Consider the following 144179-nt stretch of genomic DNA (forward strand, 5'->3'; position numbering starts at 1 on the left):
TTTGTTACTATTAAGGGGAAAAAGTTCCTAGTTCGAAGAAGAAACTTTTTAATGTTAAGGAAAACTTGCTACTTCTAACAGAAAACTTATTTTCATAACGAAAAAATTGTTACTTCTGACAAATATTTGGTATATTTGACAGAAAAACTTGCTACTTCAAGCAGATAACATGTTTTCATTGACAAAAATTGTTACTTCTATGAGCAATTTGTTAACTTTGACGGAAAAGCTGGTGCTATTAGAAAAAATTTGTTACTCCTAAGAAACAAAAAATTTTACTTCTAAGAAAAATTTCAGTGTGTTGAATAAAAGTTTGTTACTATTAAGGGGAAAAGTTCATTGTTCGAAAAAAAACTGGTTACTGTTAAGGGGAACTTGCTACTTCTGGCAAAAAACTTGTTATCATAACGAAAAAATTGTTACTTCTAAGAAAATGTGCTATGTTTGACAGAAAAACTTGTTACTTCCAACAGGTAACTTGTTATCTTTGACAAAAATTGTTACTTCCCAAGAGAAATTTGGTATATTTGTCGGAAAAGCTGATGCTATTATAAAAAATTTGTTACTTCTAAGAAACAAAAAACTTTTACTTCTAAGAAAAACTTGAGTGTGTTGAGTAAAATTTTGTTACTGTTAAGGGGAAAAAGTTGGTAGTTCGATGAGAAAATTGGTTAGTATTAAGGAAAACTTGCTACTTCTGGAAAAAAACTTGTTATCATAACGAAAAAATTGTTACTTTTAAGAAAAATTTGGTATGTTTGACAGAAAAACTTGTTACTTCTAACAGATAACTTGATGTCATTGAAAAAATTGTTACTTCTACGACAAAATTTGGTATCTTTGACGGAAAAGTTGATGCTATTAGAAAAAATTTGTTACTCCTAAGAAAAAAACTGTTACTTCTAAGAAAAATTTGAGTGTGTTGAGTAAAAGTTTTTTACTATTAAGAGGAAAAGTTGCTGCTTCTAAGAGAAGATTTGTTAGTGTTTAGGAAAACTTGCTACTTCTGGCGGAAAACTTATTATCATAACAAAAAAATTGTTACTTCTAATAGAAATTTGAGATGTTTGACAAAAAACCTGTTACTTCTAACAGATAGCTTGTTATCATTGACAAAAATTATTAATTCTATGAGAAATTTGGTAACTGTGAAGGAAAATTTGGTGCTACTAGAAGAAATTTGTTACTCCCAAGAAAAAAAACTGTTACTTCTAAGAAAAATTTTAGTGTGTTGAGAAAAAGTTTGTTACTTTTAAGAGGAAAAAGATGTTTTTTCGAAGAGAAGATTTTTTATTGTTAAGGAAAACTTGCTACTTCTTGCAGAAAACTTGTTATCATAACGAAAAAATTTTTAATTCTAAGAAAAATTTGGTATCTTTGACAGAAAAATTGCTATTTCAAGCAGAAAACGTGTTATTACTGACAAAAATATTACTTCTAAGAGAAATTTGAGTGTATTAAGTAGAAGTTTTTTAGTATTAAGGGAAAAAAGTTGTTGCTTCCAAGAGAAGATTTGTTAGTGTTAAGGAAAACTTGCTACTTCTGGTGGAAAAGTTGTTATCACAATAAAAAAAATTTTTACTTCTAAGAATGTGTTTGTGTGTTTCGAATGTTAGAAGACGTTTACACTGATGATGATTGGTGTCATAGTGATAGCAAAACGTGATTATTGCTTATTGTCAAGAAACATTAAACCCAAGAATGCTTGGTGTTCCAAGAAAAAAAATAATCATATTCTCTAATGTTCTTCTAAAGCAACAAGTGAGAAACGAATATTTATTACTGCTATGAAATATTAAAGCCCAAAAAGATAGTGTATCCCAGGAAAAATCATGAGGCACTTATCTAGATAATAGAGACAACACTAGAACTCCGGACGAAGTCATGGAAATCAAGACCATACCATCGAAATTTTGATCAAAGTGTAAAAATCATGGCCAACTTCTATGCAAATATTAGCAAAATATTGAAACCCTGACAATTTCATAAAAAAAGCAATCTATAGAGATCACGGGTAACCCTTGAAATCAAAACTAGCGTAGACATCAATGGAAAAGTATAAAAATTGCGGTCAACCTGTAAAATCATTAACAAGACAAGAAAGCCCGAGAAGTGTTTTAAATACTCTGTGGCATGAAGTGCTTGTGAAAACCCGAATGAATGACTTGAAGTAAAACTTAACAATAAATGTCTGAAAAGTATTTTGTCAAGATGGGGATGTTGGTAGAGGGGTGTAATAGGGGTGTTAGAAAGTAGTTACAGCGTGGTACTAAGACGTGAATTGCCTGCGAAAACCCAAATGAATGACTTGAAGTAAAACTTTTAACAAGAATTGTCTGAAAAGTGTTTTTTTTAGAGGGGGAGTATGGGGCGATGGCAGAGGAGTGTTGCAAGGGGCAGTAATAGTCTGGCATTGTGAGGTGAAATGCTTAGAGTATCAAACACTAGCAAAGAAAGGGGGCGACTTCTCTGTTTTCCAAAATGTATTGTTCAATGTGATTCCAGAAGCTTATTTTTGGAGTGTGAAAATTGAAAATGCCCTAAGGGAGCTGGTGTCGTGTAGAGGGCTGGTGCCAGTGTAAAAAATATGTGACAGTGCCGTTCCGCTCTGGACCATAAGTATACTTTTTAATGGTTTGGGTATCTACTCTTCTGGCAAGATGATCTTCAATCCTCTCTTATTAGGTATTTTTACTCAAGATATGCATCGCTGTTATTACACAGCACCCGTGTGTGTGTGTGTGTGCGTGTGTGTGTGCCGTGCTGGAGCCCAACGGGGTCCTTTTAGTCTAGCGTGCGAGATGCACTAGCGTTATTCATATTAGACCTGGTCAGAGAAATCTTGGGAGTCTTCCAGAAAAATAATATGCTAAAAATGGATGGGAATCTTGTCAATAGAGAAGAAATAATAGAACGCCTTGAATCCCGGGTGGTCTGCAAGGGGGTGGAAAACTTGCCATGGCGGGAATCTTGCCAGGATCCAAATCTTGCCGGGGGTGGGAATCTTGCCAGCTGAACTCAAGAAACAGGGATGATATGACGTTAAAGGGTTGTCGTAGAAATTCAATGATAATTTTCATGTTGTTACTACTTTTTAAATTATATCGAGCAAGACCATTTTATAACCTCCTTTATAGCCTAGCCGAAGTCTGTTTTCCATCCTGCGGAATGAGTAGACACGGGCCAAACTCCCCACAGCGCACGGGGTGGGTGGAAACAAGAATTTCTCAAAATAGAATTTTCTCGCCTTTGCATGTTTTGATATTTTTGCTGAAAAATGTGCCCTGGGTTGCTTAAGGATTGAGACAACCCGCATGGTGGACTTGACACTCCCTCGGAGGTGACCAGCAAGCGGGCCAGAACTCTAGTGAAGGGAGGCTGGATAAAAATTTATAAATACTTGAAAATTACCGGTTTGCGTAACAAAAAAACTATATATGAATAAAAAGGCCAGTGTTGAGCTGGCGACAAAAAACGGGGCTCCTCCCTCCACAGACCCCTCCCCTCCGCTGGAGTCCTCTCCCCTTTTCTTTTCTGAAATTAAGCATGTTATTTTTTATCCTTTTATAACCCACAATAATGCCTAAAAATTGCGTCTATTATCATGGTGCTTTCCAAAAATGAATGATCGGTGGAGGGTGGAATCTATTGTTAGGATAATCTGAAATATCCATAAGTTTAACTCAAAGAAATGGATATTTGTGTTAAAAGTTTTTCAATATTACCTCTTAATATGGTTTAAACATACCACTAATATCAGCTCGCCCGGGGGGGGCGCTGTCACATAGGTGAAATACCATGGTGGTGTGGAGTATTTTGTGGGACATTATGATTGGCTTGGGTTGCAAAAAACGTGAACCACGGGATTTAAAAACATAATTTTTAATATGAAATGTCTGAAAAATGTCTTGTTGCAGATGATATCTTGTCAGGGCTGAAGGGGGGAGGAGGGGAGTCATGTAATGTTATTGTTGGGTGAAGTCCAGCTTAAAAGTTAGGGTGTAGACATTAAGGAATTTTTCCCATGGATGAGATGAAAATATAATAGGTACTAAAAGAAATGGATATTTTCCTTAAAAGCTCTTTACATGTCTTAAGTTTGTATCTAATATCAACCTTACTACACCAGTATTGCATGCTAGAGGGGGGTGGTGGCGTATTGTCAGAATAGAGTGAAATCTAATAACCCACGTAAAGAAACGATACATTTTCGTTTTATCGTTATTAATATCTTGAGAGCAAATGTTTCCTGGGGTGGATTAAATTGGGAGACTAAGGCATCATTCTAACGAGTACCAAAAAATTAAGGATCTTAGCTGTCACGCAATAGGTTATTTTTAGAATGTGGTTCCTGATAAAATTATATTGGAAATGATTTCATGGACCACTTGCTTTGGATGCTGTATCATTGGAAGGGAATGACCTTTCGAGTCCTGGCGGGGTCAAGAACTCTAGAAAAAGAAAAATATGAAAGGTGTTTCGAGCGAAAAATGAAACGTCAAAAAAGAAAATATCTTGAGAGATTTGGGTGAAAAATGTAAAAATGGAACATCTGGACCCGTCCTTGCGTAGGATGCGTTGACCTTTCTTAAAGTGTGTGCCGCCATTAAGTTACTGAAAAAAACTCTTTGCGGTTTTCGGGTAAAAAAAGTACCACATGACAGTGTTGCACAATAATTACATAAGGTGTGATCTGTCATTACGTTGCAAAGCGGGGATTCCCCTATGGGTTCCTGTCGCAAAGTTAGGCATATTAGTCCTCTCCGTTTGAAACGGGTTTAAGTCGTGTGACGTCATTGGAGTCCAGAAAGGTGTGTCATGGAGTTTTGGCAACTGTGTTCCCTTTAATAGAACCGGTAACCGCATTGCGAAGGTGTGAAGACTTACAGGGTTGATAGCTCCACTTATCTGATCCTTTAAAGGCGAGGGTGCGTCACGTGGTGTAATATGCACTTGAAACGGGGATGTGTCATTGAAAAACAAAGGAGGTGTGTCACCTGACCTGACCGAACCATTGAACTCCTGCCAAGGACGTGAATGTCACATAGAAAAAACTGACCGCATTGTACAGGTGCGAGGGACTCAATTCCCCTTGTTAATAAACTTATGTATTGTCCCGACCACATTCCAATTAATTGAAACACCTGGAAATTTTGCCTAGAAACACGGCATACGGTCGGAATCTTGCAAGCCATCCGCTAGAAACAGCGATGCCACGGCGTCAGGGGGCATGCGCTTGAATTCTATTGGAAATAAGAGGGCATGCGCTTGAAACTGGGGAGGGCAAGTGCTTCAAAATGGACCCCCCCTTCCCCTGTTACTTATAGAAGAACTAACTATTGGATATATAGCACATATTGCCTGCTTTGAGGCACTGGAATTATCCAGTGCCCCACTAGCTGTGGAGGAAACAAATCTAAGTAAAATAAATTTAAAGAATAAAACAAACCTGCTGTCGATGCAGAATATCGTAGTTGAAACAACTTTTCTTATTTTTCAAGCCAATACATTTTCTTTGTTGTTCAAGTCAAGGGACAGTTAATTTTCTATACAGGGAAATGGGACAAGGCGGCTCTAATATTATACTTCCTTTTTTGATCTGATTTTATTTTTAGTTCCATTGGCTCGAAAAACAAGAAGCGAGACATTGGAGCCTCATGTAGAGGAAGTTCAATGGGTCAATTCAAAGGTGATTGCTGTATTTAGAAACCTATCATAATTAGCACAACAATTTTTAATATAAAAATATTCTTAAACAAAGAAAATTATATTTTGATGAATTATGTTTTTTCTTTTTTTGTTTTCTTAACCTAGCCTATCTCAAACTAATGTACCAGAGGAATTTTGTGTAGTTGCCGGCTCTGTACCACTTATGATTGTGCCACTCTCTTTGGGAGAAAATAAGATATATATAGTTATACGTTAGAACCGCCTTGTGGTGTAACTATTTGCGTTTAAGTGCCATTAATCCAGGAACGTAAACCAACCTTGTAGGGTGATCAGATTCATTGAGAGTTTTGCCAATGGAGGTATTTGAACTCGTTTTCTACCTTGTGGTGAGATACAGGCATATAAATAAAACAAAAAAAACAGAAAAGCGATGGGTTTATTGAGACTTACGCTTTCATGTATACAGCAACATATATAAGTAATGCAATCGGAATGATAACTTCAGAGTGGATCGCAGAATGGTAGGAACATAATGTCTCACTAAAAACACTTTTTCATTACTATATAAAACGAGTCTAGATTCGCGCCCTAAGACCTATTTCACGATTGGCCCAACTCCTGTGGAGGGCCCGCTACTTTGTCATTATGTTTACAAACTAAAATCATTATGCTAACTGACCTTCCAATAATTTATTTTAATATTTTGATGATTAGACATTCCTATTCCTATGATAACTTGAAACTTCCTGTGAAACTTTGTATAAGACATTGTCTCGTGATTTTTTTTGCCAAGTATTTTCGCGAAATTCAAAACTGGGTTTCTTGATTAATACTGTAATTCGACCGGTAACTTTTCCACATTTCACATCTGTCGGTCAGTAAAACAAAACGTCTGGATTTCTGCGAGGCATTACAAAGTGCTCTGGAATTCATCAAGCTCTTTTGTGAATATAATCATCTGTTTTTTTACTTTAAAGGGCTATTTGGCTGAGAATAAAATGCGGTTTTTGTTTTGTTGACTAAGAATTTAGACTCATGTTTGAAACGGGATTTTAGCTTAATTAGGGGGAGTTTAATTTATATCGGAAGTATCCTTAGAAGGAAACAATTTTATTTTTTATATTTTAAATATATCACATATTACTCACGGTACATATTGCCCTTCCCATTATTTAATGACGTCTTGTCATTAGGATTTGCTTGCCCTTGAACTTTTAAAATATTCGCAATTTATTTACTATTTGTCCTACGTAATTTTAATTGGCATTGTATTATTTTATACCTTTATTTAAGCTTAATCAGGAGTGCTTAAAAAATTTCTGTGTTGCTTTTCTTATTTTATTATATATCCTTTTCTAATGTTCCTCCACCAGACTAAGATTATCTATGGTTACAGCCTAGCTACTATATTAACGATTTTTTTTCTACATCTAACACTCATAGTTTCTACACTTTTAACCTTTTAAACATTATCATGAGAACTGTTTTATGTGGTTGTGGCTATACTTCTACTATTTTAAGATATTTATAATGTAATAATAATCATATTAATTGAAATGTGCAAGTCTTTATCTAATGCTAATAAGGGGATTATTATACTTTCTATCTACGGTAAATTAATGGAGTAATACTGCAATACTACACATAACTCTATCTAAGCAATTAGCAATGTATATACATGAATGATTTAAAATATAAATACTATGTCACCACTTTCACTGGTAAATTTCAAAACACTTCCATTAGGTATGTTCGTTATGTAATAGTAAAGATAAGATATCGAAATTGTTGATTTCTCCAAACTATTAAAATGTGGCATATGCAAATTCACACCTACTTCACCACATTACGTGTCTCTTAGTGTACTCACTACGTCTGTTGTAAATTATGGTCATTCACTATTTTCGTCTTGTGCAAAATTTTTTTAAAAACTTACAATATAGTTTCTTCACAGAATAGTTCGAGCATGGTTATCTTTATCTTGGACGAAACGTTTTCTCTAAATGTCAAACGGAAAATGATACTTCCAGGTACAGGTGTGTGGAATTTTGATATTAGAGTTCTTTCTCACCTGCTATCTTTGGGTAGATTACCATCGTTAAGGGGTAGAACACTGGGATCGCGCCGGGAATAGATGGGTTAACTCTCTTCTTAGCATTTCATTCTTGGGCTATTTTTAAGCACATACAGAATGCATTTCTCGTATAAATTTTTTTCTTTGTTCACTTGGAGGTCATATTTCGCTTCTAAATTTCTTCTTGAATGGCTTGTATCTATTAGCTTTTGCGATGATTCCTTGGTTAATCGCAGGGATTGATGTTTGGATTTAAAATGGGTCGAAATCAAACTTTAATGACTCCTTCAGCGTATCGTCTTTAATTTATGGAAGCAGTATATTGACACTGAGGTGTTAGTCACTGGGGTTTAATTTAGGTTTCGGTTATTAAGTGGTTGGTTTCCAAGTCCATATTCGGAAATTATCTCGTAACATTTATGGGATAACAGAGATAGGAACTTTTCGCATTTGATAGAGGTGATAGGATGGATTCCAAAAAATGGTCGAAAGGCATTTGACGCTTGAATCTGCGACACGTAAATAATTTGGATTCATCAAATATCATAACTTTACAGTTATATGGTGCAAGGGTCCATAAAGATTATCAAGGGTGATATTTATGTGCTTATATCTTGTGCTGGTCAATGGGGTTCTCAGGATTGATGTTTTAATATAGTTCGATAATGCACTGGATACTAAGATTTATTAGATAGTGTTACCTGATACATAATATGGTTTGTAATCGAGGAACAACGATCAAAAAGGTAACCCTAATTTTCGTCCTAGCTTCGTTGCCTGTAATTTATGGCGAGTACTCTTCATTTTCTGAGGGATGATGAAAATAGATGTTACTAGGTTGTATCTGCACTGGATTAAGTATTGTAATGAATGATTTCCGATAGGTCATTCTAATTCCTGTAATAAAAATAACTAGGCAGAATCACACGTTGTTTAAAACGAATAGTCATAATACATAATAAGTAATACGATTTGGTACACTTATGGTGAATTTTACGCTACAAGACAATATTAAACAAATACACTAATATTATTACATATATATATTGATTTTGGTGTCATGTTGGTTTCAAATATATAGAATTTCCATTGGGAAAACTAAAACATAGAAATTTCTTCTAAGTTGTTATAGAATAACGACGATATAAGAGATTAATTCCTTTAACTTTAAGTAAGTCCTATCTATATCTCATATCTCATTAGTATACGCTATAACAAACACCTTATTTTAATTTCCTTCAACACTTATTTAATTCTAAATTAGATTTAAAATAACCCTTTAAACATAAGTTACGCTACATCATTTAGTTTGAGGTCTCAGTTTACAACATATTTCATGCCTTCATTGTTCACGCACGTCCGTGCTGTTTAAGAAACGCATGTTGAAGCGTTGTAACCGCACGGTTTTACGTAAACGACACTTACAATGAGGGAACTAGACATAGCAAGGACGAGTGGAGACCTCTATACCCCCTCGTTTTCTAGTGTCTTCCCCTTTTCTTGGCTTTGATATTTTCATGGGGCTCCTGGTTTAACTTCTGCATTTTAGTCGTTTCCCCGTGTTCTTCCTTTGGTTTTTGCCTTCCTAGTCTCAAAATTCTTCCATAATTAAAAGTCAGTAAGGTTCTCATAGTCAAGGAAATCGCGAATACAAAACATACAGTCAGTAGTATGTTCCACCAGGAATTGGTTGAGAATAATCCGTATCGATTATCCACATACGTTAATCTTTGGTCTTCATTTGTAAATAGGGGAATCTGGGAGTCTAATGATTCACTTATTTTTGTAAGCGGTAATGTTCCTTTGTTCTTTTCTATTTTAAACCATATTGAGGTTTTCATTTCCTCGCTGTCTATATTGGAAATAGTGTACGACAGATTGATTACATTAAAATTGAATGTTTTAGGACTTATTATATTTGTGCTTGTGATTATTAACAGCGTTTGAACTGTTGACTCTTGAACAAGTTGAACAAGTTGAACAAGTTGAACTGTTGAACAAGTCAACATCCTTGTTTTATGGTTATTGTACCCACATCTTGTAACAGTAATTCGGTCCTGTAACTTGGATCGATTCTTTCAGTATTATTATAACAAGACAAAGTTCCCACAGTTTCTTTTGGAACAGAAATTAACCAAAGATCATTTCTAAGGTGTACGAATATTTCTCGTTTAGTTCTTCCTATCAAGGCTCGCATGAATCAGGTATTTCTTCCTGTTGTGTGTCTTTTAAAAATATATCTAACATACAAGATCCAGATTTGACGTTAAAAACAGGTAACGTAAGCTGGCATACTAGGTTTTTGAATGATACGCACTCTTTTAAGTCTTGTGGATTGGCTAGGGAATATTTTCTTCCATCTTGGTCAACAAGCAAATACTCTGCTTCAGGTGTGATAGTCATAAAGGAATTATTTATATTATATGTCTCTTTATATTCTTTATATGTTTTCTTTATATTAGCAGGGAAGGTCGAAATTTTGTGCAAGTCATATATGGATTATTGGTTTATCAATGGAATCGTTACTACTGCGAATAATTGTTCATTTTTTCCGTGATGTGGACTTTTAATTTGGTATAGTAAAGAAATAAATTGGATACTTCTGGCTCCATGAGTAAATGTAAACCAAACGTTAGGTGTGTTTTTATTTCATCTAAAATACTTTTTAGGTTAGAAGGGTGTACCAGGTCGTATGACAAGGTTCCTCCCGTGGGGGCAAATAATGCGAACTCGAACTTATTAACATCTGTCGCTAGATTTAGTAATGACATGGTAATTATATCGAGTGATACCATGGTAAGGCTCGCGTCTGTCATCACGCAATCCTTTTCGTTCCTTAAATAATTCATTACGTTTACAGTTTTTGAGATTTTCTTAGACATCATTTCAACTTTACCTCTCTGGTAATTTACTATACTGGCTTGTATCTTCTGGACGTGTAAAGTTACGTTCGTGGTATTATTCAACTTTTTTTCATTTTCCCTAAGGATGTTTAAGTCTTCCTCCGTAGTCAAACCAAAACGGCGGGAGGCGAGTTCTCCGATGATGGGAATTAGGCTTGTAGACCTACGGTATTTACCTCTTCGAAAGAATACTTCGAAAATTCTCGTGGTGCTTTGTTTTAATTTTCGTACTTCCGTATTAAATAATTCAAACAAAGCTTGTAATCTTTGTCTGTATAATATTAAGAAGGCTTGATGAGTTGACACTTTTTGGGCGTTTTTCTAATTTAGATTAGGTAATGGTTTGATACCTTCTTTTGTCGGTTCGTCAGCCATGGCTAGTCTAGCACAAGTACGTTTACCGTCTATTGTCCAACATTTCTTATGTACATAGTAATCTTCTTTTTCTTTTTTACAATTATTTTTCTTTTCTTCTGGCTTAAGCCCTTGTAGTTTTATCGTTTGTATTTCGGTATGTCTTACCGGGATTCTTGCCCTTGAGTTTATAAGAAATTTGCCAACAGGATGGGTGTGCGTAAACGTTGGCCCTGCTGACCAAGTATATTTTGTAAATGTCGTGGGTTCTAGATAAGTTGATATAGTTAAATTTCCAGGGGATTCTTTGCTAAGTGCGATCAATTCTGGCACTGTGTTTGCCGTCGTTTCCAATATTGAAGATTGTACCGCTTTGGTTTAGGTCTCATACGTAGGTGTGGGTGTTGTGATATATTTTTCATTTGAGTCTATGGGGTTTTTATATTCATGATCTTGTTGGGTACTTGAGAACTTGTTTCTTGATTTGTCTAATTCCTTTAGGTTGGTATCTTGTGTGTTGTCATTTTCCTTTCTTGGTTTGGATGATATCCGTTTCGTGACGTTTTTCTCAGCAGGACTTTGCCATAATTCTTTGAGGAAAGTCCATAGGCTTGGTAGTTCGTTTATCATTGCTTAATTTCTATCATAAGGTTTTCGTTTCCTTGTAGTCAGTAATTTAGGGTTTTCTATGGATTTAATTGCGGTAAAGTCTCTCGACAAGTATTCAATATTATTCGCTGATCTTTTCCTTCTGCCTTCCTTGGTGCTCGTTCCAAGTGCCATGTCAATTTCTGCCATTTTCTTATCAAAGTCATCTATTACGAATTTTGATTTTAGTTTGGGGATAACTGGAATTGGAAATTCTTTATTATCTTAATTATGAATTATTTTGCTGGTTTTTAATCCTTTATCTGACCTTGGGAATTGAAATATCGATTCATTGAGTTCATTCGTGTTTTTCTCTAGTCTTGTTACTTGTTGAAACAGGGTTTCGAAGGGTTTGGGGTCCAATTTCATAAAAAATTTCCATGCATTATTGCAAGCTAGCAATGAATTTTCATGCTTGAATATTACTCCATACTTTATAATATCTTGGGTAGCTGCTTGAACAACGAAGATTATGATGATATTCTTAAGCCTCATCTTTTATTTTGTTTCCAGAATTAATTTATCATTAATTTTACCTATCTTTGTGGAATTCGTTTTTTTTTCAAAATAGTTTGGGCGTTTTGACTTTTAAATTGGGCTGTTTTATTATATTAATTTATATCAATTCAATTTTTGAATTGCGTTATGGCATTGCTCGAACAAAACTAAATTGTAAAAGCAAAACAGAAGTTTTCAAATTTTTTTTTTTCAAATTAATTTATTTAACATAAAAAAATACAAACAAATTTAGAGCGGCCATCTATAAAAACCCGAAGGTTTGTTTACGATGGCTGCAAATCCATTATTATAAAGCTCTACATCCACATAAAAACTATCTCTTTACGGGGAAAAACCAGCACTTGAACTAAATCAACATAAAGAACATTTCCTACTCTAAAAGGATTGCACTCTAGAAATCGCAAGTGAGAAATATCATATATCATCCTTAAAACATACACTCGAAAAAAAAAGAAAAAAAAAAGAAAAAAGATATATCTAACTAAATCAACTATGACAAAATAAATAAGTATCAGATAGGCTATAGAGCCGACTCCGTGCGCTTTGGCTGGGTAATTTCGCGAAAATGCGACCATTATCTGTCCAAACAATTTTCAAACCAAACATTAATCAAATTCAAAAATCTAATCATTCAGATTATAACCCAAAAGGTAACGCTTCAATCTACTCTTGAGCTGGCTTACATTATCAACTTGTCTAATAGCATCCGGGAGGGAATTCCACACCCCTGGTCCCGCAAAACGAGGCAGAAATGCAGCACGTTGAGTATTCCGGAGCTCCGATGCAAGGTCATTCATATTTCTAGTCTCATAACAGTGATAAGATGAATTAGCTTTAAAAATTTCCCAAAATACCTCCGGTGAACACTTATTCAAACATTGATAAATAAAAATTGCTAACTGGTAATCCCGTAACTGATAAATATTTAAAATTTTCAAACTTGTAAAGCAATTCAACGTGCTATTTTCATACTGAATGTAATTACATAAAATACGAACTATTTTATTCTGTAAGATTTGGACCTTTCTAAAACTTGAAATAAAACTACTAGTCCATAGCATGCAACCATATGATAAATAAGGGCTAACAATAGAATGATAAAGTAAAAGTAAAATATTGGACGGTAGTTGATTTTTCAGTCTTCTTGTCACACCCAACCCTTTTGAAATCTTAACTGCCACAAGATCACAATGTGAATTCCAATTTAAATTAAAATCAAGACTAAAGCCCAAATATTTAACACTATTTAAATGCTTTAAAAATTCACCATTAAAATAATTTTATTATCTAAAACACATGAAACTCCATTTCTACAAAATGTCATGAAATTTGTTTTTGAAATATTCACTACCAAATAACTAGAATTTGTAAAACTTATCAATTCAGCGAGGGCTTTATTTGTCTTCTCAATTAACTGGCTCAGACAAGTAGCTGTAATCGTAAACACCATGTCATCAGCAAAAGACGTTATAAGTGCATCTGATATATAAAAACGCATGGTATCAACGTAAATTAGATAAGGAAGTGGGCCAAGCACTGAACCCTGAGGCACACCAGAATTAACGATACAAGTTTTTGAAATAGAATTTTTAATAGAGACTCGAATAATATGCTGGTTAAGATGAGATTCAAACCATTTCAGAATAACCCCTTGGATCCCTAAACGGCATAGCCTATTTAATAAAATTTTATGAACCACCGTGTCAAAAGCCTTTCTAAAGTCTATAAATACTGAAAGTAACAGTACACTTTTTTCGAGAGCACCATTGATGAAATCTGTTAGGTGCTGGACTGCATGTATTGCAGAGTGGTTTTTCCTGATTCCAAACTGGGTATCACTAAGAAAACCGTAGGTAGTCAGATGGTTATAAAGTCGTCGATGCATCACTTTTTCATACAGCTTAGCAAATAGGGGCAATATTGAAATCGGCCTCCAATTAGACGGATCAGTTTTTGAACCCCTTTGTGAAGCGGAATAACTTTAGCCTCTTTCAGACGAGTAGGAAATTCACCTTTCTTCAAAGAAAGGTTAATCAAATAAACAATACAAGGCAACAAATATACCATAACATGCTTGAACGCTTTCAGATTAATTCCATCATTCCCTGGAGAACTTGATTTTACCAATCCTATAATCTGTTTTAATTCTTCAACATTCGTTTCATCTGCAGACATTTCCAATCCAACTCCTCTTTCATCACTAAACGTCTCATTAATTTCATTATTTTCATCGTATGGATTCTCACTTATTGATTCACCAATCTTAGAAAAATATTCACCAAAGAAATTAGCCACCTCTTCATTTCCATTAACAAATTTACCATGAAAGATCAGACTAGTATGAATCTCGGTCTCTTTCTTCTTATTTACGATTTCATTTATAATATTCCAAGTCGTTTTCGTATTACCTTTGTTTTCCTTAAATTTCTCTCCATAATATTCGCGGATGCATGACCGCCTTAGCCGATTTACTTTATTGAAGATTTGTTTAAATTCAGTTAGATCTTGACTATGGTTACTATTTAAGTAACTCAAATACAATGTATTTCTCCTTCTAATTAAGTCAAGTAGCTCCATAGTTACCCAAGGTTTCCGGGGTTCCTTTTTCCTCACCTTTATGCTCTTTGCTGGGCAAGTTCTCTCAAATATTGGCTGCAATATGTCCATGAACTTATTGAATGCCGCGGAAGCACTTTCAGATTCTTCATAAACTGGTTTCCATGACACGATACTTATTTCCTCTCTAAACTTCTGTAGGTTCTCTTTTTTTAGTTGCCTTTTTTTAACCTTTGTCCTGTTCTGCTTTATCGCATATTGATTTGAAGTCACTGCAACTATAGGAAAGTGATCGGAAACTTCATTTACTATAACGTCAGCATTACAGCTATGTAATACCTGGGATCACATGAAATTACTGTCAATACGTGTAGCTGAGTGTTCCACTGTAAGAGTCGGAATCTTAATTCATGTATAAAAGTTGTAACTGGAATCAAGGTTAAAAAAAATCTAACTTATCATTATATGAACTTAGAAGATCAAAATTAAAATCACACAAGCAAATGCACTCCAGATTAGTCAATTCTACTGCATCCATTAAACTACTAAAACCATTTTCAAACTCCTCCCAAACTGTACTCGGCGGCTTATAAACCTCAGTAATCAATATATTTTTTCCACCAACTTCCAGCTCAAGAGTAAGAGATTCCACCTTACCTTCTATCCAAACTGATAGGTCTTCCCTTATTTTAGCAACAAAATGATCCTTAACCAAAAATGCCAAACCTCCACGTCCCATTTTCTCTCTATTCCTTACAATAAGCCTGTATCCTGGAAAATTATATAACGACAGAAAATGCTCAGAAGTTAAAAAAGTTTCACAAAGGCCAATTACATCAAATTTACTATTTACATTATCAATTAACTGGAGAATTTCATAATACGTTGAAGTTACATGGCAATTCCAATGACAGAGGCAAAACGATCTTGCATTCACCTCTAATCCTGAAGAAATCACATCCACATAACAACTATCTCTTTGCGGGGAAAAATCAGCATTTATACTTTCTGGAAGTAAATCATCATAAAGAACATCTCCCACTTTAAAGGGATTACTCTTTAGAAAACGCAAGTGAGAAATATCACCCATTATCCTTACAAAATCCACTCAACTCAACTATAAAAAATTCAGTAAGTATCAGCTAGGCTATAGAGCCGACGCGGTGCGCTTTGGCTGGATAATTTCGCGAAAATGCGACCTTTGTCTGTCCAAACATTTTTCACACCGAACTTGTCCCGTGCACTATTTAATATCTCCTTTCTACGTTTTGTAAGAAATTCACTAACATTAACTCCGGATCCAGCTAATTTTGATTTAGTTTTAAACACTTTGTACGCAAGTTTTTTTTATACCAACTTCACTAAAACTGGGGCCACAGGATCTGGATTTCTGCGGGCTAAATTTCGAGAATCTTCCGTAGAGTTGAGTCTGAAACGCTGAATCGACACAAAATGCTCACTAGTAATAGTCGAAACTCCCATAGTTGATTTAACAAGGTTTAGGACAGTCATATCAAGATCTGAGCCAGGTGTCTGTCTTATTCCTGAGAATATCAGACAGTCTTGCATAGCTTCCTGTTCAAAATCATCAAGCTTGTTCTCCATTGTAAAAATACGATTTTCTAGTGCTTCAATTTGACTCTTTAGTCCTTTAAGTAAGTTTTCAATGCGTTCAAACCTCGGAATAAAATCTAGCACTATAGCATCATAAATTTCTGCAGTAATAATTTGAGTATTTATCTGTACAGCTTCAGAAGACCCAGTTCCAATGTTTTGCGCTCTCTTTTCTGCAACACGTTTTTCTATATCTGCCACTAGCTTAGTCTTAGTTATCGTAACTTCTTCCTGGGTCGCAGCTAACTGTTGAAAAAGTCCAGAAATAGACGAACTAGAAGAATTTTCAGACGTCCCTGTTCTAGCAAACTCTTTGTATATATTGGGGAAAGTCGCTACTTCTGTGAATGCTTGTCCTACCCTTTTAGTTTTCGATCTCTTTGCTTCATTAATATTCTCTGCATAAGAAGCTAAGCAATCTTCACTAACTGTCTGCTTATCATGAGTACCATAGCAGAATACTAGATAACTCAGTCCATTTCTAGTGGAATTTCTTCCAAGTATTCAAACTGGCCAAAGGAGGTAGTTAATAAACTTTGCTAAGGAAAGATCTCCAATAGTAAACATCTCTTGTTTAGTTAATCTGTCTATCAAGGAGCACATCGGTAAAAAAAAAAGAGATATACCGGTCGGAATGGTGAACTTTGATAACTGCTGAAGGTCATTGTATAAATTAAGTTCTTTTTAGTGAAATAATAAGTCCAAAAACAGGTGTTTACACTCTGAAGACTGGCAATGGAAATTTAATGTCCCGAGGGAATTTGATATATCCCGCAACATGAGACTCTACTTATTAAAATAAATCCAATAAGAAAGTTTACAAGGACATTTCACAGCCTGAGCAGGGTCATATCCGAAAAAATTATGACGTTAGTACAACGAATTCTGCATCAATACTGATTATGTTCTGTTTATGTATTATATCTTGGGATTAGAATGGTTACAGAAGTCATATCTTTACCCTGGTTGTGATATGCCTTTATGACTGGTTGAGATATACCTTAAAGGCTTAGTTAATAATCATTATACAACTTAATTTTATATTATATTTTTCGAGTAAGCAACATATGAATAAGTAATCAAGCAACATATAAATACGCTGGTAACCTATCGTCATCATAAGCGTTTTAATAAAATTATTTTCATTATCGGAACTAAAATTATTAGAATCCAGAATGAAATAGAATGATTTATATATATGAGATTATCTTATTCCATTTTCATATTCCTATTGTTGATAACTAATTGGTAGTTATCTAGATGCTAGGTAGCTATCAATCTTGTAAGGTTGTTACTCCTCTAGGCAATGATGGAAATGTATGGTTTAACTTTGAGTAGAGTACACGCTGTTTCATTAATATTTATTCACTTGATTCATTATTATTATTATTATTTGCGAAGAAAAAATTTCGAAAACAGAGGTTATGATGTTTTTTCTGTTAGGTTTAGAGTTTAGAATCTTCTTTTAATCTTCTTGTTATTATTTATATAGGCGTCTCTTTTGTTTGGTGTGTTTTTATTCGTTTTAGAAATAATCTACTACCCAGGAATATTTATTCCTCAGATTCAGGGTCGAATAAAAATTGTTTATAACATTGAATTTCTGATAAAGGACGATGTATGCCTTCATATTTGACACATTGGGGATTTTTATCTAGATTATAGCATATTTTGGGGGCTCTGCATTTATCAAGGAGTAAAAGGTCTGTTTGAGTGGGTCCTTTAGAGTAGAAATATGTGGTATTGAGGTTCTTTTGTAGGCGTCTTATTAACAAATGTAAACAACCAAGTTGTTTCACGCTTCTTTTTCTTTATTTTGTTTTGACTTCCCCTCTATCCGGACGATATTTGGGGGTATTCGCGAGTGCTAATCCATACCTATAAGTTTGGGGTGCATACACTTTAAGATTGTAGATTAAATGCCAGTATTTTGCATGTATCTGATTTCCTTTTCCTTCAACCCTCAACATAGCTGCTAAATATGCAATGTTTTCCTTCGCATTCGTTTTTCTAATAAATTTATTATCAATTATTGTCTTACGAATAAGATTTAATTCTATTGGCATGATCTGAAAATGATCAGTTCATAATTAGACGCTTTTGCACTCGTAATTTTCGTTTTTGATAATATCAGCCTTTGTTAGAACGTGGGCTGATTTTTACATAGAAAATCCGAGGACGAGCATGTCCCCAACAAAACAAACGCTGCCTTAGGGCAAGCTCCTCCCAGACTTCCCACAAAACGTGGTCCATCTATTTAAGTTCGATGTCACAACTTAATACTGAGTTGGGGATGGTTACCGTGGGTCATTTTGTAGCAATATAGGTTGAATTTCATGGAGGATTCTAGGAAGTGTCTCCCCGATGAACTGAACAAAACACCATTTGTAGTTGTGACGGAACACAAACTTCCCGCCATATATAATCCGTCCATTAATTTTGATAATTGGGTCTATTTTGGTTGTTCAATTGATTGGTTCATTTTTGTAGAGGTACAGTTGTCTTTCGTAAGGGAGCTACTCAGTAGGCATAATGTGCCAAATAGAACTTTAAACACCACTTGTCGTCATCAGTCGACCACGAGCTTCCTACATAATGCCATTCTCGTTAGCCACTTATATTTTGAATTAAACTATATCTTTACGGTTGATATTACTGCTTTGGGGAGTACAATATGAGACATTGTCATTTATATAAAAACTCTTAGCCCAATCTTTGGGTTGTTCTTATAGTTAACAGTGCCTCCACAATTTTTCAATTTAACTTTACTTGAAATGTTCTTTAACAATTGCTCGTGTGTACATAAGGTTGCTTATTGTATTCTTGGAATTGGGAGATTTGGGAGTCAGTCTACCGGCTTGAGGTATGGCCCGGGAAACTTCAATATTTTTCTCCACCACACTCCAAACTGTCAGGCAACACCCAGGCTTCTTTCAGTTGGACTGGATACATCGTACTGGAATTCTACGGGTAGACTTTTTATACTAAAGGAAATTATTCGAATTAATTATATATAATGTGACTTTTTAATTAGAATTTGTTTTCGGGAACTGATATATGTTAAACAAAATATTTCTATAGCATTTTTATAGTTGTATGATTTTTACTCGTAATCTAAAAGTTTTTAAATCATTATTCCTTTATGACGCCTATCCGTTAAAAATCTGTTAATCCTGTACTGACTAAGGCTAATTCCATATATCAGGTTTTTAAACCGTTCTACTCGATTGTGTTGTTACTTTGTCCTCGACTTCTTGCGGTTTTTTCTTTTTTGGTTTTGCTAAGGATATAACATCAAACTTTTTGTATTGTTTTTTTTTAAATTTTTGACCTTTTAACTTTGTTTCTTTTGCTTGCACGGCCGCTGAAGTTGGTTTTAACTTTCCTGTTTCTTTAACTACCATATGGTATGATTCGTCGTCAGACTCTTTGGAACTGGTTTCCAATGATTCCACATTTGAACTTTTAGAAGTGGCACTTTGCGTTATGAGGTATCACCTGCCCTTCCTTCGTAAATTTCTACTCCTCTGGAAACAGAATGTTTATTCTCTAAGACCTCGCTTTGAGTTTTCAATTCAGGAGATTTGAAAGACTCTTGAGAGCTCTAACAGGAATCAAAAGTTTTTGCGGGGTTCCTTCACTGTTTAGATGCCATGACTTAAGGAGGATGGGGCATGATTGCACTAGTGTTTCCCTCCATGAAGTCCATTGTTTAGGCTTGACCTTGGACACAGTTATGTCATGATATTGTCCTTGCTGGTCATCCTTGGGAGTTTGATTCCAAGGCAATGTAATTTGCCTCGTTTTTATGGGAAAATTTATTAGATCCATAGCTTCTCGGAGATTTGTTTTCATTGAATCTTTGAGAGGAGTTTTCTTTACAATAATACCCGGAGTTTTTACAGCTCTGTTCAATTCCTCCTGTAGTGACAGGGGTCTTCTATTGGGTTTGCTGGGGAAACCATATCGTCTGGAAATCTTTTGGGGGACATGGGGTCAAAATTCTACTAGGAAAAAAATTGGGGTTTTGGAGATATCGTATAATCTAATACTCCTGCACTCTTTGATGATGAACTTTTGGGGCTGTTTGGCGTTTTTATTTTTTCTGGTATTGGGGATTTTCTTTTGGGAATAACTATGTTTTTCATAGCTAAGAATTCATCTAAGTTTTCCTCATCACTCTCATTTTCGAAATATTCTTGCTTGAAATTGAATGGTTTTAACTTGGGTAATCTTGATTTTGGGGGTTTGTCTTCTGCGTCTGACAACTCGGTAGAAGAGGGACGCGATACCCAACTTTCCGAAAATCTGGCTCTTTTTATTCGGCTAATATGTGCCGTGTAAGTTCTTCCATTATAGGGGTTCTACATTTTAAAAGTAAAATCGTTATCATACTTTTTTACTACTCTGTACGGTCCAGAATATTTACTGGAAAGTTTCTTGCCTTCTGCCTTTGCCTCATTTTTTAGGTAGACGCAATCTCCTATCTTAAAATTTATGTTCCCCTTGACTTTGGGTTGGTTTCTTAACTCTTGGCTTATTTTACATTTTTTCAAATCTTGCCTAACTATCTTATAAGTTTCTCTCATCCTATTTATGAACTCTTGTTTGTAATCCTTCGTGTTATTATAATATTGTCGGGACTCAACAATGTCATGATACGGTATTCTGAAGTTGCGACCAAATAATAAATAAAAAGGATTTTCTTTGGTTGTTTCTGAATAAGCAGTATTTATTATATGGGTTAAATAAGGTTAGAATTGATCCCAATGGTTCCTATTGTCTGTTGTATAAATGGTTAATACATTCGAAAATAGTTTATGCCAATTTCTATTTTACCATTAGCTTGAGGATGATAAGGAGACGTCACCAATTTCTCTATGTTAAGAAAACTCATTAAGTCTTTTGTTACTTTTGAAACAAAATTGCTTCCGTTATCGCTTATAACCTTGTTTGAAATGCAAACTTTAAAAATAATTTCGCTAACGCCTTACTCGTGGCGTACGCGCCTTGATTCTTTAATGCTTTTGCAAAAGTAAATCTGGAAAAGTGATCTATAACTGAAAGAATACAAGTATGGCCCCTGTTGGAAACAGGTAAGTCTCCACTGGTTCCATATAAATCAATTGAGACAAGATTGAAGGGGGACCTCACTACCGGGACTCTTCCCATTGGGGGTTTAGGATAGGCTTGGGTTTTTTTCTTAAGTTACACGCGTTGCATGTTCTTACAAATTCTTTAAGTTTTGTTAATGCCGACGGCACTTAAAAATATTGTTTTAATTTATGGAAAGTTTTCGTTATTCCTAAATGTCCACCTATATCTGAATGAAAATATTCAAAAGCAGGTATTATTAAGTTACACAGGCTATTAAGCTACACAGGGTAATACAGGTATTATTGAAGTTTGGTTTCTATTTGCTTCAGCAGTCACAATTCTGCATGATATTTCTTCATCAAAATCATAGTAAAAATTATCTTTTTGTTTTCAAAGAGTTTTGAATTTATCTGGTAACGCATCATCATTCATAAAAAAAATTAATAAGTGCTAAACACATTTCATCCTTTTTTTATTTCTTTTTATATTTTCTTAGGACAAGGGACATTACTTATCCTAATTTTCCTTTATTGTGTCTTTGTTTTTTTATATTCAAGTTTACTCTTAGTATTGATAGCGTTAATTTCGTTCTCCTCGGCTTCCGACGGCGTCCTCGGTTTCTCGGTTTCAGAAAATACTCCGTCGGAGATATTTTCTGGGAATCTACTCACGAAGTCACAAGCTGCAATTTGTTTGCCTTTTAAATATTCAAATTCATAATCTAGATATTGGATTTTCGTAATCCATCTAGTTAGAATTCCCGTGGGGGTTTTAAAAGTGCACAAGTGTTGCAGGCATTTGTGGTCTGAACGTAGCTTAAATTTTCTGCCAATCAAATAATGTCTAAATTTATGTAAATGGTGGATTATAGATAATAATTCTGGGTTTGTGGCGGAATAATTACTTTCACCTTTTGATAAAGCTCTATTTGAATAGCATATAACTTTTTCTATTTTTTTGATTAGACGGTCCTTGTAAAGGATCAGGGTTTCCTATGGGAAGTATTTGTGAAAGAATAGCTTATATGCTTTTCGAACTAGCATCGGTTGTGACCACGAATTTTCTGTTTTCAAAATCAGGCAGCGATAATATTGGTTCCGAAGTGAGTGCCTTTTTGAGACGGTCTAGAGAAGATTGAGCTTCCTGGGACCAGGTAAAATTTTTGTAGTTCCCTTTAGTTAAGTCCGTGAGTGGTTTCGCAATTTGGGCGTAATTGCGCATGAATTTTCTGAAGTAACCGGTATGACCTAAAATTCCTCTTAGTTCTTTCATAGTTTTAGGCGGTTTGAGGTTTTCAACACATTTTATTTTGTCTGGGTCTGGGGATATCTCTCTTTGCGTCACTACTACTCCTAAAAATTTCATTTTAGGTTGAAATAGAATTATTTTGTCGGGCCGGTATTTTAAATGGCCCTCGCTAACTTTCCTGGAAACTCTAGCTAATGTTGCTAAGCGTTGTTCAGCATTTTCTCCTACATATATAAATTCGTCAAAACAATGAATAATATTCTTTAATTCTCTTAATAGATGCATTAAGGGTCTACATCTTGTCTTGTCATTTATGTTTACTTTGTAATTATTTTTACAAAATAAAATCATTATGCTAACTGACCATCCAATTATTTATTTTTAATATTTTGATGATTAGACATTCCTATTCCTATGATAACTTGAAACTTCCTGTGAAACTTTGCATAAGACATCGTCTCGTGATTTTTTTTGCCAAGAATTTTCGCAAAATTCAAAACTGGCTTCCTTGATTAATACTGTGATTCGACCGGTAACTTTTCCGATATTCATATCTGTTGGTATGTACAACAAAGAGTCTGGAATGCTGCAGGGCATTACGAAGCGTTCTAGAATTAATCAAGCTTGTTTTTAACTATGATCATCTTTTTTTGTACTTTAAAGAGATATTTTACCGAGAATAAAATGTTGTTTTTGTTGTGTTAACTAAGAATTTAGACTCATTTTTGAAACGGGATTTAAGCTTAATTAGGGAGAGTTTAACTTATATCGGAAGTATCCTTAGAAGGAAAAAATTTTATTTTTTATATTTTAAATATATTACATATTACTCACGGTACACTAACTATTAAATCAAATTTAATTTTATTAGTTTTTTCTTTTTTGTTTTCCTAATCTAGCCTAACCTAACCTAACTGTTAAATCAACCTAACTAACTTAACCATCCTGACTAGCCTAGCTATTTAATCAAATTTAGTTTTATATTTTTTTTTTGTTTTCCTATTCTAGCCTAACCCAACCTAACTATTAAATAGAATTTAGTTTTACTAGTTTTTTTCTTGTTAGAGGAAACAAAGAAGGACGCAGCATTGAGCCAGTAACTGCTGAGATTTAAAATTTTACCCTCTCCATTTAACCTTGGAGCACATTTTGACATGAGAACAGAAAGCCATGCTACCACTAATATTCAAATGGGCTAATTACGTTTGTACACAGAATTTTAATGAATAAAATACTCAAGCTTCAAACAAACTGCGTGTCTCTTATAATTGCTTTAATGAGTCGTATAAGTGACATGTAGCTGTTTAAAACTTGGCTGACTGAATTAATGCTTTTTTGAAAAAATCTATATGAAATAATATACGAATTTTTAATAGGCAAAGCTGAATAAACTAAAGGTAGTAAAAAAAAAGAAGAAATTTAGAACCAGCTAGGAAAACTATACTTAGAACAAAAACATCCAAACTTAAAAACATCTATACTTAGAACCAAAAGCAAATGCTTCCATGAAACAGCCGGTCAACAAAAAAATAATAATATAAATCTGGATAGATGTCTCAAGATAGATTGATCAAAAAGACCCCGCTTCCACTTCAACTTGGATGATATCTTTTCAATATAAACTGTTACCCATAGAATGACGCATCAAGTTGATTAAATCGAAAAAAAATAACTGGATCATAATAGAGAGCTGTTTAATGGCTCATTTTATAGAAAACTGCAGTATTTAGAAACCCTTTGTAATTATCAAAAAATTTTTTTTATATAAAATCATTTTTGCACAAAAGAGCTGCATTTTTTGTTCAAGATTGATGAATGACGTCATAACTGTGGATTGGTAATCTGGGTTGCAGCGGTAGCGAGCAACCTAGTAACCTAGCAACCTAGAGATCACAATAGAGAACTCTTTATAGAAGAACTAACTATTGCATATATTGGACTTAGTTACCTGCCTGCTTTGGGGTACTGGAATGATCCAATGCCCCACTAGCTGTGGAGGGAAAGAAATATGCAGAATAAAACAAACCTGCTGTCAATGCAGAATATCGTAGTTCAAGCAAATTTCCTTGTTTTGCAAGCAAACAAATTTTCTTTGTTGTTCAAGACAAGGGACAGTCGATTTTCTATATAGGTGAATTGGACAAGGCGGTTTTAATATTGTGCTTCCTTTTTTAACTAAACTTTAGTTCTAGTTCCATTGACTTGAAAAACAAAAAGATGGACACTTGAACATCATATAGAGAAAATTAAATCGGTCTTTTAAAGGTGATTAATTAAAAAAACTTTTTCCACAAAATAAGTTTTTAAAAGAAAAGTAAAGAATTCTATTAAACAAAAAATGAGCAAAAATAAAATCATATAATCTACCAAGCGTGAAACTACCACAAATCAGCATCGATAAATAATTCAGACCCAAAACGAATAGAAATTACAATAAATAACCGAGTCAAACTCAAAACGAGCAGAAATTAACATGAGTTGGGCGCAAAACCCCTATGCCTTCCCAAGACCAGAACAAATTTTGCACTTTATTGAAAAAATACAAATGAATGTGCATTGTCAGTTTAATATACATATACTGATATTTATTAATCAAAATGTCAATATTATTTGATTTATTAAATTTATAAAAGTAAAAACATTTATATTTTTTTCAGTAAAGTGCAAATTTTGTTTTGGCCTTGGGAAGGCATAGGGGTTCAAGTCAACGGACAGTTAGTTTTCTTTATAGGTGAATTGACAAAAAATCTGTTTACTTTCTTTGATAGCATGGATACACTTACGCTATTTTGATTTGGTTAAATTTTAGGAGCAGAAGTAGCCCCGAAAGTTTGAACATGATACCCTCAGTCGTTCTTGGGATACTGCTGAGATGCCTTATTTGGAATTAGCAATATCACAGTGCATTTTGATTTAATCGTAACGAAACATCTAGTTTTTAAGCATAATGGGCGAATGGCAGGGTGGGAGGGGAAGGGGGGTTAGTTGCCCTCCAATTCCTTTGGACTATTAAAAAGGGCATCAACCCTTTCTATTGTAAATAAAATGAGCCCCTTTTGAAGTTCCCATGGCAACTCCTTCGATACGAAGTGCCCTGGTCTAAACAACAACAACAAAAATATCACTAATCACTTTCGACTATTGAAAAGGGTAGTAGCCCTTTGAATTTCAAATCGAATGAGCCCTTTTTTAAGTTTCTACGACAAAGATTTCAATAAAAACCTTATAAAATGTGCCCCCAGGGCATAACTTATAACTCTTGCCCAGAGGATTTTGGGGGAGTGTCCTCCTCAAAAACATATTTTTTATCTGGAAATCAACTACGCTGAGCAAAATTACTATCTCAAAATTTTGATTCGATGTATATGGGGGAATAATGGGCGTAATGAGGGGCTAGTTGCCCTCCAATAACTGTCAACTACTAAAAAGGGCGCTAGCTCTTTGAATTTCCAATCAAATGAGCCCTTTTTGAAGTTTCTACGACAACGTCTTCTATAAAAAACCTTATATGCCCCCAGGGCATAACTTAAAACCCTTGTCCTAAGAGTTGTGGGGGAGTGTCCTCCTCAAAAGCATATTTTCCATCTGAAAATCCACTAGCCTACGCTGAAAAAAATGGCTATCTAAAAATTTTGTTTGGATGTGTTTCGGGGAATGATGGGCGTGGGGAGGGGTAGTTGTCCTTCAATTACTTTAAACTATAAAAAGGGCACTAGCCCTTTGAATTTCCAATCGAATGAGCCCTTTTTCAAGTCTCTACGACAAAGATTTCAATAAAAACCTTTCTATTTTTATTAGATGTGTTTGGGGGAATGATGGGTGTGGGGGGGGGGGAATAGCTGCCGTCCAATCACTTTTGACTATTAAAAAGGGCACTAGCCCTTTGAATTTCCAGTCGAATGAGTTTTTATTGAAGTTTCTACGATAACCTTAGACCTTAGACCTTAGATCCACCTGTGCCTCCAGAAGCACCCAGGGCATCAAGGAGGAGCCGCCAATCTTCCCGCCGGTTTGCTGCTGCAACTATGTCCCCCCACTGAGGTTGGATTGATGTGTGCAGGTTACGGAGATCTGTCTGGTACGTTCGACGCAGGGTGTTTCTGAGTCTGCCCCTGCGGCGTGGACCCGATGGCTGCCAATGGAGCGCTGCATTTGGTAGTCGGAGATTGTCCATACGTAGCACGTGTCCAAGGTATCTCTATCGGCGGACTCTTATGATATATGTCACAAGAGGCTGGCCAGTCTTGTCACGGATGGATTGGTTTGTTATTCTCTGCTGCCAACGGATGTTGAGAATTCTTCTGAGACATGTGTTTTCGAAAGCAAGTATTCTTCTCTCTTGTTCCTGGTTCAGGTGTCAGGTTTCGGCTGCGTAAAGCAGCACTGGTATAACATTGCTATTAAAGAGTCGTAACTTTAGCCGTATAGAGAAGCTTTGGGACCGCCATACTTTCCGTAATCTATTGAAGGCCCCATTGGCTTGGCCGATTCTTGAGAGCACTTCTTTTGTGGTCGATCCGGTACTTTCTATTATGCTTTTCAAGTATTTGAAATGAACGACTTGCTCTATGTGTTGGTCTCCACAAGTGATGCTCAGGGGTGAATCTGTGGTAGCCATACATTTTGTCTTCTGATTATTTATTTTCAGGCCGACATGGCCACCTCTCTCCCTCACTTTGTCAAGGAGTTCTTGAAGTCTTTGCTTGCATGATTCTAGGATGGCGAAGTCTACATCACTAAGGCGTGTTTTTGGATTCAGCTGGACTGTGTTTCTGGATTCAGCTGGATTCCGTCTGTGCTTGTACTTCGCAGTATGTAGTCAATAACGGTTACGAAAAGAAGCGACAACACCTTCTTTAAAAACCTTATATACCTCCAGGGCATAACTTTAAACCCTTGCCCAGAGGGATGTGGGGGAGTGTCTTCCTCAAAAACATATTTTCTATCTGGAAATCAACTACGCTGAACAAAATAGCTATCTAAAAAATTTTATTAGATGTGTTTGGGGGAATGAAAGGCGTGGGGGGCTAGTTGCCCTCAAATCACTTTCGACTATTAAAAAGGGTACTAGCCCTTTGAATTTCCAATTGAATGAGCCTGTTTTGAAGTTTCTACGACAACGTCTTCTATAAAAACCTTATATGCCCCCAGGGCATAGCTTAAAACCCTTGCCCTGATGGTTGTGGGGGAGTGTCCTCCTCAAAAAATATTTTCTATCAGGAAATCAAGTACGCTGAACAAAATGGCTATCTCAAAATTTTGATTGGATGTGTTTTGGCGAATGATGGGCGTGGGGGGGGGGGCAGTTGCCCTCCAATCACTTTCGACTATTAAAAAGGGTACTAGCCCTTTGAATTTCCAATAAAATGAGCCTGTTTTGAAGTTTCTACGACAACGCCTTCTATAAAAACCTTATATACCCTCAGGGCATAACTTAAAACCCTTGCCCTGAGGGTTGTGGGGGAGTGTCCTCCTCAAAAATATATTTTCTATCTGGAAATCAACTACGCTGAATAAAATGGTTATCTTAAAATTTTGATTGGATGTACTTGGGGGAATGATGGGCGTAGGGGGGGGGGCTAGTTGCCCTCCAATCACTTTTTACTATTAAAAAGGGTACTAGCCCCTTGAATTTTGAATCGAATGAGCCTGTTTTGAAGTTTCTACTTCAAAACCTTCTATAAAAACCTTATATGCCCCCCAGTGTATAACTTAAAACCCTTGCCCTGAGGGTTGCGGGGGAGTGTTCTCCTCAAAAAAATATTTTCTATCTGGAAATCAACTACACTGAACAAAATGGCTATCTCAATTTTTTGATTGGATGTGTTTGAGAGAATGATGGGCGTTGGGGGGGGGGCTAGTTGCCCTCCACTCACTTTCGACTATTAAAAAGGGCACTAGCCATTCCAATTTCCATTCGAAAGAGCACTTTTCGAAGTTTCTACGACAACTCCTTCGATACGAAGTGCCCGGGTATAGAGAACGAAAAATCAACGTAATTGTGCCCACATCAATCTTTACTTAGGCAGCGCTTAAGCGCTTCCTATGATTGGTGTATTTAGAAACCTTTTGCAATTATCGAAAATAACTTTAATACAATTTTGTTTTTCAACATAACTTAACCTAACTAGCCTAACTGTTTCATCAAATTTAGTTTTATTAGTTTTTTTCTTTTCTTTTGTTTTCCTAACCAAGTCTAACCCAACCTAACTATTAAATAAACCCAACTAACTTAATCAACCTAACTTAACCTAACTAACGTAACTATTTAATAATTTTTTTTTCCTAATCTAGCTTAACCTAACCTAACTATTCAATCAAATTTAATTTTACTAGTTTCTTTTGTTATTTTGTTTTGTTAACTATTGAATCGAATTTAGTTTTATTAGTTTTTTTTTCTTGTTTTTTGTTTTACTGACCTAGCCAAACCCAACCTAACTATTAAATCAATCTTTTTTTCTTGTTAGAGGTACTCAATTTTCTTCACAGAAGCAGCTGCTACTTTAAGGACTGACTTCCGTACCGTACATCGCAGGCTTCCCTTTTTCCACACCTTCTTATTAGATATTCGAAGGTATCCCCCATAACAGGAGGACAATCCCCTATATGCCACCTGGGGACAAGCTTGGGTTGCCTGGGGAAGCCTCTCACTCCAACTTAAGCTAGCCCAAGTGTTTCCTGTGTTCAAGTTGTTCTCGTAGTTACTGTTGAACATTCTCATTGACAGATTTAAACTGATGTCCTTTGAATATGGAAGAAAGTCATAAAATTGAACCACAGAAAAACTACATTTTAAGATCAAAATAGCATTCTTAACATTATAAAAAGCCTGTAGACATAGTTGAGTCAAATGCACTAGTTGATTTTTATGGCTTTACTGAAAAATCTGGTTTGTCAATTGAAGCAAGAATAATTGCAGAAAAGTTAAAATAAAATAATTCATTTTCATCTCAGTTCAAAGATATAACTGTCTCCAGGAACCAAACTTTTTATTTTTTAAGTCCTAAAGTGAGCATCTTTAAAACGTGATGTCATATTTCCATATAAAAAAGTCAAAATAATTTTTTTTTATTTTAGTTTTCAGTTCAGAATTACTAAAATTGTTATGTAAACTGCATATGTTTTTATGGTCTGAGTAATAATTTTATTTTTTTAATCGAACAAGAGAAATCTCTGAAAATTTTTTCAAGAACTTTCTGAAAATCGGGACTATAATTTTTCTATTTTGAGGTTTCGGACACGGTTGTTAAAATAGTTAACTTCGTGTTTTTATCTAACACTATATTTAAGAGTTGTTGTCTTTTGTATTTCTTAGTATGGGACGTGATCGTTTCTTGCTAGGCTGATAGCTACCACTGTAATCTTGATTACGAACAGGAAAAATCCTCTGGCTTTTTCTTATTATGAATAGTAAGAGATGAACTTCAGAGATTTAGGCAGCTAATTAAGCCTTATATTGCCATGGTTTGTTCTTTACTTGGATATAGCCATATCTATGGTCAAGATACCGATCAGGCAGTTAACTCAAAGAATGAAGCAGCTAACTCTTTTGCAATATTTGAAATAGTTATTTCTTCTATAAACAGCTCTGTGTTATCATCTCTTACTAGGTTGCTCATTACCGATACAACCCGGATTATCCACCTACGATAATGACGTCATTCATCAATCTTGTACATAAAAATGCAGATTTTTTGTATAAAAATGAGTTTGAATTAAATATTGTTTTTGTTAATAAGAAAAGTTTTCTAAATATAGCAATTTTCTTTAAAATGAGCTTAAATAGCGCTATTATGATCATGTGCCCTACTAGCTGTGGAGAAAAAACAAATCTTAATATTGAAACAATCCTGCTATCGATGCAGAATATCGTAGTTCTGACAACTTTTCTTGTTTTTCAAGTCAACATATTTTCTTTATTTGCTAAACATTAACCACAACTCTAAAAAGAACGGAAATTTCATACCTTTATGTACATCAAAGAATCCAATTTTTATGCTCATTTTAAATAGATGAATGTCATCACGTTTAATTTTAACCATTAAAAGTTAAATGCCTGGGAATATTTGCCTTATTTTCGAAAAAACAGAGACAAAAAACCTTAAAAGTTATAGAATCTTCATGAAAATCCCACCATCAGGTTCAGTGTATCAGAGAATCCTACTACAGAGTTTTCAAGCTCCTTTCTGCAAAAATGTGAAATTTTTTCATTTTTTGCCAGAAGAAAGATGACGGAGGTGTGTTAATTTGTTTTTTTTCCTGGGGTGATCGTATCGACTCAGTGGTCCTAGAATGTCACGAGAGGGCTCATTCAAACGGAAATGAACTTTTAAAATGAACCATTAAACAGCTCTATTATGATCCAGTGCCCTACTAGCTATGGAGAAAATAATCTAAAGAATGAAACAAACCTGCTGTCGGTGCAAAATATCGCAGTTCAAGCAACTTTTCTTATTTTTTTAAGCCAAAATTTTCTTTATCGGCTCAATAGTAACCAAAACTCTACAAAACGGAATTTTTAGCTCAATAGATACATCAAAAGAATCAAATTTTTATGTTCATTTTAAATGTATGAATGTTATCAAGTTTAGTCTTACTCATCAAAAATTAAAATAGCTTATCAAATGGCTTTAAATGGTAAATTTAATTCCATTATTATTCCAGCATACTTAAAATTATCAGGTCTTTTGATTTCTATAGGCTGGCTTCGAATATTAATTGCCATACCATCCATGATGTTTTCCCAGTACGAGAGAAGACAATGAATTTTGTCTAAGCACAATTAATAGACAATTTATTTCTATTTCTTATTTCTAAACAATTCAAAACCTAAAAAAAGAAAATCTTTTTGAACGCAACCAGTTATATAATTTCAGTAGGAAGGCCCAAAAAACGAAAATTTGCAATTAATAAAAATAATGATTTTCCATTTTGACAAGAGATTGCAACAATTCAAAAACCATAAAAAAGAAAACTTGCTTATGAAAGAAAACTTACTTGAATGAAGCTTAGATCATATGAATTAAAATTAAAGCCGAGGGCCGGTAACTTTGCTATATAGGGGTGTCGGACAAGGCGGTTCTAATAGTGTTGTTTTTGTCTTGATTTGAATCTACTTTTAGGAATTATGGGTTATTATATTTCTTAGTATTGGACGTGATAGTCTTTTACTAGGTTGCTAGCTACCACTACAACCTGGATAATGTAATTTCACGTATACATAATAAATACTGTGAAATTACGGACAGGAAAAAACTAATGACTTTTTGTTAGTTGGACTAATAAGATACAACCCTCAGTATGGCACTGTACTCCATATTATTTTTTTTTCAAAAGATGCTTGTATTGTCTTAACTTTTCGTTTCTGTTTGTTAGCACGATTATGACGACATCATTCATGAAGCTCGTCCATATAAATGCAGTTTTCTAATGGGGGGGGGGGGTTTCAATAAAAAGATTTTTTTTTGTTCTTATAATTTAAGTTATTTCTTTGTATAGGAGTTTTAAATTAATTATTTCAATGGTGATTTTCAGTTAAACTCTTAGTTGACGGTTCGCGAGTGGCATACCTGAGTGGAGGCGGAGCTTCGTGTGTGGGGAGCTTAAATTAGCGGTTCAAATGGGGATCTTATATTAATGGTCATACTGAGTCGAAATCAGATTGAAAGGTTTCTGGTTCCCTTGAGAGCGAGTGGAGCCAAAAGTACTAACTATCTTGAGAAATACTAACATAAAGAGAATAAAATAAGAAATTAATGTATTTATTTTTTACTCACTCAATCGGTACAGAGCTTGTCGGCAATATCGAAATTCTTTCACAGTCATATACACTAATATAGGATTGTTGTCAAAAGTTAATTCACTGATAATAAATATTCTCAAAAGTTCGCAAATAAACTCACATAAGACTCATCACATAAAACTCATCATAGACTTCTCGCTAGACTCTCGCTAGACTCGACTGCCTCTAAAAACTGGCACTCAACTGATTCTAGACTGGCACAAAAATTGACAATTCCTAACTATCTACTCTCTCCAATTTCGCCAGAGGTTACGTTCTGGCGTTACTAAAAAGTACATTACGCTGATTTTATTGGTTCAACAATATGACCTATATTTCTATTGAATAGGTAAATACCAATGGGCTACTTGGGTTTAATTACGATTTATAACTTTAAGATATCACTTTGGAATTTTTCTTAACAAAACAAAGTTTTACATTGTAATTTTTTGCTGGCGAGGTGTCACTTAGTTTCCAGAAGACTTATAATTTATTTCTGTGAAAGTTGTTAAGGGACAATACGATTTAGTTACATTGGGATATATAGTTTTAAACTTAGTTTTCAGAACAATGCAATTAGATTACACAAATATATTTTGTATCTCGAGTGACTATTTCTTTGTATAATAAATTCTACCATCTCTTGATAGTTTGGAAATTCAAGCTCTTAAGAGTTAAATTACATTTTTATTCATCTGTCATATAAGATTTGATCAGACTGATATTTATTGCATGCTTTGATGACGCGGATGTGGATTTATTTATTACATTTTCTGGGGGAAAGACTCTTACAATGTATGTTTGAATAGAACACATTTGTTTTACTATTTTGAATTGAACGTTTGAGTCTTGCTTGATCTGAAGGTTACTTGAATTTACAGGTTCATATTTTGGGTGATTTTATTTTACTTGGGTAACTTTAATTGGAAAATTTTGAGGTTTTTGAAAATTGATTCCATTACAGTTTTTTGTAAAAATTATTCTATTTTCAAAATTTTTTTTTTAATTACATCACTAAAAACCACTAACACTTTCAGTTTCTGTTCAAATAAGCACTCTTACGACATTCTAGGACCACTGGGTTGATAAGATCAGCCCTAGGAGAAAAAACATAACAAATAAACAAATAAACACGCATCCATGATCTTTCTTCTGGCAAAACACACAAAATTCCATATTTTTGCAGATAGGAGTTTGAAACCCCTATAGTAGGATTCTCTGATAGACTGAGCCTGATGATATGCCTTTCATGAAGATTCTTTGACTTGTAGGGTGTTTTATCTTTTCGTAATGCAACTTTTCAAAGATATCTGATTGTTGAAGTAAGTCCAGTTCTTGCAATTACCAGTTTTTGTTCTTCACTCTTAAAATTAATATAAATAGAATTTATAGGCATTGCAATAGCGCTGCTCATAGGCAGGGCAATAGCGCTGCCTAAGTAAAGAACTATGTTGGCACAATGTCTTATTTATTTTTTTCGTGGTCTTTGTTCGTGGCATTTTTTTCGTGGCACTTTGTATCGAAGGAGTTGTCGTAGAAACTTCAAAAAGGGCTCATTTGAAGGGCTATTTCGTGGTCATTAAGAGCTGTGTAATGACTCATTTCAAAGGAAACTGCTGTATATAGAAACCTTTTGTAATTAACAAAATTATTTATTATTATAAAACAAATTGTTACGATATGGTAAACAACTAATTCTAGTTGATAGTAACTAATTAACAAAGTAACTTGTTAATCTAGTATGCTATCAATCAATACAAATTCTAAGGCTTGTTCCGGATTCATGTAGGAATCGCATTCAAAGAAGTTTGCAATTTCGTTCACTGGGCGGTTAAGATGAATAGCATATAATGCTATAAGTTTATTCTTTTGATTTTGTATCTCATTTGCTTGTCTGACTACGTTTGACGCTGTTCCCTGTAATGCTCCATGAGGTTGGTGGATCATAAAACAGGAATTTTGAAATACAAACCGACGGTCGGGAGTTCCTGCAGCTAAAATAAGGCTCACTATGCTCATTGCTTCTGCGTAACAGATTGTGTTGACTACTATCCGTTTTTAAATAATTTCAATTAAATCATAAATATCAAGCCCTGAAGCTACTTCCCCTCCAGGGCTGTTAATTTAAATGCAAATTGGGTCACTACTTTGAGATTTCAAGTCGGTCAACTGGGTAGCCACCAGCTGGGAAACAGCTGCATCGATCCAACCCATTATAAAGACGTTACGCTCGTTATGGATACTTCTGGTCATAAAGATCCCCACTCCAGTCTACTGGGAGATCTCCACCCCAATTTACTGCGAGACCCGTACTCCAATTTACTGCAAGATCTGTACTACAATTTACAGGGAGATTGTCACTCCAATCTACTGGGAGATCTCCAGTCCAATCTACTGCGAGATCCGTACTCCAATTTACTGCAAGATTCGTACCTTCAATCTACTGGGAGGTCTCCACTCCAATCTTCTGCGAGATCCGTACTCCAATTTACTGCGAGATGCGTACTCTAATTTACTGCGGGATCTCCACTCCAATCTACTGCAAGATCCCCACTCCAATCTACTGGGAGATACCCACTACAATCCACTGGGAGATACCCAAAACAATCTTGGTGGTTGTTGCCGAAAATTACTATCGGTTTGAGACAATACCAAAAACTAACAAACAAGTATGTGTCCAATAAGAGAGTCATGCATACTCCTGCCATTTACCCGTGCCCACGCCATTTAAACATTTGCCTCTCAATTACCTGGACTATTTATCTTGGCTTTTCTCTGTCTACAATTAGCCATGTCTTGATGGAAAATTTTCTCCAGCATACAAATAGCAGGCCAAACTATAAAGTTAAAAAAAACGATAAGATTTAAACTATTATTCTCTTTTTCACTGAAAAGACTATGTCAATATAAAGCGAACAGAAATTAATTAAAATGACTTTTTCCACAAAATAAGTTTTTCAAAGAAAAGTAAAGAACTCCATTAAACACGAAACTGAGCAAAAATAAAATCAGATAATCTACCAAGCGTTAAACTACCAGATTCCTGCTTAATGTACCAGCTTCCCAGGGTATAATTCATATCTTGGAATCATTTCTGAAAGTTTCATTAACCTATGTTCGATACTATCTGAGATAACAAGTTCATGCATTACTAGGATCCTAATTTTCTTTTGATTATCAATATATCGCTTTTATTATTCAAAGTTTATTTTGTAAAGTACAAATTTTAAATCAGGAAAACAACACAAATTCAAAGGAAAAAATAATCCAGCTTTACTCTGAATTCTTTTGCCTACTTCTCATTAAAATTTCTAATCCAGCATCGTCTCTTTTAAGAGCAGTACGTTCCTCTATATTTCTTCAAGATAAATCTCCAATACAACTACCAAGATACACCTCCAAAAGAAAATGTATCTATTTTGGAAGATGCAAATCAGCACCACAATTTAGGAGATACCCACAGCAATCCACTGGGAGATACCCACTGCAATCCACTAGGTGATACCCAAAACAGGTTTGGTGGTTGTGGCTGAAAACAACTATCGTTTTGACTAAGGCTTCTCAAAACATGGCACCGCTCACAAATATCTTTCCCACCAAATATACTAGGAGGTAAACTTATAAATGGGACTTCCAAGCCTTTTTTAGGTTCAACTGAAATGTTTCCAACATCACGTCACCGCACAAAGGGGCATATTTCAAAAAGTCTTCTATGTTCTTCCATTGGCACATCACCCTCTTCCCAGTTTTCAACCACACCTGCACAAAAAGCACACTTAACCTTGTCACTGTCAACCTTGTCACCCAAAAGAAAGAATCCAGCTTTAGCAAGTTCTCTGGTATCGATGAAATCCTTTGACCACCTTCCATTAAATGTCCTTAGTCTAAAATCCTCTCGCTTAAGAGCAGTACGTTTTTCTTGTAACAGTAAAGGTTGGGAGGTATAGCTTGGTGGTTGCAGATGAAAATTAATATAGTTTTGACTGTAGCTTCTACATCCCTTGTATCGCTCAAAAATGTCATAGCCTCCAGTTAAAGTAGAAGGTTTCACTGGAATGTTTCCCACATTACCTCCTTGGACAAAAGGACATGTTTCAAAGTGTTTCCTATGTTCATTTATAGGCACATCGCCCTCTTCCCAGTTTTCAAGCACACCTGCACAAAAAGCACATTGTAAATGTAATAGACTGGCCAATCTAAAGGTTTTGGTTTCATACGATTTGGTTCTTATGATTCACAATTGCGCGTTTTATCACAGCGTCATCGTATCAATGGTAGATGGTGTGATGTGAAAATACCTAATTCAAAGGTTTTTCATTAAAAACAAGACCAAAAATTCCTATTATTTCGTTCTCTTAATTTGCCTTTTTTATTCCTCAACCGTGTTAACTTTCCATATCGGAAGCTACTTAAGGTAAGAAATATAAAAGGGTCGATTCTTGGCTAACCGAAAATAATCACCATTTAGAATCAAGTTTACATTCTTACGTGTCTTTAGTAAACCAGCTTACCTAGTCAACGTTGTACCTTATTATTATACTTCAATAAATAATTGAATCAGTATTGTGCTATTGAATTAATCTATTCAATTTAATTAGTTAAATATTTTGTTAACATAATTAATGTATAATTTGATAATTAATCCTTTTCTTCAGTTACAAATTTATTCAGTTGAGGGAATCTTCATCTCTGGCTAAGTTTTTGCCCGAGACAGTAAAAATTGAACATTCTTTAACAAACCAACAACCGATTTCCTCAGTGTCAGTTGCAACGAAATTTAAAACTTTTATCTTAACAGAATTGTAATTACTGATAATCATTCGGAAATGTGGGTACTTGTCCGCAGGAGGCATGATCTTGCGTACGGCTAATTTGGGAATTCCTCAATCCAACCACACTTTGATACTAAGAATGAAAAGTCTTCATCTGGAAGCCCGTTTTAAAGGATAATTAGTATTTCTGTGACGCATACTGTCATACTTTTAGTAATTAAAGTTTATTTGCTTCTTAACAAATCAGGCTTATTTACTATTCTACGTTTCTAAAGAGAAACAAAATATACACTGCTCATGTTGCCAAGAAAACGGTTCTCGGGATTGTTTCCCCACCCCCTGAAACGCCAAGATAACAGCGAATTTTTTTTATTATGGTTTTTGCGTTTTTTAATTCAGATGTTGCTAATATTTGGATATACTGACTCCATGTTATTCAAGTATGTATAAATTGGTCTATTTTTCCCTTGCTCAGATTCGTGGGGATCTTTGATTCCAGCTCTAAGACTGCTTATAAAGGTAAGCATATTTCGCAACTTTGTATTCCACTAAACCACTAAGCCCTACCACGTGTTTGGATCTCCTCCCTTGAATTCAAACCCTTTTGGAATATTTTTAACCTTAATACTTACAACTAACTGATACCATGCTATAGTACCAATACCAAACGCTATGGAAATACCCCATTGCCATAGGCCCAATGGGACAGATGATAATACTTTGTATCGAAAATGCACCATTATTGTTTGAATTGCTACAGTTATACACCATATTATAAGGAATGTCTTATTGGACGTTATCCCTTTGAATACATTTCTATGACCGTGCTGTTTTCTTGAATTTATTTCGTTAAAGAACGTCATCATAAAGAATATATTGAACAGTATTTTGAAACGAATTTCTTGTGTTTTTTTTTCGGGTCAGTTGCGTATCCATCCTCTAAGCCTAGGATCTTCTGTCCGGCGAACATGAGAATGAATAGAACTGTAATCTGGTAAATAGCCTGTCCAATAATATTTCTGAAAATACCTCTTGATAGTATGGGTTTTTTACGGCCATATGGACGACGCTCAAGTAAGTCAGGGTGAGGTGTTTCTGTAGCAAGGGCTAAATATGCAAGTGAATCCATGGTAAGATTCAGCCATAACATTTGTTCTGCTTTTAACGGAGGTGCTAGGAAGACACTGTCTCCTACTATTTCAACTATCGATGCTACTACGTTAGCAGTCAATTGAAACTGTAGAAATTTAGAGATGTTGTCGTAGATGTTTCGACCCACATAACCGCTCCCACTATGCATGCATAGGTATCATCTGTAATAATGATATCCGATGCGTTTTTGGCCACGTCTATCCCGTTTATGCCCATTGCAAATCTTACGTCGGCTTTTTCAATGCTGGACTGTCATTAGTTCCATCACCAGTCACTGCAACTATTCCTCTATTCTCACTCAGTTTACTATCTATAATTCCTTTGACAAGTGTATACTTGTCGGTAGGAGATGAACGTGCAAGAACACGCAAGTCAAGCCATATTTTATTTAGTAACTCCTGCTGAATTATCACATTTTTGTCCCGTATTCTTTGGTTAGATTGTGTTCCGTCCATTATATGCTAATTCCTTATATTTGTCAATATCCCACATGTTTTTGCAATCGCTTTTGCAGTGATAACATTGTCACCAGTCACCATTTTAACGATTATTCCCGTATTTTACATTTTTCAATGGTATCTGGTACTTCTGGTCTAATAGGATCTGCAATTCCGATAACAGCCAGACACGTTAAATTGCTCATAATTGAGTTCTCCTCCCAATCTGGTTCAGCTTCTACTAGTATTTGGTTCTTGTCTGCCTTCATGAATACATAACCTTTATAGGCAATGCATACTGTACGCTGACCTTTTATGGCCATACTCTGTGTGAGGCACTATATTTTGTAAAATCTAATGACACAATCTCACGCTGACGACTCTTCCCATGAGCATAAGAACAATTGCTCAGTATAAGTTCCGTTGCTCCTTTGATGAAAACTCTGTAGTCTCCGTTTGGGAGTCTTATCACCGTGCTCATCGACTTCCTTGTAGAATTAAATGGATATATTTTGTGAAAGTGGGACTCGGGATGGTTCTCCCTCATGTCATCATACTTATAGCCTATTTCTAAAATCATTTTAAACAAATCACATTCCGTTTTATTGCCATTTTGTACTTCTAAATCTCCTGGTTTCTTTGGTGGCTCAATCCTCGTTGTATATGCGTTGTTAATTGATATTGCATCTGACAGCAGTTTATTGACATCATCTGGAAGTGAATCGTCCAAAAGAGGGTGAAGTCGTTCCATTTCACAAATATACGACTTAACCACAGATATTTGATTCGCTGTCAAAGTTCCTGTCTTGTAAGTGCAAATAGCTGTTGCATTTCCCATGATCTCACAAGCATAGAAATGTTGAATTAAATTGCTATCTTTTGCTATCTTATTATAAAATTACAAAGGTTTTTTAACCCCATTAATTTCCCTTAAAATGAGCCATTAAACAACTCTCTACGATGTTCCAGTGCCAAGCTATCTGTGGAATTACTAACCTATACTATAATTAAGTGGCGTATAAAATTTAGTATAGGCAAGGGGTCGTTCTTTATTACAACTAATTAAAAAAACTTTCTGATAAATAATTTTTTAAAAGAAATGTAAAGGCCATTTTAAGATTAAGATCAGTATATAAAAATACCTGTTAAAATAAAAAATAAAAACGACCAGAAATTACTATTAAAGAATAAATGAAACGCAAAACAAGCAGAAACTGAAGAAACAATCATAGCAAAAACATACAACAAGTAATAATATAAGTGAATAAATAGATTTTAAAGCGAGTAATGCTTAGATTGAATATGAAAACAAAGCTTAAAACGAAAACAAATATTTTGCTATTAAAGTATAAATGAAACTTAAAACGAACAGAATTTAAATTTGCGAACAAACATACAATATGTATTAATGTAAATGAATAAATAAATCTTAAAACGAGTGAAACTTAAATTGAATATGCAAATCAAGTTTGAATCGAATAGAAATAACTACAAACAAGAGTTTGGGTATTGTCTCACTGCAGAAGCCTAAAACCTACTCCGTCATTGGCGCTCGGTGATCTCACAAGCATATCTCACTGCGTCATGATCTCACAAGCATCGAAATGTTTAATTAAATTGCTATCTTTAGCATTTTATTTACGGAATAAGCCAGTGACATTGTAACAGCTAAAGAAAATCCTTCAGGAAGGCAGACTACTTAAATTGGCATTTTTTTTCAATTCGGTATTCCTGAACCGAAAATCGTATTGTAAGTTTGAGAACAGTCAGTACTGGAATAGCCACTCCGAATATAAGGATTTTCTTTGTTAAGTGATCCAGTTTCATTTGTTATACACTTCTTGACTTACTTCTCTGCTTTCTCTCTTCTGTTGTCTTCTTTTCTGGAATTTGTGCTTCAATATCGTTGTCTCTTCTAATACAAAAGAAAAAATTGAAAAAAGAAAAAATTCTTTTTTCTTTTTCTCTTTCTTTTCTCCTTGGTTTTCTTTTAAGTCTGATAATTTTCACATAAACTTTAGGGTTTTTACCAACGGCGGTAATAAGTACCGTTCCGTAACCTTCTTTGACTTGCGAACCAGAAGATAGTAAAACCTCCGGAGTCTTCTTTAGAAGTTCTGATTCTCCCTTTAATGAGGATTCACTCACTTCTAGATCTCGTGCAGTCACAACTAAAACGTCAGCTGCTGGTACTATGTCCCCATATTTCGATAAATAAATATCACCAACCATAAGCTGATCAACAGGAATTTGATCTTGTTTCTTCCGCCTCAAAACGGTCACCTTTTGTTATTTCACCACTTTATCCTCGAGACATCTGAACTGCTTCTCTTTATTATAGTCATTAAAGCAGTTACTATAAACGCAGACAATTTGAGCCTTTTCTTGATACAATGACGTCCAAATGGACCTTAAATTAGAAGTGGTGCCTTTGTAAAATTACATATTTTTTTTATTGGACCCTCAACTTTTTCCTCGGCTTGTCTTTTGTCATTATGAAAGACGTAGTGCAGAACCTGTGTTTCTTTTAATTGTTCAGGTGGTGGGACAAAATAAACTTCTTTTTCTTCCAACAATTTATCCAGTCCATATTTTTGATTTTCAAAGGTATGGTGGGTATTGATAACCTTATCCATGTAAAAATCCAAGACCCAATCATCATCGCTATCATTTTATATTTGTTTGCTTCTTTGCACCTCGGCTTATCTTTCGTCATTATGAAGTACATATCGCTGAATCTTTTTTTTTTTACATAGGTATAGTAGGCATTGATGACCTTATCCATGTCAAAATCCCAATCATCATCGTTATCATTTTTAATTTTGACACATTTTGATTCAAATTTTATCCAAAATTTAAAATTAAAAGTTTAAACGTAGACGGTACTAATTGACTTATAATTATCCATTTACACATTTTCAAAGCAATTAACCAGGGATTTAAGAGACTAGTACCTAAAATTATTTCTCAGTATGGCCTGGATGTCATTTGGAAAACAATCAGAAATTAAATAAAAAAAGAGCCTTTCTACTAGGAGCAAAGCACAAATTTGAGACTTATTTAAACAGACTATGTTTTATATAAAGAGGGCTGTCTCTTCTTTAAATACTTACTCTTCGCTATTAATGTTAGATTTTGTCCAAATTTGTAAAGAAAAATTGCAATTGTTAAAAAACAAAATTGGAAGCACTAAAAAACTTTTTTTTTAATGAGTAAGGTGTCGAGAAGGGGGCAGTCCCCCTTATATACAGAGTAATTTATATTTGTTTTAAGTTTTAAACTTGCTCCTTACTTTAGTTGAAAAACCTTTTCTATTTGTTTAATTACATTTCGTGAAACTGTAAAATTTTAAGAATACAATACTTTTGGTAACACAGAAAAAAGATCAATATTTCAATGACCTCTGTTTGGATCTCTTACTAGGTTGCTAGCTACCGCTGCAACCCGGATTTTGATTCATAATCAAACAGTGCGTGTTTTTTTCCAGCAGTGATCGTATAGACCCAGTCGGCCTAGAACTTCGAGAGAGGGCTCATTCTAGCGGAAATGAAAAGTTCTAGTTCCCTTTTTAAGTGAACAAAAACATTGGAGGGCAACTAGGCCCCCTCCCGTGCCATTTTTTCCCAAAATTGTCCGATCAAAATTTTGAGATAGCTATTTTGTTCAGCGTAGTTGAAAGACCCAATAACAACGTCTTTTGAGATAATATGACCCTCTAAAGCCCCTGGGGAAAGGTTAAAAAATTCGCCCATTCTTTTATTTGTTATGGGGAAGTGCATAGATTTTTCAAGTGGGGAGGGGAGGACGAATTTTCTTCTGGAAGAATTTAATGGAGAGGATAAGTTCGAGGGGATGGAATATTCAGAGGAAATTTTACGCTGGGTTAATTTGCCAGAATTCATGTACGAAATCGCTTTATATGTCTTGGTTTCTCTTTACCGATTAAATTTTACGCGTGGAGATGTTAAGGGTAATTGTCCAGGGTAAATTTTCACCAGGATTGAATTGTAGAGATGATATTTCTATGGGGAGGGGGACTTTTCCGTGGGGGTGGAGCCAGGTATCCTGGCGTTATTTAAAAAACGATCAGAAAAAACGATTTTTTTCAACTGAAAGTAAGGGGCAACATTAATACTTAAAACGAACAGAAATTATTACATGTATGAAGGGAGTTGCCCCCTCCTCAACACCTCGGTCTTTACGCTAAATTTTAAATCTTGTCCCAATTCTTTAAAAACGACTCCTGAAACACACGGGTCGTTTAATTAGAACAATAATTAACTTTTTTTTAAAGTACAAAAAAAACTGTAGCGTGATGAGAGAGGTGTTGAGGAGGGGGGCAACCCCCTCATATACGTAATAATTTCCGTTCGTTTTAAGTTTTAATGCTGCTCCTTACTTTCAGTTAAAGAAAATTGTTATTTTTTCTTTATTTAATGAAGCTTAAATACGAACAATTTTCTGAAGGCAATGGGAAAAGTATTTCAATGAAAGTAAAGGTATATGAAAGTGAAATTGGTAAGTGATCACGAAAAATAGACAAATGAATACCCTGCTTACAAAAACTAAGATATAAACTCCCAGCATTCAGTTCTGTTGAGCAATGCCGAAGCGTTGGACGGATATTTTTCAGCAATATCAACAGTTTTGAACTTGGTTATCAACCACCAAAATATTTAATACCTTTAGACTCATGCTTATGAAAAGTAACGCATTATCAAAGCAGTTTATTTCAAGTAAAGAATCAAAACTAAGATTAATAAAATCAAATAAAAAATTTTAATCCAATATTTCTAATATAATTATGAACACGAAAAGCCAGTATATTTGACAGCTTTATACTTTGTAACTGTAAAAAATTAAATCTTTTTCAAAGTAACAACTAGATACAATCACTTCTATCATTCCTGTCAATACAATCACTCCTGGAAAAAAAATTTAATAAAGCACAAAAAACGCATCCGTTCAGAGGGAAAATTCCAAAATTCCGTTCAAGGGAAACATTTCTGATTATAGTGGCTTCATTATCAGCTCATGGGTACTCTTGCAATGCAAGCAAAAGTTGACGGCATATTCTTACCTGAATTGCCCCTTATTAAGTTGTTTTCCTTGTTTTTTCTATAATTATAAACTATATAATTATTATAATTATATTCTTACATAATTATTATAATTATATTCTTACATAATTGTATACTTATATAATTATAAATTATATGATTTTCTATAATTATATTCTTGTGTTCTAATAACTGCACTAATTACTAATAAACAAATACATATTTAGAATCATCATAAAAAGCTGATCTTTAACTGAATGTTATCAGTAGTTAAGCTCTTTTACTTTCGTTATTGACAAGGATCGTTATTTACTTACCATTCATTACTATGAAGAATTCGATTTTGTTTTTGCTCCAACCGAATCATATAGAAAAAATGTTTGCTGAAAACTGGTTAAGAGTTACTCAGTCACAAGTTAGAACTTATATTTTCCTTACTATGGGTCAAAATCTATTGGCAGGCAGCCAACAAAGGGGCAAAGACATTTTCTTCATGGTTTTTTCCCTATTCTGCTCTCTTTCCTTTGGTTTCCTTATAATTACCCAATAGTCCCAAATTTCCAGGGAGGCCCTGCTCCCCTTTGCCAGCGCCCATGTATGATGTAATACCATAGTACATGATGTCACTTGCCAAAGCCTAAATTAAGGCTCTTAACTATTTTTCTTGTGACTTATCTAGATCGTTTTTTTATGCGGGAATATCCCAAGATACCAATTTTCCCGAAAAAATATGGAGCCGTTTTCGAGAACATACAGACATACATAAATACATACACAATTATTACTCACATGTAAAGATACTATATGTATAATTTGTAATTATCTGATTAATTATTTGCAATTTACTTGCTGCCTGTTTAGCTTCTATCTTTTGAATAATATCTTCTTTCTAGAATGTTAATTTCTTAGAGCTTTATACCTGGCTCCTTAGACTATGAGATTTCCCAAAACCATTGGCTAGAGCTGGTGTGCATTGGCAAACGCCAACACTATGTTGACTGCTTGCGAGATTTCCAAAAACCATTGGCGAGAGCCGGGCTGCCACTTGGTTCATAAAACTAGAGTAGGTCCTTGGTTCATAAAAGTCCTTTATAGGTCCTTGGTCCACTTGGTTCATAAAAGTCCCTAAAACTAGAGTAGGTCCTTAAAAGTCCATAAAATATATCTCAAGCTCCTAAAAAATCCTTTTTGCAAAATTAAGCCATGTCCATGTACTTTAGCCAGTAAGTTTTTTTGTGTGTTAGTTACCTTTAGATACCTTTAGATACCTTTAGTTACCTTTACCTTTTTCTCAGCTTGCTCTTAATGGACTAATAATTTAAGCAAAGTAACTATTTATGTCAAACCCTTACCTACCTAATTCTTATATTGTTGTTGCAGCGGTAGCCACAACCTAGCAAAGAATTATCCTTGGCCCATAGTGACTGAAAATTTAAAAACGATGAAAAAAAAATCCAACTAAAAGAAATCGAGGAGTGGGAACTGTTATTCACTTTTAACTTCACATTTTGTTGTCTCGAAATTTTTTTTTTGTAACAGAAAAAAAGCAGTTGCTGATAACTGCACTTCTGAAGTAGTCTAAAGGAAGCAAAGCCAAAAAACAAATAAACAAACATGTGGTTTTGAAAAGTCGCGAGGACTTTCTGGTCATTAACTGCAGTGGTTACTTATGTTATTTTTTCATTTTTCGTACATTCATAGTTAAAAATCAAGAAAAAATAAATAAATAAATAAATAAAAACTTGAGAAGATCCACATGTAAAGCTTATGGGCTGGATAGTCTTGATGTCTTTCCAGAACATGATGACACTCTAGGCGGATCGTTGCTGACCGTGCTTATTCCAGACTTTGGGGAGATCGGTGTGAATTGAGTATTTTGTCATTTGTGTCATCTATATGCTAAACAACAGCTGGACCAGGTCCCTTTTTGGTTTTTTTTTCGGTATAAAAAAAAATTGGTCTATTTTTTGGTGTCAGGAAGGTCCCTAAAGGATGATATGACATTATTTTAGTTACTTTAATATTTTTCTTAATTGTTTAATTTCTATTTGTATTTTGTCTGTTTATATTTTTTAATGTTTTGGTGTTCCTGATCCTAATTTCATTGAAGTTTTTGTGATGGTTGTTGTTTACTTAATTTTTTTTTGTGTGGCACGAACTTATATTCGGCGATTTATCGTTTGTGAAAAGTTTTAAGAATAAACTTTTATTCTATTCTATTCTATACATGTTTAGAATCAGCAGAATAAGTCGCTTTAATTCTCTTTGCTTCTCACCCTTCATAAAGAATATTTTTTTAAATGGTCGGATAAGCTTTTTCAGATAGAAAGTGTGTACCAAAAAAACATTTTGAGTTAAAAATTAAGTGCTGAAGTAAATCATTAACCTAGATTTTTAAAACAATGATAAAATGATGAACAGTTAGATTTGAAATCCATCAATTGTAGTCTTTATTCCCATTTGAATTGAAAATAATATCTGAAACTTATCATAGATATCTTAAAAATTGCAAATAAATTGAAGTTGGGCTGTGACTCTAAGTTATATATTTCTATATATTTAGTTATATATTTCTAAAACGAGTGGAGAGTAAATATGGCTTTGATGCAGTCATTGACATCCAAGGGTGTGATATTGCGTCTGGAATTTCCTGAGAAAATAAAAATGACGCAGCTGCGTCAAAATTTGAACAATACCAAAAAAATAGTCAATTGAATATGAATTTTGTCCAATTGGCATATTTTATCTTCCAACAGAGATGAGAAAAATAAAAGAATCAGTAAAAGAAGAACTGCAAAAGCTAGAAAGTATCGAAGACGCATGGGAATTCATCGAGAAATACAGGTCACACTTCCCTGCCAACGAGAATATGTATCATTATGGGGGTGTAAAATTAAGCCTAACTGAAAATTTGTATAATCTGGTAACAACAAAAGAAAAGAAAACTTCACTCTTCGCAGGAGTAAAAATATAGTTTACCGCAAAAGGAAATTACGCAAAAGAAAACCAGAAAACTCAGGAAGAACATGAAGAACTATCGTCCGAAAAAAATAAAATTTCATAAAAATGATTGGGAATACTATTCCTCACGTAATGAGTTTTTGGAAATGGTCCGAAAATCTGCAGAGATGGGATGTATAATTTCTCGAGAACAAAAATTGATTGAAGTATGGAAATTGATACTTCAAGATTTTCCGGATGAAGCTCATATAATAAAAATGAGCTGGAACTTAAGGTGTCTCTGTAAGGTGTCTCTGTCGAAAATGTAGAACGATAATGCATGAGAAGTGGTGTGAAAATTTTGAAAACGAGCCATTAAAATAAGCAAATCTGGAAAATTAAGTGGTAGTAGTAGTTGTTGTTGGTGTATTAGAAGTAGTAGTGGAATTAAAATTAGTAGTAGTAGCAGTAGCAGTAGTAGAGTAATAGCAGTAGTCGTTGTAGTAGAATTTTAGCAGTAATGTTTAGTCCTGTTTCATGGTGGTCTTCTCTGCGCTATGACTCCCAGGCCTCAGGTATGGTCTTTTTTTATTTTTTATATGTTGTTTGGCGATTGATTTCTTTTTTATGGTTGTTTGGATATATTGTATTTTCTTTTCTTTTTTTTCTCATTTCCCCTTGTATCCCTGGCCATGGAGCCTTTCAAGGGGGATTAGGAGTGTTGTGGTTGGATTGTATGAATTGATTGGACTTTTCAATGTAGGCGTATTCTAATTTTTTTCTATTGATTTAGTGCTTGATTTAAACGGTATGTATTCCCCTCTATTACAGGCCTAGGAGCCTTTGGGGGATTAGCACAATGTGTTTTCTTATATGATTAATTGATTATGAATAAACCTTATCTTATCTCTAACAGTAGTAGTAGCAGTAGGATCAGTAGTAATAATCGTAGTAGTGGTAGTAGTAGCAGTAGTAGCAGTAGTAATAGTAATAGTAGTAGTCTTAGTAGCAGTAGAACCAGTCAGTGAGTTATATATATTTATAAGTAGTAGATTAAATATGTCAGTGAGTTATATATTTCTCTATATAACCTTTATAGTCAGTGAGTTATATATATTTATATAACAACTATAAGTAGTAGGTTAAATATGTCAGTGAGTTATATACTTCTGTATATAATTTATATAGGCCTATTCAGTGAGTTATACATATTTATAATTAGTAGGTTGAATATGTCACTGAGTTATATATTTCTGTATATAACCTGTATAGTCAGTGAGTTACATATATTTATAAGTAGTAGGTTAAATATGTCAGTGAGTTACATATTTCTGTATATAACTTATATAGGCCTAGTCGGTGAGTTATATATATTTATAACTAGTAGGTGTAATATGTCAGTGAGTTATATATTTCTGTAAATAACTTATATAGGCCTAGTCAGTGAGTTATATATATTTATAAGTAGTAGATTAAATATGTCACTGAGTTATATATATATATATATATATATATATATATATATATATATATATATATATATATATATATATATATATATATATATATATATATATATATATATATATATATATATATATAACTTCTCCGAATCTCTCTTATTTTATTTACACTAAAAACAATAGACGTAATAGGGCTCTCGAGTGGTAGTTCGAATTTTTTATAGCCTGAAGTTTATTTTAACCATTCAATAATGGCTGAAGTCTAAACAGGTCTAAGGCAGTGACGAAGCTTGGTTTTAAATCACCCTTCTTCTACTAAAGCACCAAGAGTGGGTACTAAAGAACCTCGTAAGCCCTAGTTCAACTGACAGTGATTATATTTTAATTGTAAAGTTTGAAACTAAATTGAATTTGGCTTCCTACGACCCTCCGACTGAAGAGTTTGAAAAATATGTTTTTCAAACTATAGGAGGGTGGAGGATTTTGCCACTTTTTAATTTTTGTTTTTTACAAAAAAAATACTGCAGAAAATATTTTTAAATGAAAACACCCCCGAAAAGATTGTTTCAAAATCTGGGAGAGGGGTCCAAATAAAATCCATGTGGGTAAATCCCTCCTTGACGTTAAATTTTTGGGAGAATTTGGCTTTTGATGTTCAGAACACACAGCCGAGTGCTAATTGAAATGTTTTTGATATCAAAGAGGTTAATTATAGTTGAACAATCCATATTTTTTGAATTTCATTAAAGAGACTGACAGGCCAGAAAAATAAATTTGCTACTATGATAAGTAGTCTAAGAATTTTGAAATGTGTGTCTCTAGGACGAATCCGGGGGGTGGGGGCGAGGGAGCGCCCCCTAGCGTAGTCTAATGTAGTGTCATTTACTTATTTAACTCAGGTTTGCGTTAATTAAATTTGCTCCTAACGCAAGTTTATCAGATCAGCCTAATCCCCCTCCCCCTAAAAAAATTCTGGATCTACCCCTGGTGTGTCTAAAATGTTCAGTCACTCAAAACCAACTTCTGAATGTTATCGCCAGTTCAACATAGTCAATCTGTTCCTTCAATATAGCAGGTCCAATAACCCTAATTACCAGAAAATATACTAAGTTAAGTCTCATTCACATGAATAAAACAGAAATTCAGTCCTGCAAAATCTGTAGAGAGCCATCTTCAGTATACCGATAAGAATCAGCGGGTATTATAGTAAAGGTGTCACTGCCCTCGAGCATAACCATGAATGAGCCATCAGGGTTTACTATTGTTGAATTGGCCATCAAAACCGTGCTACTTTCTTCTGAGTCCTCAACGAATGACTGGATAATTCCTTCCTAGAAGCAAGAAAGAAATGGATTGAGATTAACTTCTGTTCAATTCATTTTCGGGGACAAAAATTGATAATGAAACTACAGAGACAAGTAGGGCCGTATCCAGGTTTTTTCTTGGGTGGGTGGGTGGTAGGTGGGGGTTGCAAAAGGATTTTCTTTAAGGTTTTACGTTTAAAAAAAGCGCATCAAGAATTTCCTGGTATTCATTTTTGTTATGTTTTATGAGTCAGATTTTTTTTGGGGGGGGGGGGAGAGTCAAACCTCTCACCTCCCCTTCTAAACACGGTCTTGGAAACAAGGGCCTTTTATGAGACAGGGGTTGCATACAGTTTTACGAGACAGGGGATTTAATTGGGAGGGGAGAATAAAACTCCTAGGTTGTAAAACACCTTTTCGCGTGTCTTCGTTAAAAAAATTAACAAAAAATCCTTGCCTCCTCACATTTTCCTGTGGTGGTTCCACTACTAGGTTCAATAGATGGCGCCACTATATAGTAACATTTTCTTATAATTCGTCACTGGTTGAGCTTTTCAAACTAACAATAGCCTCGTTTTAGGACTGAAGCAGGTAAAATTGACAAAGGTTGTGCTTTCTGGCCATCAATCTGTGTCCAAACGAAAATCCTACAATTATTAGACGGAAAAACAGAAGCCTGTACTGAAAAGCTGCTGCTTAGAAGAAACGTTTCAAACGTAACAGGTTTTGGGTATTCTTAGTAGGGTTATGAAGCACAGTTTGGCCCGCATCAGAATTAAATTTACCAATTTACCCATAGAACAGGAGTCACCCTCGCAGCTTTTGTCGCCTTCACCGCTTAGCTCTTCCTGAAGAGTTTTTACTATGAGTGCGCCTAAATCTTCACCTGTTAAAAATAGGTTTTTTCTATGGATGAACTCAAACGTGAAGTCTCAGTCTCTTCCTCCCTCTTGGATGACACAAGCTGCCATGTGCGGCCAACCTAAGGCAGCTTCAAACGCTACATTTCTAACTTCATTTAGAGATTTTATGACCGGGAGTGTGCATAACGAGCGTAACATTTTTATAACGGGTTGGATCAATGCAGATGTTTCCCAGCTGGTGGCTACCCAGCTGACCGACTTGAAATCCCAAAGTAGTGACCCAATTTACATTTACATTAACAGTCCTGGAGGGGAAGTAGGTTCATGGCTTGGTATTTATGAATAGCTGGATATATAGCTGTTTTTTCGTCTGTTTTTGGGCTGTTTTTAGCAGTCTATATCTTAGAATATCTAGAATAGATTTTTTGTATTGTTTTATATATTGTCTTATATCTTATAAAAAGCTTTGAGCATGGCGACCCTTATTTTAGCTGAGGGAACTCCCGCCCGTTGGTTTGCATTTCGGAATTCCCGTTTAATGATCCGCCAACCTCATGAAGCCTTACAGGGAACAATGCTAAACATAGTCGGACAAGGAAACGAAATGTTAAAACAAAAGAATAAACTTATAGCGTATTTGCTCAGCATCTTAAACGCCCAGTGAACGAAATTGCAAACCTCTTTGAATACGACACCTTCATGAATCGGGAACAATTTAATGGATTTAATGATGGCATTCTAGATTAACAAGTTGCAATTACTGCAATTAACAAGTTGAATGCAAAGAAGAAGGAATTAATTTTTCAAGTTAAATTAAGAATTTAAATTCAAAATTGACTTACGTTTTCAATTACAAAAAAACAAATATTCAGAATAGACGAGTCTCAACTATCGAAAGAGGAAAAAAATGATTTCAATAATTTAATAAATTAAGAATTATTCAATTTAATTTACAAAATGGAAATTAATTTTTAAAAACGGACAGTTTTAAAATTTAAAACAGTTTTAAAATTGAAAAGGAAAATGATAAATGATAAAGGAAAATTGAAAATTCAAATGAGGTGTTGCATGACTATATTCAGTTATGTTTATTTTTTACTGTTATGGAGGTAGTCTAGAGGTAGTCCAAACGAGGTGTTTCATTTTTGTCATAGCTTATCAAACAGTAAATCATTTGAAAGCTATCCTTCTTCTGAACATGTTACTAGCGTTGTTTTCTACATCAAACCTACAAGGGCCACACAAATCCTCTTTTGCCTCCCATATCCTTTTTCCTCTCAAACCCTCCATGACAAAACAGAAAAATGAAAATTCGTAAAAAGATTGGTTATAGTAAGGTATATCTTAAATGGAGAAGTTTTCATTGCCTAAGAAGGTTCCATGAACCCCCTACCCCTGAATATAAGTACCTCCCAAATAAAAACATGGCAAATTCAAATTTGGTTCAAAAACTATTGGATAAGACTTGGAAATTTAGAATATTTATGTCAGGGGCTTTCAAATAAGGTGTCATATGACTAAATTCAATTATATTTTATTTTTTACTTTTAGGAGGTAGTTTAGATGTCTTTCTTTCTTTTTGGTATTTACAATTGCATTGAATCATTAAGCAGTTTGCGTCAAAACGGTATCCAAGTTTGTTACTTTCAGTGACAATAAACGTTTTTCTAAAAAAAAAAACAAAAAAAATGTTGCATTTTGATTGAAAAAGGGTGAAAAGTTGCAGTGTTGGTGTAGATGCGCAAATATTCCCCGTCTCTTTATACTTGTCTTGTTACATATATTAGAATGTTACTCATTTCTTTAATTATGTGTAGGCAGGAGAATCCTCAGTACCATGCAATATTTTTTGTTGGCCAATGCATGGAAGACATAACACCTGATGAAATTAGAGTGTATTTTTCAACATTTGGTGAAGTGACTGATGTGTTTATTCCATGTCCTTTTAGAGCCTTTGCTTTCATGACTTTTGCTGACCCAGAAGTAGCTAATTCTTTGTGTTGAAGATCATATAATCAAAGGAGTGTCTTTTCATGTTTTGATGGCCAGCCCAAAGACTGATCTACAGTCAAAAGGAGGAATCCAAGGACTGGGAAGTCCAGCTGGTATGAGTTTTCAATTATTTGCTTCCTCGCTTTTTGTTTGATTTTAATGTCCTTATTGTATAATCTGTTTGAGCTGGACTTATTAGAAGTTTCAGAACTGTTCGAGCTGGGCTTATTTGAAGTTTCAGAAACTCACATCTCAGGGGTAGGAAGCATGAAATTAGGTCCCATTTATGCCCATTGCAAACCCTACGTCGGCTTTTTCAAAGCTGGACTGTCATTAGTTCCATCACCAGGCACTACAACCACCTCACTATTCTTACTCAGTTTACTATCTATAATTCCTTTGACAAGTGAATACTTGTCGGTAGGAGATGAACGTGCAAGAACACGCAAGTCAAGCCATATTTTATCTAGTAACTCCTGCTGAATAACTCTTGTATAGGGGTTAGTTGCCCTCCAATCACTTTCGACTATTAAAAAGGGCACCACCCGTTTGAATCTCCAATCGAATGAGCCCCCAGCACCCCATTGCGTCAATTAGGATGGCTCAACCCATTGCACCAATCTCCAATCAGGATGGCTGGCCCCCAGCCCCCCATTGCACTTCCTGGCTGAGGGCCACGAAGCAGAGATCAGCACTGCCGGTTTGGACCTTAAGGGTCTAGTGCCGTCATACTTACTTTACTTTTTTTTTATCCCCATAGGGCATAACTTACAACCCTTGCCCTGTGGGTTTTGGGGGATTGTCCTCCTCAAAAACATAATTTCTATGTGGAAATCAACTACGCTGAACAAAATGGCTATCTCAAAATTTTGATTGGATGTTTTTGGAGAAATGGTGGGCGTGGAAGGGGTGTTAGTTGCCTTCCAACCACTTTTGACTATTAAAAAGGGCACAAGCCACTCTAATTTCCAATCATATGAGCCCTTTACGAAGTTTCTACAACAACTCCTTCAATACAAAGGGCCCTGGTCTAAAGAAAAAAAAATAAATAATACATTATTCCAACATTGTTCTTTACTTAGGCAGCGCGATTGCGCTGCCTATGATCTATGTGTCTTCTCTCTGTGGGGGGGGGGGGTAATTAGCCAACAAACGAAAAGTGAATAAGGAACACATTTTTGGGATACAATTCAGGTGGGGGGATTTCATAAGGAAATATTTAAGGGAAGTGGGAACTTCTTGGGATGATATAAAGAGGAAGCCTTTTACTAGATTGGCGTGGAGGAGCAGGTGTAGCTGTTTTAACCTCAGGTGGCTTTTTGCTACAGTGAGTTGTTAGTAGTAGTCGTACAATAGTGACAATATTTGATGCTAATTTTCAGTAAAGTCGTGACTCTAGACTAGGCATAGTAGGTTTAGCATAGTGATTGTTTTGCTAGTCTTTTTCTTCTTTCTTTTTATTAATTAAAAAACCTTTTTCCACAAAACATGTTTTTTTAAAGAAATGTAAAGAACTCCATTAAATCAAAAATGAGCAAAAATAAAATCAAATAATTTACCAAGCGTGAAACTACCACAAATCCGCATCGATAAATAAATGAAACCCGAAATGAACAGAATTTACAAAAAATAACCGAGTCAGACTCAAAACGAGCTGAAATTACCAGGAATAGGGCTCAAAACCCCTATGCCTACCCAAGGTCAGAACATAATTTACACTTTACTGAAAAAACATAAGTATTTTCACTTTCATAACTTTAATAAATCAAATAATATTAACATTTTAATTACTAAATATCAGTATATGTATATTAAACTGACAATGCACATTCATTTGGATTTTGTTCAGTAAAGAGCAAATTATGTTATGGCCTTGGGATGCATAGGGGTTTTGAGCCCTACTCATTTTAATTTATGCTTGTTTTGAGTTTGACTCGATTATTTATTGTAATTTTTTCAGACAAACAGGCCTATACTATCATTAGACAGCTCCTTTGGAAGTATCTTTTATGTCTGCCTTGACCTTTAAAACTTTCCCAAATCACACTTAATGCATGTCAGTAACATTGCTAGTTTTATCTTAATCTTAGTTTAAAACTTATTTTGCTACTCTTTTGAACTTATTTTTACTGCGACAAAAGCCACATGACACGCATAAACGGTAAATCTAAAGCAAAATTGACGTTGGGTATGTAAAGTACTGTTATGTAGTTCGTTAACCAAAGTGTGCTCCCGCAACGCAAATAGAAACTGAAAATCATTTCATTGTATCCCTCTTTACTATTTAACCCAATAAGTGGATTTTTAAAAAAGAATAGGCAAAGAAACCAAGAATACAGAAATGAAAATGGTAATGATGCAATAATAATAATTGTAATCTAATATTTTATTGGTAAATGCAGCATGTTAAAAATATTTTTGTTTTTATCATTTGCTGTTTTGTCCCATTTTGAATAATCTGTAATGTTTGCTAATGCACGGTTGCCACCCCGACCAGTTCTGTGGACAGTCGAGATGTACCATATCTCTAATATTCTTGTTACTGAACGAATTTTCTTTTTATTTTCCCAATAGGTAACAGAGGTGCTGCTGGAAGTAATTTTGAAGACGAAGAAGAACCCTCTCCAAAAGTTGTAGCCAGAACTGGTCAACCACCAGGAGTAGTGACAGGGATGATGAACACGATGTATCTGTATATACCTCAAGGAATACCTGGACTCCATTACCAATGAAACCTGCTGCCCCATTGCCACAAGGAGGACCTCGTCCTGTTTCCTGCTGCTGGTCAAGATGCAAGACCTGTAAGTCAATTCAATGTGCCAAGTTTCGTTACATTATGAAATATCCCAGCAGTGGCTAATGACATTTAATTGAAACTTTCAGGGAATGTTGAGGGGGGCTGTTGGAATAGATAAAAAGTCACTGATTAGAACTATTAAAATAGAAGTAGATATTTTAATTCTTACATCAGAGACATGAAAAACTGGAGATATATTCATACTATAAGCCAAAACTAAAATCTTAGCAATCAAATACAAGCAGAAAATTAAAAAAAAATCAAAAAAAAAATTCTCTAAAGAAAAGTGAAGATCCATAGTAAACTTAAGACCAGCATAAATAAATTTTTTATTATAATTCAAACTCAAACCGACCAAAAATTACAATTAAAGAATAAATGAAACCTAAAACAAACAGAAATTAAAATAAACAATCACAGGAAACATAGAGATAGCAGGTACTAACATAGATTAATAAATAAATCGTAAAACAAGTAAAAATAAAATTAAATGTTCAAGTCAAGCTCAAAACGAATAAGAATTACTACACAGTAATACACAACGAGAGTTTGGCCATTGACTTTTTTCCATTCCCTAAACGTAAAAGTCTAAGACTTGTTGTGTAATTTGTACTGTCAGTATTCAGTAAAAATTCTTGTCAGTATTGTAATAGCCTTGGAAAATAAATAAAAAAGATGACGTCATCAAAAGGAAAATAGTCAAGGGGATTTAGACATTAGAGAGAATGACGTCATCAACAAGGTGACGTCAGCGTATGATTTTATCTTGAGTATATAAGAAACCATTTTCAAAGACAACTTATCATATAGTTACACATATCAAAACAAACAAGTTGTAAAATGTATCATCCTAAAAATCTTTGCCAGGAAAAATGCAGCGCTCTTAAACGAGAGGATGTCAGACTAAGGACATTTAATGAAAGGTGGTCAAAGAATTTTATCGATACCAGAGAGCTTGCAAAAGCTGGAAAGCAAAAGCATTTTTGGTACATTCATAATTTAAATCGAGAGAAAACAAATTTTTCGTCGCCCACTAGGTTTTGAAAAATAACCCTTTCTGTAACTTCATTAAGAAAGAAAATCTTTGCCTCTCAACATTTTCGCATATTAGCACCTCTTCCGGTATCGGATTCAACTCTGACTCTACTCTAAGTCTAATCACTATTTAAAGTTATTAATTAAAAACACATTCTCCACAAAATAAGATTTTCAAAGAACAGTAAAGAACTCCATTAATCCAAAAATGAGAAAAATTAAATCAAATAATCCACCAAGTGTGAAACTACCACAAATCAGCATCGATAAATAAATAAAACTCAAATCGAACAGAGATTACAATAAACAACCGAGACAATCTCAAAACGAGCAGAAATTAACATAAGTTTTGCTCAAAACCCCTATGCCTTCCCAAGGCCAGAACATAATTTGCACTTTACTGAAAAACAACACAAATGAATGTGCATTGTCAGTTTAATATACATATACTGATATTTATTAATCAAAATGTTAATATTATATGGTTTATTAAAGTTATAAAAGTAAAAACATTTATGTTTACATATATGTAGTTTATGTATATGGAGTTCTTTACTTTTCATGGAAAAACTTACTTTGTGGAAATACTTTTTAATGAATTTCTGTTCGTTTTATATTGGCATAGTCTTTTCAAGGAATAAGAAAATAATACTTTAAATCTTTTCTTTTTTTTTAAGATTTTTTAGTTTGGCCTGCTATTTGTATGCTGGAAAAAAATTTTCAGCAATTTTTAACAACATGCACCCTTTTAAAAATCTGGACACAAATAGTTCTGTTTACTTTCTTTGATAGCTTGGATACACTTACGCCATTTTTATTTGGTTAAATTTTAAGAGCAGAAGTAGCCCCGAAAGTTTTTGGATGCTGCTGAGATGCCGTATTGGGAATTAGCATTAACACGGTGAATTTTGGTTTAATCTTAAGGCAACATTTAGTTTTTAACCATAATGAGCAAATGGGAGGGTCGGCGTAGGAGGGGCATTAGTTGCCCTCCAGTCACTTTCGACAATTAAAAAGGGCATCGGCCCTTTCTCTTTTCAATCAAATGAGCCTTTTTCGAAATGCTTACGACAACTCCTTCGATACGATGTGTCCTGGTCGATACAACAACAACAAAAAAATAAATAAAATACATTATACCCGCATCGTTCTTTACTATTAAAATTTCAAGCCTTCCAAACACTTTTGACTATTAAAAAGGGCACTAGGTCTTGCGATTTCCAATCGAATGAGCCCTTTTTGAATTTCTACAACGCTTTCTATAAACACCTTATATGCCCCTAGGGCATAAATTACAACCCTTACCCTAAGGGCTCTGAGGGTGGTTGTCATCCTAAAGGACCTAATTTTAAGAACTTTCAACTACGTTAAACAAAACGACTATCTCAAAATTTTGATTGGATGTGTTTGGGGAAATAGTGGGCAAGAGAGGGGTGTTAGTTGCTCTCCAAGTACTTCCAACTATTTAAAAAGGCACTAAACCTTTCGATTTCCAATCAAATGAGCCCTTTTAAAGTTTCTAGGACAACACTTTCAATAAAAAATTTATATGACCCCAGGGCATAACTAACAACCCTTGCCCCGAAGGTTAAGGGGGGGGTGTCATCCCCCCGCCGGGTTAAAATGGTGTCAAAATGGCTATCTCTAAACTTTGATTGAATGTGTCTGGGGAAATGGTGGGCGTGAGAGGTGGGGTAATTACTCTCCACTCACTTTCGACAATTAAAAGAGGCAACTTCAATCTCCAATCAAACGAGCCCTTTTTCAAATTTCTACAACAACTTTCTATATAAACCTTATACGCCCCCAGGGCATAACTTACAATCTTTGCACTGAGGGCTCTGAGGGGGTTATCATCCTAAAATACCTAATTTCCAGAACTTTCAACTACGTTGAACAAAATAGGTCTCACAATTTTGATTGGACGTGTTCGGGGAAATGGTGGGCGTAAGAAGGGGGTTAGTTGCCCTTAAATCACTTTCGAGTATTAAAAAGGGCATTAGCCCTTTCAATTTCGAATTGAATGAGCTTTTTTTGAAGTTTCTACATCCTCGCTTTCCATAAAAAACCTTACATGTCCCCAGGGCATAACTTGCAACCCTTGCCCTGGGAAGTGTGTGTGTGTGGGGGGGGGGGGTTTCATCCTTAAAGACCTAATTTCCAAAACTTTCATAACGTTGAATAAAATGGTTATCTACAAATTTTGATTGGATGTGTTTGGGGATAAGGCGGGCGTGAGATAAGGCTGGGGATAAGGTGGGCGTTATTTGCCCTCAAATCACTTTGGACGATTAAAAAGGGCACTAGCCCTTTGAATTTCAAATCAAATGAGCCTTGTTTTTAAGTTTCTACGACAAATATTTCAATAAAAACTTCATATGCCCCCTGAGCATAACTTATAACCCTTACCCTGAAGACTGTGGGGGGAGTTTCCTGCTCAAAGGTATAGTTTCCAGAACTTTCAACTGCGTAGAACAAAATGGCTGTCTGAAAATTTTGATTGGATGTGTTTGGGAAAGTGGTGGGCGTGGAAGGGGTGTTAGTTGCTTTCCAATCACTTTAGGCTATTAAAAAGGGCACTAGCCATTTCAATTTCCAATCAAATGAGCCCTTTCGACAACCCTTTCTAAAAAACCTAATATGCCCCCAGGGCATAACTTACAACCCTTACCTTGAGGGCTCTGACGGGGTTGTCATCCTAAAAGACCGGCCTTCAAGAACTTTCAGCTACGTTGAACAAAATGGCTATCTCAAAATTTTGATTGCTTGTGTTTGGGGAAAAGGTGGGCTTGAGAGTGGGGTTAGTTGCCCTCCAATCAATTTCGAATATTAAAAAAGGCACTAGCCCTTGGAATTTCCATTCAAATGAGCCTTTTTTGAAGTTTGTACGACAACGCTTTCTATAAAAACCTTATATGCCCCTAGGGAATAACTTACAACCTTTGCCCTGAGGGCTGTGGGGGAGTGTCCTACTCAAAAACATAATTTCTATCTAGAAATTAACTACGCTGAACAAAATGGGTATCACAATATTTTGATTGGATGTGTTTCGGGAAATGGTGGGCGTGGAAGCTGTGTTAGTTGCCTCCCAATCAGTTTCGACTATTAAAAAGGCACAAGATAGTACAGTTTCCAATTGAATGAACCCTTTTCGAAGTTTCTACGACAACTTCTTCGATATGAAGTGCCCTGGTCTAAAGGGAAAAAATTACAAATAATATATTGTGCCAACATTGTTCTTATATGCCCCCAGGGCATAACTTTAAACCCTTGCCCTAAGGGTTGCGGGGGAGTGTCCTCCAAAAAATCATAATTTCTATCTTGAAATCAACTACGCTTAACATAAATGGCTATCTCAAAATTTTGATTGGATGTGTTAGGAGAAATGGTGGGCGTGGAATGGATGTTAGATGCCTTCCAATCAGTTTCGACTATTAAAAAGGGCATAAACCACTCTAATTTCTAATCGAATGAGCCCTTTTCGTAGTTTCTACGACAACTCCTTCGATACGAAATGCCCTCTTCAAAAGAAGAAAAAATACATTGTGCCAACATCATCGTTCTATGATTTAATAAAAAAACGAATTTTAAAAGCTGTAATTTATTAGAGTAAATCTCAAACTCTTTATAAAAACGAGGTTTTACAATTCGCAAGCTAAAATGCAAACGAAGCTTTAAAATATATGTAAACGATGCCGTAGCGAGAAACCAATGTAAATTAGAGCCCGGTTGTCCGCTTTTAAACGGAATCGAATTTAGCTTCAGCAGCCGGACTTCCCATCACCTGTTGAACATTGTACTTCGAACGAAAAAGACTAGTTTCTCAAAAAATAACATAGTTTTTAAACAAATAGGCTGTAAACAACATAGGATATTCATAGCGAAGTAGCGTTCTAGACATCCCAAAATAAGATAATGAGCTTTCCGAAAGAGCACTTTTTAAGCAAATTTGTACTTTTTGGAGATTCACGGAGAGTAAAGAGAGTGATATTCAGTAAGAGAGTAAAATTTCCGTCTTCTGCAATAACACAACTTAAATGAAGCTAAAATAGGAACAGATCGAAAAAAAAACATTGCACTTCGAACGAAAAAGACTAGTTTCTAAAACAAACAATTAAGCTTGGCAGATATTCATATATGGCAGAATAAGCTTGGCTGACATGTTAATTGCAAATTGTTAAACTAGTAATATTTTATCAATCGATCCAAAATTTAAGGCTTGTTCCGGATTCATGTAATAATCGTGCTCGAAGTAGTTTGCAATTTCGTTTACTGGGCGGTTAACATGAATAGCATATAATCCTATAAGTTTATCCTTTTGATTTTGCATCTCTTTTGCTTGTATAACTATGTCTGACACTTTCCCCTGTATTTCTCCAATCCATGGCTGATGAATCATTAAACGGGAATTTTGACATGCGATTCGATGGCCAGGAGTATCCGCAGCTACAATAAGGCTCACCGTGCTCAAAGGTTCTCCGTAACATATTGTGTCGAGTAGAAGCTACAGTCAAAACTATATTAATTTTCATCTGCAACCACCAAGCTATACCTCCCAACCTTTACTGTTACAAGAAGAACGTACTGCTCTTAAGCGAGAGGATATTAGACTCAGAACTTTTAATGGAAGGTGGTCAAAGGATTTCATCGATACCAGAGAACTTGCAAAAGCTGGGTTCTTCTTTATTGGCCACAGTGACCAGGTTCAGTATGCTTTTTGTGCAGGTGTGCTTGAAAACTGGGAAGAGGGTGATGTGCCAATGGAAGAACATAGAAGACTTTTTGAACTGGGAAGAGATCACCCTCTTCCCAGTTTTCAAGCGCACCTGCACAAAAAGCACACTTAACCTGGTCACTGTGGCCAACAAAGAAAAACCCAGCTTTTGCAAGTTCTCTGGTATCGATGAAATCCTTTGACCACCTTCCATTAAACGTTCTGAGTCTAATATCCTCTCGCTTAAGAGCAGTACGTTTTTCTTGTAACAGTAAAGGTTGGGAGGTATAGCTTGGTGGTTGCAGATGAAAAATAATATAGTTTTGACTGTCCACGTTTGAGTTCCACCAGATATACTAGGAGGTAAACTTATAAATGGGACTTCCAAGCCTTTTGTAGGTTCAACTGAAATGTTTCCAACATCACATCCCCGCACAAAGGGGCATATTTAAAAAAGTCTTCTATGTTCTTCCATTGGCACATCACCCTCTTCCCAGTTTTCAAGCACAACTGCACAAAATTCACACTGAACCTGGTCACTGTGGCCAACAAAGAAAAACCCAGCTTTTGCAAGTTCTCTGGTATCGATGAAATCCTTTGACCACCTTCCATTAAACGTTCTGAGTCTAATATCCTCTCGCTTAAGAGCAGTACGTTTTTCTTGTAACAGTAAAGGTTGGGAGGTATAGCTTGGTGGTTGCAGATGAAAATTAATATAGTTTTGACTGTAGCTTCTACATCCCTTGTATCGCTCAAAAATGTCATAGCCTCCAGTTAAAGTAGATGGTTTCACTGGAATGTTTCCCACATTACCTCCTTGGACAAAAGGACATGTTTGAAAGTGCTTCCTATGTTCATTTATAGGCACTTCGCCCTCTTCCCATTTTTCAAGCACACCTGCACAAAAAGCACATTTTACCTGGTCACTGGGGCCAACGAAAAAAAATCCAGCTTTTGCAAGCTCTCTGGTATCGATAAAATTCTTTGACCACCTTCCATTAAATGTCCTTAGTCTGACATCCTCTCGTTTAAGAGCACTGCATTTTTCCTGGCAAAGATTCTTAGGATGATGAAACTTACATATTCTGCATTTATGATGAACCATATCAATCATTTAGGACATAATTTGCTTATCCGGGTTGCAGCGGTAGCTAGCAACCTAGTAAGAGACGATCACCTCCAATGTCAAGAAATATAAAACCCCCCAACTCCTAAAAACAGAGTCAGATCAAAACAAAAAGTACACCATTAGAACCGCCGTGTCCGAATCCTCTATACAGGAAACTTACCTCCCTTTGGCTTGAATAACAAAGAAAATATATTGGCTTGAAAATCAAGAAAATTGACTTTTACCACGTTATTCTCCACAAACGGGATATTTTTTTCTTTCCGCTTTTTTTTTCTGCTCAGCTAGCTGGGCACTGGAAAATCATAGAGAGCTGTATAATAGCTCATTTTAAAGGAAATTGCAACATCTAGTCACTTTTGTATTTAAAAATAAAATACTTTTTAAAGTAGAATCAATTTTGTCAAAAAAATTGCATTTTTGATGTATTTTCATACTGCAGTCTTTTCAAAGATATTTGAATTTTGAAGCAATAAAACAGTCCATGTAATGAACTCTATAGTAATAATAGCTACTTGTCTCAATAGTAACCGAAACTCCTGGAACCAAAATTTTCTTTTTTGGCTTAATCGCTAAAATTATTATGTAAACTGCAAAAATATTTATGATGCCTAATCAGTAATAGTAATTTTTTAATTTAAACAACAAAAATACATGAAAATTATAAAATTAGTTTTGATTTTTGTCTCCTGGAAGAAATTTTTTTTTAATATAAGTTAAAATTTATTATTTTATCCTGTAACCAAACTTTTTTTGGTTTGTAACCCGTAAAGTACATTCCATATTATTGTCTCATAATTGCAATTATTTTAGTTTTCAGTCCAGAATCACTAAACTTATTATGTAAACTGCAAAAATATTTATGGTGTCTAACCAATAATACTAATTTTGTAATTCAAACAAGATAAATACCTGAAAATTTTAAAATTAGTTTTGTTTTATGCTAGGTTTTAGATACTCGACACGGGATTTTGTGTGCTTAATAATTTTAAACCTTGAAAAAATATGGTCTCACGCGAGTGGAAAAAAATTATAATAAAGATCGAACTCTTCCCTATACTAACTCGCATAGGCAACTTCACTATAGTTAAGATTAAAGTATTTATATTATACATCATTATAAATTATAAAAGGTTCAAATGTTCGTAGATTATAGAGTTAAAAATTTTCCCACACTGGGAATCGAACCCGAGCCTGTTAAGTGAAATCCGGGTTGCAGCGGTAGCTAGCAACCTAGTAAGAGACGATCACCTCCAATGTTAAGAAATATAAAAACCCGTAGCTCCTAAAAAAAGAGTCAGATCAAAACAAAAAGTACACCATTAGAACCGCCTTGTCCAAATCCTCCATGAAGGAAACTTACCGCCCTTTGGCTTGAATAACAAAGAAAATATATTGGCTTGAAAATCAAGAAAATAGACTTTTACCACGTTATTCTCCCCAAACGGGATATTTTTTTCTTTCTTTTCCACAAATAGCTTGGCACTGGAACATCGTAGAGAGTTGTTCAATGGCTCATTTTAAAGGAAATCTCTAGATCTAGCGCTATGTGTACTTAATTTTTTTTTAAATCAATTTTTTTTTACGAAAAACTTAATTTTTTATATACAATATTAATCAATGACGTCATAGTCTTTGGATGTAGTTAGTACATAAAGTCTGGATCATCGAATTAAAGCTGAAACTAAGTAAAGAACAATTATGCCTACATATATTAACAGTGATGTATAAAATTTCCCATTACATCTGTAAACTGTTCCACAGTTGCCGGTTCATACCTTGGAAGCTTTTCACTAAACATGCAACATTTCTTTTGGATATTACTATGAAGTTTTGCGAAAGCATCTCTAGCTGACTTTTCAACAAAATCCATTCTTTCAGAGATAATTTTAATCTTTTTATAATAAGTTGTAATAAAGATCGAACTCTTCCCTATACTAACTTGTATAGGCAACTTCACTATAGTTAAGATTACAGTATTTATATTATGAATCATTATAAATTATAAAAGGTTCAAATGTTCGAAGATTATAGAGTTTAAAAATTTTCCCACCCCGGGAATCGAACCCGAGCCTGTTAAGTGAAAGTTAACTATCCTAGCCACTAGACCATATTGAACCATAAACAAGTATGATTTAAGAGCCATATGCGTATTATTATTTCACCATACCAATTATAATAAGGCCAAAACAAAATCGTCGACTTGTACAGTAAAGAATGATCTCTCGCCCATAGTAACTGATATACGGTGGTTCCAGGGGTGGCTTACAAGCTAACCAGATTGTAACGATATCTCGGTTGCAGCGGCAGCTGTAACCCGGAGTCTCTTTGTTTAACATTATCCGGGTTGCAGCGGTAGCTAGCAACCTAGTAAGAGACCATCACGTCCAATGTTAAGAAATATATATACCCATAGCTCCTAATTATAATAAATTAGTACTTAAGCACGACAAAGATGTAAATGTTCTCATTTGTGATTATAATAAAGAACGAACTCTTCCCTATACTAACTTGCATACGCAACTTCACTATACTTAAGATTACAGTATTTATATTATACATCATTATAAATTATAAAAGGTTCAAATGTTCGAAGATACATGAAAATTCTAAAATTAGTTTTGCTTTTTGTCTCCTGGAAGAAAATTTTTTTCATCTCAGTTCAAATTTATTATTGTATCCTGGAACCAAACTTTTTTTGGTTTGTAACCCGTACAGTACATATCTCCATATTATTGTCTCATAAATGCAATTATTTTAGTTTTCAGTCCAGAATCGCTAAACTTATTATGTAAACTGCAAAAATATTTATGGTGTCTAACCAATAATACTAATTTTGTAATTCAAACAAGATAAATACCTGAAAATTTTAAAATTAGTTTTGTTTTATGCTAGGTTTTAGATACTCGACATGGGATTTTGTGTACTTAATAATTTTAAACCTTGAAAAAATATGGTCTCACGCGAGGGGAAAAAAAGAAAGAATAACCAAAAACAATATCAAAATAGAGCAATCCAAATTTCTACTAATAAAAAACTTTACTACACAAAAAATAAAGCTAACATCCTGCAATATCATCCGGGTTGCAGCGGTAGCTAGCAACCTAGTAAGAGACGATCACGTCCAATGTTAAGAAATATAAAAACCCCTAGCTCCTAAAAAAGGAGTCAAATCAAAACAAAAAGTACACCATTAGAACCGCCTTGTCCAAAACCCCTGTATAGGAAACTGTCTGTCCCTTGGCTTGAACAGCAAGGGAAATATATTGGCTTGAAAATCAAGAAAATTGACTTTAACCACGTTTTATAATAAAGAACGAACTCTTCCCTATACTAACTTGCATACGCAACTTCACTATACTTAAGATTACAGTATTTATATTATACATCATTATAAATTATAAAAGGTTCAAATGTTCGAAGATTATAGAGTTAAAAATTTTCCCACACCGGGAATCGAACCCGAGCCTGTTAAGTGAAAGTTAACTATCCTAGCCACTAGACCATATGGAACCATAAAGAAGTATGATTTAAGAGCCTTATGTATATTATTATTTCACCATACCAATTATAATCCGGGTTGCAGTGGTAGCTAGCAACCTAGTAAGAGACGATCACGTCCAATGTTAAGAAATATAAAAACCCATAGTTCCTAATCCGGGTTGCAGCGGTAGCTAGCAACCTAGTAAGAGACGATCACCTCCAATGTTAAGAAATATAAAACCCCCCAACTCCTAAAAAAAGAGTCAGATCAAAACAAAAAGTACACCATTAGAACCACCTTGTCCGAATCCTCTATAAAGGAAACTTACCGCCCTTTGGCTTGAATAACAAAGAAAATATATTGGCTTGAAAATCAAGCAAATTGACTTTTACCACGTTATTCTCCACAAACAGGATATTTTATTCTTTCCGCTATTTTTTCCTGCTCAGCTAGCTGGGCACTGGAAAATCATAGAGAGCTGTATAATAGCTCATTTTAAAGGAAATTGCAACATCTAGTCACTTTTGTATTTAAAAATAAAATACTTTTTAAAGTAGAATCAATTTTGTCAAAAACAATTTATTTTTGATGTATTTTCTTACTGCAGTCTTTTCAAAGATATTTGAATTTTGATTTTCCGGGTTGCAGCGGTAGCTAGCAACTTAGTATATAATAAAGATCCAACTCTTGCCTATACTAACTGGTATGGGTCGCTTAACTATAGTGTAGGATTGTAAAGTTATATTTAAAGTCAACAAATTAAAAATTCTCTACAACTGGGAATCGAACCCTGATGGCCCTCGTGACAAGCGGTTATGTTTACCATTCTACTATTGGATACTCATGATGAATATGTTACATATAAGACATGATAAAAATGGTTAACTTACTAAGAAAATTAAATAAGGAATCGGTCTGGTTAATTATAAATGGGGATTATGGAAGTTTCATTGGTAGCATAGCTGTAGATATGGCCAAAACCTGGTAAAGAACAAACCATGTCACATATTGGGTTTAGTTTGATCCGGGTTGCAGCGGTAGCTAGCAACCTAGTAAGAGACGATCACGTCCAATGTTAAGAAATATAAAAACCCATAGTTCCTAAAAAAGGAGTCAGATCAAAACAAAAAGTACACCATTAGAACTGCCTTGTCCGAAACCCCTGTATAGGAAACTTTCTGTCCCTTGGCTTGAACATTTTTACATTAAAAGACGATCACTGAAATAACAAACCATTCCATACATTGGACTTAGTTAGCTACTTGATTGTTTGAGTTTCGTCTCTTACTATTTAAAAGAAGAAAAAGCCGTAGGCTTTTTCCTGTTTGTATTTATAGTTAAAAAATGAACTCAAGTCCAAAGAAACTGAACACTGTGGTTCATTTCCGGGTTGCAGTGGTAGCTAGCAACCTAGTAAGAGACGATCACGTCCAATGTTAAGAAATAAAAAAAACCATAGTTCCTAAAAAAGGAGTCAGATCAAAACAAAAAGTACACCATTAGAACCGCCTTGTCCGAAACCCCTGTATAGGAAACTTTCTGTCCCTTGGCTTGAACAGCAAGGGAAATATATTGGTTTGAAAATCAAGAAAGATGGTAGCTACTACAACATTCTGCCTAAACGGGATATTTTTTCTTTCTTTCTTTTGTTTCCAGAGATAGCTTGGCACTGGAACATCGTAGAAAGTTGTTCAATGGCTCATTTTAAAGGAAATGAATTGGGTTAAAAAGCTTTTCCGGGTTGCAGCGGTAGCTAGCAACCTAGTAAGAGACGATCACGTCCAATGTTAAGAAATATAAAAACCCATAGCTCCTAAAAAAGGAGTCAGATCAAAACAAAAAGTACACCATTAGAACCGCCTTGTCCGAAACCCCTGTATAGGAAACTTTCTGTCCCTTGGCTTGAACAGCAATGGAAATATATTGGCTTGAAAATCAAGAAAATTGACTTTAACCACGTTATTCTCGTCAAAAGGGATATTTTTTTCTTTTTTTTTGTATCCAGAGATAGCTTGGCACTGGAACATCGTAGAGGGTTGTTCAATAGCTCATTTTAAAGGAAATTAATTGGGTTAAAAATCTATAGTAACTAAAATAAATTATTTCTAAAAGAGAATAAATTTTTCCAATAAAAACTGTATTTTTGATGCAGTGACGTCATAATTACTATATAAGATCATCATAGTTTTATATTAGAGCTATGACGTGAATAGAGTGACGTAATAATTAGTATATAAGGAAAGTCAAAACTGAAAATTCTCTCATTCTTGATTAGAATAATGGTTAGATCAAAGCAGGCTATACGCAAGTTGAAGAAAGAGTACTACACAAACAACAGAGATAGTAACTTGAAAAGAAAAAAGCAAAGGTATTCAACCGACCAGGTGTATCGAGAAGTAATAATTGAGAGAGCAAAAAAAGGTATTCAACCGACCAGGCGTATCGAGAAGTAATAATTGAGAGAGCAAAAGAACGGTATGGTAATGATGAACATTACAGAGAAGCAAGAATTGAGCAGGCTAGACAAAAGAGCAGGGAACGGTATGATAATTTATAATAAAGAACGACCTCTTGCCTATGCTATATTTTATTGGCCACTTAACTATAGTATAGGTTAGTAAAGTTTACATAAATAATTTACAGTAAAGAACGATCTCTCATCCATAGTAACTGATAAATGGTGGTTCCAGGGGTAGTTACTTGAGGTTCGTCTCTTACTATTTCAAAGAAGAAAAAGCCATAGGCTTTTTCCTGTTTGTAATGATATAGCATAAAAGAAAACCCAAGTGGTAACTGATTTACAGTATCCGGGTTGCAGCAGTAGCTAGCTTTGCAGTAAAGAACGATTTCTCGCCTATATTTTACAATAAATATCCGGGTTGCAGCGGTAGCTATTACATTAAAAGACGATCATCTGGAATAACATACCACTGCATAAATTGGACTTAGATTAGCTGCTTAATTGCCATTGAGGTTCGTCTCTTACTATTTAAAAGAAGAAAACTGTCCGTAGGCTTTTTCCTGTTTGTATTTATAGTTAAAAAACGAACTCAAGTCCAAAGAAACTGAACACTGTGGTTCATTCATATTATCTTCATTATTTTAGCTAGTTACATTATCCGGGTTGCAGCGGTAGCTAGCAACCTAGTAAGAGACGATCACGTCCAATGTTAAGAAATATAAAAACCCATATTTCCTAACAGAGGAGTCAGATCAAATTAAAAAGTACACCGTTAGAACCGCCTTGTCCGAAACCCCTGTATAAGAAACTTTCTGTCCCTTGGCTTGAACAGCAAGGGAAATATATTGGCATGAAAATCAAGAAAATTGACTTTAACCACGTTATTCTCCCCAAACGGGATATTTTTTTCTTTTTTCTTTTTTCTTTTTCTTTTCCACAGATAGCTTGGCACTGGAACATCGTAGAGGGTTGTTCAATAGCTCATTTTAAAGGAAATTAATTGGGTTAAAAACCTTTTGTAACTAAAATAAATTATTTCTAAAAGAGAATAAATTTTTCCACCAAAAACTGCATTTTTGATGTCTTTTCACACTGCAGTCCTTCAAACATAATCGTATACCAGCGGTAAGATTTGAACCCACTCCTCCGAAGAGACTGGTGGCTAACACCAGTGTCTTGGACCACTCGGCCAGGCTGCCTCTCATAAATAAATATATATATGAATTTGGGTTGCAGCAGTAGCTAGCAACCTAGTAAGAGACGATCAGTCCCATGCTAAGAAATATAACAAAACTCCTAAAAATAGAGTAAGATCAAAACAAAAGTACATCATTAGAACTACCTTGTCTGAAACCCTACTAGATAAATAATGAATGTCGTAGCTTTATATTAGAGCTATGAAGTGAATAGAAAAACACGAAATTATATTGTTGTTTCTGATGACGTCATGAAATAATATCATTGCGCCTTGACGTCAATAAAATCATTACGCTGTGACGTCATAATTACTATATAGGAAGCGTCAGAACTGTAAATGTTCACATTCATAATTACATAATGGTTTCAGTCAAGCAAGCTGCACGCAAATTGAAAAAACAGTACTACACAAACAACAGAGATAGTATCTTGAAAAGAGAAAAGCAAAGGTATTCAACCGACCAGGCGCATCGAGAAGTAAATTTACAGTAAAGAACGATCGCTCATGCATAGTAACTGATATATGGTGGTTACAGGGGTAGTTACTTGTGGTTCGTCTCTTACTATTTCAAAGAAGAAAAAGCCGTAGGCCTTTTCCTGTTTTCACAGTAAAGAACGATCTCTCGCCCATAGTAACTGATATATGGTGTTTCCAAGGGTAGCTGCAGGCTATCCAAATTGTTGCGGTATCCGGGTCGCAGCGGAAGCTGTAACCCGGAGTTTCAAGGGACGGAAATTAATGGGGTTATAGTACACCATTAGAACCGCCTTGTCCGATATACCTGTATAGGAAACTTTCTTTCCTTTGGCTTGAACTGCAAGGAAAATGTATTGGCTTGAAAATCAAGAAAAGTGGCAGCTACTACAGCATTCTGCCTAACGGCATCTTTTTTTTCTTTTTTTTCTTTTCCACAGACAGCTTGACACTGAAACATCGCAGAGAGTTGTTTAATGGCTCATTTTAAAGTAAATTAATGGGGTTTAAAACCTTTTGTAACTTAAACAAATTATTTTTAAAACCATAATAAAGAACGACCTCTTGCCTATACTAAATTTATAGGCCACTTAATAATAGTATAGGTTAGTAAAGTTTTATTGTAAAGAACGAACTTTTGACCAAATGTTTACACTAAAAGTCGATCATTGGAATATCAAGCCATTAATTACATCCGGGTTGCAGTGGTAGCTAGCAACCTAGTAAGAGACTTACATTCAAGAACGAACTGTAGTCCATAGTAACTGATCTGGGTTGTAGTAGTAGCTTGCAACCTAGTGGGAGATCCGGGTTGCAGCGGTAGCTAGCACCTAGTAAGTGCCAACACTGCCCTAATCATTGTTAATAGCAGTCCGTCGACTGTGAATACTGGCCATTGATTGTGCATCTTTCAAACAATGAAGACGCTTGAACTTTTTGATCCTCTTTGCCTACCCTATACATTCTACACTCCACACATCAGCAACTATATTGATGAGCAGTGGGAAAACTATTATTCAAAATCGGAAGAGAGTGCAGGATCTGAAGACTAAGACATGTGGCTTTCAGGCGCTACTATATTTCATGTTCAGAGGTCACGGCTATACTTACAAACAGTTTCTCAACATTTACGTAGAAAATCCACGTCTGAACTACTTTATGGTGGAAATATGCTCTCAGGCCTGTATAATATTGATTTTAGTGCCCTACGAGTAAAGTGCTTAAAAAATGTATTTGAAATTGTTTATTAATGAATGAAAAATATATATATTTAATAACAATGTCTTTATTATTCACTTTAGATTTCTTCTTCTTCGGTGCTTAGACAACTGTCGTGAACCACCAATGCTGGCAGATCATTTGGATTTGCTTTATATTGATCTTGATTGGCTGCAAAGTCAGGGTCACATTTTTATAATAAAGAACGACCTCTTGCCTATTCTAAATTTTATACGCCACTTAATTATAGCATAGGTAAAGTAATTCCACATCCGAGTTGCAGCGGTAGCTAGCAACCTAGTAAGAGACGATCACGTCCAATGTTAAGAAATATAAAAACCCATAGTTCCTAACAAAGTTACAGTAAAGAACGATCTCTCGTATAATAAAGAACGACCTCTTGCCTATACTGAATTTTATACGCCACTTAATTATAGTATAGGTTAGTAATTCAACAGGTAGCTTGCCACTGAAACATCGTAGAGAGTTGTTCAATGGCTCATTTTAAAGAAAATTAATGGGGTTAAAAACTTCTTGTAATTAAAACAATTATTTTTATTACATTAAGAAATTTTAATTATGTTCCTTAAGAAATCATCATAAGTTAAAATTTCCCATACAAAATTTGAACTCAAGCTAAATCCGGGTTGCAGCGGTAGCTAGCAACCTAGTAAGAGACGATCACCTCCAATGTTAAGAAATCTAAAACCCCCCAACTCCTAAAAAAAGAGTCAGGTCAAAACAAAAAGTACACCATTAGAACCGCCTTGTCCGAATCCTCTATAAAGAAAACTTACCGCCCTTTGGCTTGATCCGGGTTGCAGCGGTAGCTAGCAACCTAGTAAGAGACGATCACCTCCAATGTTAAGAAATATAAAAACCCGTAGCTCCTAAAAAAAGAGTCAGATCAAAACAAAAAGTACACCATTAGAACCGCCTTGTCCAAATCCTCCATAAAGGAAACTTACCGCCCTTTGGCTTGAATAACAAAGAAAATATATTGGCTTGAAAATCAAGAAAATAGACTTTTACCACGTTATTCTCCCCAAACGGGATATTTTTTTCTTTTTTCTTTTCCACAGATAGCTTGGCACTGGAACATCGTAGAGGGTTGTTCAATAGCTCATTTTAAAGGAAATTAATTGGGTTAATTACAATAAAAAACGATCATTGGAATAACAAAAATTGCATACCTTTGGAATTAGCTAGCTACTTGATTATTTGAGACTCGTCTCTTACTATTTAAAAGAAGAAAAAGCCGTAGGCTTTTTTCTGTGTGTAATCAGTTTATTATCATAGGCAGCGCGCTAGCACTGCCTGAGTAAAGAACGATGTGGGCGCAATGTGTTTTTTTTTCCGGGTTGCAGCGGTAGCTAGCAACCTAGTAAGAGACGATCACGTCCAATGTTAAGAAATATAAAAACCCATAGTTCCTAACATAGTTACAATAAGGAACGAACTGAACCCATAGTAACTTAAGTATTAAATCAAACAGTTCGTGGTCATAATAGAGAGCTGTGTAATGGTTCATTTTAAAGAAAACTACTGTATATAGAAACCTTTTGTAATTAACAAACTTAATTATTATTATAAAACAAATTGTTACGACATGGTAAAGAACTAATTTTATAATAAAGAACGACCTCTTGCCTATACTAAATTTTATAGGCCACTTAACTATGGTAAAAGTTAGTATCCGGGTTGCAGCGGTAGCTAGCAATCCGATCACGCCCCATAGTAAAAACTAAAGTAACCCATAACTCCTGAAAAAAAGATAAAATCAAAACAAGAAGTACACTATTAGAACCGCCTTGTCCAAAACTCCTATATAGCAAACTTACCGTCCTTTGGCTTGAATGACAAAGAAAATGTATTGGCTTGAAAATCAATAAATTGACTTTAACCACGATATTCTCCACAAACGGCATATTTTTTCCCGCTTTTTCTTTCTCCTCAGCTAGCTGGGCACTGGAAAATCATAGAGAGCTGTATAATAGCTCATTTTAAATTACATAAAGAATCCATGTACTTCATAGATAGAAAAATATACTAATTCCTTTAGAGTTTTAACAAAAAATCTAACTGGTGAATTGAGAGTAATTTCTGAAAATCTTAAGTAGAATAATTTTATTTCATGGTTACATTAAAGGACGAACTATAGGCCATAGTAACTGGTATCCGGGTTGCGGTGGTAGCGAACAACCTAGTATTACATTAAAGTAACCAAAGTTTTATAAGGAATCATTATATGTATGATGATGCAAAACATATTTATTTTTAAATAATTCAATCCGGGTTTCAGCGGTAGCTAGCAACCTAGTAAGAGACGATAACTTCTCATAATAAAAATGAAATGGTCCATAAGAATTTGATTCTTATGCTGATTTTGAATATGTAGGTTTCAGCAAGTTTAGTTATACCCATCAAAAGTTACGAGCCTGAGAATATTTGCCAATATTTTCGAAAAAAGGGAAAAACACCCCTAAAATCATATAATCTTAATGAAAATCACACCATTTTATTCAGCGTATTAGAGAACTTTACTGAAGAGGTTTCAAGCTCTTATCTGCAAAAACGTTTAATTTTGTATTTTTTGGCAGAAGAAAGATCACAGATGCGTGTTTATTTGCCTTTTCTTTATTTTTACAATAAAAGACGATCATTGGAATAACAAACCATTGCATACCTTGAACTTAGTCAGCTACTTAATTGTTTGAGGTTCGTCTCTTACTATTTCAAAGAATAAAAAGCCGTTAGCTTTAACCTGTTTGTAATCATATATCAAACAGCTCGTGTTATCTAACTTTATAGTAAGAACGACTCGTCTCAATTGTAACCGAAACTCTAAAAAACGGAATTTTAACATCAGTAAATGCATCAAAAGAATTGGATTTTTATACTGATTTTAAATATGTTACATTAAGGAATAAAATGTAGCCCATAGTAACTGAAGTAATAAAAGGAATTATTATATAGATGATTATTTTAATTATACTTCTTAAGTAATCATTAGTAAAATTTTCCCATACCGGGAATCGAACTCGAGCCAACTGGGTGAGAGCCAGCTATCCTAATCACTAGATCATGTAGGATATATTAAGATATTTGATTAATGACGTTTATCTTAAATTACTTTGTTCTCTTGAGACCATAATATATTTATAGCTATTTGTCCAAACACCTCCTTATATTATGATGTTTCGAGTAGTAAGAACCTATCAAAAATACTAATTAATTTTAAAATTTTCAGGCATTTTTCTAGTTTTCATTAAAGAATAAAAATTTTTGCTCAGACACCATAAATATTTTTGCATTTTACATAATAACTTTAGCGATCCATGAAACAAAATTTTATAATATAGAATGAACTTTTGCCTATACTAACTTAACAGAAGATGACATCCAATCCCAAGAAATACATTTCTTTAAGGATACAACACTGTACAATACTGTAATAGGAAATGGTATTAACATCACCTTAAATACAAAGATCAAAATAGTGTTATTAACTTTATCAAAAGTATGTAGATATAGTTATATTATATATATTAGGTTCTTTAGTTTTAACAAAAAAACTGATTGCTGAATTGAAACTAGATTAATTCCTGAAAATTTCAAATAGAATAATTTAATTTTATGGATGACTAAAGTTATTATGTAAACTGCAAAAATATTTTTGGTGTCTGAGCAATAATTCTAATTTTTTAATTAAAACTAGAAAAATATCAGAAAATTTTAAAATTAGTTTTTATTTTTGATAGGTTTTCGATACTTGATGCGTGGTTTCAATATAAAGCAATAGTATTGTTATTTGAAACAATGACTAAATATTCAGACATTGCAAATGAGATTCTTATGAGCTTCTCTTCTCAGCTGAAAAACTTGATAAACAATAGTTGGAATCATCTACGTCAAACTCCTGTTGTTGAAGAATCACCTCTTAATTATGATGAGATTAAAGCTATTGCTGATTTTTTATTATCTATAAAAAAGAACAGATCACAAAGACTTGTCGCCAAACTTCACATAAAGGTGGAAGAACTCGATTCTAATGCAGAAGAAACACCCGAAAATGACAATTTGTCATTGTCGTCATTTTTCTCCTCAACGACTATGGAAGAAGAAGAGCATAAGGAAGACAGGAAGGCTTCAAATATTGTGGAAATTCGGACTTGTGATGAAACTGATGACGCAAATTCAACACAACAAATTCTGCCTCCTAGGGATCCAAATGTAGGTACAACGAGTGTGCAAAAATTTAAAAAGCTGTACATCCTGTACATCCTCAAAGAAAATTTAGAAGACATGTACAAGGAGGAATTTCCTGCAGATTTTTGGTCCAAAGTGAACGAAATAAACTGGATTGTTCGTCCTAAAGAGCATAAAAGAGGACACTTTAGCTGCGTCAAAAGACAAACAATAAAACTAAGTTTTATAGAATTCAAAAAAAAAATGATGCTACAATTTGAAAAAAGTTTCCACGAAACTGATTCTAGTCTTTTTGATTCTCGTTTGTTCCTGAAAAATGTACAGAAAAATTTTAAATCTAATAAAATAAAACTTGTTTTTGAAAGATTTTTTAATACAATCAATGGAAATTTTATAAACTTTAGTCCGGAACAAATTGAAAATTTTAAAGAAGAAGTGATGATTTTTGGTCCAACAGTGATGGAAAATTTTAATATTCAGTCCAATAATATAGCTGATAATTTAATTCTTTATCGAATTAAATGCAGCAATACCAAAAAAACCTGCCAGGAAAGAGGATGCTGCAAGGAAAAAAAAAGAAGCAACAATTGACCTAGGTCCTAGCAAAAATGGAAATATTTCAAGCAGCCTCAGCAAAGGTCCTAGCAAGGGGTCAAGGGTTAACCCAGGTCATGGCAAGATTAGAAGGCGTTTCAGGAGGATGTTCAGCATGTTCAGCAAGGGTAATAATGAACCAAAAGAAACTGAAAAAAGAATCGATTTCTCAAGCCATGAAAATGGCGGTGCGTTAGTACCTACAGAGGCAGTTAAACAGGAAAAGAAAATATGTGACCCGGGTCCTTAACAAGGTTACGAATTCAAAACAAAGGAACATGGAGTGATATGGAATGAGGAGCGCAGTCAGTTCAAAAAGGAATTAAAGTGCCAGCAAAACATTTACAAGCGGATATCTACAGTCGAGAATTATGTTGCAGTTAAAAAGGCTTACACCAAGTTTAAAAAATGTGTGATTGAGGCAAAACGTAGAAGTTGGAGAGAATTTGTTGAAAGTCTGGATTTTAGGAAGCCAGTGTCTAAAGTTTACCAGTTTATAAAGAATATGAAAGCAAAAGGCGATAAGACAGGACACCCCCCCCCCTTACTTTTGAAAACAAGATATTGATTAGTGATTTAGAAAAAGCCAATGGAGGTGCAAGGGATTTATTAAAGACTATCGGAAGAGAAGATCCCTTTCGTGATGAGGTAGCACGATCAACAGCAAAAGTAAGAAGACTTAGCAAAGTTGCTAACGATGAACCCTATAACCAGCCATTTACTATGAAAGAGTTGAAAATATTGTGGCAAGTATTTCAGATACTTCCCCTGGCACTAATATGATTCATTCACGATTCGTGAAAGCAATGCCTAATAAATGGATGCATGCATTATTGGAAGTAATGAACCTTGCTTGGGACAGTGGAGTGTTTCCTACTATTTGGCAAAAAGGCCAGGCCATTAGGATACTTAAGCCTGGTAAGGATATGTCAAAAATAGACAACTATCGATTGATCACACTGATACCAGTACTAGGTAAAGTTTTTGAAAGAATGATAAAAAAGAGGATAAATTGGGAGATGGAAAAGAGGGGTTTTCTAAAAGATATCGAGTGTGCTTTAAGGAAAAAGAAAAGCAGAGTTGAAATCCAGCCCTCTTTTTAAACAAGATGCCCTTTATGCAGTCCAGAACGGATGTATTATGGTTATTGTCCATTTGGATGTGAATGATGCTTTTGATTCAATAGTGCATAATCAGATATTGAGTGGGGTTATGGAAGCTGGAATCAGAGGAAGGACATTAGCTGTTACTGAGAACTATTTGACAGGAAGAGAAGACACTGTTAGAGTTGGTTCTTTAGAATCTAGTATTATATTAAGAAGAAGACGCGGGGTTCCAGAGGGATCAGCACTTGGTCCTGATTATTATAATATTGCAGAATATGACATACTGATTGAGAATGGAGAGTCAAAAGGGATGATATTTGCTGACGATAATTCTTTTTGGGCAGTAGCAAGAACACTAGAATATAATAAAGAACGACCTTTTGCCTATGCTAAATTTTATACACCACTTAATTATAATATAGGTTAGTAATTTAACAGATAGCTTGGGAATGGAACATCGTAGAGAGTTGTTCAATGGTTCATTTTAAAGAAAATTAATGGGGTTAAAAACCTTTTGGAATTTAAACAAATATAATAAAGAACGACCTCTTGTCTATACTAAATTTAATAGGCCACTTAGCTATAGTATAGGTTAGTAAAGTTTACATAAAGGACTGATATATAACAGTAAAGAACAAACTTCCAGTCCATAATAACTAAAATAATTTCCTGTTTCTAATTATGCCTAAATTACTACTTAAGAACGACAAAGATTCTCTCATTCTTGATTAGATAATGGTTAGATCGAAGCAAGCTATACGCAAGTTGAAAAAACAGTATTACACAAACAACAGAGATAGTAACTTGAAAAGAATACTGATAAGGAGTCATCCTACCAAGCTCTTTAATCATTGGCATCAGAAGTCCCAACAAATGACCTTCTTTGTGTGGTTGCGGACTTCAAATCAAAGGTCGGAGATGAAAGAGACTACTGCCCGCAAGTCCTAGGGAGACATGGTCTTGGTGAAATGAACGAAAACGGAGCCCTTCTGGTAGATTATTCTCTGAGGAATGATCTTACGGTCGGCACAACTCAGGTAGAACATAAAACCATCCACAAACAGTCATGGATCTCGCCAGACGGCAGGACGAAGAACCAATTAGATCATTTCCTAATCTTAAGGAGATGGCGGACAAGTCTTCTAGACGTACGTGGCTTCAGAGTTGAGTTAAGTTCATGTAACCTTTCGTGTTTATCTAACGTATCAAGCATAAAAAAACCTAAAAAAAAAATTAAATTAATTTTTAAATTTTCAGGTATGATTCCAGCATAAATTGCAAAATTTAAATTATGTCTCAGATACCATAAATATTTTCGCAGTTTATAACTTTATCAATTAAGAGCTAAACTAAAATAAAATAAAAATTAATTTTTTTCAATTTTAACGTAATATCATAAAAATGTAAAAATTTCGTTTTTTAGAGTTTTGCTTACTATTGAGACGAGTCACTCTTACTATATAGTTCTTTACCACGAACTGTTTGATAATAACCTTCATTACAAACAGGAAAAATCCTACGGCTGTTTCTGTTTTGGAATAGTATGAGACGAACCTCAAAGAATCAGGCTGCTAACTACGTTCAATATATGCCATGGTTTGGTATTCTAATGATCGTCTTTTAATATATTACAAACAGACAATATTACAGATTACAGACAATTTGTTGTCTTTTCATGCTGCAGTCTTTTCAAAGATATTTGATTATTAAAGCAAGTCCGATTCTAATAAAAATAACTACTATGCTCAAAAACTTTTAGTTTTATTTTTTAAGGTTTTAAAACTTTTGTAATCCTTTGTTAAAATTATACAAATATTTTTGCAACTATCAGCGTTTTGCTCTTTACACAATTTAATATCTTTCAATACTGTGTCTTTTCAAAGATATTGGATTATCAAAGCAAGTCCAATTTCGAGCAAAGATTTCTACTAAGCTTCAAACTTTTGGTTTTATATTTAAGGTTTTGAGCTGTTGTAATTCCTTGTTAAAATGTATACAAATATTTATGCAATTACCAGTTTTTTTCTCTTTACTCAAATAAATGTCTTTTCACACTGAATTATATTAAAGAACGCACTATAGCCTATAGTAAGTGAAGTACAAAACACACCACTAGACTAATATGAAGCATGGGTTTAGTTACTTATACATGGGAATTGTGAATGTTAAATAGGTATAAAGGCTGTCGACATGGCTGACACCTGGTAAAGAATAAACCATGGCACATTTAGTCAGCTGCCTGATTCTTTTAAGTTCGTCTCTTACTATTCCAAATAAAAAAAGCCATAGGCTTTTCCCATTTGCAATATATTAAAAGACGATCATTAGAATACCAAACCATGGCATATATCGGACTTAGTTAGCTGACTGATTCTTTGAGGTTCGTCCCATACTAATCCAAATGAGAAAAAGCCGTAGGATTTTTCCTGTTTGTAATTAAGGTTTTTATCAAAATGTTCGTGGTAAAGAACTGTATAGTAAGAGCGACTCGTTTCAATAGTAACCGAAACTGTAAAAAACGAAATTTTTACATTTTTATGATATTACGTTAAAATTGAAAAAAATTAATTTTTATTTTATTTTAGTTTTAGCTCTTAATCGATAAAGTTATAAACTGAAACAATATTTATGGCATCTGAGACATAATTTTAATTTTGCAATTTAAACTGGAATCATACATGAAAATTAAAAAATTAATTTAATTTTTTGTTAGGTTTTTTATACTTGATACGGTAGATAAACACGAAAGGTTAGATGAACTTAACTCAATAAGAAAATTATTACCTAAATGATTGATATGGTTCATTATAAATGCAGAATATGTAAGTTTCATCATCCTAAGAATCTTTGCCAGGAAAAATGCAGTGCTCTTAAACGAGAGGGTGTTAGACTAAGGACATTTAATGGAAGGTGGTCAAAGAATTTTCTCGATACCAAAGAGCTTGCAAAAGCTGGATTTTTTTTCGTTGGCCCCAGTGACCAGGTAAAATGTGCTTTTTGTGCAGGTGTGCTTGAAAAATGGGAAGAAGGTGATGTACCTATATATGAAAACAGAAGACACTTTGAAACATGTCCTTTTGTTCAAGGAGTTGATGTGGGAAACATTCAAGTGAAACCTTCTGCTTTAACTGGAGGCTATGAAATTTTTGAGCAATACAAGGGATGTGGAAGCTACAGTCAAAACTATATTAATTTTCATGTGCAACCACCAAGGTATACCTCCCGACCTTTACTGTCAGAAGAAGAAGATATGCTCTTAAACGACAGGATTTTAGATTAAGGACGTTTAATAGATGGTGGTCAAAAGATTTCATTGATACCAGAGAACTTGCAATAGCTGGATTCTTTTTTGTTGGCCACAGTGACCAGGTTAAGTGTGCTTTTTGTGCAGGTGTGCTTGAAAACTGGAAAGAGGGTGATGTGCCAATGGAAGAACATAGAAGACTTTTTGAAATATGCCCCTTTGTGCGGTGACGTGATGTTGGAAACATTTCAGTTGAACCTAAAAAAGGCTTGGAACTCCCATTTATAAGTTTACCTCCTAGTATATCTGGTGGGAATTATATTTGTGAGCGGTGCCATTTTTTAAGAAGCCCTAGTCAAAACGATAGTCGTTTCCAGCCACAACCACCAAAATTGTTTTGGGTATCACCTAGTGAATTGCAGTGGGTATCTCCCAGGGGATTGCAGTGGGTATCTCCCACTGGATTGCAGTGGGTAGCTCCTAAATTGTGGTGCTGATTTGTATCTTCAAAAATAGATACATTTTCTTTTGTTAGGTGTATCTTGGTAGTTGTATTGGAGATGTATCTTGATGATATATAGAGAAACGTACTGCACTTAAAGAAGACGATGCTGGATTAGAAATTTTAATAAGAAGTAGGCAAAAGAATTCAGAGTAAAGCTGGGTTATTTTTTTCTTGAATTTGTGTTGTTTTCCTGATTTATAATTTGTACTTTACAAAATAAACTTTGAATAATAAAAGCGATATATTGATAATCAAAAAATTGCAGCGGGTATCTCCCAGTGGATTGCAGTGGGTATCTCCCAGTGGATTGCAGTATATGCATCCCTATAAATTGTGGTGCTGATTAGTATCTTCCAAAATAGATACATTTTTTTTTGGAGGTGTATCTTGGCAGTTGTATTGGAGATGTATCTTGAAGATATATAGAGGAACGTACGGCTCTTAAAGGAGATGATGCTGGATTAGAAATTTTAATAAGAAGTAGGCAAAAGAATTCAGAGTAAAGGTGGGTTATTTTTTCCTTATTTGTGTTGTTTTCCTGTTTTAAAGTTTTGGCTTTACAAAATAAACTTTAAATAATAAAAGTGATATATTGATAATCAAAAGAAAATTAGGATCCTAGTAATGCATGAACTTGTTATCTCAGATAGTAGCGAACTCAGGTTAATGAAACTTTCAGAAATGATTCCAAGATATGAATTATACTTTGGGAAGCTGGTACATTAAGCAGCAATCTGGTAGTTTAACGCTTGGTAGATTATCTGATTTTATTTTGGCTCAGTTTTGGTTTAATGGAGTTCTTTACTTTTCTTTGAAAAACTTATTTTGCGGAAAAAGTCATTTTAATTAATTTCTGTTCGCTTTATATTGACATAGTCTTTTCAGGGAAAAAGAGAATAATAGTTTAAGTCTTATCGTTTTTTTTTAATTTATAGTTTGGCCTGCTATTTGTATGCTGAAGAAAATTTTTCATCAAGACATGGCTAATTGTAGACTGAAAAAAGCCAAGACAGATAGTCCAAGTAATTGAGAGGCAAATGTTCAAATGGCGTGGGCACGGGTAAATGGCAGGAGTATATATGACTGGACACATACTTGTTTGTTAGTTTTTGGTATTGTGTCAAACCGATAGTAATTTTCGGCAACAACCACCAAGATTGTTTTGGGTATCTCCCAGTGGATTGCAGTGGGTATCCCAGTAGATTGGAGTGGGGATCTCGCAGTAGATTGGAGTGGGGATCTCGCAGTAGATTGGAGTGGGGATCTCGCAGTAAATTAGAGTACGGATCTTGCAGTATATTAGAGTACGGATCTTGCAGTAGATTGGAGTGGGGACCTCCTAGTAGATTAGAGGTATGAATCTTGCAGTAAATTGGAGTACGGATCTTGCAGTACATTGGACTGGAGATCTCCCAGTAGATTGGAGTGACAATCTCGCAGTAAATTGTAGTACGGATCTTGCAGTAAATTTGAGTACGGATCTCGCAGTAGATTGGGGTGGAGATCTCCCAGTAGACTGAAGTGGGGATCTCGCAGTAGATTAGAATGGGGATCTCGCAGTAGACTGGAGTGGGTATCTTAATTAACAGATTTTATGACATAACGAGCGTATCGTTTTTATAACAGGTTAGATCGATGCAGCGGTTTCCCAGCTGGTGGCTACCCAGCTGACCGACTTGAAATCTCAAAGTAGTGACCCAATTTGCATCTACATTAACAGCCCTGTATTATCATCCGTCCCATTGGGCCTATGGCAATGGGCTATTTCCATAGCGTTTGGTATTGGTACTATAGCATGGTATCAGTTAGTTGTAAGTATTAAGGTTAAAAATATTCCAAAAGGGTTTGAATTCAAGGGAGGAGATCCAAACACGTGGTAGGGCTTAGTGGTTTAGTGGATATACAAACTTGCGAAACATGCTTACCTTTATAAGCAGTCTTAAAGCTGGAATCGAAGATCCCAACGAATCTGAGCAAGGGATAAATAAAACAATTTACACATACTTGAATAACATGGAGTCTGTATATCCAAGTATTAGCAACATCTGAATTAAAAAACGCAAAAACCATAATAAAAAAATTCGCCGTTATCTTGGCGTTTCAGGGGGTGGGGAAACAATCCCGAGAACCGTTTTCTTGGCAACATGAGCAGTGTATATTTTGTTTCTCTTTAGAAACGTGAAATAGTCAATAATCCTGATTTGTTAAGAAGCAAATAAACTTTAATTACTAAAAGTATGACAGTATGCGTCACAGAAATACTAATTATCTTTTAAAACGGGCTTCCAGATGAAGACTTTTCATGCTTTGCATCAAAGTTTGGTTGGATTGAGGAAGTAGTAGGTAGTTGAAGAAGTAGTTTTTATGATGATTCTAAATATGTATTTGTTTATTAGTAATTAGTGCAGTTATTAGAACACAAGAATATAATTATAGAAAATTATATAATTATATAAGTATATAATCATATAAGAATATAATTATATAAGAATATAATTATAATAACTATATAAGAATATAATTATAATAATTATATTGTTTATAATTATAGAAAAAACAAGGAAAACAACTTAATAAGGGGCAATTCCGGTAAGAATATGCCATCAGCTTTTGCTTGCATTGCAAGAGTACCCATGAGCTGATATATGAAGCCACTATAATCAGAAATGTTTCCTTTGAACGGAATTTTGGAATTTTCCCTATAAACGGATGCGTTTTTTGTGCTTTATTATACTTTTTTTCCAGGAGTGATTGTATTGACAGAAATTATAGAAGTGATTGTATCTAGGTGTCACATTGAAAAAGATTTAATTTTTTACAGTTACAAGGTATACGGCTGTCAAATATACTGGCTTTTCGTGTTCATAATTATATTAGAAATATTGGATTAATTTTTTTTATTTGATTTTATTAATCTTAGTTTTAATGCTTTACTTTAAACAAACTACGATAATGCGTTACTTTTATAAACACTGAGTCTAAAGGCATTAAATATTTTGGTGGTTGATAACCAAGTTCAAAACTGTCGATATTGTTGAAAAATATCCGTCCAACGCTTCGGCATTGCTCAACAAAACTGAATTCTGAGTATTTATATCTTAGTTTTTGTAAGAAGACAATTGATTTATGTATTTTTTGTAACTACTTGGATTTTTCATTTTTAAGTCCCTTTACTTTAAATGACACACTTTCTATATTGCTTTTAGAACTATGCTTCTCTCTAAGCATCATTAAATAAAGAAAAAAAATTCAACTAAAAGTAAGGAACAGCATTAAAACTTAAAACGAACACAAATTATTACGTATATGACGGGAGTTTCCCCCCTCTTCAACACCTCTCTCATCACGCTATAGTTTTTTGGTATTTTAAAAAAAGTTACTTATTGTTCTAATTAAACGACCCTTGTGTTTCAGGGGTCGTTTTTAAAGAATTTAGACACAATTGAAACTTTAGCGTGGGGAGCGAGATATTGAGGAGGGGGCAACTCCCCTCATTTACGTAATAATTTCTGTTCGTTTTAAGTATTAATGTTGCTCCTTAATTTCAGTTGAAAATACTTTTTTTCTGATCATTTATTAAATAACGCCAGGATACCTGCTTCCACCTCCACGGAAAAGTCCTCCTCCCCATAGAAATATTATCTCTACAATTCAATCTTGGTGAAAATTTACCCCGGACAATTACCCTTAACATCACGCGTAAAATTTAATCAGTAAAGAGAAACCAAGACATATAAAGCGATTTCGTACTTGAATTCTGGCAAATTTACCCAGCGTAAAATTTCCTCTGAATATTTCAACCCCTCGAACTTATCCTCTCCATTGAATTCTTCCAGAAGAAAATTCGTCCTCCCCTCCCCACCCGAAAAATCTATGCACTTCCCCATAACAAATAAAAGAATGGGCGAATTTTTTAACCTTTCCCCAGGGGCTTTAGAGGGTCATTTTACCTCAAAAGACGTAGTTATTGGGTTTTTCAACTATGCTGAACAAAATAGCTATCTCAAAATTTTGATCGGACAATCTTGGGAAAAAAGTGGCATGGGAGAGGGCCTAGTTGCCCTCCGATTTTTTTGGTCACTTAAAAAGGGGAACTAGAACTTTTCATTTCCGTTAAAATTAGCCCTCTCCCAACGTTCTAGGCCCACTGGGTCTATACGATCACTGCTGAAAAAAAAACACGCACTGTTTGTTTACGAATCAAAATCCAAACAGAGGTCATTGAAATATTGATCATTTTTCTGCGTTACCAAAATTACTGTATTCTTAAAACTTTACAGTTTCACAAAATGTAATTAAATAAATAGAAAAGGTTTTAAACTTAAGTAAGGAGCAAGCTTAGAACTTAAAACAAATATAAATTACTCTGTATATAAGGGGGACTCCCTCCTTCTCGACACCTTGCTCATTAAAAAAAAGTTTTTTAGTGCTTCCATTTTTTTTTACAATTGCAAATTTTCTTAAAAAAACTTGGAAAAAAACCAAACTTCACAGTAAAGAGTAAGGAGCTAAGAAGGAGACAGCCCCCTTCATACAAAGAATAATCTGTTCAAATAGGTTTCAAATCCTTTCCTTGCTTTTAGTTGTAAAGCTCTTTTTTTATTTAATTTCTGATTGTTTTCCAAATCATACCCAGGCCTAACCAAGATATAATTTTAGGTACCGGTCCCATAAATCCCTGGTCAATTGCTTTGAAAATGTGTAAATGAATAATTATAAGTTGATTAGTACCGCCTACGTTTAAACTTAGTAATTTCAAATTTGGATAAAATTTGAATCCAAACATGTCAAAATTAAAAATGATAACGACGATGATTGGGATTGGGATTTTGACACGGATAAGGTCATCAATGCCTACCATACCTATGTTAAATAAACAAAGATTCAGCAATATGTACTTCATAATGACGAAAGATAAGCCGAGGTGCAAAGAAGCAAACAAATAGCGATGATGATTGGGTTTTGGATTTTGACATGGATAAGGTTATCAATACCCACCATACCTTTGAAAGTCAAAAATATGGACTGGATGAATTGTTGGAAGAAAAAGAAGTTTATTTTCTCCCACAACCTGAACAATTAAAAGAAACACGGGTTTGGCGCTATGTCTTTCATAATGACAAAAGACAAGCCGAGGCAAAAGTTGAAGGTTCAAAAAAAAATATATATATAATTTTACAAAGGCACCACTTCTAATTTAAGGTCCATTTGGACGTCATGGCATCAAGAAAAGGCTCAAATTGTCTGCATTTATAGTAACTGCTATTAATGACTATATAAAAGAGAAGCAGTTCAGATGTCTCGAGGATAAAGTGATGAAATAACAAAAGGTGACCGTTTTGAGGCGGAAGAAACAAGATCAAATTCCTGTTGATTAGCTTATGGTTGGTGATATTTATTTAACGAAACATGGGGACATAGTATCAGATGACGGTATAGTTTTGACTGCACGAGATCTAGAAGTGAGTGAATCCTCATTAGCGGGAGAATCAAAACTTCTAAAGAAGACTCCGGAGGTTTTACTATCTTCTGGTTCGCAAGTATAAGAAGGTTACGGAACGATACTTATTACCGCCGTTGGTAAAAACCCTAACGTTTATGTGAAAATTATCAGACTTAAAAGAAAACCAAGAAGAAAAGAAAGAGAAAAAGAAAAAAAAGTTCTTTTTTCAATTTTTTCTTTTGTTTTAGAAGAGACAGCGACATTGAAGCACAAATTCCGGAAAAGAAAACAACAGAAGAGAGAAAACAGAGAAGTTTGTCAAGAAGTGTATAACAAATGAAACTTGATCACTTAATAAAGAAAATCCTTATATTCGGAGTGGCTATTGCAGTACTGACTGTTCTCAAACTTACAATACGATTTTTGGTTCAGGAGTACCGAGTTGAAAAAAAACATCTGTCACAAAAATATTTTTCGGAAAAAGGCTAATTTTAGTAGTCTGCCTTCCTGGAGGATTTTCTTTAACTGTTACAATGTCACTGGCTTATTCCGTAAATAAAATGCTAAAGATAACAATTTAATTAAACATTTCTACGCTTGTGAGATCATGACGCAGTGAGATATGCTTGTGAGATCACCGAGCGCCAATGACGTAGTAGGTTTTAGGCTTCTGCTTTGAGACGATACCCAAACTCTTGTTTGCAGTTATTTCTATTCGATTCAAACTTGATTTGCATATTCAATTTAAGTTTCACCCGTTTTAAGCTTTATTTATTCATTTATATTAATATATATTATATGTTTGTTCGCATTAATTGTTATTTAAATTCTGTTCGTTTTAAGTTTCATTTATACTTTAATAACAAAATATTTGTTTTCGTTTTAAGCTTTATTTTCATATTCAATCTAAGCATTACTCGCTTTAATATCTATTTATTCATTTATATTATTACTTTTTGTATGTTTTTTGCTATGATTGTTTCTTTAATTTCTGTTCGTTTTGGGTTTAATGTATTCTTCTATAGTAATTTCTAGTCGTTTTGAGTTTGAATTTTAACAGATATTTGTTTTTCCTGATCTTAAGTTTAAAGTGGCCTTTACTTTTCTTCGAGAAAATTATTTTTCGGAAAGTTTTTTTTAATTAATTTTAATAAAGAACGACCCCTTGCCTGTACTAAATTTTATACGCCACTTAATTATAGTATAGGTTAGTAATTCCACAGATAGCTTGGCACTGGAACTTCGTAGAGATTTGTTTAATGGCTCATTTTAAGGGAAATTAATGGGGTTAAAAAACTTTTGTAATTTTATACTAAGGAACGAACTCTTGCCTATACTATCTTGCATAGGCAACTTAACAACAGCATAGGCTTGTACATTTATTACATTAAAAAGTCAGATCAAAACAAAAAATACACCATTAGAACCGCCTTGTCCGAATTACAGTAAATTATGTTAACTGATCCGTGTTGCAGTGGTAGCTAGAAACCTAGTAAGAGACGATCATCCAGGTTGCAGTGGTAGCTAGCAATCTGGGTTGTAGCGGTAGCTAGCAACCTAGTAAGAGACGATCACGTCCAATGTTAAGAAATATAAAAACCCATAACTCCTAAAAAGAAGATTCAGATCAAAACAAGAAGTACTCTATTAGAGCCTCCTTGTCCAAAAATTCTATATAGCAAACTTACCGTCCTTAGGCTTGAATAACAAAGAAAATATATTGGCTTGAAAATCATGAAAATTGACTTTAACCACGTTATTCTCCACAAACGGCATCTTTTTTTCTTTTTTCTTTTCCACAGATAGCTTGGCACTGGAACATCGTAGAGAGTTGTCCAATGGCTCATTTTAAAGGATAATAATTGGGTTAAAAACCTTTTGTAACAAAAACAAATTATTTTTAAAATAGGATAAATTTCCGCACTAAAAACTGTATTTTTGATGTCTTTTCATACTGCTGTCTTTTCAAAGATATTTAATTTTTGAAGCAATCAAAAAGTTCATGGTAAAGTTGTATTTAAACTTTATATTCCATAGATAGCTTGGCACTGGAACATCGTAGAGAGTTGTTCAATGGCTCATATTAAAGGAAATTAATAATATTCAAGGACTTATCCAAAGGGTTTAGTGGGTTTTAACCCCCTCCCCCGAAATATTTGTATGACTCATAATAACGAATATAAAATGAATATAACAAAATTGAATATAAACAAAATGTACAAAAATGAATATGAACAAGTTTTTAATACATTTTTGAAGTTTTTATAATAAAGAATGAGTATTCTACCGATTGTCTACTAATAACCATATATGACGTAATAAGTGACATGACGTAATATATAAAACCTATTGTGTACTAATAACCATATATGACGTAATGAGCAACGTGACGTAAAAATTGAAAAAATCAATTTTTATTTAATTTTTGTTTTTAGTTCAGAATTGCTAAGGTTATAAACTGCAAAAATACTTGTAGTATCTGAGCAATAGTTTTAATGTTTTAGTTTAGGCTAGAAAAATACCTGAAAATTTAACAATTTGTTTAATTTTTTGTTAGGTCCTTGGTACTTGATACGTGACTTAAACATTCAACTAATGTTTACATAATGGTTTCAATCAAGCAAGCTACACGCAAGTTAAAAAAAACAGTACTACACAAAAAACAGATAGCATCTTTAATCCGGGTTGGAGCGGTAGCTAGCAACTTAGTAAGAGACGATCATGCCCTATGTTAAGAAATATGAAAACCCATAGTTCCTAAGAAATGAGTCATATCAAAACAAATAGTACACCATTTGAACCGCCTTGTCCGAAACCCTTGCATAAGAAAATTTCTGTCCCTTGGCTTGAACAGCAAGGGAAATATATTGCCTTGAAAATCAAGAAAAGTAGCAGTTACTGCAACATTCTGCCTAAACGGCATATTTTTTTTTCTTTTTTCTTTTTTTCTTGTTTTCCACAGATAGTTTGGCACTGGAACATCGTAGAGATATTGTTCAATGGCTCATTTTAAAGGAAATTAATTGGATTGAAAATATTTTGTAGCTAAAATAAATATTTCTAAGAGAGAATAAATTTTTCAATTAAAAACTGCATTTTTGATGTCTTTTCATACTGCAGTCTTTTCAAACATATTTGATTTTCTACCTAAATCATAATTGTAAAGATTTGAACCCACGCCTCCGAAGAGACTGGTGGTTAACACCAGTGCCTTGGACCACTCGGCCACACTGCCTCTCATAACTATATATGTGAATCCGGGTTGCAGCAGTAGCTAGCAACCTAGTAAGAGATGATCAGTCTAATGCTAGGAAATATAAAAACCCAGAACTCATAAAAATAGAGTCAGATCAAAATAAAAGTACATCATTAAAACCACCTTGTCTGAAAGATTACATAATAGTTATATCAAAGCAAGCTACACGCAAGTTAAAAAAAACATTACTACAAAAAAAACAGAGACAGCATCTTGAAAAGAAAAAAGCAAAGGTATTCAACCGACCAGGCGTATCGGGAAGTAATAATTGATAGTGACAAACAGCGTTATTATAATGATGTAGTTTATAGACATGCGAAAATTGAGACAGCCAAACAAAAGAGCAAGGAACGGTATGAAAATGATGAAGATTACAGAGAAGCAACAATTGAGCAGGCTAGACAAAAGATCAAGGAGCGTTATCACAATGATGAAGATTACCGAATCAAATATAATAAAATAGAAAAGCCAAGGTATTCAACCGACCTGGTGTATTGAGAAGTAAAAATTGAGAGAGCCAAGCAAAACATCAAGGAGCGTTACCAAAATGAGGAACTTTATAGAGGAGCAACAATTAAGCAAGCTAGACAAAAGAGCAAGGAGCGATAAGTTAATGATGAAAATTACAGAGAAGCTACAATTGAGCAGGCTAGACAAAAGATAAAGGAGCGTTATCAAAATGATGAAGATTACCGAATCAAATATAAGAAATGAGAAAAGCAAAGTTATTCAACTGACCAGGTGTATCGAGAAGTAAAAATTGAGAGAGCCAAACAAAACATCAGGGACCGTTACTAAGGTGACAAAAGCTATAATGAAAAAATTAAATTCTCTGCGAGGTTGTACCGAAAAACGCATAAGGACAAAGGGAAAAATTACATTCAGAAAAGCAAGAAGATGGCAAAAATGCAGGCTGATATTCGTAAATTGAGAAACATTTTACGCTTGTTTAATCAGGATCAGAAAACGCATTCAAAATTACAGATTAAAATTCTCTTTGAAAGAGCGGATGCTGTTGAAAATTCGGCTAGAAATGCTCTGGCAAAACTTCATAGTAATATCCAAAAGAAATGTTGTCAGTTTAATGAAAAGCTTCCAAGGTATGGATTGGCAACTGCGGAACAGTTTATAGATGCAATGGAAATTATAATAAAGAGCCAACTTTTGCCTATACTAAATTGTATAGGCAACTTAACTATAGTTAAGGATACAGTAACTATATTATGACAAAAGCAAAATGTATGAGCAAAACTGCAAAACTTTGTAAACCGCAAAAATATTTAGGATATTTAGTAAAAATTTCACTTCATGAAAGGAAATTAGATACACTCCTCAAAATGTTTAAATGAGTTTTATTTTATTACATTGAGGAACAAACTGTAAGCCATAGTAACTGAAGTATTAAACCAACCTACATAAAGGATCAATGATATGAATAGTATTTATTGATAGCTGAACAACAAAAAAAAAATCGACCCCGGGTATCCTTGAATCACCAACTTTTCGATTAATGACCGATCGTGCTAGCCATTTGCACCACGATATCATAAATTAAAATTTATATTAAATGACGATCACTGGAATAAAAAACCGTTGGATACATTGGATTTAGTTTAACTATTTTAGCTTCGTCTCTTACTATTTGAAAGAAGAAAAAGCCGTAGGCTTTTTCCTGTTCCAGGTTTCAGTGGTAGCTAGCAACCTATTAAGAGACGATCACGTCCAATGTTAAGAAATATAAAAACCCTTAACTCCTAAAATAAAGTCATATCAAAACGAAAAGTACACCATTAGAACCACCTTGTCCGAAACCGTTATTTATGAAACTTTCTGACCCTTGGCTTGAACACCAAGGGAAATATAATTATTTGAAAATCAAGAAAAGGGGCAGCTACTAAAGCATTCTGCCTAAACGGCATCCTTTTTTCTTTCTTTTTTTTATTTTTTTCTTTTCCACAGATAGCTTGGCACTGGAACATCGTAGAGAGTTGTTCAATGGCTCATTTTAAAGGAAATTAATGGGGTTAAAAACCTTTAGTAATTTAAACAACTTTTTTTTAACAGAATACATTTTTCCACTAAAAACTGCATTTTGATGACTTTTCATTCTGCAGTCTTTTCGAAGATATTTGTTTTTTGATGTAATAAAGAATCCGGGTTGCAGCGGTAGCTAGCAACCTAGTAAGTGTATAATAAAGAACGACCTCTTGCCTATATTAAATTTTATAGGGCAATTAAATATAGTATAGGATAGTAATCAGGGTTGCAGCGGTAGCTAGCAACCTAGTAAGTTACGATCACGCCCCATAGTAAAAACTAGTGTAACCCATAATTCCTGAAAAAGGATTCAGATCAAAACAAAAAGTACACTATTAGAACCACCTTGTCCAAATCTTCTATAAAGCGAACTTACCGTCCTTTAGCTCGAATAACAAAGAGAATATTTCGGCTTGAAAATCAAGAAAATTGACTTTAACCACGATAGTCTCCACAAACGACATCTTTTTTTCTTTCCGCTTTTTCTTCCTCCTCAGCTAGCTTGGCACTGGAAAATCATAGAGAGCTTTATAATGGCTCATTTTAAAGGAAATTGCTACATCTAGTCACTTTTGTAATGAAAAATAAAATAGTTTTTAAGTAGAATCAATTTAGTAACAAAAAATTCATTTTTGATGTATTTTCAAACTTCAGTCTTTTCAAAGATATTTGAATTTTGAAACGATCAAACAGTTCATGGTAATGAACTTTATAGTATTATATAGCTACTTGTCTCAATAGTAACCGAAACTCTAAAGAACGAAATTTTGATACCATTAGATACATCAAAGCAAACAGTTCGTGATAACGAACTGTATCCGGGTTGCAGCGGTAGCTAGCAGCCTAGTAAGAGACGATCACGCCTTATAGTAAAAACTAATGTAACCCATTACTCCTGAAAAAAGAATCAGATCAAAACAAAAAGTACACTATTAGAACCACCTTGTCCAAAACACAATACCTCACAAGGCAGCGGAATCCTGTTTTTCATTTTCCCTACAGAAAAATTATTCTTTATATAAGTAGGATTAATTCCTCCTCAATGCTTTGCTCTTTATGCTAAAGTTAAGCTTTTTGTCCCAATTCCTCAAAAACAGCTCCTGAAACTCTCATGTCATTTAATTAGAATAAGAAGTATATTTTGTAAGTTCTGAAGTACGTTAGCGTCAAGAGCAAAGTAATGAGGAGGGGGCAACCCCCCTAAAATATGGGATAATTTGTGTTGCAGTTATTGTAGGTTGCCTTGAACCTTGGTCGCAGCTATTGCTGCAACTATGATTAGCCTATTTTTTCTGCGATATGTGAGGTTAATAATTTCTTATTTAGCCGGCAGTGTTCTATTGAATAGTAATAATTTCAATATCCTTTTTAAAATCATAATGTACATTAAATTCCAAAGAAATTTTTAAATAAACACAGCCTATCTTATCCATGTTAACCAAAATTTGCTGAAATATAAAATTTGATAATCTTCTAGTCCTTTAATGATCCAAAATAGAAATGCAATTGATTAGCTACAAGTTAGCTTATATTAAGTATTAATATAATTATAATATTATAAATATATCATAATTTTAATATTAGTGCGTTGGAAAGTTTAAATTATAATTTTTCGCCTTAAACAAATCTTACTACGACTATTCCAGGACTATATGTCCCAGAGATTTTAGACCCTTTTTCAAACAACCCTGACTAAATTTTTTGAGTTGGGGGAGGGACAATGCTCAATGCTTACGATGTAAATTGAAGGAATAATGTGGCTTCCTTTTCAATACCCCGATCTGGATGCACCTATCTTTTACAAGCTTCTATTTACATAGATAAAAACGTGTTTTTTTGGAAGGAGGGGGTGCTTACCACAAATTCAACCAATTTTCCTCCCATTTTCTACACAATGGCTGCTCTAAGGACCCATCTTCATTCTGACCCTTCTCAACTATCTTTTTCATTCCCCAACCGGGATTAAATTACCTGTACAAGAAATTACCCACGTAATACCCTCCCTAGATAGTACAGCTTTAAAACATATCTCCTCTCTCCATGCCTCTTTTACCCTCTTTTATTAAGAAAGTCAGATGTTCTCATCTGGCACCCAAAATTCTGAATTTTCTAATACACTAAAATAGCTCTACCAAGCTAACCCCTACCAAGTCCTCTATTCCGTTTACCCGACATTCCACACGAATCCAAAATTGCCTTAATATATATATATATATATATATATATATATATATATATATATATATATATATATATATATATATATATATATATATATATATATATATATATATATATATATATATATATATATATATATATATATATATATATATATATGTATATATATATATATATATATATATATATATATATATATATATATATATATATATATATATATATATATATATATATATATATATATATATATATATATATATATATATATATATATATATATATATATATATATATATATATATATATATATATATATATATATATATATATATATATATATATATATATATATATATATATATATATATATATATATATATATATATATATATATATATATATATATATATATATATATATATATATATATATATATATATATATATATATATATATATATATATATATATATATATATATATATATATATATATATATATATATATATATATATATATATATATATATATATATATATATATATATATATATATATATATATTATATATATATATATATATATATATATATATATATGTGTGTGTGTGTGTGTATATATATATATATATATATATAATTCATTTAGAATAAAGCTTCTTCTTTCAAATCACAACATATATAATTATTCCATGAACAAACAGAAGAAAATTCATTAAACTACATAATTAATAATAATCTTTTACACACTTTAGGGCTACAGTAATCAGATAAGAACCAAAACTTGGTTCTTACCTGATGAGTTTTATCTTCCGGTTCATTAAACTTATCAGCTTAACACCATAAACTGTCATCAATGTCAAGTTACAACTGAAAAGCTTATAATCAACTCGTTATTTTAATTTTCAGTAAAAGCCCCTTGGCTAATTGGCTTTAAATGTATAAAGATGTGTCCACGTGTATATATATATATATATATATATATATATATATATATATATATATATATATATATATATATATATATATATATATATATATATATATATATATATATATATATATAATAATCAAGTTTGTTTATTTTAGTTTTACTACCATTCTAGGCTTTATCCAGGATTCTGTTGGGGGGGGGGGGGGTTGCAATAAGACCACCGTAAAAAACATTTCAAACTGTATTTATACATCTTTAATACGTCTCTCTGTGCCGGAGATATTTTTTTTTTTGGGGGGGAGGGGAGGGGGAAGGGGTGGGGGTTCAATCCCCTAATCCTGCTTCCTGGATACGGTTTTGCTATCATAAATATATTTTTTATGTTAATACTAAGATGACCAATAACGTTCAAGAAAAACTCGGAGATCCAACCAAACATTTTATTGGTGATGTATACAATTTAGATATGGCCTATACAACCAGTCTTATCAAACAGTTTGTGGTGACGAACTGTAAATAAGGAGCTAGCCAGCTCAGGACTAACCAAAACTCTAAAAACAGAATTTTAATACCAATAGATATATAAAAAAATTGGATTTTTATGCTGATTTCAAATATATAAGTTTAATTAAATTTAGGTTTACCCATCAAAGGTTAGGAGCCTGAGAAACTTTACCTTATTTTCAAAAAAAGGTGGAAGCCCCTTAAAAGATATAGAATCACATCATCAGATTCAGCATATCAAAGAACCCTACTATAGAGGTTTCAAGCTCCTCTGCAAAAATGTGAAATTTTGTATTTTTTGCCAGAAGAAAGATCACGGAGGCTTGTTTTTTTGTTGTTTTTTCCCAGGAGTGATCGTATCGACCAAGCTGTCCTAGAATATCGGGAGACAGCTCATTCGAACGGATATTAAAAGTTCTAGTGCCCGTTTTAAGTGACCAAAAAGATTGGAGAGTAACTGGACCACCTCCCAAGCTCATTTTCCCCCAAAGTTATCTGATCAAAATGTTGAGATAGCCATTTTGTTCAGTATAGTTGAAATATAAAACAACTATGTCTTTAGCCGTAAAATGACCCCCCAGAGTCTGCGGGGAGAGGCCTGTAAGTTATTAAATTCGTCTATTGTTTTCATGTAGGGGAGAGGGGGCTATACCGCAAGGGGGCGAAACCGTACCTCCAAATTTTTCACCACATAGCATGGAGCTTTTATGCTCTAAAAATTCACGCTAGATGGCCTCTACCTAGCGCCCATTTGGCGGAAGCATCAAATTAGTTGGACCAACGCTTCAAGTTTTGGCAGTCCTTCAAGTTGTTTTGCTCTCGCTGGAAATCTGGACATAGCAGGTCGGTGAAAGATGTTTCAATCATTGTGATAGCTAGAGTTCTGTGTTTTTGCAGGCGTTTAGGCTACTACTCGGTCTCTATGCTGTGTGATTTTCCTTTTGATCGGCCAACGGGTTTGACGACGGCCGCCATTTAATTTGTTTTCGGTCTGGGGTGATTCCGAACAAAAATTTAGGGGCTATTCCGAACGAATTTTTTTAGCGTTCGGTTTCGCCCCTTACTGACTAAAGATAACTGAGAACTGCAACTTTGCAGATTCTGAAGTTTATATATATATATATATATATATATATATATATATATATATATATATATATATATATATATATATATATATATATATATATATATATATATATATATATATATATATATATATATATATATATATATATATATATATATATATATATATATATATATATACATATATAGATAAACTTCGAAATAAAATACAGAGTCTGATTTTCTCCCGGCAAGTGTAACTGACAGAGCTGAACCACAGGGGGAAAGTTTGCGGCAAGCTGAAAGGCCAGCAGCACAAGAAGAAGCAGCTGGCTCAACGAAGGGGGCGAGCACTGCCAATGAGTCAAGCTCAAGTTCAAAGACACCAGAAGTGGTGAGGCCGTATCCCAAAACCACCATTGTGCGGCAGGTGTGCGGCGCTAGGAGGCGCGGAAGGACCAGGATCCTGACAGACACTCCAGAGAAAAACCAGCTAGAAGCTCAGGCAAAAGCTTCGAAAAAGGCAAAGGTCCCAGCACAAGGAAAGAAAGTAAAGACGCCACAGAAACACCCAGAGACTTTTAGGAGCGATGACGACGAGGTGTTTACTCGGGCGAATGAAGACTCCAATGAGTCACTTCACATCGGGAGTGAGCAGGAAAACGAAACAATGGAATACAGTCTCGGAGATTTTGTTTTAGTAAAGTTCTCTGTTGAAAAAAAAGGAAGTTCTGCAATTTTCTATGCAGGAGAGATCGTAGAAATAATGAATTAATGAGCTAATGTGAATCTTATGCGCGAAGTGGCGATAAATTTATAGTAACTGAGCGAATTAATAGAGCAGAGATAGACCAAACTGATCTTGAGCTTAGACACCGAGTCCTTCAATTCATAGGAGGAACTGGAAGGTAAGTGAGAGGCCTTGTATTTGGATACGACCTCTATGCCTACAATGTTAAGTGACGAGTTTGTCCATTTATTCTTGTATAGATGACATTCGGGTCATTTTGTGTTTTTCACGTTGTTTTTCAAATAAATAGATGACCTATTTATCACGTCCAAACTATCATCTACGCTATCTACTTTCACCCTGTGGTGGAGGATCTTCCGAACGAGTGACAAGTTACTGGTTTTAGGGTGGTGAAAGCTTTATCTTGGATCCTAAAATTTTCATAAATTCACCATAGAATACTTAGTATTTGCTTTTCATTCTCCGTAAAAACTTGGTCTTTTGGTTGAAAAATAAGCTTACAGCAGCAGGAAAAGCAAAAATCGTTCGATATGGCCCCCCTCTCCCCTAGTATTTGTTGTTGGGAAGTATTTACATTTTTTGGAGGGGGGGGGGTGTTGTTGGGATTGATTTCTATGAGTAAAATGTTCCATGGGGAGGGAAATTTCTGGAGTGTGAATATTCTAGGGAAAATGTTACACTGGGGGATTGGAAAGAACTACTATACGAAATTCTTTTTAATTGTCTTACGTTCTTTTTGCCAAATTTGTCATGTAGAGATTTTCCGAAGGAATTATCCAGAGGCTTTTTCCGCGTGTTTCGTTTTCTGGGAAACAATTTTCGCGGAAGTGTTTGAGAAGGGCGGAAGGGCTTTTTTGAAGTGTTTGAGAAACCGATTAGAGATTAAAGTCTTATTCAAATGAAAGAATACAAAGGAGAATTTTTTAGGCTGAATCTTTTAGGCTATAAGTTATGAAATTCGTCCATTGTTTACATGTAGTATTTATTATTGGGAAGTATGCACTTTTTTTGGGGGGGGGGTGTTCTTGGGATATATTTCAATTAATAGAATGTTCCATGTGGAGGAACATTTATGGAGTGTGAATATTCTAGGGGAAACGTTACACTGGGGACAAGGCCGGACCCAGGAATTTTTTTCTTTGTTTTCTGGGAAATAATTTTCACGGAAGGGGGCTTTTCTGGAGGGATTGAGAAACCGATTAGAGATTAAAGTCTTATTCAAATGAAAGGATACAAAGGAGAATTTTTTTGGCTGAATCGTCTGCAAGCAATTTACATAGAGGGGAGATTCTTAGCTAAAATGGAACTGGCTGGAGGGAATTTGACAGGAAGAGGGTGCATTTTACATTGTATAAAATTTCCACAGATGAGTTTTCCGTGAGGGGGAGGTGTCTATTTCATAGAGGGCCAGCCAGATCCACCGGTATTATTTGAAAAATGAACAGAAATTATTCTATATATAAAGGATTGCCCCTCCTCAATACCTTGTCCTTTATGCTAAAGTTCGACTGTTTACTAAAATTGAAAAATGGGGCCATTTGATTACAATAGGAAGCTTTTTTTAAAGTGCTAACAGCTTTAGCGTAAAGAGCAGGTCAAGAAGCTTCAAGATTTACACCAAAGAAGTGACATCTGTTAATGGACGTATAGTCTTGCTCTCAAATAATAGATAAAGTAAGGATAGGGTGATAGGATCGGACATGCAGTATGATCGTTTAATATATACCATTGTACTTTTTTGGTTGTTTAGTATCATGCCATTGTGTTTGCATCACATATTAAATCTGTCGAGTAATTGCTAGGCTTTGGAATTGATTGAGTATAGATCACTTCCAGTGACGAAAACATTGATATCGTCAGAAAAACAAAAGCATAATATAGAGAAAACTTTGTCAGGGGAAAGGCAAGAGTTCATGCGATTCAGCATAGCTGAATGTTAAGAATAAGAAAGCGGTATTGGGTCATAAAAGTTTTAAATGTCAAGAAGCAATCAAGATTTACACCAAAGAACTTTCATCTGTTGACGGACGTATGGTCATGCTCTCATACAATAGATAAAGTAGGGATAGGGTGATGGGCTCAGACATGCAGTATGATTGTTTAATATATACCATCGTATTTTTTCTGTTGTTTAGTACCATGCCATTGTTTTTGCATCACATATTAAATCTGTCGAGTAATTGCTAGGCTTTGGAGGTGGTTGAGTACAGATTACTTCCAGTGACGAAAAAATTACTATCATCAGTGAAAATGTCGGGGTTTACGTCTGGGGCATGTCTGTCAATAAGGCCATTAATATAAATAAAAAACAAGAAGGGGGCAATTACCGATCGTTGAGCAACATGTTTTAGGAATTAGAGATGGTAGAGAGGAGAACTACTTGCTGATACATACTGGGATCTTCTCAGCAGGTAAGATTTGAACCATTTGTGAAGTACTCAGTGTATGTCGAAAAATTTTTAAGAAGAACCATGTGATCAACCATTTCAAAAGCCTTAGAGAAAATTAAGAAGATACCTAGGACGCAGAGACCTTTGTCTAGATTAATGTGGACAAACTCTGTAGCATCAGTGAAAGCCTGCAAAGTTGAGAGAGAAGGCTGGAAACCATACAGAGAGAAGGGGGCTACCAGAAGCAGGCTTGATACTAAATACAAAAGAAGATAGTCTTCTATAAACAACGTTTTTGAGGATTTTTAACACCGTAGAAAGAAGAAAAATCGGTCCGTAATTTGAGACCAATTAGACATCTTTTTTATGCATTGGGATAACTTTGGCTACCTTGAAATTTTCAGAAAAAAAACTTAATGTAAGAAATAGGTTGATCGGATGCACTTTTTGCTCTGAAACCAAATTATTTTTTTGTGGGGGGAGGGGGCTGCATTTAAATCAATGAGATCTGCTGACTGATTATCAGACAGATTAGAAACTATTTTAGCAACTTCATTTAAGTCACAAGAAAAAAAAAGAAGGACTGATCTGTTAGGGGAGTGCTTTTTACCGCTCTGTCAGGTGAAACAACTGCAGAAGGCATGGTTGTCAAATAGCTATTAAAAGAATTGGCAGCGCACTCCTGTTCTATGTGGCTGCTGTCAGGATTCTGAAAATATGGTGGAGAAGACAACTTGCGTTTCTTGGGAGAGAGCTTCATTAATGACGGTCCTTACTTAAGAAAGAGAGAAAACCAAAGTATTCTGATCTGCTATGCTGATATGATATGCTAAGTCTAATGGTGTGATTTTCATTAAGATTGTATGACTTAAAAGTTCAATTCTTTTGATATCTATTGGCATCAAAGTTCCGTCTTTTAAAGTTTCGGTTACTATTGAGCCGGGTCGCTCCTTATTTACAATTTGTTACCTTGAACTGTTTGATAAAATATTTCAACCATGTTGTCTAACCTGCAGATATATGATTGGTCATCATTCCACAGCAGCGATGATACAAATGAATCAGCTGTTGCGTTCACCAGTCACCTACAAACGCTAATAGTGCGGCATTTTCCGTTGCACGTCATTGGATAACAGCAAGTTTTGAAAAACGTACGCACCAGAAGTCATATCTATTCAGGTTGACCTGTCAGAGTTATAATACGGATGATTTGGTTAGATATAAGCAATATATATTTTTTTTGAAAGTTATTTGAGGTCTCCAAAGAAGCAGTATTTTGTAAAAGAAATCCAAGCGTGTAAAGAAAATTTATGTAAAGTAAGGACCGTCAGCAGCCACATAGAACAGGAGTGCGCTGCCAATTCTTTTAATAGTTATTTGACAACCATGCCTTCTGCAGTTGTCTCACCTGACAGAGCGGCAAAAGGCACTCCCCTAACAGATCAGTCTTTCTTTTTTTTTCTTGTGACTTAAATGAAGTTGCTAATATAGTGTCTAATCTGTCTGGTAGTCAGTCAGCAGAGCTCCATGATTTAAATGCAACCCCATCCCTCCACAAAAAAATACTTTGGTTTCAGAGCAAAAAGTGCATCCAATCAACCTATTTCTTGCATTAGGTTTTTTTTCTGAAATTTTCAAGGTAGCCAAAGTTATCCCAATACATAAAAAAGAAGATGTCTAATTGGTCTCAATTTACGGACCGATTTTTCTTCTTTCTGCGGTTTCAAAAATCCTCAAAGACGTTGTTTATAGAAGACTATCTTCTTTTGTATTTAGTATCAAGCTTGCTTCTGGTAGCCCCCTTCTCTCTGTATGGTTTCCAGCCTTCTCTCTCAACTTTGCAGGCTTTCACTGATGCTACAGAGTTTGTCCACATTAATCTAGACAAAGGTCTCTGCGTCCTAGGTATCTTCTTAATTTTCTCTAAGGCTTTTGAAATGGTTGATCACATGGTTCTTCTTAAAAATCTTTCGACATACACTGAGTACTTCACAAATGGTTCATATCTTGCCTGCTGAGAAGATCCCAGTATGTATCAACAGGCAGTTCTCCTCTCTACCATCTCCAATACTAAAAAAATGTTGCTCAACGATAGGTAATGGCCCCCCCTCTTTTTTTTATTTATATTAATGGCCTTATTGACAGACATGCCCCAGACGTACACTTCGCTGATGATAGCAATTTTTTCGTCACTGAAAGTGATCTGAACTCAACCACCTCCAAGTCAAGATTTGATGTTAAACCTGTAAATGAAAAGATGCACAGCACAGTATGCAAGGTACGTTAATTTACATCGAACATTCATCAGAAAAGTCATTATTACACGACTTTGGAAACGTTTAAAATTCGATATAAAACTTACTACTTGTGGTAAGAAAAGTATGCTTGAGCCGATTTAACCATTGGGTAGCGTCGTCATAGACTGATGGCATTTTTTAATGAGTTTTTATTCTGGAAATAATTAATATTCTTCGGCGGGTAGGGTCTATTTTTCGTTAGTGAATAAAAAATCCAACTAAAATTGAAGTTTTGATATGAATTTTTTTTCAGATGAAATTTAAAGAAGGTTGTTAAAACTTAAAAGGGACAGAAATCATCCCACATATAAAGCAGCTATCTTTCCCTTGAACCTTCGCAGTTTATGCTCTAGTTTTGCTAGTGTTTTCTTGAAGGCATTCTAGCATGCATCAAGTATAGGCCCTTTGTGATTAGAAGCGTTTTTATTGACCGATTGCCGTTAAAGACATCTGGATTGAAAAAAATGAACCGTTTAAAAGGATACATAACTAAATGGCCCCTTTTATGTAGGAAGCAGTTAAATGAAAAGCTAAAATTTTGATTGTATAGTTTTTATATTTCCTGCAATGTTTATTCATAAAGTATTGAGATTTCAAAAAGTTAGGTTTTCAAGGGACTTGCACAAAATGACCGGTAAGTATTGTCTACCAATTGCCATTCTTTGGTGAATTGTTTTAAAACTTCTAAACTTTTAATCTAAACTTTTAAGTTAATCATTTTTAACTAAAATCTCTGAAAAAATATTTTTGGGGGGAAATAGTGCAATGGCAGCCGGCTGTCATACAGTAGTTATAGTGTGATAGTTTGGGGGCGTATTGCTTACAAAAAACCCGAGTGGATGACTTGAAAATAAAATTTTTAACGAGAAATGGCTGAAAAGACTTTGGGCGAGATGGGCTGATGGCAGAAGGATGTCTTAGCGTAGTTATAGTGTGATAATGGCGGGTGAATTGCTAGCGAAAAACCCAAATGAATGAGTTGAAATAAAATTTTTAACGAGAAATGTCTGAAAAATGTTCTTGGGGAGATGAGTTGATGGCAGAAGGATGTCTTAGAGTAGTTATAGTGTGATAGTGGGGGGCGAATCGCTAGTGAAAAACCCGAGTGGATGACTTGAAATAAAAATTTTTAACAAGAAATCTCTGAAAAAATATTTTTGGGGGATGGGGTGATGTCAGCGGGGTGTCTTAGAGTAGCTATAGTGCTCTACTGTGGATTGAATTGCTTGTGAAAACACCAAATGAATGAGTTGAAATGAAATTTTTAACGAGAAATGTCTGAAAAGGGTTTTTTGGGGGATAAGGCGATGGCAGAAGGGTGTCTTAGAGTTGTTATAGTGTTGTACTATTGCAAAAGTGCTTGCGAAAAACACAAATGAATGACTTGAAATAAAAAATCTTTAGCACAAAAAAATGTCTAAAAAATGTTTTTGGGGGATGGGGTGATGGCAGCGGGGTGTCTTAGAGTACTTATAGTGCTGTACTGTCGGCCGAATTGCTTGCGAAAAAACCCGAATGAATGAGTTTAAATAAAATTTTTAACCAGAAATGAATGAAAAGTGTTTTGGGGGAGATGGGGAGATGACAGAGGGGTGTCTTAGCGTAGTTATAGTGTGATAGTGGGGGGCGAATTGCTAGCCTAAAATCTGAGCTTATAAGGGTTTATGACCATAAACTCTAGTTATTTGTAAGAAAATTGTCGAAAATACAATTCTCTGGTTCAAATATGAAACGTAAGTCCATTTTTGGATCGAAAAATAAAACTATTTCCGTAAAATCTGAGCTTATAAGGGTTTTTGACCGTAAAATCTAGTTTTTTTGTAAGAAAATTATTGAAAATACAATTTCTCTGGTTCAAATGTGAAACTTAAGTCCATTTTGGATCGAAACATAAAACTATTTCCGTAAAATCTGAGCTAATAAGGGTTTTTGACCGTAGACTCTAGTTTTTTGTACGAAAATTATGGAAAATACAATTCGTTGGCTCATAGGTGAAACTTAAGTCCAGTTATGGATCGAAAAATAAACTATTTCTGTATAATCTGAGCTAATAAGGGTTTTTGACCGTAAACTCTAGTTGTTTGTAAGAAAATTATGGAAAATACAACTCTCTGGCTCAAATGTGAAACTTAAGTATTTTTGGATCGAAAAAAAACTATTTCCATAAAATCTGAACTAATAAGGGTTTTTGACCGTAAACTCTAGTTTTTCGTAAGAAAATTATGGAAAATGCAATTCTCTGATTCAAATGTGAAACTTAAGTCCATTTTGGATCGAAAAATAAAACTATTTCCGTAAAATCTGAGCTAATAAGGGTTTTTGACCGTAAACTCTAGTTTTCTTGTAAAAAAAAATTATGGAAAATATAATTCGTTGGCTCAGAGGTGAAACTTAAGTCCAGTTTTGGATCGAAAAACAAACTATTTCTCTGAAATCTGAGCTAATAAGGGTTTTTGACCGTAAACTCTAGTTTTTGGTAAGAAAATTATGGAAAATACAATTCTCTGGTTGAAATGTAAAACTTAAGTCCATTTTTGATCAAAAAATAAAAATATTTCCGTAAAATCTGAGCTAATAAGGGTTTTTGACCGTAAACTCTAGTTTTTTGTAAGAAAATTATGGAAAATACAATTTGTTGGCTCATAGGTGAAACTTAAGTCCATTTTTGGATCGAAAAATAAAACTATTTCCGTAAAGTCTGAGTTAATAAGGGTTTTTGACCGTAAACTGTATTTTTTTGTAAGAAAATTATGAAAAATACAATTCGTTGGATCATAGGTCAAACGTAAGTCAAGTTTTAGATCGAAAAATAAAGTATTGTTGGAAAATCTTAGCTTATAAGGGTTTTTGACCGTAAACTCTAGTTTTTTGTAAGAAAATTATGGTAAATACAATTCTCTGGTTCAAATGTGAAACTTAGGCCCATATTTGGATCGAAAAATAAAACTATTTCCGTAAAATCTGAGCCATTAAGGGTTTTTTTACTCTAAACTCTAGTTTTTTGTAAGAAAATTTTGGAAAATACAATTCTCTGTTTCAAATGTGGAAACTTAAGTCCATTTTTGGATAAAAAAAACTGTTTCCGTAAAATCTGAGCTAATAAGGGTTTTTGACCGTAAACTCTATTTTTTTTTTGTAAGAAAATTATGGTAAATATAATTCTCTAGTTCAAATGTGAAACTTAAGTCCAGTTTTGGATACTCATAATGATGAGGACTGATAATTCTAATTCAATATTTTTTTCATAAAACAAACAATTTTTTTTAAAGCCTCGATATTATTCAACTTTTTTTTGTAGGTATCTTAAAATGACAAAATATGCTTACGGCTCTAACAATTGTACTCTCTGATTGCTCAGAGACACGATGCGGCTTTTCCACTGGTATTCTATGCCCGGTTATCGACACTACCTAGTCTATTGCATGTATTAAATCAGTATTTCTTACGCAGTGGAACGATAAACACATAATACCGAATACCGAAAATAATACCGAAAAAATTCAACTCTTATGTTGGTGGTTATGCGAGATTGAGATCTCCAGAAATGATAGCACTCAAAGAGAATGCCAACATAAAAATTATCGTTGATGATAGAGGACAACTCCTTTCTACTGTTGCAGGTGACACACTACCTACTGATACATCCAATCGTCAGCTTTCGGGTATTAGCATTCAACGGAATGTCCAAAAAAGAAAGGCCTACTCTTCTGCTAATATCGTAAACCATATCTTGTCTACGTGCCGAAACTGTTACCTGTGTAAAAATAATGTGATAATAGACAGTGAAATTGCCAGAAAAATAAAAAGGGCATTGGCAGAAAATATCGCTATGGAATATAAAGATGAATCGATGAAAAACAAAGCGTCAGCAAGCGTTAATGCTATTGATCAAACAGTCAATGAACCAAATAATACCAAAGACAAAAAGCATATTGAGCCTGTTGATGAGACACCAGTAAAAATTGTGTATGACTCAAAATGGAATAATGATTATTCTACCGATTACGAACTGAGAGAAGACAATAGCTACAATATCAAGAGAGAACATGGTGAACTATTTTATGGAACAGATTCAAAATGTCCAAAGCTAATCACTGATATTAATAATGTGTCATAATATATTTTTGTATTAATATTCTACAAAGTATTATTTCATTAAAAATATATTATGCATTACATTGTTATGTGTTCATTATTTTTAGAGTAAGCTAGCATATCAAACGTTTAGAATGTCTATTAAAACATTGGAGATGTAAGAAAAGGAATTAGCATACATCTATTGTCAGACACATGGGATAACATTGACAAAATATAGGTATCAGAATGAATAAATTCTTTATCAACATCCGTTGTTGGATATGTCATTATGTCATTATGAAAAAATTGTAAGTAAGTAAGTAAATAACAAACTCTTTCTTGAATTCACCTCTTGGATACACAATACAGAAATTTAATTCAGGAAATTAAGAAAAAATGAATAAATACTATATTAAAATTCATTATCGATTGAAGTCGCTTCCTAGACAGACAATAAAGCAATTTCACAAACTCTAGTTATAAGAGTGAGTAAATTCTATATCAGCATCCATTTCTCAGATACAGAGGAAAAAGTTGACAAAATTTCAGTGTTAGAGTGAATAAATTTTATTTATCAACATCTTTTGTCAGATATATCTGATAAAATTGACAGAATCTAATTGTCAGATTGAATAAATTTTTTTATCAACATCCTTTGTCAGATACATCAAATAAAATTGACAAAATTTAAATTTCAGAATGAATAAATGCTTTAACAACATCCTTTATCGGATATGACAGATAAAATTGACAAAACGTAAGTATCAGAGGGACTAAATTCTATATCAGCATCCTTTTCTCGGATACATAGGATAAAATATCGGATAAAATTGACAAAATCTAAGTATCAGATTGATTAAATTCTATATCAACATCCCTTTCTCGGGTACATGGGATAAAATTGACAAAATCTAAGTTCAAAGTGAATAATTTATTTTTTTAAGAACATCTCTTATCAGTTACAACAATTATAATTAACAAAATCTAAATATCAGAGTGAATAAATGCTTTTTCAGCATCCTTTGTCAGATAAAACTGACAGAATCTAAGTGCCAGAGTGATTAAATTCCATATCAACATTTAATTCTCGGATACATGGGATAAAATTGACAAAATCTAAGTATCAGAGTGAATAAATGCTTTATCAACATCCTTGAAATTCATTATCAATATCATTTTTCAGCTATATTGGATAAAATTGACAAAATCTAAATAGGAGATTGATTAAATTCTATATCAACATCCCTTTCTCGAATACTTGGGATAAACTTGACAAAATCTAAGTATCAGAGTTATTAAATTCTATTTCAAAATCCCTTTCTCAGTTACATGGGATAAATATGGCACAATCTAAGTATTTGAGTAAATAAATGCTTTATCAGTACCCCTTAAATGCATTATGAACATCAAATGTCAGATACATCGGATAAAATTGACAAAATCTAAGTACCAGAAAGAATAAATTGGTTTTCAAAGTTTTTATCGGATTCATCAGATAACAGTCATAAAATCCAAGTTATAGTCATTTTGACTTCATGTGTCCTTACGTTGAATTTAGGTTAGACTGGTTATAGATGGCACTGCATCCGCTCAGACACACAGTCATAGTGAGAGAGATATTCAAAAAGTTGAGTTAATTTAAGTTCACCTAGAGTGGCCAGACATGCATTGGAATAAGCAAACATCCGCCCAGAGACACAGGCAAAAAAGTGAGAGAGATAAAACACATACAAATACGTAGATTGAGACACAAAAACCGAGCAGAAAATGGAGTGTACACCACGACGGCGCATACATAGTGAGAGAGACATACAAAGTCGACATAGCTTTATTTCATTTTTAAACGTTAATTTAGACGAGGTTAGGTGCACGCATTTTGTGAAATTGCTGTATTGTCTGTCTAGGAAGCGACTTCAATCGATAATTAATGTTAATAAAGCATTTGTTCAATTTTTTTTCATAATTTCCTGAATTAAAGTTCTGTATTGTGTATCCAATAGGTGAATACAAGAAAGAGTTTGTTACTTACTTACTTACTTGCTTACTTACTTACAATTTTTTCATAATGACATATCCAACAAGGGATGTTGATAAAGAATTTATTTATTCTGATACCTAGATTTTGTCAATGTTATCCCATGTGTCTGACAATAGATGTATGCAAATTCCTTTTCTTATATCTCCGATGTTTTAATAGACATTCTAAACGTTTGATATGCTAGCTTACTCTAAAAATAATGAACACATAACAAGGTAATGCATAATATATTTTTAATGAGATAATACTATGTAGAATATTAATAGAAAATATGTTATGATACATTATAAATATCAATGATTAACTTTGGAAATTTTGAATCTGTTCCATAAAATAGTTCACCATGTTCTCTCTTGATATTGTAGCTATTGTCTTCTTTTAGTTCGTAATCAGTAGAATAATCATTGTTCCATTTTGAGTCATACACAATTTTTACTGGTGTGTCATCAACAGGCTCAATATGCTTTTTGTCTTTGGTATTATTTGGTTCATTGACTGTTTGATCAATGGGAGTAACGTTTGCTGGTGCTTTGTTTTTCATCGATTCATCTTTATATTCCATAGTGATATTTTCTGCCAATGCCCTTTTTATTTTTCTGGCAATTTTACTGTCTATTATCACATTATTTTTACACAGGTAACAGTTTCGGCACGTAGACAAGATATGGTTTACGATATTAGTAGAAGAGTAGGCCTTTCTTTTTTTGACCTTCCGTTGAATGCTAATACCCGAAAGCTGACGATTGGATGTATCAGTGGGTAATTTGTTTCCTGCAACAGTAGCAAGGAGTAGTCCTCTATCATCAACGATTTTTTTATGTTGGCATTCTCTTTGAGTGCAATCATCTCCGGAGATCTCAATCTCACATAACAACCAACATAAGAGTTGAATTTTTTCGCTATTCCAAAGAAATTTAATTCCTTACTGTCATAATAATGCATGCATACATTTCCAATAGTGTTACCACTTGTACTTGTTTCATAGTTTAAATAATTCTCCTTGTTGGCATTCAATGCTACAATAACATTGTCATGTGAACACACTTTATTAAAATGCTCCATCTTCACTTTCTTTAAAGATATGACTTATGTGTTCCACTTTGTAAAAAATACTGATTTAATACATGCAATAGACTAGGTAGTGTCGATAACCGGGCAAAGAATACCAGTGGTAAAGCCAAATAGTGTCTATGATCAATCATAGAGTACACTTGTTAGAGCCGTATGCATATTTTTTCATTTTAATATACGTAAAAAAAAATAAAAAAAAAAATAAATAAAGTTGAATAATTTCGAAGTTTAAAAAAAATAGTTTGTTTTTATGAAAAAAATATACTTGTAAGTTATGCATAACTTACAATCTTTGCACTGAGGGCTCTGAGGGGGTTTTCATCGTAAAAGACCTAATTTTCAGAACTTTCAACTACGTTGAACGAAATAGGTCTCACAATTTTGATTGGACGTGTTCGGGGAAATGGTGGGCGTAAGAGGGGGGTTAGATGCCCTTAAATCACTTTCGACTATTAAAAAGGGAATTAGCTCTTTCAATTTCGAATTGAATGAGCTTTTTTTGAAGTTTCTACAACCTCGCTTTCCATTAAAAAACCTTACTTGTCCCTAGGGCATAACTTACAACCCTTGCCCTGAGAAGTGTGTGGGGGGCGGGGGGGGGGTTGTCATCCTTAAAGATCTAATGTCCAAATTTTTTAACAACGTTGAATAAAATGGTTATCAACAAATTTTGATTGGCTGTGTTGGGGGATAAGGTGGGTGTGAGATAAGGTGGGGGATAAGGTGGGCATTATTTGCCCTCAAATCACTTCGGACGATTAAAAAGGGCACTAGCCCTTTGAATTTCAAGTCGAATGAGCCCTGTTTTTAAGTTTCTACGACAAATATTTCAATAAAAACCTCATATGCCACCTGGGCATAACTTATAACCCTTACCCTGAAGACTGTGGGAGGAGTGTCCTGCTCAAAGGTATAGTTTCCAGAACTTTCAACTGCGTAGAACATAATGGCTGTCTGAAAATTTTGATTGGATGTGTTTGGGGAAGTGGTGGGCGTGGAAGGGGTGTTAGTTGCTTTCCAAATACTTTAGACTATTAAAAAGGGCACTAGCCATTTCAATTTCCAATCGAATGAGCCCTTTTTGAAGTTTCTACGACAACCCTTTCTAAAAAACCTAATATGCCCCCAGGGCATAACTTACAACCCTTACCCTGAGGGCTCTGAAGGGGTTGTCATCCTAAAAGACTTGAATTCAAGAACTTTCAGCTACAACAAAATGGCTATCTCAAAATTTTGATTGCGTGTGTTTGGGGAAAAGGTGGGCTTGAGAGTGGGGTTAGTTGCCCGCCAATCAATTTCGACTATTAAAAAGGCACTAGCCCTTGGAATTTCCATTCAAATGAGCCTTTTTTGAAGTTTGTACGACAACGCTTTCTTTAAAAACCTTAGATGCCCCCAGGGCATAACTTACAACCCTTGCCCTGAGGGTTGTGGGGGAGTGTCCTCCTCAAAAAGATAATTTCTATCTAGAAATTAACTACGCTGAACAAAACGGGTACCTCAAAATTTTGGTTGGATGTGTTTCGGGAAATGGTGGGCGTGGAAGGGGTGTTAGTTACCTCCCAATCAGTTTCGACTATTAAAAAGGGCACAAGATAGTACAGTTTCCAATTGAATGAACCCTTTTCGAAGTTTCTACGACAATTTTTTTGATATGAAGTGCCCTGGTCTAAAGGAAAAAATTACAAATAATATATTGTGCCAACTTTGTTCTTATATGCCCCCAGGGCATAACTTAAAACCCTTGCCCTAAGGGTTGCGGGGGAGTGTCCTCCAAAAAAACATAATTTCTATCTTGAATTCATCTACGCTTAACATATACGGCTATCTCAAAATTTTGATTGGATGTGTTAGGAGAAATGGTGGGCGTGGAAGGGATGTTAGTTACCTTCCAATCAGTTGTCCGCTTTTAAAGGGTAATCGAATTTAGCTTCAGCAGCTGGACTTCCCATCACCTTTTGAACATTGTAGTTCGAACGAAAAAGACTAGTTTCTCAAAAAAAATAACATAGTTTTTAAACAAATAGGCTTTAAACAACATAGGATATTCATAGCGAGGTAGCGTTAACATATACATGGCTTAAAACAATATATAAATATATATATATATATATATATATATATATATATATATATATATATATATATATATATATATATATATATATATATATATATATATATATATATATATATATATATATATATAAAAAATATATATATAAACAGCTATTATAGACATTCCTAAATAAGATAATGAGCTTTCCGAAAGAGCACTTTTTAACCAAATTTGTACTTTTTGGAAATTCGCGAAGAGTGAAGAGATTGATATTCATGTAAGAGAGTAAAATTTCCGTCTTCTGCAATAACACAACTTAAATGAAGCTAAAATAGGAACAGATCGAAAAAAAAACATTTCACTTCGAACGATAAAGACTAGTTTCTAAAAAAAATAGCGGTTTTTTAAACAAATAAGCTTGGCAGATATTCATATATGGCAGAATAAGCTTAGTTGACATGTTAATTGCAAATTGTTAAGGTAGTAATATTTTATCAATCAATCCAAAATTTAACGCTTGTTCCGGATTCATGTAATAATCGTGCTCAAAGTTGTTTGCAATTTCGTTTACTGGGCGGTTAACATTAATAGCATATAATCCTATAAGTATATCCTTTTGATTTTGCATCTCTTTTGCTTGTATAACTATGTCTGACACTTTTCCCTGTATTTCTCCACTCCATGGTTGATGAATCATCAAACGGGAATTTCGGAGTGCGATTCGATGGCCAGGAGTACCCACAGCTACAATAAGGCTCGCCGTGCCCAAAGCTTCTCCGTAACATATTGTGTCGACTACTATCTCTTTTTTAACATATTCAATAAAATCACAAATACCAAACCCTGAAGCTACTTCCCCTCCAGGGCTGTTAATGTAAATACAAATTGGGTCAAGACTTCGAGTTTTCAAGTCGATCAGCTGGGCAACCACCAGCTGGGAAACATCTGCATCGATCCGACCAGTTATAAAAATGTGACGCTTTTTATGCATCCTCTCGGTCATTAAATCTCTAAATGAAGACCAGAAGGGAGGAGGAGACTGAGACTTCACTTTTGAGTTCAAACGTGACCACGTTTGAGTTCCACCAGATATACTAGGAGGTGAACTTATAAATGGGACTTCCAAGCCTTTTGTAGGTTCAACTGAAATGTTTCCAACATCACATCCCCGCACAAAGGGGCATATTTCAAAAAGTCTTCTATGTTCTTCCATTGGTACATCACTCTCTTCCCAGTTTTCAAGCACACCTGCACAAAAAGCACACTGAACCTGGTCACTGACATCCTCTCGTTTAAGTCTGACATCCTCTCGTTTAAGAGCACTGCATTTTTCCTGGCAAAGATTTTTAGGATGATACATTTTACAGCTTGTTCGTTTTGATATGTGTAACTATATTATAAGTTGTCTTTGAAAATGGTTTCTTATATACTCAAGATAAAATCATACGCTGACGTCACCTTGTTGATGACGTCATTCTCTCTAATGTCAAAATCTCCTTGACTATTTTCATTTTGATGACGTCATCTTTTTTATTTATTTTCCAAGGCTATTACAATACTGACAAGAATTTTTACTGAATACTGACGGCACAAATGACACAACAAGTTTTAGACTTTTACGTTTAGGGAAGGGAAAAAGTCATTGGCCAAGCTCTTGTTGTGTTTTACTGTGTAGTAATTCTTATTCGTTTTGAGCTTGACTTGAACATTCAATTTTATTTTTACTTGTCTTAAGATTTATTTATTCATCTATGTTAGTACCTACTATCTCTATGTTTTCTGTGATTCTTTATTTTAATTTCTGTTTGTTTTGGGTTTCATTTATTCTTTAATTGTAATTTTTGGTCGTTTTGAGTTTGAATTATAATTGAAATTTATTTCTGCTAGTCTTAAGTTTAATATGGCTCCTTACTTTTCTTTAGAAAAATTTCTTTTTGAATTTTTTTTAACTTTCTGCTTGTATTTGATTGCCAACGTTTTAGTTTTGGCTTATAGTATGAATTTATCTCCAGTTTCTCATGTCTGTGATGTAAGAATTAAAATATCTACTTCTATTTTAATGGTTCTAATCAGTGACTTTTTATCTATTCCAACACCCCCTCAACATTCCCTGAAAGTTTCAATTAAATTTCATTAGCCACTCTTGGGATATTTCATAATGTAACAAAACTTGACACATTGAATTGACTTACAAGCCTTGCATCTTGACCAGCAGCAGGAAACAGGACGAGTTCCTCCTTGTGGCAATTGGGCAGCAGGTCTCATTGGTAATGGAGTTCTGGTATTTCTTGAGGTATATACGGATACATCGTGTACATCATCCCTGGTACTACTCCTGTTGGTTGACCAGTTCTGGTTACAACTTTTGGAGAGGTTTCTTAATAATTTACGAATTTTCTAGGCAAAGCTGACTAATCTAAAGGTAATCAAAACAAACAAAACAGTTTTACAACCAGCTGGGAAGACAATACTTAGAACAAAAGAATCCTGACCCAAACACGAGGGAAAGAAAATCAGAAAAGGCATGTTTGAGCGAAAAGTGTGCTGATGCTATGGAGCTGAAGAAAAACACCAAAAAGAAGTTTGATGTGAACAAATAGAACTAAGAAGAGCAGATGCTTTCATCAAACAGCCAGTCAACAAAAAAATATTTAAATCTGGATAGATGTCTCCTGATACATTGATCAAAAAGACCCCACTACCACTGCAATTTGGATTATATATTTTCAATATAAACTATTACCCATAGAATGACGTATTAAGTTCGTTAAATCGAAAAAATAAAATTAACTGAAGTATCATACAGAGCTGTTTAATGGCTCATTTTGAAGAAAACTGCTGTATTTAGAAACTTTTTGTAATTAACAAAAACAATTTCTTATTTAAAATCATTTTTTAAAGAAAAGAACTGCATTTTATGTTCAAGATTGATGAATGACGTCATAGTCGTAGATGGATAATCTGGGTTGCAGCAGTAGCGAGCAACCTAGTAACCTAGCAACCTATAGATCACAATAGAGAGCTGTTTATAGAAGAACTAACTATTGCATATATGGGACTTAGTTACCTGCCTGCTTTGGGGTACTGGAATGATCCAGTTTCCCACTAGCTGTGGAGGGCAAAAATCTAAAGAATAAAACAAACCTGGTGTTGATGCAGAATATCGTAGTTCAAGCAACTTTTCTTGTTTTTCAAGCAAAAATATTATCTTTGTTGTTCAAGTCAAGGGACCGTCAATTTTCTATATAGGTGAATTGGACAATGCGGTTTTAATATTGTACTTTTTTTTCTGAACTTTAGTTCTAGTTCCATTGACTCAAAAAACAAGAAGCGAGACACTGGAACATAAGAGAGAAAAAGTTAAATGGGTTTTAATAGGTAATTAATCAAAAAAACTTTTTGTATAAAACAAGTTTTTCAAAAAAAGTAAAGAACTCCATTAAACCAAAAATGAACAAAAAATGAATCAAATAATCTACCAAGCATACAAATACCACAAATCAGTGTCAGTAAATAAATGAAACCCAAAAAAAAATAGAAATTCAAATAATACAAAGTCAAAACGAGCAAAAACTAATCTAAGTAGGTTCTAAACCGTATGCTTTCTGAAAACTAAAATATAATTTGTACTTTACTGAAAAAAATTCAAATGAATTTACTGAAAAAATGTGCATTGTCAGTATAACATACATATGCTGATATTTATTCCCTAAAATCTTAATTTATTTTTCTTTTCTTAAAGTTATAAGTGAAAACATTTAAAAGAATTTTTTTTCATTAAAGAATAAATTATATTCTGGCTTTTAGAAAGCATAGGGTTTAGAACCCTTCTCAGATTAATTTCTGCTCGTTTTGAATCAGAGATAATTTTGGAACGGCTTACTGCATCATAATGAAACTTCCGGGGTGTAATTAGAGGGATGTTATACTGACCAAAAGGCAATATGTACATGCTACTTGTGTTAGTAACAGTGCTGATACCACTACTCCTAATTCAGAATTACCTAATTACCTCATGCTGCCACTACTTCTACTATTACCTATTTTTCCTGCTACCAACACCAGTGTTATCATGCTAGTTTGATCAACTCTAAGTGTATGCTGGTTAATATTTAAGATAATTTGAGTATAAACTTCCAGGACTTGATGGAGGGGGTGTTCAACTAGCCAAAGGGCAGTATGTAAATTCTACTGTAGCTACTAGTACCGGTTCTACTAATACTACTACTATTGCTAGTACTGTGGCTAATATTACAACTATGCCTGAGGGCATGAAGGCTAAATCATCAGGGAATACATAGAGGGGGGGAGGGAGGTGAAATGAATCACAACAAGCCGTTAGTTTGCAGCTTTCCTAAGATCTAATAAGCAATATCTTACGAAAAGTTTGGTGTTCGACGTTCAAGCATACAGGATATGTTGTGGCAGATGTTAAACTAAACGAAAGACAATATTTACTTCCTTATCCTACAACTTCTACAATACTGCTACGGCTGCTATTATTGCTACTCCTACAACTACTACTGCTTCTAAGGCTATAACAAGCACTACCATTATTTTCTACTGCTACTTCTACAACTGCTACTGCTAATACTACTGGTACTATTGCTAATGCTATTAGGGCTGAGAGTGTTAAGGCGAACATTTTTGGGAAAATCGAAACTGTTTTGAATTAAATTGAAATACACTATATGCATCCAGGTTGTACAGAGGACGTATCAGCAATGCTTAAGGCGTTTATGGTATTACTTTGAAACTATGAGTGGGTGTTTAAAGGGGTGTTGAAGAAAACCAAAGGTGATATGTGCACATTGTTACTAATACCACTACATTTTTTCTACTACGCAAGCTAAGGGTATTAAGGTGAATCTTTCATGGAATATTTAGGCGAAAATTAAACCAATTCAAAACCAACTATGAGCATGTAAATTTTCGAAAGGGTGACACAATAATATGTGTCGAACAGTTTACATTTTTAAATTAGAAACTACCGGATAAATTGTGGCAGATTTTGATTTAGCTAGATGGCGCTATATATATACTACTAATACTAATTTGATGGTTACTGTAACTAATGTAGAAGGGAGTTTAGGAGAAACTTTTAAGGGGTGACCGGGATCGACGCACAAAAAGCATACAATTCAACTTGGATAATACGTGGCTTCGAAAATTAACGGGTTTTTAAAGGAATGACGTATATTTATTAAGGCGTTTTCATGTCTCTCTGTTAAGGGTCATTACTTCGCTGAATAATTTCCGGGTTACCGATTCTAAATTTTTTTCCAGAAAATTAAAAAGCATAAAGATTACTTAATCTAGTGGCAAGAATCTGTAACATTTTAGCAAGAATCTAACATTTAGCAAACTCTGACAGATGACTAGTTGTCATCAAGAATGTATGGTTTGACTAGTAAGAAGGAAGTAAGAATTGGTTGAAGTTTTCAAATGAATTGATTGGAGGAAATGTTTCTATGTAAAAAGCCTTGTACCTTGACGGAGGAAAATAAAAAGAATGAGTCAGAGGTGATTTTAAATAAACTGGTAATTTTAAGAAATGAGTCTATTTTGATTGAGGAAAATTTTATACGCTGGAAGAATTTTTCTGAGGGGTAACCTTCTGAGGAGGGAATTAGCTGACACAATAAATACTTGAGTAGCTAAAATAAACTTTCGTTAAAAACCTAATTCAAAACTTGATTTTTCATTGGGTTTGCCCAACTCGTTAAAAACTGAACAAGATTTTTTGCAGAAACTAAATTTCAGCTGGGCGGGCAAGATGAGGTCTAGGGTGGTGGGGGCAAAATTGGGTGTAGAGGGACCAGTTGCCGCTCCTGTCCCATAGAAAACTACACCCCTGCCTTCGATCCGATAAGAAATGGCTTGCAGATTTTGGTAATGTGCGATACTTGTAAGCACCACAATTACTTTTTGAGCCTTGACTAAGTCCTGGTCTGTATTTTCTTCTTTCGTGACAGCAATCGTACTCCTTACGAAATCGCGCATCGTTCTATGCATAAAGGGGTTAGAAAATTCATAAAGATGGGGCTTTCCTTTTATCTTTTGGCCCAGACTGACCTTCAAAATAGATGAAATTTTGTTTTTATTTTGAAGAAACTCCTACCACGGTTTTAGCATTATCTAGACAGGATAATTTCAATGAAAAGGACAGCTAAGAAGTATAAATTTATTTCCAGTATATAGTAATAACATATATATTATGTTTAAGAGGTAGTTACTTGGCAAAAAAAAAAAAAAAAAAAAAAAAAAAAAAAAAAAAAAAAACTTGTTTGGAAATGGCTCTCGGATTGCCATATTATGAGATCTTCTTCCATCCAGAATTTAGGGTAATAAAGCTACTTTTCATTTTTCAATTGGCAATCAAACTTTTTACCCTGGTCTAAATGAATTTGATGGTAACTTTTTCAATTGGGTCAGTAATTTAATATCAACTTTGGACACGTTCAACGAGAGGGGAAGCGGGTCCATAATTTTATACATTAAAAATATGGATCTGAATCTCAGTAGGTTTAAAAAAAACTTTATTTTATGAGGGGTGGGTATAAAAATAAAATGCCACCCAGATTTGTCGGCTTCAGGGGGAGTTCAGGGTTTCAGATTTGAAACTGGGCTGCAATGCTTTAAATATGAATTTTTAGCAGCAGCCCATAAAAAATTGAGTTATGATTCAAGAATTAAAAATCTCGACATACTTGCACGTAACGGTGAATTCAATTTACCTAAAGTAAATTTTGGGTGTTTAGAGGGGAAGTATCCAGTGTCCTTAAAAGAAACAACCATATTTGAAAAAGTAAACGAAAATCTTGGGTTGGGGGTGGTTGTTCTCCAGTATGACACAGAATTCGTAAATGGGGGAAAGAAACCGAATAAAAAAGGGGTTTTGTATTCAGTTAGGACACCGTTGGTAGATAATGTTAAAAATTGGGTTTGAAGTTGTCTATGAGCCCCCCAAAGATGTAAATTCCTATGGTCATTTTTTCCCCATTAAGGCAATAAGTCGACTCTTATCCCAAAGTGTTCAAAAAGGGGAACGTCACTATTGCCCCATGTGCCTTTCCCCATTTAGATCTGAACGAACATTCTCGGATCACATGAGATATTGCAAAATTCATGGCAATCAAAGAATAGAAATGCTGGCAGAAGGCAAAGATACTTTACAATTTAAAAACTTTCAAAATACCCTGCTACAGGTTGATAAAGTATCTTTAGACTGTGAATCAAGACTGGTGGAGGTATCAGACCCATCAAGGCCAAATATAGTCAAGGAACACAAACTAGTTGCTTGTTCCTATGCGCAGTTGCTTGTCCCGTCGCGATTCCAGCAATATAATGCAATTGGAAGAGTTTTTTTATTATAGATGAGGAGGTTAGCATGGAGAAGTTATTGGTGTCCTTAATAAAAACAGCAAACGGTGCAATTTCACGATTGCGTCACACCAACTACCCAATGTCATTATCAGATAAGGAGCATTTGGCACTAGAAAAGGGGACAATTTGTTGGGTTTGTAGGGGTGCTCTTGCCCCAAAAGACGCTGTCCAGGATCATAATCATCTTATTGACCCCAATTCAACGGGGAAAAGTAACTTTCGGGGGTGGGCTCACAATCCATGTAATTTAAAAAATTAAACAGCAACTCTTTCTTCCGGTTTTTATACATAATTTTAACTGCGATCTGAAGTATGTTCTACCAGCAATGGCACATCTTCAAAGAATTGGAATTGTGGATGCTGCATGGGTGATAGATAGCTTTTCCTACAAAATCATTCCTAAATCATCGGAGAAGTTGCTTGTTTTGGAATTTATTTGGAGATATGTTGAAGAAGACATTGAGTGCACGAATAAAATTCGCTTTTTAAATTCCGACAGTTTTTTCCCCAAATCATTGAGCGAATTAATTCAAGTGCAGAAAAACGATGACGGCTGCAACGCTTTCCCCCTTCTCAAGCAACAATTTCCAAATGATTTAAATGATTTTTTTACGGTCAAGGGCATATATTCTTATGATTTTTACTATTCCATGTCGAGATTCATCGAGAAAACTATTCCCTCGATCGAGTCCTTTTAAGACAGTCTACACGATCGTAGGTGCACCCCCGATGAATACAGTTTTGCTAAAAAAGTGTGGGCAGAGGGAGGGTGTACAAATGGGTTTGACTACTGCAAGCTATATTTGTCGAGTGATGTGTTAACTTTGTTAGACATTATGTGTAAAAATACGGACAAAATATATAGGGAATTTTATCTTGATTTAGGGTATTATTTTTTATCTCCTCATCTGGTAATGGATTTCATCCTAAAAATTAGCGGGGAAAAAATTGAGCTGATCGCCGACTTCGATCAGCACCTGTTCATTGAGAGGTCAATGAGAGGTGGATACATTTTTCACGGGGATAGTATCTTGGAAACTGATCCAACTGGAGAGAAGACGGGGACAAAATCAGATGCAGTTTTCCTTGATATGAATTCTCTCTACCCCTCTGCCATGTCCCATTATGCGCTACCCTGCGATGACTAAAAATGGCTCAATAACCCTCAAGCCTCGAATCTCCCCAACATTGACAGTGTTGAGGAGAATGGACAGGTTGGATGGTTTTCTTAAATTGATGGGGAGACGCCAGTTGAACTTCACGATTCAGTAAAGGATTTTGTTTTTCCATGCATCAATAGACCTGTGACTAGGGACTCTTTGAGCCCTCGCAACAAACGTTTAGTCGAGGTGGACGGATTGCATCGGTCACCTTCAAAACAAAAACTTATTGCTGACCTTTTGCCGAAGAAAAATATTGTTGTACATAATGTGGCTTTAAAATGGATGTGCAACAACGGTTTCAACGTCACAAAGGTTCATAGAGCTCTCCAGTTTAGCAAAAAACCCTATCTGAAAACGTTTGTTGACACTTTTGTCAAGAAACGTTCTGAAGCGCAGAGAAAAGCCGAAAAAGAAATCTATAAGCTCATTTTAAATTCGGCTTTTGGTAAAATGTGCGAGAGTGTTCGCAATAGGAATCGTTGTGACGTCGTGACCGATCCCAAACAATGTGCTCAAATTATTGCCGATCCAAATTACACTTCCCTTACAATCATTGGCCCGGACATGGTACTATTGAATAGAAAAAAAAGAAGCATTGTCCTGAATAAAAATATTGCTGCAGGTAGTGCGATCTTGAAGATCTCTAAAAAGCTCATGTTGGAATTCTGCTACAATGTGGCTAGGGTACAATGGCCGAAGAAGGGGCAAGTAGAGGTCTGCCACGGGGACACAGATTCTCTACTGCTAAAAGTAAAAACCCCAAACCTACTTGATGATTTGGTGCAATGTAAAACCATCAGCTCGCGGATGGACTACACCAATTGTAGTGAGCTTTACCCAGAGCTAGTGAAACATCGGGCGCCAATTCAGCTTTTATTTTTTAAATCAGAAACGGGAAGCTACATGATTTCCCGTGGTATGTTTGTAAGTCCGAAGGTGTACTTTATACCGACACACGACGACGAAATCAAAAAACGTTGCAAAGGAGTACCCACGCGCTATGTGGATAAGAATTTCGACATGTACATCTATAGGAATTGTATTGTTGAAAATACAATTCCACGAGCAAAATTGCTGGCAATTCGTTCACCGAACTACAAGAACTACACTGTAAATATGGAAAAAATTGCCATGAGTACCATTTCCGACAAGGTCTATGTTTGTCAAGACGGTGTGACTACCCTCCCCCTAGGACACTATTTAACATCCGACCGAGCCGAATGTGTTATCCATAGGGAAAGTCCCGGTTTGAGTAAAGTCCAATAAATTTCCCAAAACCTTGGGGGGGGGGGCTCGTTGCCTTGGGGGCCTCGAGGCCCGGGGGGGATGCCCGGTCGGCCACCAGCGGGGGCCGTGCCGCCACTACCAAAGGTATCTTTTTTTTTACTTACAGCAGATTTTTTTTTAAATATACATGTTGCATTCAAATTTAAAAAAAGTGATATTATTCCAAGTGTATTTCTCATTAAATATTGTATTTTCTTATAAATAAAGTATATTTATTAAAGTGCTTTTTCTAGTGCATTTTTTAAATAAATGTTTTTTTATTATAAATTAAAAAAAGGGTATTTTTCTTGTTTTCTGTAAAGTGCTGTTAATAATACAAGAAATATGATTCTTTATTAATTTTGTTTTTCTCATTATTCTTCAACGGACTAGTAATAGGGAAATTATTTAGTCATTAGACAACTATAGTCTAACAGTTAGTTGTCTTGGTGAACTGTTGAAGGGAATATGTATCAATTTAAAACACCATTCAGATCGTTTCTGTGTGGGCCATCAATGTCAGGCAAAACAACACTCTTAACTAAAATAATTAAAAGTTGTGATAAAATGTTTGTGGAAATGCCGAAAAAAATCTACTATTGTTTCAGTATTTGGCAGGAGTCATACGATAAAATAACAGCAATTGGCACGGCGGGATTGGTTCAGATACAATTTATACAGGGACTTGATGTTTTCAACATTATTGAACCAAACCCTTGGTTGATTATTGACGATCTGGCTGAATCTATTGAACAGTGGTCCCAGGAAATGCTGCAATTGTTCACCGTTCGCTCTCAGCAAGAAAAGAATTCTATTACTCTGGCTCTACAAAACCTCTTTCATCAGATCAAATCTATGCGAACTCTCGCATTGAACTTCACCTACTATGTCATCTACAGATTTGTCAGAGATTCTAGCTCGCTAATAACTCCCAATAAACAAATAAATCCCGGCACCCCGATATTTCTACTTTCAGCATGCAATCAGGCAATTAATAAAACTTACGGCTATATCCTGTTAGATGTTAATCAAAATACACCTGAGGATTTACGTGTAGTCAAAAATATTTTTAACAATGAAATTACCGTATATCTTCCCGTGAACAGTGAAAAGACCTATTAGTTGCAATCATGACACTGAAGAAACTACATGAAAATAGACATTTGTTTTCGGTTCTAAGCATTTCAAAACCCCCACTTAGGAAAGCCATACTCAAACATGGTATTGACAATGATTTCATTAATCTAATATCTGAACTTTGTTTAAATTTGACCAAGGGCAATGTTCAACTGCCAGAAGTAGTTAAGCAACAGGCAAAGCAACATCGCTCTATTGTACGTACATTGGCCTCTAAAAAGAAAGGAAAGAATTTTAAAAAGAAACGTCTTCTTCAGGCGCGTGGTAAATTTTTCACGCTTTTACCGCCAATAATTGTGGGACTTGTAAACAGTTTTCTCTAGAGAATGGCAAAACCCTATAAATTGACTCCAATAGAACTCGCTCTCTCACCCTTGGAACACTTTGAGGACAATCTGAGTAAATTCATTTACAATGAGAATATTTAGGATGATAAAAAACTGCTTTTACTTCAAGATGCACTTCGCCAAGTGGACAAACATAAGCCCTATTGTGCGAAGGCCAGTTGTATTGATCACAAAAAAAGAATCATCTCCTCAGGATTCTGCTGGAACACAATTAAAGAAGGAGGAATTGGATTGAATTGTATCGAAAATTGGAAATCTAATGCCCCATTCATATCGTGAACAAAGTAAACGACTCCTAACGTATCTCATGGAAAGGGGTCAAGATCATATTCAAGTTGATAGCAATGGGAAAGAGATTATAATTCAAGGGAAGAGTTATAATATACTTGATTTAATCTATGATATGGTTACAACGCGTAAAGGAATTTTATCATGTGAGAGTCATCTATTCAACTTTCTAAATACTTTAAACTTCCCCAAAAGTCTTATTAGCAATATGTGAATTCTAAAAAAATTAAATGAGCATACTCCCTCAACACCATTAAAATATGAACATGAAAAAGAAGAAGAAGATTTTAAATCAATCTTGGAAAATACTAGAACACCTAGTGGAAACTTGACAATAAGGAGGAGAAGTACGCCACCAATAGCTAGACAAAAGCAAAGACGTATCAAGTCAATGTCAACACCACCACCACCTACCACCAGTATACAAAAGGGTAGTGGACGTTACACTACACGTTTACATTCAAAATGGTTGAAGTTCTGAAACGTGTTTATGAAAATATTGGTGAAGTGGGGAGTTTAAGCTCCCCCACCACTCTTTCCAAAGTCACTGGTGTTCACACTAAAAGTGTACAAGACTATCTACAAAATGAATCTAGTTACACTCTGCATAGAAATCATAGGCTTCGTGCAAATCATTATTGAAAAACTAAAGCCTTTTTCCCATTGCATATAATGCAAACAGAACTCCCAACTCTAGATGAGAATCAAAGACGTCACAATACACCGTACAAGTACATTCTACTTGCAATCAGTATTTTTAGTCGTTATGCATATGCCATTCTATTGCAGTCAAAGAGAGGTGTTGAAATTGCTCAGGCCGTTGAAAGTATTCTCGAAGAGGATTCGTATAAAAAAATTCAAACAGATCGCGGTAGTGAATTTGTTAATCCCCATGTTGCAAAAGTACTAGCGAAATATAATTCACTGCTCTATCATAGTCATAGACCTATAAAGGCTGCACTGGCCGAACGATTGATAAGAACTATTCGAGTTTTAATTTCAAGATATTGTAAATTGAAAAATACATCTGCTTTTATTAATGATTTAGATAAAATCATGTTGATTTATAATTAACGACCTCATCGATCATTGTCCAACTCAGCCCCAACGGAAGTTCATCATTCTGATCATGATACAATTGATACCTTTCTTAAACAATATTCCAATGAAACGATTGTCAAGAAGAAAAAATTTAATGTTGGTGATACTGTTCGAATTAATAGAACGACTAATGTTTTTGAAAAGGGGAATTACTTGTGGTCCACATAACTTTATAAAGTGGCAAAAATCCTAGACACTAAACCCATAACTTATCGTTTGCGCGATACCAAAGATGAAGAGATTCTCGGCGGATTTTATGACTATGAACTACAAAAAGTTAAAAATAATAGTGAAATCTATCAAATTGAAAAGATATTAAAGACTCGTACTCACAGGGGTAGGAAACAGTTACTTGTTCGGTGGCTAGGATACAATTCTGATTTTGATTCTTGGATCAGTGTTGAAGATATTGACAATACCCAATGATTTGTATGTAACTTTTATGTCCAACGTTCCCGATCCTCTCTACAATGACTTGAATAAAACAAGTGATTTTAGGACGAAACTCTCCCCCGCCATCAAATTCGATGATGGAAAATATGAAGTGGCTCTTGTCGACTGTATTCTCAAAAATGCCTAAGACATCCTGAGAAAGGATCGTGTGTATGATATAAAAGATATACCATTCGATTGGTCACTCTTTGTCAACTATGAATGGGTTGAAGCACTTAAATCTAGCGAATATCCAAATTTCAAATTGAAATATATTGAATATGATAATATGACAGATTTGTGTCGTACAATCAATAGAAAAATCTCAAATCGTAGGAATGGTACATTCTATTTTAATTATTCAATGGAACACGATAGGATTTACATTACCTCACCTGCTGACACTGAAATAATTATTCTCAATGATAATCTGAGAGACCTTCTTGGCTTTAAACAGAATATGATCAATGGGAAAAACGGTGGCACTGTTTACGGGATAGATCAAGTTATTTTTGCTGACTATCCAACTGGTTTCACCTTGGACTCATGCATATTTCTCTATGCATCTTTTGTGGAAACACCAAGAGTTGGTAATTCAAATGTCCCCCTCCTACGTGTTCTTGAACGAAAAACAACCCATGAAGTTGTTCATCACTATAATATATAGCATCTTCAGTATGTTTCTGTAAACACTTCGTATTTGGAACTCTGTCAGTTAGCACTAAGAAGTGAATTGGGTGATCCTCTAGCAATAACAAAATGTTTAGCAGTGATTACATGTCATTTTCGACCCATTGTTATCGACACCACCTAAAATGAACAATAGAAGAATTCCATTTGTCTGTCCCGATATTGATTGCTATGTTGGTGCTCTGAGTCCACGTCAAATAGGCAATGGATTGGACTACTACAAGAGGCGTACTGCAATGTCTGGCTATGTCCTTGGTAGCTAGTTTGCTAGGCTATTTCGTTCTGCACCACCCCTTGCCAGAAAATATTTTGTACCAGCTGCATCAAATTTTTCTGCCTCAACACTACAGGACTGGGGGTCGGGATAAGAATTTCAACGAGAGTGTTAAGGAAAATATTAGATCTTCAGCAAGAGCCGTTGGTTAGCAATCAAAATCTCGGCAAAATGGGGAGGGATTGAAAAGGATGCGTGCGCGTCATTCACTCCTCAGTCTCTACCCAGGTGGGAGGTGAAAGACATCAACAAGGACGTTGAGAAATAAGACAACGAAGACCAATAAGAAGAAGAAGAAAAAGAAAAAGATTGTTAGATCAAAGAAGGATTTCTTGTCTTAAGATGACTTATCTCCCCCACAAGGAATCACATCCATCAATCTGTTCCTCATTGAATCTGTTCAATGCTGAAAATGTTGATGTCAGTGTCAAGTATGGCTACTATAAACAATTTCATCCACAAAAACCTTTAACAGAAAATATTCACTCCCAGATAGCTACCATAGAAGGTTGGGTCATCTGTGCTCCAGCAACAGATATTGATTTAAAGGGAGTGGTGAAAAAAAAGTAGGATAATACAGCTGCAGCTGCAGGCAACGGACTCTCTTATAGGACCCGTATGCCACAAAGTAAGTTCAAAAAATTAATGTATTTATTAATGGAAAATTGGTGAGCACTAGCAATAACTTATCCAACTAAGCAAGCTACATAAATTGAATACAATTTATGATGATGACACCAAAGGCTTATAAGGAGTTGAGAGGACAATCATTAGGCTATGAATATCGATCGAATGTTGATACTGATGGTGAGTTGACTACTGCAGTGACCCAGGAGTATCATCTGGTTGGAAAATTAAATCATGAGATATTCAATATATCCCAATGGTTACCTCCCAATGACAAGATTGACATAAAGTTGAAACTAGCCCCATCAAATTTCATTTTGAGAAAAACACTTCCTGCAGCACCCAATGCAAATGTCATTATCACATCGGTAATTCTCCACGTCCGAAAACAACAGGTTATGAGCTCTGTTATATTGGCAGTGGGAAAGCTAAGAGCCAATGGCAACAACATTAAACTTCTTGTCCCCCATTCAATCACCAATCAACGTCAGATTGCCACTGGTTCTCGTAGCTATAGCGATTCATCATTTATCAATGGAGAAATCCCATAAAAATTGGCTTTGGCCTTTGTGAAGAGTGGCAGTGCCGTTGGATCCTGGACTGAATCCCCCGATGATTTAAATTTTTTTGGTCTATCTAGCATTGTGTGCAAAGTGAATGGTATTCCACTTTACACTCTTTCATTTGACAAAAAATGCTATAAAACTCTATACGAGTTGACCATGCAATCTCTAGATCATGACTCCCAATTATTTGAAAATGGAACAACCGATTCAATGTTTTCAAAAAATCATGGTGTAATTGTTTTGGACTTGTCGGGGACCCAGGATATGAGCATAGTACGAACAGGGAATGTACGTTTAGAGTGCACATTTCCTGATGCTTTGACTGAGAGTATCACGCTAATATCATTGAGTCAATTTGAAACCTATTGGGAGATCACACCCGACGGCAGTGTTCTCCTAGACCTAGCACCATGAACACACACAAAATAATCAACGTATTTAATATGGATCCATACATTTCACAGCACAAGTCATATTGCATACCACCAAACTTCATTGAAAAAATTCCAAGTCTTAACAATACCCTAATTATTGTTAATAGCAGTCCATCGACTTTGAAGACAGGCCGTTGGCTATGCATCTTTCAAACAGCGAAGAATATTGAATTTTTTGATCCTCTTCGCCTGTCGTTTAAATTCTAAACTCCACAAATCAGCAACTTTATTGAGAGCAGTGGGGAAACTATTATTCAAAATCAACGAAGAGTACCGTATTTAACGACTAAGACATGTGGCTTTCATGCCCTGCTCTTTTTCATACTCAGATGTCGTGGCTATACTTACAAGCAGTTTCTTGACATCTACGTTGACTTACCTCGATTGAACGACTTTCTTGTGGAAAATATGCTTACAAGCGTATTTAATACTGATTTTAGTACCCTACGAATAAAATGTTCTAAAAATGTATGAGAAATTGTTTATTAATAAATGAAAAATGTATGTACATAATAAAAACGACTTTTCTACTCTTTAGATTTCATCTTCTACTAGATATAGGTATTTGTCAATAACAATTAATGTAGGTAGATAATCTAAATTCACATTATATTGATGCTGATGTACTGTAATGTCAGGGTCACATTTTCTACAATAGAGTGTAACTTTAGTATTGTCATATCTCTTTGTACAGTCAATGATGCTATTCTCATTCATTTCATAGAATTCACATGTTTCAATTTGCGTATTTAAAACAATGTCACAAACAGTGTCCTAGAATCACATTCCGTCACAGCCAAATAAAAATAAGTGGGCTTATAATCATAGTAGTCATTGTCTTCACAACGATGACGTAGAAACCAAATTCTTTTGTTGTTATAACAGTTGAATCACTGACCCGGCTCCTCTTCCTAGAACAATCTAAAACCAAGACGATACCAATCTCTTAGCAATAATCTAAAATCACGCTTAGGATTCTTTCCAATCATACCAGGATATGTATTCTCCTACTGATTACATTTATCATAGAGGCAATTGGAGCATAGGTGTCCTCTAGGATGATAGTCACACACCTCTTCAAGACAAGAATTACAACCTTTAATTTTTACAGCATATCCTCTATGCAATTTACACGGGTTGCATAATCTGCACTTTTCATCATACTCATCAATCATTGTGCAATTCTCACATGATGACCAGCTGCCCAGTGTGTACATGCATAGTGGACATGTATGGAACATTTTTTCATGTGTTGACACTCACTGCCACAATGAAACTGAGCTACCAAGAACAACAAATTGAGTGGGATAGATAGAGGGGAGTAAATCATCCTTGAACTTCATCTTTCTCATGAAAAGCTACTTACTCTCTTTGAAAATGTGTAGAGCACTAAGCAAATAGTATGGGAATTCCTATACATCCCGTAGAAATGGAAAGTCATGTGAGAGGATACTCACTCTCTTTGAAAAGGTGTAGAGCATCAAGCAAATAGCATAGGAAGGAACACAGTCTACCCAAATAGTATAGGAAGGAACATAATCTACTCAGATAGCACAGGAAGGAACATAGTCTACCCAAATAGCATAGAAAGGAACATAACATACCCAAATAGCACAGGAAGGAACATAATCTACCCAAATAGCATAAGAAGGAAAATAATCTACCCAAATAGCATAGGAAGGAACATAATCTACCCAAATAGCACAGGAAGGAAAATAATCTACCCAAATAGCATAGGAAGGAACATAGTCTACCCAAATAGCACAGGAAGGAACTTAATCTACCCAAATAGCATAGGAAGGAACATAATCTACCCAAATAGTACAGAAAGGAACATAGTATAGCCGAATAGCATAGAAAGGAACATAATCTACCCAAATAGCACAGGAAGGAACATAATCTACCCAAATAGCATAGGAAGGAACATAATCTACCCAAATAGCACAGGAAGGAAAATAATCTACCCAAATAGCAAAGGAAGGAACATAATCTACCCAAATAGCACAGGAAGGAACATAATCTACCCAAAGCATAACATAGCACTCTACTCCTTTTAAGGTCAAAAGTGATTTGAGAGCAACCAGCCTCCCCCTCCCTGACGCCCAAACTGATAACTCAAGCTGATAAGACAAAAACTCCAATCTGTATGCTGCAAATACCTCGAGTTTTTGCTGTGTTATCCACTCTATGAGAGACTTCGTTTAAGATCTCAAACTCAAAATATGGTAGACCCAATTTTTATTGTACCATCTACTGAAATAATTGCGGAAAAAAGTTGTTCCAAACATTGTTCGAGTTTTTGCCTCTACATCTAATATGCGAGTGCGAGTGACAAAATTATTTTTTAATTTTATTCTCTGGTGCTGAAGTGTATTTTTTTTCCCTTTTTGGGTTTGTATCACTCCGCTCTTCTTTTTCTTCTATGAGCGGGCAAATATAAAATTATTATTATTTCTGTTAAGTTTTTACCACTCGGGCAAAATTTCATTGCGGTGGGATGCAAACCCGCTGTGCTATTTTTCAAGAGCTGTTTCTCAGTAATTTTGTGGGTTATTTATGGACAATTTTTTGCTGATAAAATACGAAGTAAAGTTGGGTTCATCAAGAACGTCTGCTCTAATAAAGGAGAAGAAATGCTCTAATATCTTATAATTTAGCATGATAATTTAAAGAAGATGAATGAACTACTTAAATTTCATTCCTTTCTGATTCAAAACTAAGAACGAGGCAGATGAAATGTTGCAACCCGTATTTTTAGGCCATCTTAAAGTACTAAGTACAAAAAAGAACGAAATATCTTTTTGAAGAGGACACTCCCCCACAACCCTTAGGATCAGGCTTTTAATTTATGCCCTGAGGGCATGTAAGGACAGTGTTGGCACAACGTACCATATATTATTTTTTACTTTAGAGCAAGACACTTCCTGTGGAAGGGGTCGTCATAGAGACTTAACGTGGAGCTCACTTAATTAGCAATCGAGCGTTCTAGGGTCCTTTTTAACAGTCGAAAGTTATTGGAGGGCAAATAGCCCCCCCCCCCCCACGCCCAACATTCCCCTAAACACATCCAATAAAAATTTCGAGAGAGCCATTTTGTTCAGCGTAGTTGACTTCCAGATAGAATACGTGTTTTTGAGGAGGACACTCCCCCACAACCCTCAGGGCAAGGGTTTTAAGTTATGACCTGGGGGCACATAAGGATTTTATAGAAGGCGTTATCGTAGAAACTTCAAAGCAGGCTCATTCGATTGGAAATTCAAAAGGCTACTGTCCTTTTTAATAGTCGAAAGTGATTAGAGGGCAACTAGCCCCACCCCCACGCCCATCGTTCCCCCACACACATCCAATCAAAATTTTGAGATATCCATTTTGTTCAGCGTAGTTGATTGCTAGATTGAAAATAGGTTTTTGAGAAGGACACTCCCCCACAACCCTCAGGGCAAGGGTTTTATATTATGCCCTGGGGGCATATAAGGTTTATATATAAGGCGTTGTCGTAGAAACTTCAAAAAGACTCATTCGATTGGAAATTCAAAGGGCTAGTGCCCTTTCTAATAGTCGAAAGTGATTGGAGGGCAACTAGCCCCCCACGCCCATTATTCCCCCAAACACATCCAATCAAAATTTTTATATAGCCATTTTGTTCAGCGTAGTTGATTTCCTGATACAAAATAATAATAATAATAATAACAATAATAATAATAATACTAATAATAATATTAATAATAATAATAATAATAATAATAATAATAATAATAATAATAATAATAATAATAATAATAATAATAATAATAATAATAATAATAATAATAATAATAATTTATTATTATTATGATTATTATTAAACCAAAAAAAAACAGGCCATACAGAACAGTATTCTTAATTACACTTTACAAGAAAAATAACATAAATATCAAGTTTCACTCATTGATGTCAACGCCTCCTTTACATATTTACATTACTGCCTGATTGTCCTTTTTACAATCGTTTTCAGGATCCCCGGGAACTCCAAGTTACCACCCTCAAAATACTTTTCTCTTAATAGAGAAAGTTGCTGGCACTCGGTGAGAATATGGGCCACATTCTTAATACCTAGGTTACATCTGAGGCAAGAGTAATCCGCATCTGCATCTGGGGCCATCTTTTTTCTTTCAGATACTCTTTTTCTATTTTTTAGTGGCAGGCAATTCACTCGGATCCGAAACCAAGTCCTCAGTCCGGTAATCCTAGTTTAAAATAATATTCAAATCCAAATATCTCTTTTACATGTTAAAACTTCAATGTTTCAGATTTTTTAACTGCCTGGGTCCACATTTGTATTTCCTGGTATTTTATTATCTCTATAATCATAGCCAAAAACAACTCACCCTGATCTGAAGTTCCTAGCCCCCCATTCCAAATATAGGATAATCCCAATCCATCTAAAACATTTTTTATTTGGTACGGCCACGATCTTTTACGTTTCGACCGTAGCATCTCCGCATAAGCTGCTTTTGCTAACCTATCTTCTGGCAGACTTAGAACTTTTAGCCAGTACCGGATCATCTGTGCTAGTCTACTAATTCTCAGCGAAAATATACCTAGGTCACCTTTTATTGCCTGATTGTGGGTCGTTACATGAAGACCAATTAATCTCTTAAAGTGTTGCAGCTGAATTGATTCCAATTGTGGTACCGGGTCATGCCCCCAGAGTTCAGCTCCGTAATGGATAGTAGGCAAAAATTTAGAATTAAAAACATATTTATGCATTTATAGATCTTTTATGCTTGAAAGTCTTGAATTACGTAAAATGGCAGCTGAAACTGCTTTCCCTCTCTTAATCATCTATTTTACATGCTCTTTCCATCCTCCTTTTGCTGAAAGTGTTACTCCCAAATATTTAAAATTTTCGCTCTCTTTTACTTTTTCACCTTTATAATAAAATTCTACTTTTTGATCATCATTATTCACACGAATTCCTCTAAAAACCACAATCTCAGTCTTTTTTATGTTCAACACTAGTTTTTTTCTATCTAAATATTCTTCTAATATACTCATTAAGATTTGGAGCTCTCCTGGTGACTTGCCTATCAACACCGCATCATCAGCAAAAAGCAACAGAGATAACGTCAGGTTCCCTAGTGACACCGTCGGGGCCTATACCTTTTTAAAATGGTCAACAATATCATTTATATACAACGTAAACAACCTAGGTGAAATACTACTACCCTGTTTTACTCCTTTTCTAATTTCAAACGGCGACTATAATGCCTTCCCTAAAACTTTAACTATACCAAATGTCTTTCTATACATATTAGCTAGTATCCTAACGAAAAGTTTTGGTAAGCCTACCTTTAACAGTTCTAAGCACAGGAAAATCCTATTAATACTTTCGAGGGCATTTTCTAGATCTAAAATGCAACGTACAACCTATTCTTTCCTTTTGCATATTTCTCTACAAGCGCCTGTAGGACTAAGACCCTATCAATAGCATTATATCCATCTCAAAATCCTGCCTGCTCCTCCTTCAAAATCCTAAATTTTTCTAACTAATGAGCTAATCTAGCATCTAGTATTCTTTCTAAGATTTTGCTAAGACTAGGTACTAAGGATAACGGTCGATAATTACTGTGATCCGCTGGGTCTCCCTTTTTGAATAGCGGCAAAATCAAGGATGTTTTAAACGGCGAGGGCCATTCTCCAGAAGCCAGAACTGAGTTGAAGATAGCCAAGAAGATGGGCATAAATAAAAATTGGAATTGTTTCAAGATCTTTGTTGGGACTCCATGGCTACCAGGTACTGATCCACCTTCCATGGCGCTTATACATTCTTTGATTTCTACTTCCGATGCGGGTTTTATCAGATCATAATCGTGTTCTTTCAGTAAGAGGCTGATCTCACTCTCTGTATTCGATAATTCGTCACTGAACCAGCAGTCAAACGAATAGTCTTCCTGAACCGCGTCGTTGTAGTATGTAGGCCATGTTTTTGGGTCAGGTACTTTTGGCTGAGCTATGGATGCCCCTTTTTTATCTTACTCCAGAAAGACCGCATATCACTCTTTTCATAAAACCGGATCTGCTCCTCCTTACCTTTTTGAATAGCCAGTCTCTCCTTCTGTTTTAAAAGGCGTTTATACTCCCGGCAAACATATTTAAACCTTGATACTAGTCGAAGTCTATATTCATCTTTTTCCTCTTCCCTCAAAATCTCCATTTCTTTAATCAATTCTAATATTTTTATTCTACATTCCTCATCAAAAAATTCTATATCCTTACGACCTCCTTTATTTCCTAGAAATAGGCCTGCTATTTCATGTAAAATCTCCGTTAACTATTCTATCAATTGTGTCGTTTGGATTCGTGGCATCTGTGGTGTTAAGGACCGTGCCAATTGTAATGGGGAATATGAGAAATGTTCGACCACCCCACTCCCTATGGGAGAAAATAAAAATAGAATAACTAATAAATTTGACTTCCTTTGTGAGGTGACTAATTGGGCCGGGGAGCCATTAATCCAGGAGTGTTATCATTCTTCGTGAAATTATCAGATACCTTGGGAGCGTTACCAATTGGAGAACAATTGAACTAGTTGACTACTCTGGGAGGCTAGATACGGGCATATAAAATAAAACAACACAAATAGAAAAGTAATAGATTTATTGAACTTACATGTTTAATTGTACAGCAGCGTACTTCAAATCATCAATCTCTTAATGCTTAATGCTGGGTTCTCAATACTTAATGATCCTCGTACAACACTTTTACAACACTTTTAAAACATAGTTTTAATTCTGCGCACAAAGAACTATTCATGATTGGCCCAAATCCTGTGGAGGATTTATGTTAACTGCAGTCCAATAATTTTACTCTTAATGTTTTGGTCATTAAACTTTTCGCCTTCCGGTAGTAACTTGAACTTTCTATGTCACTTGAATCTACTTTGTATAAAACATTGTCTCGTGATTTTTTGTCAAGTATTTTGCGAGATTTAAATTATCTTCTTTTAGTTAATACCGTCATCCGGTCGGTAGCTTTTTCTACATTTCACATCTGTCGGTTAGTACAACAAAAAGTGTGGAATGCATGCGAAGTATTACAAAGTATTCTAGAATTTATCAAACATCAAGTTCTTTGCGAATCTGATCATCCGTTTTTTTGTACTTTAAAGGAAAGTTTTGGCTGAGCATAAAATGTGGTTTTTCTTTCGTTAATTAAGAATTGAGACTTAAGTTTAAAATGGGGTTTAAATTCAATTAGAGGGGAGTTTAATTTACATCGGAAGTATATTTAGAACGAAATAATTTTGTTTTATCTTGAAGTATTTGAAAACAAATTTACATTACATATTGCTTACGGTACATATTACCCTTCCCATTATTTAATGACGTTCCATCATTAGGATTTGCTCGTCCTTAGGTTTTGAAATATTCGCGGTTTATTTACTATTTGTCATACGTAACTTTAATTGGTACTGTATTATTTTATATTTTTATTTAAGCTTAATCAACAGTGCTTAAGAAAAATTTTAGTAATACTTTTCTTATTTAGCTATATATCCTTTTCTAAGGTTCCTCTACCAGCTAAGATAGTCACTACAGGAAGATTATTTTTTTCCAGATTCATCCTTTATAAATTTTTCTATTTTGAGCTAGCTACGGAATAACTATGTTTCCTGTTCTACGCTAAATTAAACGACTAACATAGTAACGCTACACCTAATTCTACTTGAACATCTAGCGATACATACATGAATAATTTATAATACAAAATATTATGTTTACCATTTTCACTGGTAATAAAAACACTTTCACTGGGGTCGTTTGTTATGTAGTATTATAATCTACCCAAATAGCACAGGAAGGAACATAATCTACCCAAAGCATAACATAGCACTCTACTCCTTTTAAGGTCAAAAGTGATTTGAGAGCAACCAGCCTCCCCCTCCCTGACGCCCAAACTGATAACTCAAGCTGATAAGACAAAAACTCCGATCTGTATGCTGCAAATACCTCGAGTTTTTGCTGTGTTATCCACTCTATGAGAGACTTCGTTTAAGATCTCAAACTCAAAATATGGTAGACCCAATTTTTATTGTACCATCTACTGAAATAATTGCGGAAAAAAGTTGTTCCAAACATTGTTCGAGTTTTTGCCTCTACATCTAATATGCGAGTGCGAGTGACAAAATTATTTTTTAATTTTATTCTCTGGTGCTGAAGTGTATTTTTTTTCCCTTTTTGGGTTTGTATCACTCCGCTCTTCTTTTTCTTCTATGAGCGGGCAAATATAAAATTATTATTATTTCTGTTAAGTTTTTACCACTCGGGCAAAATTTCATTGCGGTGGGATGCAAACCCGCTGTGCTATTTTTCAAGAGCTGTTTCTCAGTAATTTTGTGGGTTATTTATGGACAATTTTATGCTGATAAAATACGAAGTAAAGTTGGGTTCATCAAGAACGTCTGCTCTAATAAAGGAGAAGAAATGCTCTAATATCTTATAATTTAGCATGATAATTTAAAGAAGATGAATGAACTACTTAAATTTCATTCCTTTCTGATTCAAAACTAAGAACGAGGCAGATGAAATGTTGCAACCCGTATTTTTAGGCCATCTTAAAGTACTAAGTACAAAAAAGAACGAAATATTTTTTTGAGGAGGACACTCCCCCAAAACCCTTAGGACAAGGCTTTTAATTTATGCCCTGAGGGCATGTAAGGACGGTGTTGGCACAATGTACAATATATTATTTTTTTACTTTAGAGCAGGGCACTTCATGTGGAAGGGGTCGTCACAGACACTTAAAGAGGGGTTCATTTGATTAGCAATCGAGAGTTCTAGGGTCCTTTTTAACAGTCGAAAGTTATTGGAGGGCAAATAGCCCCCCCCCCACGCCCAACATTCCCCTAAACACATCCAATAAAAATTTCGAGAGAGCCATTTTGTTCAGCGTAGTTGATTTCCAGATAGAAAACGTGTTTTTGAGGAGGACACTCCCCCACAACCCTCAGGGCAAGGGTTTTAAGTTATGACCTGGGGGCACATAAGGCTTTTATAGAAGGCGTTGTCGTAGAAACTTCAAAGCAGGCTCATTCGATTGGAAATTCAAAAGGCTACTGTCCTTTTTAATAGTCGAAAGTGATTAGAGGGCAACTAGCCCCGCCCCCACGCCCATCGTTCCCCCAAACACATCCAATCAAAATTTTGAGATATCCATTTTGTTCAGCGTAGTTGATTGCTAGATAGAAAATAGGTTTTTGAGAAGGACACTCCCCCACAACCCTCAGGGCAAGGGTTTTATATTATGCCCTGGGGGCATATAAGGTTTATATATAAAGCGTTGTCGTAGAAACTTCAAAAAGACTCATTCGACTGGAAATTCAAAGGGCTAGTGTCCTTTCTAATAGTCGAAAGTGATTGGAGGGCAACAAGCCCCCCCCGCCCATCAGTCCCCCAAACACATCCAATCAAAATTTTGAGATAGCCATTTTATTCAGCGTAGTTGATTTCCTGATACAAAATAATAATAATAATAACAATAATAATAATAATACTAATAATAATATTATTAATAATAATAATAATAATAATAATAATAATAATAATAATAATAATAATAATAATAATAATAATAATAATAATAATAATAATAATAATAATTTATTATTATTATGATTATTATTAAACCAAAAAAAACAGGCCATACAGAACAGTATTCTTAATTACACTTTACAAGAAAAATAACATAAATATCAAGTTTCACTCATTGATGTCAACGCCTCCTTTACATATTTACATTACTGCCTGATTGTCCTTTTTACAATCGTTTTCAGGATCCCCGGGAACTCCAAGTTACCACCCTCAAAATACTTTTCTCTTAATAGAGAAAGTTGCTGGCACTCGGTGAGAATATGGGCCACATTCTTAATACCTAGGTTACATCTGAGGCAAGAGTAATCCGCATCTGCATCTGGGGCCACCCTTTTTCTTTCAAATACTCTTTTTCTATTTTTTAGTGGCAGGCAATTCGCTCGGATCCGAAACCAAGTCCTCAGTGTCTCCCCCGGTAATCCTATTTTAAAATAATATTCAAATCCAAATATCTCTTTTACATGTTAAAACTTTAATGTTTCAGATGTTTTAACTGCATTGGTCCAATTTTGGACTTCCTGGTCTTTTATTATTTCTATAAACATAGCCAAAAATAACTCACCCTGATCTGAGGGTCCTAGCCTCTTATACCTAACATAGGATCCTAATCCTAATCCATCTAAAACATTTTTTACTTGGTACGGCCACGATCTTTTACGTTTCGACCGTAGCATCTCCACATAAGCTGCTTTTGCTAACCTATCTTCTGGCAGACTTAGAACTTTTAGCCAGTACCGGATCATCTGTGCTAGTCTACTAATTCTCAGCGAAAATATACCTAGGTCACCTTTTATTGCCTGATTGTGGGTCGTTACATGAAGACCAATTAATCTCTTAAAGTGTTGCAGCTGAATTGATTCCAGTTGTGGTGCTGGGTCATGCCCCAAGAGTTCAGCTCCGTAATGGATAGTAGGCAAAAATTTAGAATTAAAAACATATTTATGCATTTATAGATCTTTTATGCTTGAAAGTCTTTAATTACGTAAAATGGCAGCTGAAACTGCTTTCCCTCTCTTAATCATCTATTTTACATGATCTTTCCATTCTCCTTATTCTTAAAGTGTTGCTCCCAAATATTTAAAATTTTCGCTCTCTTTTACTTTTCCAGCTTTATAATAAAATTCTACTTTTTGATCATCATTATTCACACAAATTCCTCTAAAAACCACAATCTCAGTCTTTTTTATGTTCAACACTAGTTTTTTTCTATCTAAATATTCTTCTAATATACTCATTAAGATTTGGAGCTCTCCTGGTGACTTGCCTATCAACACCGCATCATCAGCAAAAAGCAACAGAGATAACGTCAGGTTCCCTAGTGACACCGTAGGGGCCCATACCTTTTTAAAATGGACAACAATATCATTTATATACAACGTGAACAACCTAGGTGAAATACTACTACCCTGTTTTACTCCTTTTCTAATTTCAAACGGCGACTATAATGCCTTCCCTAAAACTTTAACTATACCAAATGTCTTTCTATACATATTAGCTAGTATCCTAACGAAAAGTTTTGGTAAGCCTACCTTTAACAGTTCTAAGCACAGGAAAATCCTATTAATACTTTCGAGGGCATTTTCTAGATCTAAAATGCAACGTACAACCTATTCTTTCCTTTTGCATATTTCTCTACAAGCGCCTGTAGGACTAAGACCCTATCAATAGCATTATATCCATCTCAAAATCCTGCCTGCTCCTCCTTCAAAATCCTATATTTTACTAACTAATGAGCTAATCTAGCATCTAGTATTCTTTCTAAGATTTTGCTAAGACTAGGTACTAAGGATAACGGTCGATAATTACTGTGATCCGCTGGGTCTCCCTTTTTGAATAGCGGAAAAATCAAGGATGTTTTAAACGGCGAGGGCCATTCTCCAGAAGCCAGAACTGAGTTGAAGATAGCCAAGAAGATGGGCATAAATAAAAATTGGAATTGTTTCAAGATCTTTGTTGGGACTCCATGGCTACCAGGTACTGATCCACCTTCCATGGCGCTTATACATTCTTCGATTTCTACTTCCGATGCGGATTTTATCAGATCATAATCGTGTTCTTTCAGTAAGAGGCTGATCTCACTCTCTGTATTCGATAATTCGTCACTGAACCAGCAGTCAAACGAATAGTCTTCCTGAACCGCGTCGTTGTAGTATGTAGGCCATGTTTTTGGGTCAGGTACTTTTGGCTGAGCTATGGATGCCCCTTTTTTATCTTACTCCAGAAAGACCGCATATCACTCTTTTCATAAAACCGGATCTGCTCCTCCTTACCTTTTTGAATAGCCAGTCTCTCCTTCTGTTTTAAAAGGCGTTTATACTCCCGGCAAACATATTTAAACCTTGATACTAGTCGAAGTCTATATTCATCTTTTTCCTCTTCCCTCAAAATCTCCATTTCTTTAATCAATTCTAATATTTTTATTCTACATTCCTCATCAAAAAATTCTATATCCTTACGACCTCCTTTATTTCCTAGAAATAGGCCTGCTATTTCATGTAAAATCTCCGTTAACTATTCTATCAATTGTGTCGTTTGGATTCGTGGCATCTGTGGCGTTAAGGACCGTGCCAATTGTAATGGGGAATATGATAAATGTTTGACCGCGCCACTCCCTATGGGAGAAAATAAAAAAAGATTAACTTATAAATTTGACTTCCTTTGTGAGGTGATTAATTGGGCCGGGGAGCCATTAATCCGGGAGTGTAATAATTCTTCATGAGATTATCAGATACCTTGGGAGCGTTACCAATTGGAGAACAATTGAACTAGTTGACTACTCTGGGAGGCTAGATACGGGCATATAAAATAAAAAAACACAAATAGAAAAGTAATAGATTTATTGAACTTACATATTTAGTTGAACAGCAGCGTACTTCAAATCATCAATCTTATAATGCTCGTATCTTAATGCTTAATGCTTGGGTTCTCAATACTTAATGATCCTCGAACAACACTTCTTACAATACTTTAAAACATAGTTTTAATTCTGCGCACAAAGAACTATTCATGATTGGCCCAAATCCTGTGGAGGATTTATGTTAACTGCGCGTCCAATAATTTTACTTTTAATATTTTGGTCATTAAACTTTTAGCATTCCTGTAGTAACTTGAACATCCTATGTTACTTAAATCTACTTTGAATAAAACATTGTCTAGTGATTTTTTGTCAAATATTTTGCGAAATTCAACGATCTTCTTTAATTAATACCGTCATCCGATCGGTAGCTTTTTCCACATTTCACACCTGTCAGTTAGTAAGACAAAAAGTGTGGAATGCATACGAAGTATTACAAAGTATTCTGGAATTTATCAAGTATCAAGTTCTTTCCGAATGTGATCATCCTTTTTTTTGTACTTTAAAGGGAAGTTTTGGCTGAGCATAAAATGTGGTTTTTCTTTCGTTAATTAAGAATTGAGACTTAAGTTTGAAATGGGATTTAAATTCAATTAGGGGGGGTTTAATTTACATCGGAAGAATATTTAGAACGAAATAATTTTATTTTATCCTGAAGTATTTGGAAACAATTTTACATTACATATTTCTTACGGTACATATTACCCTTCCCATTATTTAATGACGTTCCGTCATTAGGACTTGCTCGCCCTTAGGTTTTGAAATATTCGCAGGTTTACTTACTATTTGTCCTACGTAACTTTAATTGCTACTGTATTATTTTATATTTTAATTTAAGCTTAATCAACAGTGCTTAAGAAAAATTTTAGTATTACTTTTCTTATTTTGCTATATATCCTTTTCTAAGGTTCCTCTACCAGCTAAGATAGTCACTACAGGAAGATTATTTTTTTCCAGATTCATCCTTTATAAATTTTTCTATTTTGAGCTAGCTACGGAATAACTATGTTTCCTGTTCTACGCTAAATTAAACGACTAACATAGTAACGCTACACCTAATTCTACTTGAACATCTAGCGATACATACATGAATAATTTATAATACAAAATATTATGTTTACCATTTTCACTGGTAATAAAAACACTTTCACTGGGGTCGTTTGTTATGTAGTATTAATAATAGATGATTAAAATGGTTAGGTTGTTAAAATCAATAAAATGTGATATAAGTTCATACCTATTTTACCACTATACGTGTCTCTTTAGCGTACTCGCTCTTTCCGTTGCAAATTATGGTCCTTCACTAGTATCGTCTTTTTGAAACAAAATTTTAAACCTCTTGTGTGTAGCTTCTTCATAGATTAGTTCGAGTATGATTATGTTCATCTTTGACGAAGTGTTTTCTCTAATTATCGAACAGGAAACGATACTTTTGGTTACAGGTGTGTGGAATTTTGTCATCAGAGTTCATTTTCACCTGCTGTTTTTGGATAGATCATAGGAGGTTTTATCTTTAAGGGGTTGATCACTGAGACTGAGTTGATATTGGATGGGTTGCTTTTCTTCTCAGCATGGCACTGTTGGGATGTTCATATTACATAGAGAAAATATATCTCGTTTAAAATATTTCACTCATGCACTTAGAAGTTAGCTTCTCTTACAAAATTGTTTGTGCATGGCTTGTGTGTATTAGCTTTTGCGGGGACTCCTTGGTTAATCACAGGGAAAATGATGCTTGAATTTTGAATAGGTCAACATCAAACTTTTGTGACTCCTTTAACATGTTGTCTTTCATTAGCGGTAGGAGTACATTGTCACTCAGGGGTTATTCACTGGGATTACTATTGATTTATAGCATTCAATGATAGGTTTTAAAGTCCAAATTTCAAGAAATATTGTCCCGTAACATTTACGGTGATATCTCTAATGTCTCTGTAGTCTCGTAATGAAGAAACGGTCTAAGGGGATTCAACATGTGAATCGTCGACATGCCAGCAACTCGGGTTCATCAATATTGTTATCAGGGATGATGTATTAGCTCACATCTTATGCTATATAATGGGGTTTTCAGCGTTGTAATGTTTATAGCTTGATCACTGGATACTGTGATTTGTTAAATAGTGTTACCTGATATATATCGTTTCCTCGATCAAAAGGTACCCGTAATCTTCGTAAGCGAAGTTGGGTTGAGAGTCGTTTGGAACTTGTGGCGAGTACTCTTCGTTGGTTGAATCATGATGAACATAGGTGCTACTGGGCTATGTCTGCACTGGTCTATGTATTGTCCTGGATAGTTTCGGATATGCCGTTAGAAACGGTCTAAGGGGATTCAACATGTGAATCGTCGACATGCCAGCAAATCGGGTTCATCAATATTGTTATCAGGGATGATGTATTAGCTCACATCTTATGCTATATAATGGGGTTTTCAGCGTTGTAATGTTTATAGCCTGATACTGCACTGGATACTGTGATTTGTTAAATAGTGTTACCTGATGCATATCGTTTCCTCGATCAAAAGGTACCCGTAATCTTCGTAAGCTAAGTTGGGTTGAGAGTTGCTTGGAACTTGTGGCGAGTACTCTTCGTTGGTTGAGTCATGATGAAAATAGGTGCTACTGGCTATGTCTGCACTGGTCTCTGCATTGTCCTGGATAGTTTCTGATATGCCGTTCCAATTCCTGGAATAAAATAACTTGGCAGAACCACACCTTCTTTAAAGTAAATACTCATAGTACAAATAAGTCACGTATCGATTGGGTACATGAATTTTACGCTACGAGACAGAGTTAAATAAATACACTAATATTAGTACACAAAAAGAAATTTGTATCATGTTGGTTGAAATATATGTGCAAACTTCCCACGGGGAAATTCAATACATAGAAGTTTCTTTTAAGTTGTTATAGCATAACGACGATATAAAAGATTAATTCTTTAACTTTAAGTGTGATCTCTTATTATGCTTTCTAATATACACTACTACATACACTTTATTTTCACTTCTTTCAACACTTAGCTAATTTCACATTAGATTTAAAATAATCATTTTAAACAGAGTTTATGCTACATGATCAATTTTGAGGTCTAATTTTACAACATATTTCATGCCTGCATTTTTCATGCACATCCGTGCTGTTTAAGAAACGCATGTTGCAGCGTCGTAGCAACACAGTTTTACGTAAACGATATTACATGAAGGGAACTAGACATAGCAAGGACGAGTGGAGACCTCTATACCCACTCGTTTTCTAATGTCTTCCCCTTTTTCTTGGCTTAGAGGTTTTCATGGGGTTCCGGGTTTAACTTTTGCATTTCAGCTGTTTCCCCGTGTTCTTCCTTTGGGATTTGCCTTCTTATCCTAAAAATTCTTTCATAATTGAATGTCAGTAAGGCTCTCATTGTCAATGAAATTGTGAATACGAAACATACAGTCAGTAGTATGTTCCACCAAAAATTGGTTGAGAATAATCCGCATCTATCATCTACGTGCGTTAATCTCTGGTCCTCACTAGTAAATAGGGGGATCTGGGAGTCCAATGCTTCTCTTATTTTTGTGAGTTGTAATGTTCCTTTATTTTTTCTATTTTAGACCATATTGAGGTTTTCATTTCCTCATTTTCTATACTGGGGATAGTGTGCGACAGGTTGATTGCCTTAAAATTGATTATTTTAGGGCTAATTATGTTTGCGCTCGTGGTAATTAACGGCGTTTGAACTGTTGGTTCTTTAGCTGCAAGTCGACATCCTTGTTTTATGGTTATCGTACCCACGTCTTGTAATAGCAATTCGGTTCTGTAACTTGTTTCGATTTTTTCTGTATTATTATAACAAGACAGAGTTCCAACTGTTTCTTTTGGAACGGAAAATAACCAAAGATCATTTCTTAGGTGTATGAATATTTCTCGTTTAGTACTTCCTATCAAGGCTTCGCAGGAATTAGGTATTTCTTCCTGTTGTGTGTCTTTTAAAAATATATCCAACATACAAGATCCGGACTTGACGTTGTAAATAGGTAACGTAAGCTGGCAAACTAGGTTTTTCAATGATACGCACTCTTTTAAGTCTTGTGGATTGGCTATGGCATATTTTCGTCTACCTTGATCAACAAGTAAATAGTCTGCTTCAGGTGTGATAGTCAAAAATGAATTCGTTTTCCTTATAGTAGCAGTGAGGATCATGATTTTTTACAAGTCATATATGGATTGTGGGTTTATTAATGAAGTTGTCACTACTGTGAATAATTGTTAATTTGTTTCAGTGATGTATAATCTTAACTTTTATAATAGAAGAATAAATGTAATACTTCTGGTTCTATTGGTAAATGTAAACCAAACGTTAGATGTGTTTTTATTTCATCTAAAATGCTTTTTAAGTTAGAAGAGTCTACCAGGTCGTATGACAGGGTTCCTCGCGTTAGGACAAATAATGCGAATTCGAACTTACTAACATCTGTTGCCAGATTTAGTAATGACATGGTAATTATATCAAGTGATACCATGGTAAGGCTCGTGTCTGTCGCGTCTGTCCACGCGATCCACTTCGTTCCTTAAGTAATTCATTACATTTACGGTTTTTGAGATTTTCTTTGATATCATTTCGACTTTATCTCTTAGGTAGTTTGCTATGCTTGCTTGTATTTTCTGAACGTCTAACGTTACATTCATGGCATTATTTAATTTTTTTACATTTTCCCTCAGGATATTTAAGTCTTCCTCCGTTTTTAGACCAAAAAGGTGGGAGGCGAGTTCTCCAATGATGAGAATTAGGCTTGTGGACCTTTCGTATTTACTTCTTCGAAAGAATACTTCAAAAATCCGTGTTGTACTTTGCTTTAATTTTTGTATTTCCGTATTAAATAATTCAAATAAAGCTTGCTATCTTTGTCTGTATAATATTAAGAAGGCTTGATGCGTTGATACTTTTTGGGCGTTTTTCTCGTTTAGATCGGGTAATGGTTCGATAACTTCCTTTACAGGCTCGTCGGCCATGGCTAATCTAGCACAAATGCGTTTGCCGTCTATTGTCCAGCATTTCTTATGTACGTAATCATTTGCTTCCTCTTTCTTATAGTTATTTTTCTTTTCTTCTGGTTGAGCCGCTTGTACTTTTATTGTTTGTATTTAGGTATGCCCTACTGGGATTTTGGCTATTAGGCCTATACGAAATATGCCAATGGGTTGGGTGCGCGTAAACGTGGGCCCTGTTGACCAAGACCATTTTGTAAGTACCGTTGGTCTTAGATAAGTCAGCATGGTAAAATT

At 34.7% G+C, this 144179-nt stretch overlaps 1 protein-coding gene and 1 pseudogene across 1 annotated transcript; both read right to left on the reverse strand.

The window, feature by feature from the left end:
• Positions 1 to 16071: 16071 nt before the first annotated feature.
• On the reverse strand, positions 16072 to 40518 carry LOC148943251 (plasma membrane calcium-transporting ATPase 3-like; annotated as a pseudogene).
• A 20923-nt stretch (positions 40519 to 61441) lies between these two features.
• LOC148943252 (baculoviral IAP repeat-containing protein 7-B-like) lies at positions 61442 to 62107 on the reverse strand. The gene has a single exon (XM_089101789.1). It carries the CDS (start codon positions 62105 to 62107, stop codon positions 61442 to 61444), a length of 666 nt encoding a protein of 221 aa, XP_088957915.1.
• Positions 62108 to 144179: the final 82072 nt, after the last annotated feature.

Source organism: Artemia sp. Qi Xiang Cuo, chromosome 15 (genome assembly GCF_049724085.1).
Source record: "Artemia sp. Qi Xiang Cuo chromosome 15, ASM4972408v1, whole genome shotgun sequence".
NCBI lineage: Eukaryota > Metazoa > Arthropoda > Branchiopoda > Anostraca > Artemiidae > Artemia > Artemia sp. Qi Xiang Cuo.

Bases quoted from the DNA above. Each gene is read 5' to 3' on its own strand.
- LOC148943252 (XM_089101789.1), bottom strand. From the start codon at position 62,107: ATGATTGATATGGTTCATCATAAATGCAGAATATGTAAGTTTCATCAT.